Here is a 140,022-nt window from a genome sequence, read left to right on the forward strand (position 1 = left end):
CTCCACATCCAAAAGAAACCATAATGTTTTTACTCACTATGTTGTTCTATTACTGTCCCACATCTATGAAATCATGTGAAATGAAAATGACTGAGCCGCTAGGCCTTGACTTTGAGTAGTAATAAAGAGTTCAAAATATGAGCCTCCTTTAGGATCCTCTTCCACAAAATTGCTATTTTCTAAACGTTTGAAAGTGATTGAAAGTCAGTAACATACATACCTCAAACAAAAAAATTGGATTCTTGTGCCTTAAAGTCCAGCTTCCACGTACACACCGGACCACAGGGCCATACACAAAAGAGGGAAAGTAATTATATTCCTTACTTAGTTTCCGCCTCAGATAAAGTAAACAGTCCCTCGTTTGAGTTTCTCTAAAAGTCCTGGCACCAAAGAGAGGGGTTGAACTGGGCCCTCCAGGTGAAGTGGTGTTGTGGTGAGAGAAGCACCAACAGTGGAGGTTTCAGGTCCATACAGGAAGAGCTGGGCTCAGCTTTGCACCTCACAGTCCAGGGCCTGAACAAACAGAGAAGTGATCTTTGGACCTGGATGGTGAGGCAGGCAGGAGTGGAGGGGCAGTAAAACAACAGTACAGGTAAATGGCTCCAGCCAATCAGAGGCCACATAACACACCCTGTGATGGCTGGACAAGCTTCCACTAACAACGTCTTTCTCATATTTTCAATATCAGCTCCTTTAGTCCAATAATCATGAAGTGTAAGAAAAGCAACACATTTGTTTTAATCCTCAAGGACAAATCTAAATTAATGACTCACTCAGAGCGAGTCTTATCTCTGAATGGTTGACTTCTGAAATGAAACTAAATACCTGCACTTCTACACAAAGGAACACTGTTGTCCAGGGGACCTCAACATGAACCGCTTGTTAAATTATTTATTGCGTGTATGAAAACACAGCAGTGTGTGGGCTGGGTTTGTGTTGAGTTGACGCCATACAAATAAAAATTGATTGATTGATTGATTGATTGTATCCACAGAGACATTAATGCATGTATGAACTCATATTCATGCACAGAGACAGAATGTAAAAGAAAAAAGGTTACAGAGACCCAGGATTGTTTAGTGGAAGGTAAAACTGAATTCAAGATCGTTATGTACATCCATTCCGCCTACAACTACTGACTCTCATCCTCTTCCCTCGACACTACTTCTATGTTGTATTGTTCTCAGTTTTTGCTTTGTTTTTTGTTGTTTCCTGTCAAAGCATCTTTGAGTATTTAGAAAAGCGCTATATAAATCTAATTTATTATTATTATTCCTAGACCGGTAAAGGGAATTAAAAAGCATCCTTAAAATGTTACCATGAAGAAATACAGAGATTCAGGACATAGCTGCAGTGATATTTCATCTGCTTATTAAACTATAGAGACATTTTCTGACTAAGTTAAGCGAGTCACTTCTTCAAGTTTTGGTTAGATTTGTTCTAACAGTGGTGGAAGAAGATTTTGGATCCTTTAGCGGTGTAGGCCTACATATACAAAACGGTAGATGCCTTAAGACCTATGCCATGATGAAAACTGGACTATAATGGTTTTTAGCAAAATATACTTAACACGCTAAATATTGTTTTGATCAATATGCAGATGAAGGATAATAGTGTCAACAATTGGCATGTTTCCCATCTTTACTGCATTACTTTAAATGTAGTTTTTATTACATAAAAACAAGGTCTTGATTCTGCCTTGAGTCATTGTTCATGCTAATAGAGCATATCTGGTCAAATGACTAAGCTTTTTTTTTCAACACATAAAACAATACCTTATGAGAAACAGTTTAATGCCTTATATTTACATTCTATGTTTAATACATTTATTTCACTGCACATGAATTGGAGGACAAATAGAAATGTGTAACTTGTCTTAAGACAAATTGAGTTAAGGGCTTTTTAAAGGAAACATTTTGCTTTACAATAGGTTATCTCCAGGATTGAATAGCATTGGTGTTACTCCGCTGTATAGTGCAGGGTATCCACTTGTTTTATTTTTTATAAGAAAAAATTGAGAACGTACCCAACATTTCAGAATGAAGGAGATAGGTTGAGGGTAAAACTTGAAATAAAATGTCATAAATACAGTAAAGAAAGAATCCTCCTCTTTTTCAAATACCTGCACTTAAACCGAAAGTTTAATGCAATTCTACACGGTTCAACCTTTGAATAGGAATGCATGAAAGATTCGCCCCTAATTTCCTTTCTTTCACATGCCTGGCCCTCACGTTCTCTGTTTAATGTGGATTCAATACATCCTGCAATAAGTTGATTCATAAGGTGACGTGAATGAATGATGTTTTATGGTACCAAACTTATACTCACTTCAAATCTTTGATGAATATCACATTGTTCTGTAAAAAAATAAATAAAGAAGAAAGACATAGGCATGGATACTTCTCAAATACTTTATACAAAAATGATCGACTGGAATGTTTACATGTTGACAAAAACATTTAAAAGCAGTGACAAAAAGAAAACAGCACAGAATAGAAGTTTGTATAACTGGTTAACAGTGGTGATGACTTCATGATAGTGCAAGGGTTAGAAAATGTAGAAGTAAAAAAAAAAAACAATTTAAATGAACATAAATACAACTTGGCACAAGGAATGTTAATATTACATATTGGCTATGTAACATTTCCCCTTTGAAAAAAACAAAAACAAACTTGATTAATTAATAAGGGTTAATTAACACTAACAAAGAGGAATGTGAATATCTCATTTCTTCAAGACAGTGATTGGTTTAAAAATGTGCGCACGCTGAGGTTCTCTCTGTCATATTCATCATCTCATCTCAGTGTAAAAGACTCAAAACTGAAACATATCTTATGTAACAATCATCAACATTATTTAAAGTGATTGAATCAGATTAAGGGAAACAATCATAAAACACACAACACAAATAGAACAGATGGCAAAGAAAAAACCTTCTACATAAAAAGTGTTCAACATCATCAAAAGGTAAAAAGTACAAAATATAAGGAGCATCACTTGGAAACATTATTTGACATCATGGTACAGTAGTGGCTAAAATCCTCAGCTAAAAACAAACGGAAATACAAGAATTTAAAGAACGTTTCACATTCTAAAATAAGGCCACTCATAGAAGAGCAGAAGAAAATGAAGCAGGGAGATCTATGAAAACCATGAGGTACTCTACACTCTAAGAAGTCCATATTCAAATGTTCAAAAATTATTTTAGGAAAGATTATTGTCACCTGTGATCAAGGACGAGAGTTGTCAACTTTGTTAGAATTTAAATAACATAAGCCGGGTTGTTTCCTTATTCTGATGCATGTTTCATCTAGTAAAGAAACTCTTCAACAGAAACACATTGCCTGCTACCAGCGGTAAACAACTGAAATCAGCACAGGCAAATAATAAATATGTATAAAACAATAAATAAAACGGTTGCAACATCCTGGTTACAGTAGGCCACATTAGCCAAGAGTTGGTGATGGAGCTAATAAGTAAACATGGCCTAAATGGAGTTCCCCCTTTAACATACAGGGTGAATAGGAAACATGATGATGTAACAAGGCACACATTTAACTGAAATGAAAGGGGTCAAATGAAGGGTTTAAGTACCTTTCATTAAATCATGTGCAAGATCAACTTGTGAAACCAGCAACAATATTTTAATACTAATCATACAAGCGTGAAGTAGGACTGTTTCCAAGCTGTTGTCTTTTCAAAAGGATTTTCACATTGACTCAAACCATCATAGACGGATTTCACTCATTCACAGTTTGCTGAGTTTAAGGCATTCAAAACAGGGCCTGTGGTGTGAAGGGGTCCAGGTGGGTGGGTGGGGGGGGGGGTATAGCACTAACACACTGGGGAGGTGTGGGAACTCTTTTGGCAGTCCAGCGCGGCCTGGCATCCTCTGTTCTGTTGAGGCTTCTGCGCCAGACTGATGAGGAGACGGGGTTTGAATAAGAAGTGACTGCCTGGTGAAACAGCTGGTGAGTGGGAAGGTTGAGTGAGCTTGTGGAGAAGTGGTCTAAGTGGTCTATGTGGTCTATGTGGTTGTTTGCTGTACAGTAGCTCTGTTAAGTAATGTGACATTAAAAGTGAGAGTTGGTCCAAAACACCCTGAGGGTGAGGATGACAGCGAGCCAAACAATCAACAGCAAGTAAGACACTTTAAATATCTAATAAAAAACATTAACATTGCTTTTATGGAAAATAATTCCCTGCCTTTTTATCAGGACTGTCACATGAGATCCTTCCTCTAATCCTGAAACTCAAAGGCCATCTTTTCTGTCTCCTCCTCCTCATCTGCCCTCCTCAGCCGAGCGGGTCTCTGATTTTAGTCTCACAAACTCCTTGGCCACGTCATCGTTGGAGCGCTGGGAGAGGATTCGCATGGCGGTGAGACCGGTGTCATCCATATGGATGCGTTGGCCCAGTGGGCACCAGCATGCACAGTTGCCCTTGACATCTTTTAATTTGATCACGGTCAGGCCAACGACTCTGTCGGCTCGGCCAAAGCAGTAATCTTTGACGCAGACTTGCAGCTCGTAGCACTCTAAGCCGTCCTGGTTACCCAGAACACTGTGGAGACAGAACACAGGGGAACATGCAGGGATTTAAATAATATATCAAATAAATACAATGCTAAACATTTTGATCTGTTTTATCTTTTGGTCCTATAGAATGTTAAATAAAGAAAGATAAGCGACATTTGCAATAAAAAAAGCTATTTAGTTTTGACTGATGGTCCTAAACATTAATATCATTACTGTCATATTAAAAAAACACATTTAGAATGAATCAAGATAATGTCTGATATTTTGCTGTTAATATAGATTGTAGCAAAAAGCAAATCGTTTTTTTTTTGTCTTAATGTGTGATTAACTGACTAATAGCTTTTGAATAAAGTTGGTAAATTGAATGGTTAACATATACACAGATAATCTTCTTCAGATAACTGTCTCTAATGGCCAGCTGTAGTGAGCACGTTTCATCATGGAGCTGTAAATAGCTCTTTTCAGACTGCCATCACGTCTTTGTACATTCATATTGATTACGCAACAGCATAATATTGTAGTCCCTGACTGTGAATTCACATTGTGTTTGGATGTTACAAAGAGCATGGCACAGTGGGAGCGCCACATACACACAGTCGGGGGGCGGGGGGGTCTGAATAGGGTGAATGTCAAATGCAAACTGCACTTGTGATACTGTGAATGGATATGATGTGAAAACACAAACTATGTTGTCTTACAGTGACATGACAACTTGTTCTTTAAGACAGGATCAAAGAATAAAATAGAATAAAAACATGTTTTTGTTCCTTCTATATTCATGATCAATCACAAGCAGGCGTTGGGAGTACGTACAAATGGAACGTCTCGCTGAACTTTGGAGACCAGCTGTTGTTCTTGGATTTGGTCTGAAATTTGCGCTTCTTGTCGCTGAGGTTTGGCCCGATCATGGAGATCTCCACGAAGGGTCGAAACATGCCGGATGTCTGCCACTTTAAGTCATTAGCTCCAATGACTAAATATACAAAACCACAACAACATAAGAGAAAGACAGAAGCAGAGGGTGACACAAGTAGATTAGAGCATTTAATACCAATGAAACACATCTAGCACCATGTTATAAAAGCTAATACAAACCTTTGGCAGTGACTTTTCGATCCCCCTTGGCAGGATTGTGCAAATCAATCTGGATAGAAACTTCACCTATTGGCTTGTCTAAGCCGGAACCTTGTTAAAAAAAACACGTTCAATGAGCTTACATTTGGCCAGGAAATAAAGATTCAACTTTAGAAGACGATATAGAAGAAAAGATAAGCTCAAGGGTTGACCTTCCCATCCTAAGTGGGTATGCTTTAGAGGTAAATGTAGAACGGTTGAGAAAAAAAGAGGAGGGCTAGAAAATGATTTCAATGAAACCTACCCCTGCTGGGCTGTATTTTCTCATTAGGAGTAAACCTAATACCCTTTCCATTGTGCACTGGCACACAGGCAGCACAGGAGATAAAGTGAAGAAAGCAATAACATGTCACAAAATTCCAGCTTCAAAAAACACATTGTAATACACAGGGTGCAGGTGGAAAATGAAAGAGGTCATATACTCTATGCAGAGCCTCGTGCACATAGTGCCCTCTGCTGGTGAAACATAGGAAATGCTTTCTTACTAAGTCCTCTTAGATGTGTCATGATGAGACAGTGATCTGGACTACCTTGTGCATGCTGGGTGGTCACAAAGGTCTTGATGAGGGTGTCTGTTGTTTGAGTGTAGAGGGACAGAGCGTGCCGTAGTGAGGATAACTCGGGACTCTTCTCCAGGTAAGCCTTCTTCAGTCCGCTGCCTCCTGCATGGAAATATTGCTGCGAGGAAAAAAACAATGTGAAGAAGCATTATGGCAAAGTGGGAGTAGTGTTCAAGTAACATTAAAGGCACCAACAGCTACTTGAGTTAACATGTTGGACGAATTCATCTTGTGAATAAAAGAGTAGTGTTTTACCTTTTGATCATAAAAGAAAAACTAACAAACACAAGCAACAGCAGCAATGCAGATCTGACATTTTTCCAGAATTATTTGGTTGGCTAATATATTCTGATTTATAAAATTTCACCCACTTAATCCTTTACAAACATTTTTTTCTGGTAACCTAAGGTTACACACAAGCTGCTTACATGACCTTCTAGGGCACTTGTTTATTGGATTGAAGATGATGAGGCAAATGGTAAATGGACTTGAGCTTGTATAGTGCTTTTCTAGTCTTCTGACTACTAGTTGTAAAGCGCTTCTACACCGCATGTCACACCTACCCATTCACACTCTGATGGCAGAGGTTGCGTGTTGTGTTGAGACCATCAGAAGTAACTAATCACATTCATACGCTGCTGATGAAGCAGTGGGAGTAATTCAGGGTTAAGTGTCTTGCCCAAGGACTCAGTGAACATGTTGCTGCAGGAGCTGGGGATCAAAACCAAATGAGCCACAGCCGCCCTGCAGCCTAATGAAACCAAAACCTGCAGAATAAACTGACCTTGATCGTGTCCAGTGCCACGTCCATGACAGCACACTGCCTGGGAGACAAGCTTTTAGCCTCCCCTGCCATGTGATCCTGCACATTGAAATGGAGAAGACATGAGTTAAAGCCTTAAAAATACTCCACATCTTTCTCAGCTATGAGCTATTTTGAGCCACAGTAGAGAACTTCTCATAGTGTTAAACACATGAAAGGGTTAAAATACCTTGAGTTTTGAAAGCTGACCCAGTTCTTTTGCTGCTGAGAGAATCTGTGCACCCTGAAAAAAAAGAGTGGGGAATGATTTGCTGGCCTGTTAGCATCTTAAAGAGAAACACTTTTTTAAGTATCAATAGAAGCTGATACAAGCACACACACAAACAAACAGAGTGTTTTAATCTTACAAAGGTATCGTTGCCCTGTGGTAGGACAATAGTCTTCTCCAGGCTGGTCATCACAATCCTCCAAAGCTCCTTTAACACACGCTTTAGCACAGTCTTCTCACATACAGTGGCAAACAGTGTCAGCCTGTAAATATGTACAAGCATACAAAAACAGATGAACTCAAGGTGATGAGACATAATGCAACAAACGGTGCTAACTTAGTCAGAGCTAGATATGAAATCTGACATCTAACTTATGTAACTTTATGTAACAAATTTCTACAAGATCATATGCAGGACAGAAATTTATAACCCAGAAGAAATGGCTGGTGAAAATAAATCAACATACAGAGTGCAGTTTGGCATTTGGGAGAGGATTGGCCCAGCAGCAGCTGCTGAAATCATTAGGCTATCCTCACACAAGTCACATTGTTGGTATGGTAAGAGCTGTCCCAGATGTAAATGAATCCTCTCACCTTCCATCCAGAAAGTCCATGAGTGGACGTAGCATGTTGTCAGAGTCAGCGTCCACCTGGTTTTTGTTGTTGGCGTTGAGAGGTCCCTTGATTTGGCTGAGCAGAGACGACATCTGACGCATACACTCATTAATCCGGATCTGAAAACTGAAAAGAAAGCAGAGTATTAATCAGCAAAAATGCATGTGTGGGCTATGATCTTATAGTAAATGTGTGTGCGTACATGTGTGTGTGGGGTTTTGTATTTGTTTAAGGCTCCTGGATTACTCTACCTGTTCCCAAATGTCCTGCTGAGCTCGTCCAGCACATTGTTCAGTTTCACTTGAAGGTCGTTCAGTATGTCACCGGCCTCGGTGTCCATCTGTAGAAAGGCAGGCAGAAAGAATACAAGCACAGCTTTTAAATGTTTATCTTAAACAGGTCAAAATAGATACACCCCAAAAAACATCCAAAGCTTTTTGAAAAACGTTTCAGTTGAGAATAATTCAACTGGGGAGAGTGGAGAAATCAATGTGTAATGACACCCCTCTCCACTGGAGGCACTGTGGGTTCAGTGAATTTTCAACAGTTTATACAAGACTTAAAAATGTTCAGCTTTTGTTCAGCAGTTTGTGGAGCACCATGTCAACCTGAATAAGTAGATTATTAATTAGCAGATTATTGTGTTCTTTGGTACTGTTGCAGATCATTTTCAGCTGAATCACCATGATTGTAGTTCATAAAATTAAAATGGCAAAAGGAAATAAATTACAGAATGAATAGACAGATTAAAATTCAGCACATACAGCTGAGGAAACCCACCTTTTTACCAGCCGTCTCCAACTTTCATAGAGAGCACATTGAAAAAGAAAAGTTTAATACTGCCAAAGACTTGTCTTACATATTCATATGTCGAACAAGCACAGGGTGAGGGAACAAGTAGGAGTGACAGAGCCATGAAATACCTCCAGCATACCTAACACAGGTACACTGTGGCATCATCTAAATAAACACTGCCTGAAGGGAAGCCAGGTCATATGGATGGAGCCATGGCGTTGGCTCATTAAGTCAATGAGCTCAATGGTCATTTGATTCATGGCCTGTCAGGCTGGAATAGCACTATTAGTGAGGAGAGACTGAGACAAGAGGGAAGGCTTCAGGGTGGAGAGTCAGCTGGGGATGAATTGTTTTCTGTTTGGAATGTGCAGAATGTGTTGCCCGAGACTCTGTTATCCTGTGTGCATGATAACAACTAAACTCACCTTCTTGTCTTCCAATGTGTTTTCAGTCTACAACAGCACAGACAGGTGGAGGTAAACACGGGACAACCTTCACTGATCAAGTCATTCCCATGTGGAATTTGATTGCATTTATGATATGAGGGAAACTACAGATGACCAATAGCCATTACTGTACACAAGGCCCTTTTGAACCTCGGTATACATGTGACATACCTTTTCTACTGGGGAATCCATCTTTGTGTGGGGGGAATGTTTCATTTTTTAAAAAGAAAAATCAAAATTAAAAGCCGTCAAACAAAAAGAAAAGCTCTGCTGTAGCATAACTAGGGGTGTGTGTGTGTGTGTGGGGGGGTCTTCATTTACAAACAGGCTCAATAATAAAGTTTAGAAGATTTCTAATTGCATGTTTTTTGAGGAGTTAGAAAATGTATAGATCATGACAAATATGGGAAGATATTGAGATTGGAGAGTAATATCTTATTAATAATATTTGCACCCACCTTTTCCTGATCAGTCTATAGCAAAAGAAAAAAACAAATTAAAAGAAGGGTACAACAAGTTCATGAAGAAGCTTTTATGTAAAAGGAAATGAGTGACCATTTGAAGAAAGGCCGAGGAAATGCCACTGAAAGAATTTAGAAATCAACACGGATGATGAGACAAAAGGAGCACGAAAACTCCACACTGACAACAAAAGGGATGGTGAATTGTTTCAGTCAAATCACCGGTGACAGTGGGAGTATGAAGACGGAGGACAAGAATGAATTGGACTGATGAGTAAAAAAAAAAACAACAACATTCGACTGCAACAAACCTTAACCTCAATTTTCACCCCTTCCTCCCCTACTTCCTCCTCCTCTTCCTCACTCTCCTCAAACTAGGAGGTGCAGTGAAAAGACAAACATTAAATGAAGCTTTAAAGCTAAAGTCAGAAACTCTTTTCATAAAATTATAAAAAGAGATGCACAATTTCATTTGCAGAGTATATGCAAGCATGCATCATGAAAACATGCTCACATATACATTGAACTTGCCTGCCATGCTAGCAATCTATTGTTGCGCTAGAAAAGAGAGGAGAAACACCAGAGTGACTTCACTATCCCTCAAAAAGAAAAACGTCTCAGTAAATGTTGTGACTAAGTGTGTAAAAATGTAGTTAAGTTGCACACTGTCATACTTGTTTTGCAATATGTATCTATTTCTGTTCTCTGCCAAACACATGATTAGACAACTGAACTAAAGAGCAACAAGTGAGAGCAATCGTGAGCTTGTCAGGCCTAGCCTAAGCTTAAGTGTTTATAGAAAAACATAAATGAAGAGGAACTACTGACATTGTGCCAGGTTAGTTTTTTACACATTAACAACAATGGCACAGCTAATTTAAAAGACAGGGGGGGAGCTATGCTTTCTTAGCTTAAATAACTAGGTTGATTGTGTTTTGGTGATGGTATACTCCAATTTAAAATGTATTCAACATGGTTTCAGTTTTTAGTGAAATATGATTAGGTAGATATTTATCTTTAAAGCATTATAGCAGATCATTAAAACTGTTTTTTTTTTTTTTTAAATTAAAGAACACAATCATGTCAATAGTTCAAACACACTTAAACAGCATTCAGTTAGAGGACTCAACTTGTTGGACCAATGAACCACAGACAGAGAACGCTGCAAACCTGTTCGGGCTGCTGGATTACAGCAACATTCATAATCAGGATTATTTGGATTGATATTGACATCACTATTATTAAACACCATTACTCGTTGATTTTACATCTGCATCACATGCATGTATCGCACTCCAACACTCCCAAAAACAAGTAAAAATCAAACCGTAAAAAAATATGGATATATATAAAAAATATACATAAACTATTTTTTAAGGTAGAGTTGATGTACTTTTGTTGCCCAAATATAACAAGAACTTTTACCACACGACAAAACCTGTGGACAAAACAAACGCAACATTTCTGCACAGTAATCGTTTAATCTCGATGATGCTGTTTTCGTGATCTTGGGAAGCCAAAATTGTCATTGATTGCCCAACCATAAAAGCGGTCTTTGATCCATACTGTTAATAGTGATAGTAAACAAAAAAGTTTTTCCATGTAAGATAGAAATGTCCAGCATATTTTCTTTGTATTGTTTAAGTATTTTTTTTTTTTAATTTAAACCATGCAAGCAGATATGCAACACATCCAGTGAAATACCTCAACATCTTCTGGATAATTTAGAGCAACATTTTTACCTCTCAAACACAAAATCCCAATTACACTCCCACAATAACTGGGCGGGTTGCCTTGAAATGTGGGTCAGCACTTAGTTTAAAACTTAACACATGAACTACTGAAGACTTTCTGATCAACATTAGCTGGAGCTGATAGTTTAAACTCTAAAAGAAAAGACACACCTGACCAAAGCAGTTAAGCTACTGTTCATTCATGCTAGAGAGGGGTTGTCTATGTAGGATTATGGATCTAGAAGTCTCTAAACATCACTCACTACTACAAAAGAAATCTACGCTGCCCACCAGAGTCTTAGCTTCCTCGTCCTCAGTTATGAGCTGCTGTGAGAACCAAAGGAAGACGAGTAAGAAGTGTAATACTCAATAAGTCAATTATAGACATGCTCACACCATTTTGGAAACCTACCTCTTCCTCTCCTGCCTCCTCCTCCTCCTCCTCCTCCACCACTTCATCTTGCTTTAGTTGCAAAGTGAACACACTGATTGGAAATTCTGCTACAAGTTCAAACTGCTACGAAATAGCAAGTCGACTACACAATGCTACAAATAATCTGCTATTCAAATTCAAAGCAGAGGGAGGCCACGAGTGACAGAGGAGCCAGTGATTGTCCTAAAGCAGCTACACTAGTGATACTATTACAGAGGACATGATTGAATTCAGTCTCTGCCTCAATATCCTCTAGCCCAGTGGTTCAACTGGTGGGTTGGGACCCAAAAGTGGGACTCGAACAGAAAAAAAAAGATGTGTAAAAAGTCTTAAAACAAGTCGGTTTTGTTCTTTCTCTTTGTTTCATCATATGTTTCGTACCATTTGAGGTCCAAATTGCACTATTCATTCAAATAATCTGATTGGTTGAAAAAATATCAGAAATTTGGGTTACACTTTTTATGAAGGAGTTGGTGTTGGGTCCTTAGACTAGACCAGTTGAGAACCACTGCTCTAGCCTATAAGACAGTACAGGGTCTAACTCCTCTGACCTTACTGATCTATGGTAATCCAGTTCTAACAGAAATCTACTTCATGGTTTAAACAACCACGACGGTACATACCCGCGCTTCTTCTGTTGCTGTCTGATTTATAGGAGACAAAAATATGCCTGTTGTACAATAAACCACCCCTAAACATCTACTGCTATCGATCCAGAGATAAACTTTAGTGAGGTTTAGTTGATTCAAAATTGCTGGCTCATAAATATGAAACCAGCAAAATCATACTAGACACTGACAATTAGTTTGATTTCAAAGAACATTACATGTGTCATCCACACCTCCATCTTTAAACATACCTGTTTGGCACCCATCGACTCAAACATCTTCTCCAGCTGAATTCTTAACTGCTGCACATTATTCAACAGGACACATGGCTGCAGAGGGACACAGGAAAAAAAGAGATGGTTAGAAGCTGGACCTATTCAGCATTTAAAAATGATGTTGAATCAAAATGTAAACCTTGAACACAGAATTTAAAAAAAAGAAGACAAAAGTCAAATTCAAACTTCGCTTGGATTTGTATTTTGTAAAAATAACACGAGGTAATGTCTGTGTAGGTCATGGTAAACCAAGCTTGATCCAAAGGCAACTCATCTGCTTGAAGAGCTTGAAGACATTTCTCCACAGAAAGGTTTCTTCAGTGCTAAACAAGCTGGTGGACGGAGCTAGAAATGTAAAGCCTCTGTGGATCATTAGCATGCTAATGATCAAAGATGGCACACATCAGATGATCCACAGAGATTTTACATTTCTAGCTCTAGCTTAGTTTAGAACTGAAGAAACGTCTTCAAGACATTCAACCAGTCCAGTTTCCTTTGGATCAAGTTTCAAATTGAACACAAGGTTAAGTGAATATCTAACTCAACTACTTAAGTGTCTTTAGAATACAATATTTTTTTATTATTATTAAGCTTTTTAATGGAGGCCTTTAATGTAGAGATAGGACAGTGGATAGAGTCGGGGAGAGAGAGAGTGGGGAATGACATGCAGGAAAAGAGCCACAGGTGGGATTTGATCGTGCCCACTTGGAGGACTATAGCCTCCATACATGGGGCGCACACTCTAACCACTGCACCACCAGAATACAACATTTTTGTCACACAGAATATATAACGGCTACAAAATGAGGAAATCTCTTTAAGGCGTTGAAAACTTACAATCTTCTCCTTGTCAATGTAAGAAGGGAAACTTTTGGTCAGAATGGCACTGTATTGAAGAAGAACTTTGGCAATAGTCTGTGAAGATGAAGAGAAATACATACGTTAACATTTTGTACAACATGACATTTCCATTTGAAACTATTTATAAAATGATTAAATTGATTGAAATATTTACATAAAAATGGATGTAATGCTAAAAGAGAAGATTACACAACACATCGACACGTTTTGGCAGTAGTTCTCAAAGACCACTTGTCCCAGATTCCATTATTTCTGACTGTCCTTTTGTGTATTTCCCCTCTTTCTTTAAATATCATACAATCCCTCTAGACAATGCTGCAGCAGAACATTTCTATCACATGTAGTACTCAGAAGCTGTTTCAGAATTTACAGTCCAAATAATCTGTGACAACCGATGATAGCATGTTAAGATCCAAATCCACATGGAGCTCCGGCCTTACCTTGGAGAAGCGGCGGCTGTACTGAGCCAACACATTGGGATCAGGACACTCCAGTTTCCTGATGATCTCGAAGCTCTGGTTGAGCTGGGTGAAGATGTCCACCACAGAGCAGGAGAACAGAGCATGCTCAGACGTTTGCTGGAACTAAGGCATTGTGGGGAGGGGTGGGAAAACACACACAAAAATAATAATTATTGTCTTTTATTCAATATTTTACATGGTTAAATATTCTCAACATGCTATAGATTCACTTTTTGAAGGGTCACATGCTGATACTGTGTCTCTAAATATGGACTCAGTAATTAGATTAGATACATTTTATCTCAATAAATAAAGAAAAAAAATTACAGAAACAAGATAAAATAGTAGAGGAAACAAAATGTCAAAAGTCCCTTAATAATTTCCTTACTCCATCTTTTTTGTCTCTCTCAAGTGCTCCATGCATAAACTCCATGGAGACGTCCTCATTTTCATCCAACCACTGCAGCACAAATTGTAGAAACCATCTACACGGGGAAGTAAAGACAACAACATAATTATTTTTAAAATTAGGCATAAACGTACCCAGTTATATCAAAGTTTGACTTTGTTATTCATTGTTCTTCTACCTGGGCTAGGGTTCATCAATTAAATAAACGATCAAAGGGAAGTTATTCTAATAGAATCATAATGCCCCCCCCTGCCCCCTTAGCTGTGAGTGAGTGAGTTTAAGACACTTACGATGGGTAGTCCGGGACGACCCCGTTAAAGTTGGGCAGCTCCTTGACATACTCGTTGTAGAGCCACTTGATCTTGAAGTGCATGTTCATGTAGTCGGTGCTCTTACACAGTCTGTGCTTCTCGTGCTCTGCAGACACAAACACATCAAAGAGCCTGTGAGCAGTGGGATGAGTTTGTGTGCCAGAGAAAGAAAAGAAAGAGTCTCAGGCCATACACAGACTTGGATTGTTAACAGGATGGTATCGAGGGAATCTGTGACTCATTATGTGAACTGTAAGTCAACGATCTGGCTCTCTGCTCTGTTTGTTTACACAACTCTTTTCAAAGTCCTCGATTAGAAGCTACACAAATAATGGATGAGCAAAACGTCATTGGTGAAGAGTAGGACTGGGCAATATATAGTCTTTAAGATATATAAATTTTCAAGTGAGATATAGGGTAAGACAATATTGTTATATAAATATAATTTATGTTACATTAAAATGATATAAGTTTCTTCTGTAGAGCTGCCCGTTCACCAATTTCTCCTCTCTCCTTCTCTGAGCAAACTTAAAAAAAATACTTACCGCTAAATGTTTTGTGTTGTGTGTATTACACACGAAATACAAAATTCTGCTGAAGCCTTGTTTTTTCTTCTGCTGAAATGAAGGGGTTATTTATTTATTTAGTTATTTTCACAAAGAGTGTAGACTATTGTCCCCCATGAGTAGCCCAATGTGTGGGTACCATTATGAAGCAAGTTTGTTTAGGTTATAGATCAAAAATTAAGTCCTTGACAGAATTTATTATATTTAAATGTGTAAACTGTTTTTACTTATATTTTAAAATCCAGACTACCTATAAGAATAAAATATAATAATAAAAGATCTGAGACCTTCATTATTCAGAAAACTTATCAGAATGTCCCTTTAACACATCTTAATTAGGTTTGTATGATTGTTTATTTATGGTTTCATATGATTGTACATTGAAAGCACACACAGTGCTTTTCATGTACAATCATATTGGGCATGTAAGAGTTGTATCAAGACAGAATCTATCCTAACTACAAAAGCTAACTCACCCCTTATCCTCCAAAAGGTAATTCCCAATTCACATACTTCATTTAAAATCAAAGTACAACTCAGCCTGTATGGACTTGAATTGGGAACAGGAGGACTGCAGGTTCAAGTCCCAGTGCAGACCATGTCTGGAAATTGGTCTGGTAGCCTGAAAGGTGCCAATTCACTTCCTGAGCAATTCACTACTGGAGCTGCTCTACTGTACAGCACACTACAGCAGTGAGAGTCCGCTGGGAGACATAAGCAGCTTTGAAACTCTGCACACTTATTATGTCACTCTTTCACACTTCCATGCCATTCAATCAATTGTACCCTAGAATTTTCCTTCTTCTTGTGCCATTTCAAGTTCAGAATAATGCTGCTGTGATTATATGGTGGGGCCTGACAGGATGTTGAAGAACAAATGTATGTAAGGACTATCATATATTACTACAGCTGGTAATTAACATGGACTTCCTGATACTATACGATACAATACCTATTGTGATATTTTGAAATACTCCACTTAGAAAACAGATTTCTGTGTTGTGAGTCAAAACTATCTTGTTCAGAATTCCCAGTCCATTCAATTAATATATAGGGTCTTCAAAATACTAACATTTTAAACTTCTGTATGAAATACAAAAACAATTAAACATTCTCAACACCCGTTTTGATACCATGGCAAAATAAATATAATCACTTGGAAACCAACATTGTGAACTTCCTTGTTTTTAAATACAAACCTAAACACAATGCTGGTTCAGAAAAAGTAACTGAGCACATTTTAACTCGTTTGAAATATGCCCATTGTTGACAGTAATAAAAAGCGGAATCAAGAGGACTTTTCAAAAAACTCTTGAAAAAAAATGATCACTGATAATCCAGTTGAAGTGTACAGTTTGTATCTTAACCCACCCTGCCCTATGTCTGTTTTTTTCATGTTGTCTCACCATGATGCTGTGATTGTTTGGGACATTTCTGTGCATCAGTCATTGTGCAGTACTGTAGAGCAAACAACACACTGCAGGTCGGGACTGAATCAAAATGTAGCCATATTGGATAGATCCCTATCTCTCCGGTCTATAACAGACACTAACGTAACTTGTGCATCTTAATGAGACACCCAAAGGACTTAGTAGACACCTGTATTTACCGACCTGTGAATTAGAATCTGTCTGTGTTGTAGCTGTTTAGAGTGTAACTGAAGTGTTTCTTTCTTTTACCGCGTTATTTACACCACTGCTGCTCTTTCTCTTGGGGGGGGGGGTTAGCACAGAGAACTCCCATGATACCCCGCTAGCCCCGACGTTATCTTTTGTTATTTTTTTGATTGAGAACCCCCTCTGGCTGAATTTACATACTGTGCGTTTAAGGGGGTCATGGTGATATCAAGAATTTAAGGGAAATAAAGGGACATTTATAATTCATTTAATGCATTGATGTGCTTGTGTGTGTGTGGGGGGATCAATATAGCATTGAAAACAAATATTGCAATACTTCGCTGTATCTTTTTTTTTGGCACAGCCATATGTTTTACATTGCAAGACACTAGTGGAAGTCATATATAGAAAACATTTCTTCTGACATTATTGACAGTGAAAAACACAACAATTAATTATTCAGTAAAAAATGAAAACTAACTATGGTAATGACCTTTAGTTGTACAGTGCACACTGACCATGAATGTGACTTACCTTCCATGGCGTACTTCATGTCTTGAGCATACAACGTCCACATGACCTCTGCCGACACCTTCCCTACGTTCAGCTCTTGAGGGAATCTAAAAGGAGAGGTCAAGTTTTGACAAATGTGACATGAATCCTACCAAAACACAAAACCAAACACAATATCGCTGAGTGACTGAAGCAGCCATATTACATGTTATGACCATTCTTACTACGTAGCAAACTGCCACTACAGATTTAACCAAAGTTCTGCATATGATCTGCTATCTTAAACGAGTAAAGATGAATGAGTTATATGTAGTTCACTTACTGGTTGAGCACAGGTGTATAAGAGTTCCTGTCCTCTTCGATGATGGAGACAATGAGCATGATGAGTTTGGGCCAGAAGTCCAGGTTCTTTACACTTGGACCCTGCTCCTCCAATGGGAGCTCCTCCTTGCTCTAGATAAAACACAACAGTCAGGCCCTTAAAATAGATTTCATAGGGTTAAACAATCAAAAAAATGAACTCTAAAACTAGTTCAGTAGACATGTACTTTACTACGTATTATGTTCCCCAACATACAGTTGGTCTGAGTGTAAAAAAAAAGGAGAAATGTCAGTTCTGATAAAGTATCAATGCTGCACTTTTTCACTAGCACAGTTGGATAATGAGCGTGACTCACAGTGTCGATAGGTTGGTACTGTCTGCTGTACAGCTCATGGCAGTTATTGAAGATATAGTCATATGTAGAGTTGAGGCAGGCCTTGACACAGTCCCTCACCACCTGGCTGGCTCTTGGTGGAGATTGTAGCTCCTGAACCTAAACACCAGATTGGGAACATTAGGAGTGAATGACTGCTAAACCCAGATTCCATTTAAACATGGTTATGAGCAAAGTTATTCATCAAGTACAGTGTGTTTTCAAGTGGCAACTTTCTGGCAAGCTATGGAAACATGTCCAATAAATAAACTATCATTTAACTCACTTCTGAGAACGTTTCGAAAGCAACAACAGTACAGATGCAAAACCTGAAACACAGTAAACTACCTTCATCCTGAAGAAGGTGATGCTTGTTAGAAGGTCCACTGTGGATTTTAAATCCTGCAGGCGATCCTTGCTGCTGGCAGGGAAATGATTCTGCAGAGGGAAAAAAAAGGTTTAATTGCAAAATAGAATAAATGACCCTTACAGGCATAAAGCACATTTCAATGTCTTTGCTGGTAATTCCTGTTAAAGAATTAAAATTAGGGACCGATCAAATCTTATATTGGCATTGGGTCCAATATTGACAAAATTTATGGATTGGATATCGGACTGACGGCGCTGATCCACGTAACTGATTGAGAAAGATTGTTGGACACTTAAAGCTATCTCGCCCTTTGAAAACATTCAGAATGAACTGCAAGAAATGTCAACAAATCATCAACATCGAAACATTCAGACGAGATGGAACAGCTCCTTCTATATGATCTAAAGTACAACTCTTACATTTCAGTTTAAAATATTTAACTTGAAACCAGACAGTTGTTGCTGCTTCTTGTTTGTATGTGAAGCCAGCATGATGCAATGCCAGGTGTAATAGAGCTTTGTGCAGCCTTACACATACTAACAACAACAGAAATACATTATTAGTTATGATAATAAAAATATCGAAATCAGTATTGGCATCTGTACATATGTATCGGAATCGCATCGGAACTGGAAGAAAGTGGATCGGTGCATCTCTAATGAAAATGGGATTGCCTTCACAGTATATATGTGTAGACAGACATTAAATTATTAAAATATATTCCTTTGTGTCATGTCACCAAATGTAAATCAAATGTAAGGTGACATGCTTTTCTAGCACTTCAGTACTTGGTGTCATTGCTTATGATTGTGTTAGCAAACACCATCAACAGCAGCAGTAGTAAAATATTTTTTTGACTAGAGGTTTATGGATCCCTTAAACTCAAGAAATTATCACAGAGAACTACAACGACTAATTATTAAGAGCTACTAAATAAAACATAAATACTGAACTTTCACTTTTCATTTATACCATCAGTCACACGTGGAGGTTGTAGTTATTTTGAACTGTAAAAATCTTACCCTGTAGGTGGAGAGGTCAATGCGCAAGGAGTTGTGTAGCTGATCTAAAAGCTTAACGAAGCGTTCTTTCTGCATGGGGGATAAAAAAAAATAAAAAAAATTTATGAGATCATGTGAATGGAAATACAAAGACAAATATGTACAACATAGAGGAGACAGAATGTGATTATATATAACCTTTAGAAAAGAAAGAAAGGGCCAGAAATACTTATGTGTGTGTGTGTGAGTGTGTGTATGCATACAAATACAAACCCCAAAATTGGTGGCAGCAAAGCGGTCTGAGGCGGACACATTGGTAGAGGCGGTTGTGTGGGCGTAGAAGGCATTGATATTGGCCAGCAGGGTGCTCATCACTGCAGGGACACCGGGACACATGTACTTGGATGAAAGACAGGCAAAGTGCCTAAAAGAAAAAAGCAGTGACAAAGCTTAAGAAAGACACAGGCAGCATGTCTACTACTACTCCTATTTGTAAGCATAATAAGACCGTCTATTGCCACAGAGAAGAGGATCACAACATTGTTCCACTAGACTGAATAGCCGGGCCCTTATTTGTTCTGCATGTATTCTCTTAAGGGGCTGGTTTTCACCTAATGATCCCTATCAGGAACAGTCATTCCATCTGCCCATCACCTAGCAGCTATGTACTGTATAAGCTAATGGATGGACCATTGAAGTGTGCTTCTGTGAAATATGGGTTCAGCTGTAAGGCATCTGGATGGAGCATGACCCCATCTCAGCCCAATCATAATTGATTTAGCTCCATTTGGAGGACAACATGCGAAGGCAACAGCACTGAGAGGCACTTTGTCAAGGGAGCAAAAAGAAGAGCTAGGAAGAAGAAGAAGAAGAAGAAGGGGGGGAAGGGGTACAAAGAGGGTACAAACACATGGACATGAGCCATGGATGTGGATCCTTTTTTTTCTGTGACTCACGTCATTGCTTGGTAGATTGATTCAATGCCGTAGCGCATGCCAAACTCGTCCACTATCTCCTGAGCGACATCATCAAAGTAAACCTTCCATGCGTCATCCCCACGAGCTTCGGGGATTTTCACCCCACCTTGGCCAAGCACATCAGTCCAGTGATGGAACAGGTTCTGCAGGGAACATACCAAACGTGTGAATTCCATTTAAATAACCTTTTAGAGGTGGACTTAATATGATACGCCTGTAGTGTATGCCCAACGGTTCCTTACACTCTGTTTGTGAGCCACAGAATATTCCTTAAACAGTGAAGAAGGGGGATAGCGTAAATGTTACAAGAGTATTCTTTTCTATTTTAATCTTAACAAAGATCATTCATATCATTTGTCAATGAGGCCCAAGTGCTTGCTATTTTCTGACTAGATTCCAAATAAAAAGTGTAGTAACAACATTTCAGATTATCAAATGAGTCAAAAGTAAACACCAATAGAACGTACAAGAGTTAGACCTTTGGTGATATAGTATTGATAATCAGTCATAATCGTTTTTAAAACTAATTACACTTCTGATCCTGAAATAAAATAACATAATCCTGTATGGCTTCTGTGGGATCAAATACCTCATGCAAACAGGTGTACTGCACATGATATGGTGCCACTTTCTCCTCTCCTTTGATCTCTACGTTGATTTGGAGGCGAATGGCGCCTGACACGGCTGACTTGTCCGTCCTTTTCTCTGTAATCAAACACAAGCACACACACTCTTGAATCATAACTGGATTGGGATGCCAAAACCAAATGTGTGACACGGAGACACCTGTAACAAGGTCTGTTAACACAACAATAATTACAGGCTATTAGCATGGCAGTTCTATTGTAGGTGGTTCAGTTGCTACAGCTTGACAGCAGCTCAGAGCCGCCAATGCTAATAGAAATCCTCCAGCTGATAGTGAGGAAGACAATGGCAGGGGGTTGTATAGATCTGTGCCCTGATCACAGAAGACACTTGAGCTTCTCTGGGGGTGGAGTGCTTGGCCATGCGCCCCTGCTATTTTCCCTGACAGGCTCATCATTAGGGGTAATTTGTACATGTCGGAGGAGCGGTCGATTTCCGACTGGAGTGCTGCTACTTGATAATCACACATCAAGTGGAGAAAGGGGGAGAGAAAGGAGGGGAGGAGCACTACAGGATAGAGATAGAGAAGAAAAATAATGATCTAAGGTATGGAGCATATTACACTTGACTGATTATAAATCAGGTTCAAATTCTTGTGACACCTAATCAACGCAGATTTGCTGTATGGATTATTAAAATAGATATTTAATTGAGCTGCTCATGTCTTTAAAAAAACAACCGCAGATTTATATGCACATTTATACTAAGTATAAGTGTCTTACTGTTCAAGTTAAAGATTTATTATTGCCACTGTGATGTCAATTTGTGCACTTCAATCAAGTAGAAATGGACGTCATGCAATATGAGATGATGCCTTGGGTGAGTAAATCTATCAATTCACTTTTGATAAAAGCTCTTTCACAGCACCCTACTAACAGGAAGATAGTAATTCAGTTATGCAACACTGTTCATCTGCATGACAAAAATGTCAAAAAGAAGTATACTTTATCCTCCCAGCTACTTTTATCTACGCTCTACAACAAGTGCTTATAGAAAATAACAAAAAGCGGACAGATGAATCAGCTTATGTGTACTTGTAAGTGTCTCTATTCTGGCCTGCCCTGATTAAATATCTCCACACTCGGGGGGGGGGAATAGTACAGAGGATTACCATGAAAACAAGTTTTATTTCCAGGAAAAGAGAACAACTGCCAGCAACAACAAAGGGACTTCATAAACAAGCTTTTCAGGGTAAAGCCACTGTTCTCATGGTGGCTAATATGGATCCCAGGGCTAATCATCCCCAGTGTTAAAATGTAACAGTGCAAACAACACATGAGAAATGTAGGTCAAACAAACCACTGACTGGTCTCACTAAATACAGAACTCTTAAAAACAAAAAGAAACACATAATGCGGTAATTTAAATGGTTGGAGTTTATTCACTTACAGGCGGGGGAGGAAAATCTTAAAGGAGGAACTTATTTCCCCCCATGCCAAGAAAAAAACACCTTTTAAATTTTGGACTTTTCTTGATGATAAAATAGGTTGTGTTTCCCATCAATTAACCCAGACAGAGTTATACTGTATGCAGCAGTAAATATCATTGCCTTCAGAAAAAAAGCTGCAGAAGTTCTGCACATTCTGAGTTTGATTTAGTGACTGTAAGTTTATTACCAGTTGGGCTTTATTCATAAAAAGAAAAAAAAGTAGTACTAACCCAGGTTGTACCAGACGTCCATTTCTCCACTCAGTGTTCGGACTTCTATTATACTTTGGCCCAAGAAATCATCAGATTCCCTCTTCAGACGCTGTTTCACCCTTGACTTGATGTCATCATCCTCGTCCCACACACGCACCTTAATTCGGTCGGAGGAATTGTGGCACTCACTAGTACAGAACAAGAATGAAAAAAAAAGAAACATTAACACTACAGACTAATATATGAGAAATTTGTAAGAAGAAAGAGTTGGCAGATTTTTATGATTAACAAGACAAATGGCAAATAGTGAAACTTTTGTGAAAAGAGCTCAACGCCCACATTGACTTACTTAGCTCATTACAGGTAAAGAACTTTTAGTGAAGGTTAAACACACATTTTGGTAAAATATTTGCAAAACTTACAAATGGAACTTCTCCTCCCAGACAGGATTGAGGTTTCCATAAATGGTCTTGGTTCTCTTCTTGGTCTTGCCGACCTGAACAGTCACATAAGGATCACTAGAACCTGTCTTGTCCTTTGCCTGAAGTCCTTGTGCACAAACCACTATTGTAATGATGAAGACACAAAGACAAAAAGAAGAATCATATGTTACACTAATAAGACTGACAGGACAGAACTGTAAGGTTGTGCTTAGGTTAATCAGTTTTCCGTTGGTGGGATACCTGTGATGGTGATCTTGGCTGACCACTTTGAGGTGCCGTCCAGTACACTCTGCTTGATGGTCTTCATCTGCTGTGCATGGGTTGCTTTGCTGATGACGTACACTTCTCTAATAAGTTCAAAGATTTCTGGTTTGTTTCTTTCCCTGATCTTCATCCTGTCTTTCATTGCCATGATTATATTTTGAGTTCGGTCTTCAGCTCCATGCTTGGAGCTTTTCTCCGCAGCACCTAAACATTTGACAAAAAGGTATAAAACAGTATTTTCTCTTAGTTGGTAAGGCATTTGATGACATACTTAAGCTATTAACATTTTGTTAATTCAACTTTTTCAGTGTGAGGAAACATTTTACATAGGTTGCTTTGACTGTGCATGGATAGTAAATACAGTGAGAATGTTTTTATAGTATTAATAAGATTAGTACTCACGCTGTAGGCAGTCAGCATTCAGCAGCTCTTGGCACTTTTCATGGCACTTTACTCCACACTCAGAGCAACGCATGCCTTGGCGGGCTATACCCCACAGCAGCCCCTCACACTCATAGCAGTATGTGGGAGTGGTGGCAGTCCACACCTCAAAGTTATGGGGTGTAGTGCAGGATATAGGGTAGATAAGCGCCTGCAGGGTCTTCTTGTACACATGGTTTTTCTACAGAAGGGATAATATACTCAATTTAAAATAATAATATTTTTTTGTAAAACTGTAAATTTAATTTCACAATGTTATGCTCACCAGCTCCTCGTCTTTGAATGACGACCGTGCAGCCATGGCGGATGTGATTCCTGCCTTCCTGGCTTGGACAAGTGACTGAACAACAGGTGACAAAAGGAAAGTTAAAATTGTATAAATGGACATACAACCCACAACCAAGATCACCTCTAAGTTATTCTATTACATTAATGGTCAGTATTGTTAAAAGGTTGCCCAGAGGTTGTGAGGGTGGTGAGTAGGGTTATTGTAGCATTTTTCCCCATTGATGAAATCTAAACAAATTATCTGAAAACACATGAGGATGTTAACACTCAGGGAAGTAGTAGAGAGCATATTACTAAAAAGGAAAAAGCTGAACTAACATAAATCATATAAAACAAAAACCAAACTCTCAGCCACTAATTTTGTGGGATTGTTAGTAGGGCCCGACCGATATGAGATTTTTGGGTCTGATGCCGATATTAGGGAGAGAATATAAGAGATATCAATATATTGGCCGATATCTTTCCTAGATATATCTATGATCTTTACAGATAAATATAGGTACAGATATACTGATTATTGTGTTAAGCCCTGAATTGCAGTTATCAAACACTTGTGGAAAAGATATGTAATGAAGAACAGATGGTCATTCAACTGGAAAGTAACTGTACATGTACGCGCATCACCGCTTGACACTGGAGAGTGATGACGCTTGTTGTAATCCATATAGTGCCCTCTGCTGGTAAAAATGAACTGCTAGTGTTAAACAATGAAACTCAAATGAAAGGCTATTTGACTGGTAAATAAATCTAGTAATATTGGTACATATCTGCTAAAAGTAGCCGTTACCGATAGTTAGTGGATATGCTAATGTCGGCCGATATTATCGGGTTGGCAATTAATCGATCGGGCTCTAATTGTTAGCATTGCATCTTATCTTGTGATGGTCTTTATTATATACAGTATATGGCTGAGGAGATGGATAAAAATATAAACCAAAAGGTGTTTGAATAGATTAGTGATAACAAAGGTTATTTTAACGATAATATCAAGTAGGAAGAAAAGCTACCCAAGATCAAGATTGAGCATGCAAATATGTAAAGTTGGTGACCAATTCAATCCACATGCTTAAGACATATGTTTAAGGCACTGCTTTTTGAATTGTCCTACTTGATATTTTGAACTTTGGTAGGAAAGGGAGTGGCAACTGGGTTCTATAAACTTACCATAGCCTGACCAAGGAGAGTGAATGCATTCAAGAGAGTTGTGGGAAATAGTTTCAGGTTTAAGAGAGGAGGGAGAGAGATATTAGCAGTCTAATTTCATATTCGTCTCCATTTGTTGATAACAATCTCATCCCAACTTCAGCTCAATGGTTAAATAACTTTGACTCCTTTAAAGGTCTCACAAATAGAAAAAACACAAACATGTGCACACAAAACAAAGAACAAAACAAACAGGATGACATATTGCATAAAGTACACACAGCAAAGGAATGAAAGTTTAGTACTGACCACATCGCTGACCAAGGCGATAGGTTTCTTTTTACGCAGGTCTGGCATGCTGTCAATTCCATACAGACCAGATCCGCCACTAAGCAATGATAAAAATATAAATGAAGAAAAAGGTTCAATAACACAGCAGAGTAAAACAGGACATTATCTTTGTACTTAAAATACAATGACATGAGTACAGTTATAAAGTATCTTAGTATGTAAGATGTCAATTTTTGCTTCTTTCTCAAATTCATGCAAAACTACTACAGGTATAAACAATGGGCAGCTTACCCTGGTTTGACCCAGGCTTGTCTAGCATTGGGTTGGTCATCTCGAACCTACAAGATGGAAGTTGTTAGAAATTAAGCTGATGACCAACAAACAGACTGAGAACTAATTATGCAGATGTTTAAAAAGCTGAATGTATAATGAGAAAATAATGGAAAGTTACATATGGTTGAGTTTAACCCCTTTGATGTTACAGAACATGAAGAGTCAAATCAGAAAAACAGGCAATGATGCCGTTGATACATCGGATCAAATAAATGTTGCAGAAATCTTAATTTTTAGACATAAGGTGAAAGGCATGGTGGCAATGGAGGACCAACATTATACAGATACAAAACAAAAGAGTGAATTTTCTAACTTGCAATGCAAGTGAACTAGAAAAAGTGTTTTATAAATGAAACCTCATAATCTTCTCTTCCACAATCTGCAAAGAAAAATTAAACACAATTAAAAATTACATTTTACAGAAGCTGTAGTGAAGAAAACTACTTTAAGCATATTTTCATGACACTATTAAATAAAAAGACAAACAAACTGACTCAATCCTGTATACATTTAATTTCCATAATTATTACACATAGATTTGCTCAGTTCTATAAAACCTTTCATAAACTAAGTAGTAATTTAAGTCAAAGGAAATTTCCTCGACAATACCTGGAATAAACTCATCTTGAGATTGTGATCCCTGAGATCCTTGAGAGCCATGGGAACCCTGGGACTCCTGAGCAGATCTGGACAGTCTATGACGAGTTTGCTTCTTTTCCCTCAGAATGCGCTGGAAATTAGCTATACGCTCTTTGTGACTGGCATCAGTAGGCTTTCCTGGATTCACCTCATCAAGAACATGGTTTTCCCTTATTGGACTTAATGGCACATCGTCTGTACTGAGCACAGGAACCGGTGAACGAACACCCTCTTTTGCTGGACAATGGTCTGGTGTTGAGTCAAGCTGAGACAGCTTCCCATCTGTTAGGCTCTCTCCTTTACCCTGTGAAATCTCTACAGAGTGATACTCAGATAGTGTGCAAAGAGGGTGGCTTGCTTCATGAGGGGATGCTTGAAGGGAACATGGAAGATTATCCTGTGACCCAACGCAAACTGAAGTCTCATCCTCAAGAATGCAACAGGCAGTTTGGTTGTCTGTTCCACTAACCTCTCGATCTGTATACTCTGTACTGCTTGGCTCCAGTTCACTAGCTTGTCTGACAAAAGGTTGTGATGCATCAGAGCAACAATCATCTGTCACACCATCAGGATGAGATCCTTCCAATTTTTTCAGTGCCCCTTTCAAAGCTGACCTAAAAGTGACCACAACATTGTTAAAAGTAGCTACATCAAAAGCTACATTTGAGGTTTTCGATGTACTTAAATAATCCATTTCAGATGACTCCTGTGATAGAGAGTCTCCTGCTTCGTCCCTGGAAATGCTCTGGTCTGTCCACTCCCTGTCCAAACTGCCAGCAGACCCCAGATCAAGGGTGTCGCCAGATGATGGACAGTCATCGCACAGTGAATGTGGTTCCAAGTAACCATCATCACAGTCGGTCAATAGCAGAGTGGAGCAACTTATACTCCTGGAGGGCTCACTACCAAGTTCATTCATACAAGCATCCATGGTGTGGTAACCAGAACTACGTGAGTATGGACAGTTTGTGGAACAGTCACACTCTAAGTTTTCTACATCAGTTTGCGGTCTGGGGCGCCTCCAGTCCACCATGTTGGAAGAACTTGAAGGATAGCTGAAATGGTGTCCAAACAGCAAAGAGAGATGCTCAGAGCTGTTGTGTGAAGAATGACCAGGTGTGCTGCTTTGCGTCTCCTCAGTAGTGCACCTGTCCCAAACACCGGGACAATTTTCCAACTCATCTTGACTGTTTGCACAAGAGCAGATGTCCTCCTCACTCCACACCCCTTCTCCACTTCTACTCTGGTGCATATGAATAGAAGGCCACGTTGCATATTCTGTGTCACTAGACATAATACCTGCTTCAGGATAGTTGGAACTGAGACATGATGACAAAGAGCTTGTGCTCTGGTAGTCATGGCCATGATGAAGTTCTAGGCAACAGAAATCAGGCTTGGAAGGGACAAAAAGAAGCATATTTGAATTCTTCTCTGAGTTCTGTCTTAGATCCATTTGCTGTTGCTGTTCACTATTTAAATGCCATGGTTTGGTTGTTTTGTGAGATGGTATACATGTTGAATCTTTTCCACTATCAGTGTAATTCAACACTGGACTGGTGCCTCTCCCTTGAGATGTGATGGCATTCAGCCTACCCAGGCTTCCATCCCTGATGCAGGGTGTTTCAGGAACAGGACTAGAATGAGATGCAGTTGAAGCCCCAGCGTACAAATCACCTATCTCACTGAGTACTGCATCTACACAACATGATACTTCATCCACTGAGCCTTTCACAGTTGTTAGATACTGCCTTAGGTCAGAAATTTCCTCCTGGATCTTGTTGATGCCTTTCAGCTCTTTTACGATATGTTCCACTAAGTTACTTGAGCATTGCTCTGCCTCTTCATCCCCCATCTTCTCCTTCCTGTCCTCATTTCTGATCCTTTCAATGAGCCTGGGAATAGTATCCTCCACGACCCTAATACCATTCTGGCAATCAGAACTGGGAGTTAGGTCAGCATTGGAGGCAGAATTCACTGCTGGAAATTTATGAAGGGAGTTATCTTCTGTCCTCTGCAGGGGCTTCTGCATCTTCCTGTGCAGGTGTTTCCCAGGGTTGGGGCTCTGTGATCTTTTCTTCTGCAGGTCTCCTCTCCTCGATGGTGGAAGAAGCTCTGATTTGTAGGGCTCATCCTGTCCGCTGAGGTGTCCTCTTGGGAACATCCTTGAGAAGAAACACTATTTATCAGCATTTCCTACACTTAGCCAAGCCACAGCAACTGCAACTCCCTTTAGCCAATATTTAAAACTTAAAATCACTGAGTGTCTTCATATTGACTGTCAGGATAAAACTGGACAATGAGATATTTTGTTTATGAAGCAGTTAAATATCCAAACATTGATTTAAATATCTATCTATCTATCTATCTATCTATCTATCTATCTATCTGTCTGTCTATCCTTTCAGTAAGAGTCAGAACTTGCAAAGTGAACATTATGCAGCTGCTTAGATCCTGAATTAGGATGTCTTGGAAAAGCAACTCTGTAATTAGATGACATGTCATTTGTCTCCTCTGAGGCTATGCCATTCTTTCACAACCATGCCAGCTGCACTGCTTGATAGATCTGACCCATTACCTACAGAATATACACTATAGGAATTAGGGGTGGGCCAAAATATTGTAGTCCTGACTTGTGTGATACAATTATCAAATTGCTGGTGGCCAAATATTGGTATTTAATAAATAAAACAAATACAACATGGCGCTACAAACAGATTTCCCAGCCAGTTTGACTTACTGCATAACTAGTTCATGGCTCCACTTGGTGGCGCTTATGATATGAATGAGGGTAACCTGAACTGAAGTTAATTGAGCTAAGTTGACAGCGTGATAAAAGAATAATTATAAGACAGTGTGGTAATTTCGTACAGCAGTAAAACTAAATTAACTGATGAAGCGTCTAAAGAGTTGAAACTGACACCATATTGCAGTCAATGAATACATGAATCCTCCACTTTACCATTTTTTTTTTAGGAATTTTGTGCACTGAGGTTAATCACATATTGTGACGTTGCATTATTATCGTCTCTTTTATCGCAGAATCCCTGTTCTTTGTTACCGTCGTGAGTGTGATTTATATAATGTTTATTATATATTTTCTTATCTTATCGTGAGTTATCCTGAGATTACCACCCCTAATATGGATTATTCAATACTCCAAAAATGTAACATAGCGTAATCATAGAGTGACGACAAAGGGAAGTTGACCTACTGGAAGTCAACCACTTTGCAAGATTTATTAAGTCTTATTTAAAATCCAATTACAAAAAAAACATTATTCCATTGCTCCCAAAAGCAAGTCCTGCTGAGATTCCCAAAGGTTTAGACATACACAGAAAATAACACTACTGTGTGGATACTTTAAATTCGACTCAACAGGATTTGTATAAAAGTAGAGCTCAATATAGAGCTGCGTTAGAACTACAGAATGAGTACAGTATTTATTGTCACTGTTCAAGACAAGAGAGTAATAGCTGCAAATACCACAGCCCTTCACTTGAGGTTAAGTCATTGTGCACTTAAGGTGCATGTAACCCTTTGGTAGGCAGAAAAGAACAATCCAGGCTATGTTCCCCATCACTAATGAACTGTTGAATCAATTCAACAAAATAAAAAACAGGGCATGCAGAATTTTACTTAGGAGGATAATTTCTCCCATTTAAATATAAAGTTAAAATGCTTTGTCAATTTCTCACTGCTTCAAAAATAAATATGGACTATGTAAGCTACAATGTACTACAAGCCATCATATAGTATAAAAAATGTATGCCATGCATAATTAAATCAAAGTCTACACGAACTCCAACTTACATGCAACAAAGCACAGAATGTTAATGTTAATGTTTATATTAAAAGGTGAGACTTACCGTGTAGAGAAATAATATAATCAAGAACAATCTGCATGTATCATCTGGAAAGATCCATAAAATCTGCATGGAGGTTTGAATAATAGTAAAAAAAAAATAAAAAAAATAAAAGTAATCTTTTTTCAAAATGTATACCTTGAAATGTTTATTTCTGCATATGTCATTCTTTCTTTAAATAACAAAAATGCAGAAGTGCTGAATCCCTCACCTCTACAACTGGAATGGTCAGTGCGAAAGGGTAGACCACGATTATACAGCAGTTCATCTTCGGTTAAGTAGCAATCCCTCTTTCCCTCCCACCCTCTTGCATGCTTTCTTCACTCTCTCTCTTTCTATCCTCAGCAATGCATTCAACAAGAGGCTAAGCTGACACTGTACCACTGCCAGCTCTCAGTTGTTTTCACTCCTTTCTGTGTAAACATCTGCCAGTTGTTGGTATTTGGCATTTTTCTCTTTCTATTCTTTAAAAAGTGAAAACATTTGTGATCAGAACCACAAGTTATCTTGTTACCATGCTCGGTGTAAAGAGTGAAGAGAGTGAAAGATTGCAGCTCTGTCATATCAAATATATTGAGGCTGATACTTTAAATGGGTCCTGTAGTCAGTCCCACTTTCTGTTCATCCAATATTTTTAGTTAGTAAGCAATGGAGATAGTTGTACAATGTCAGTTCTAGGTTACTTATTGTATCAGTCACTGTAACACTGCTAGACAGATTAACGGCCAATTCTTATTCATAACAGTCGTCTTATGATTAAGTCGTGTGTCCTAAGTGTTTCTCTTCATCCTGTAATAAATGACAGATTTCACCCTTACTTCAGTATATATACTGATACAATCATCAGCCATCACACCCGACCACTACATGCAAACCAATCATACTAATGTAGCTTATATACGAGCTACTCCATTACTGCCGTAAAAACCCTAATCAAGGGGATGAACACCAATGGGCTGAGAGATTCTGATGGTATCATTGTGACCGCCCTCTAAAGATTTGTGAGGGGACTTAGAAGTAGGATTACATTCAAAATCTGTTGACATGTCAAGGATACAAATTCTGGTACACAACACTGGTTTCATATCATGGTTTATCATTCATTTTGTGAAAGAACACTGTCTCCATAGATGATGTTGAAACAATAAAAATGATCCATCTCAGAAGAGGAGTGATTGAGTTATGAGAGAGTAAACAAGTCTCATAGCAGTGGCATGAAAAGAGATTAAAACAGCAATGAAGACTGATTCTGAGAAGCACTTAAAATCTAGCATTTGCTTGAGGCATAGCTGCGCATTTCACACCTTCAAGTCTGAATAACTACGAGAGATGGAGGTGCAAGCATTTTTGAAGGACAATAAAATGCAGTTGTATTTTTGTGTACAATTTTGGTGCATAATCTTAAACATGAAAGATGTTAAACTCAACCATTTTCAAAGAATTGCATGTGTCATTGCATTTCTGTTCATTCATGTGTAATATTTCATGTGTATGAAATAAGTTAGGACACAGGAAGAAGAAGGGTTGGACATGGGAGGTGATGAGAGAGCAGGATATTGGTGGAGGAACGAAAGCACAACAATTCTTACCTCCCTTAGTTGAACCCTGACTTTATTAATGGCCTTCAACCACTGCAGTCTGGAAGGGGAAAAGGGTAGTGGAGGGCCATCATCATGGAACCTAGGTTGCATGAATAAAAAAAAAAAACATGGCACAAATTGTTCAGTTTCCATGCATATAATACACATAAATATATATAAATATATTATTAAGAAAAAAACAAACCTTTTCATTTTAGAAGACCGTCTCTCTAGAGTTTCATTTTTCAGGCCCAGCCCTACTTCGGGGGACGGCCTCTGTATCCCTTTCTCACTAACAGAAGAGTGTCCATTTGTGGGAGGATGTCCATTGGTGCGTGGCTGCTCGTTGTTGGAGGGATGAATGCTACTACTGTGATAGGAGTGGAAGGACTCCTCCAGTTCTGAGCCTCCAGTGCTCTCCTGGCCAGTCTCACTAAGCTGGGAACTGGTCTGGCTCAGGTTTCCTGACGACCCAAACCGACTACTTTCCACAGGACTACAATGGTGTAAGAGGAATGAGGAAAATATTCAGTTGTTAGAATCAATTTCTTAGACAAGATCAGGTTCAAAAAGCACTTCTGAACATTTTCGTGGTTGGTTCTCTCAATAACTAGTTTTTGGGCTGTATAAAAAAAGTAAGAGATCTAAGAAAAATAAATATACTACACTAACTATTAAGGACATGACTACTTGTATTAAAAGCCTATTTGAATTATTAGTTGTTTTAGTATGAACACACCACATCATTCCCTAAAAAGACACCCAACCTTGCCGGGAGGCTGATGCATGTTGTAAAAACAATGAAAATGTAAAGATCACATAAGGGTCTGGTCTATCTTGTGGTGCGAGGTTTAAATCCATTGTAACTGCTACTGTAGTCATTATTATGCACACAATTACATCAGCATATTCTATTGTCAACCATTTAATTTAAGCATACAGGCTACAATGGTTAATATACTGAGTTGACTTGGGTGTTGGGAAATTTTACTTTTTATAAATGTAAAACAAATTAAATATTTAGAAAAAGCATTAAAAGGTTTACATTTTTTGGTTAAATAGTTAGGATATGTATATACAAAATTTAAGTAAATAGATAAAAAGTCATTAAAAAAAATCCATCATCTAAAATAAAATACAACACTCCTCAGAATTCCATGCTCAAACAACATTTACATAATTCATAACGCCCATATATCAAGTTTATATATCTGATCTTAAATAATGTGTTTTCACTCAAAAATAGCAAATATAGCTGAATAAATTATATCAATTCAATAATACTGTCTGGCTAGTTAAATTCACTTGAAAATTCTTATGGTATTAGAAATATGTAAACTTGTCTTGGAATTCTGTTATGAAATTGCAAACCCTATTTCTTAAAAGTTGGAATTTTGTGTAAAATGAAAATAAATACAGAATGTGATGAAATGTTGAAACTGAGAAATTTCACTATGATAGCAAAATGACATATATATATATATATATATATATATATATATATATAAAAAAAAAAAAAAATTTGCCAGCAACACCTTTCAGAAAAAGGCTTATTATCAGACCTGGGTAACTATCACATTTGTGAAGACTCCATTAATGTTTGGTTTGAAGCAAGATATGCTGCCAAATGAACGACTTCTTTTTCAGGGAAGATCCTTCCTATTCAAGCAAGACAATGCCAAACCACATTCTGCACCAATCACAGCAGTGTGGCTCTACAGTCGAATTGTTCAATTGATAAACTGGCCTCCTCCAGTTCCGACTTGTCCCCCCCATTGGAAATGTTTGAATCGTTTTAAAGCATAAAATACAGCAAAAGAAATCCTGAACTACTGAATAGCTGAAATCCTACATCAAGCATGAATGGTAAACAATTAATTTTCAAAATTTCGAGGAACTAATCTCCTTAGTTCCCAAACTCATAAAATCTTGTTAAAAGAAGAGGGAATGCAACAGGGTAGTAAGCAAGACCATGGGCCAACTTTGCTAAAAGGTGTTGATGGCAAAATTTTAAAAATAGTCATTTAATTTTTCTAAAATAGAAAAATTGCTAAGTTTAAACATTTGATATGTTGTCTTTGTGCTACTTCCAATTAAATATAGAGTTTCAATGTTTGGAACATCAAATGTTTGAATTCTGTGATTATTTTAGTTTTAAACAACATCCTAACTTTTTAAGAATTTGGGTTCATGGACAATTTTACAGAGACTACACACAAAAACTCCTCCAAGAATACACACTTCCACAGACATACAAATGTTCAACTAAATACGAAATAAAACTAGTGAGGATGAATCGCGGAGCTGGACAGGGAAAACATGTTTTGTCATGTCAATGCATCATAAATGGTATGGGGGAATGCCATTTATTATGGTTCTACTAGCCTTTTGGCATTCAATAGATCCTTCTTGGCCTGGTTGTCCAGCTGCACTCCAGAGGTAGGACCTGCAGAAGGGTATGTTTCTACAAGCCTTTCCTCCTCCTTTGGGACCAAGGATGCTGAAGGATCTACTTCAGGAGTGGAAATGCAAATCTGGGGGTTTGTTTTACCATCAGTAGAACCTACCGATTCATTTATTGGGGGATCAGGTGTTGCACTCTTTTTTACAGTATGTGTTTCAACACTTGTAGGCTTGCTCGTTTTTGGTTGAGATGTTATCACTTGGACACCTAGAGGCTTGGGTGGCTCTGCCTGCCAAGGAAAACTTATTTTAGTCCCAAATAATGAAGTTGTGGGCTGCTCTTGTTTCCCTGCAACAGGCTTTTCCTCTTGAAACAGGCTCCCAGAAAGGGTTTTTAATCCCAAAAACAAACCACTGCCTCCTTCTGCTTGAGCACCTGATGGTATTGTTGGTGAAAACAGTGATCCAAGAGATTTTCCTGCATCACTCTGTGTCGATATAAAACCAAACAGAGACTTGACTTGAGTTTGATCTTCATTGTTTGGCAACTGATTAACTGGAGGAGATGTATTCATATTTTCAGCACCAGTATCAGGTGGGACTGATTTGTCTTTACTCTGAGGCTCTCCTTCAATGACTAGGGGCTTTTCATGTATCTGATGTATCATCTCTAAATCAACAGCAGACTTGTCTTTTTCAGTATTATCCACTTGATTTGTTATTTCAAATGCAGGACTTATTGAAGTCTTTGTTACAGCAGACATTTGTGTACAAGCTGCCTCTGATTCCAGAGCACTACTGCAAGTTTGGATTTCAGATATGACTTTATTATTATCTGCTAGGGTGTCCACAATTGTATTTGGACTACTCTCTATGCTAGGTGGAGGTCTTTTTGGTGGCACACTTTCATTCTTAACCCTTGACTGCTGAGCAGTGCATGTTGTTGGTCTGGGCTCAGGTGGCACTGGTTCAAATGACTTGGGTGGTTGTCCCATACTCCCAAATAAAGATCCTCCTATGCCCCCAAGTATTGATGCTCCAGTCTGTGTTCCTGCAGTCTGAGCAGGGACCCCTCCAAACATTCCTCCAAGCAAAGAACCACCAGGCTGTGCTGTTGCTGCAGATCCCCCAAACATACCACCTAGTAAAGATCCACCAGTTTGGGGACCTGGTTTGGCGGTAGGCCCTCCTCCAAACATCCCGCCTAATATTGACCCTCCACTTGTGGGTGGAGTTGTTTGAGAAACAGACTGAGGAGCAGACCCCTTGAATAAACCTCCCAGTAACGACACCCCTGTCTGGGGAGCTGCTGTCTCTGTATTTGATCCTCCAAAAATACCTCCTAATAATGATGCTGCAGCCTGCGCAGTAGAAGCTTGGGATGCTGGTGAGTTCTGCTGCTGCGAAACCTCAATTGGTGCAACTGTCGGTTTAAAAAGAGAGGACATAAAGCCTGTAACTGTTTCTGCTGATGATTCACTGAAAGATTTATCTGACTGTGGAGGCTTTTCCTGCTCCTGGTCCACAGCTGTTGTTGACAGTGTGATCCGTATTTGATCTTCAACTTTAGGCAGTATGGTATCTTGATTCAACTGACTACTCAGAATTTCTGGTGTTGCAGGTTGTTGTGCTTCCTCCGATATTTCAGAGTCTTTAGACATAATATTATTAGCTAACAAAACTGGCTTTTCTGCATCTTGGCAACAAACTTCTTCAATGATGTTGTCACTTCTGGGTAGAATTTCCCCAAGACCCTGAACTGCACCATCAGGTCTCTGCAGTGTTTCTGCCAGCTCCTTGATTTTAGTAGTAGTATCAATTTCAGATGTCCCAGCTACCACTGTATCAGTTTTACTGTCATCACACTGTTTTGTTTGATCAGTTTCAACTAATGAAGTGTTGGTAATAGCTGCTGTTTTCCTTTCATCATTACACTTTGGCACAGTTGCATTGGTTGTTGTGGGTGGATTTGGAGGAACAATATCTCCCGGAAGAGGTGAACCAGCAGTAGTTGTTTGAGACAATGTTTCCCCCAAAATACCTCCCAATATAGAGTTACTGTTTGGGGATGAAGAAGTCTGGTTGGCAGACCCACCAAACATTCCACCAAAGGATCCACTTGACTTAGGTCCTGAAATTGAATTAGCTGATCCTCCAAATATCCCACCTAAAATAGACCCACCACTTTGAGATCCAGCAGCCTGGGGAGCAGATCCCCCAAATAAGCCTCCAAGTAGGGATGTTCCTGTCTGAGGTCCTGCTGTCTGGGGAGAAGGGCTTCCAATCTTTGTGGGGCAAACCTGAGGAGATTGAGGAGCAGCCTGAGGAGTAGACCCTCCAAATAAACCACCTAGTACTGATCCTCCTGTTTGAGAAGCTGTTTGAGGTGATGGACCACCAAACATTGTCCCCAAAAGAGAACCTCCAGGCTGTGAAGAGGGCTGAGGGGAAGAACCTCCAAACACAGAAAATAAACCTTTTGCTGGTTGGTCCTTGGGACTTGATGATACAGTTGTAGACCCTGTAGGTGAAGGACCTACAGTGCTGGGCCCAGAAAATAATGAAAGTAAACTTTTTCCTGGACTATCTGAAGTAAATACAGATTGCGTGGATGAATTCTGTGAGCTTGATCCACTGATCATAGACAAAATTGCTGAAGCTGTTGATTCTTTAGAGTGAGCAGGGTCCTGAGATGTGCCTTCTGTGCTTGTTTCCTTTAGTACAGTGACACATTCTGTATTTGGTTTCATAGATGCAATATCAGTGCCTTTAATTGTGGTACTTTCTTTAGTATCTATAGTAGTATCAGTCAATTTTATATCTTGAACGTCACTTGATATTTCACTGGTTGCTGCAGCTGTGGGGACATTACTATCAGAATCAGATGGCATTTGGGAAGGACTTTTTTGTGCATCAGTAATAGTCAGGTCTATGGTAGTAGTAGCAGATGATGCATTTGGAGTTTGTGGTTGTGGAGGGGACACAACATCATTAAAAACAGAAAGTATACCCTTTGCAGGTTCATTGGGTGCTGTAGCTCCTGCAGACGAGGGCACATTTTTACATTCACTAGCTCCTGGTGTTTCAGGAGTACTGGGCCCACTAAACATTGAGAACAAAGCTTTTCCTGGACTTTCACTAGTGGTAGACAAGCCACCAAATATTCCCCCAAGAACAGAGGGGGCTTGCTGCCCTGGTGGTTGAGGCTGTACTTGTGGTTTAGATTGTGTCTGAGGGTACTTTTGCTGTTGATTTTGTGATTGTGCTACACGTTGGTTAGATGATGATATTGGTGGCTGAGGTTGTGAAGTACTGGAGTCACTAAACATGGACAAAAGCCCCTTCATTGGGCTCTCTGTTGAACTTGATGACCCAGGCAAAATACCCCCTAAGAATGACCCTGCTTGAGACTGTTGGGGGCTAGGACCACCAAACATCGAAAGGAATCCTGTATTTGGGGGATCTTTAGGAGGAACAGGTTTCTGTTGTGGTACCTCAGCAGAAGGCTTGGTCTGAGGAGGAGGCTGCTGAGGACTTGATCCTCCAAACATGGATAATAAACTTTTACCAAGTGATTCCTGTTGAGGAGGTTGGGGAGCACTTGTTGGATATGTTTGAGGCAAGGGCCCAGTTTTAGGGGAAGCTTGCTGGGGATTTGGCCCACTAAATATTGATAATATACTCTTTCCAAGTGATTCTTCTTGAGGAGCTGGGGTTGATTCGGGTGTTTGAAATGTAGGTACAGAATGGGCAGCTGCTGTTGATCCTGTCAGCATCTCACCAATAGAAAATCCAAACAGTCCACCAGATGGTTTAGTTCCAGATTCTTGTTTTGACTGTCCTGTAAGTGTCACAGTTTCTGATTGGCTTGTAGCTGGGCCTTTGGAAGAGTTTTGAGACAATGGTTGAGATATACTTTTTCCAGGGGGTAGGCCCTGTGCGGGCCTAGAGTTACCACTTTGATCCATTGTTTGTTGTCTTTGTATACCCTTGGGTTTAGGTGCTGATGACAGTGAACCATCTGTAACACTAGGTTTTATTTGCTGTTTTTGAGATGGAGAGGGGTCAGTGTTAAATAGGCTGCTAATTGATCCAAAGAGATTTGAGACTCCGACAGGCTCTTTATCCGTAGGAGCACTGTCTTGTAAGGAAGCTGTGCTCCCAGTTTTGCTGGGCTGATTAGTGGATGTCTGGAAACATTTCTGTAGATCTGATTTTGGTTCTTCTATTCTAACTGCAGATTTGAGAAAGTTCATAAAGCCTGCCTGTGGTTGTTCAGATGATTTCTCCACTGGTGTTTCCAGTGGCTTATCAGATTTAATATGTCCTGAAGATTCTGGTTTAACAAGACATTCTTTTGATCCTAGAGGTGCTGTAACATCTGGCTGCGGTGGTGGAGTTGCTTGTTGTACCATGGTAGCTTGACGTGAAAGTCTTGGTTTCGGTGAAGTTGTATGTGATTGTATTGGGGGATGAGTCACTTGAGCAGTTGTTGGTACTGTGGGCAAGATTCTCCCTTGTGTCGTAATGGGCCTTTGAATTGTGTTTTTAGCAATTTCTGGTTCTGGAGTCACAACAGCAATAGGATCTTCTTTAATGATCTTTGACTTTAGACTTTGGAAACCTGATGAAAGAATGTTTTTTGAATTTTTGTCTGGAGCTTGGTCATTGGAGGATATGCCAGTTTTGTTTGTTTCCACCTGTGGTACTTTACCAACAAAAGAGGATATGAGAGAAGAAATCTTTTTGACTTTAATATTGGGTTTTTCTTCTCCCGGAGACACTCTCTTCCTCCATTCTTCCTCTAATACATCGTCTACATGCTTTACTGTAACCCCAGAGGATGAGCGACGCCGTTGGCATGGTTGGTAACAGTTGTAAAGTAACTGCTGATTTGAAGTTGCAGTAGGAGTAGTGTTCAGAGAAACAGCAACCTTTTGAGCAAGAAATGCCTTCATTTCCCGGTTATTCCAGAAGGGACCAATGTGGTCTCTATTGTGACAAGAAAGATCAATAACATCTTCATATTGGTCTTCGTAGACATAACTCTGCTGTCTTGGATCCATCCTAACTTTGTTTAACCTATAAGACGCAAAATCAAGACCCTGTTGCCCTTGTGACAGAAATGAATTTTCAAACATTTCAGAGAACTGCTCCAGATTTAAATTCATGATCTGATTTCCTTTCCTATAGGCAGCAGACAGATCTAGGGGGGCATTTAAAAGTTGACAATCATTATGCTCCTGTCCAGGTAACCAAAGAAGCTCATCCTCATTATATAGGGGTATTTTAAAACCACAGACACAAACCATTTCATTTTGCAGCCAAGCACTGGGAAAACTATCTAATTTTGGGGCATTTTCCCAGGACTCCCCCTCAGGGGTACATGCATACACGTATTCCCCTGCAGCATCTGTAAGCAAGGCATAAATATACTCATGATCTGTGTAAACAAAATAGCCACAGTCACCGTCTTCTGCTGGCCACCACATTCCTTGCTCCAAAAGTGAAAGCCATTGCTGATACCATTCTGTGTCTTCGAGGTACTGGGAGTCTTCCATCTCCACCTTGGCACCTGGAGGACAGTTTGAATCTATTGGTCTATTCAAATTTAACCGACTCTGATGAATCATGCCATCAGTATGAAAACTTTGTCGGGCTGCATTATCCACGTCATATTGCCAGTTAGCTGAATATGATAAGCTTGGCGCAGTCTCCTCGTAATAGCCTTCATGATATGAAACTCCATTCAAGCTGTAAGTACTACCATCACTAAATGAGTGGCATTTCCCAAACTTTGCATTAGTCTGTTTGGTAGTTAGGTTCAACACACCCTCTACAGTGGGGAAATATTCCATGTTTCCCAAGTCTTCATAGCTGTTCCATAATTTTCTCCTGGGATAAGAATTCTCATTCCTTGAGCCATCTAACTGGTAATGTCCAATTTGCTCTTGGGGACAAACAACATTTTGCCATGGCATAGAGGACTCAAATGGCTGATATATATCTGCGGACCTGTACTGAAGACCAGAAGCCTGTATTAATCCACTTTCACTTCTCTTCCTATACATTTGATCATCTCCCTGGAATTGATAATTCAGGAACTCATTCTGAAAATGCTGCCATAGAGTACTTTCACGGATCCACTGATTTTCATCGTAAGTAGGACTTATTCTATTAGGAGAAAACTGACCTTCGTGTAGACTTTGCCTGGTAGCACCATAAATAGAGGAATTGCTTCTGTCAAAACATGGCGGAGTGTTCATTGTATTGTTTTGTAAAAGTGAATGAATGTTTCCTGTACTATAAGCCATTGGGCGAACTGGCTGAAGTGAGCCTGTATAATATAACTGTGATAAATTGCCAGTGCTTATTGATGAGTTTGATGCCTGAGTCTGAAGTGATCTTGCAAAAGTAGCTGATGTTCTTAGGTCTAAACTCTCAGCATCAATTGAAGCAGGTGCACTGATTAAAGCATGTCTGCTCTGTCCTGAATTGAGAGAAATAGGTGGATGTCTTTGACAGCTGCCACCCTGAAGGTCAGTGGAAACACTCACTGTGCCTTTTGTCAACCTAGTTGAGGGCAACTCTTGTTCTGCATTCTGACCTGACAACCGGCCCTGTTTATGATTAGAAGGATTCTCTGTAACATTTTTACTGAACAGTTCAGATAAAAATCCTTGCTTGGCAGTTTGTGGAAGAATTTTCTCTTTCACTGCATGTTCTTGTGGCTGTTGGGTTACACTAGTGTGCAACTTTGTTTGAAGTGGGGTCTTTGTTGTGACTGTATTTTTGGCATTTTGATGCAGTAATTGTCCTGTCAATGGCTGGCTACTTGTATCAATGTTTTCAGACGATCTTGTTAACTTGTTAAATAATCCTGAGAGAACTCCAGCACTTGCGGTTTCTGACTGTGTTGCATTATTGTGGCCACTTTGCACTTTGTCTTGTTGTGTCTCATGGATGATTATGGGCATTTGTTGTTGGGCCACATTTTCTGAGGAGGATTTGAATAGTCCAGAGAGAAGGCCATGACTTGTTCTTTGTCCTGAGCTATTTTGTGGTTGATTTTGGAAGGATGATGGGTTGTTTCTTGCTTGCTCATAACTTGATTTGCTTGGAGTAACTGCATGCAACTGAGCCGTTGGCTGTTTTTGTGTGTTTATGTTGTCTGCTGAAGCAAATTTAAAAAGGCCAGATAAAAGAGTACCTTGCTGGGCTGGTGGTTGCTGGAGTGGAACCGTTTGTTGACGGGTAAAGCCTGGTTTACTCGTCTCCTGCTGGACAACTTGCTGACTCAATGCTGTGTTCCTAAGATGAGGCCCTTGGTTTGGAGTATTCTGTTGGTTGAAATCTTTTAAGTTACTTTGAAGACTGCTTTGTTGGTGATCACCTGTTTGTGCGCTTGATATATTCTCAGATGATGTAAACTTTAGCAAGCCTGACAACAGCCCCTTTTTCTGAGGTTGTTTTTGAGTTTCATCAGAGGCCTGCTGATGATCAGAGTAATTGTCAGCAATGTTCCTTTGCTTTTCAGCTTCAGAAAGCTGTGTGTTACATGGTATATCTTCTGTTGATGAATACTTCATTAGCCCCCCAGCCTGTGAAGCTGATGAACGTTGTTGTGGGGAAGGTTGATGATGAAACTGTGAGGGGCTGCTCCTCTGTGATTGATTGTTATTGAATACCTGCTGTGGCGAACTCCCTTTTAGGTCACTGGTGGAGCCTAAATTAAACAGTCCAGATAGCAGTCCTCCTTGCTTGGGCTGATTTGAGCCTGAATGTGAGATATCCTCAGCAGAGCCTCTTTTAAAAATACCTGTCAAAAAACTTTGTGATTCAGTCTGATTAGGAGCTTGATGCTGCATCCCATGAAGGGCTGCTGGTGGTTTCTGATTTGTTGCATGTTGTGAAAGTGAGCAAGATGGCACTGTGCTGTTCTGAGATTGCTGAATATTGGTTAAAATTGGATTTGAACCAGAGGGAACAGAGGTAGGGTTAAATATGCTTGACAACCATCCTTTCTCTGAGTTTTCTTGTGTTAAGCTGGCAGAGGCTGTCAAAGTTGAACCATGATATGATTGCCCAACATTTTGTGTGTTCATTGTGGCACTAACATCTTCACTGGATGCAAACTTTAAAAAGCCAGACAGCATTCCTCCTTCTGCTTTGGGATGTTGTTGTGTGGAGACATTTTCAGAAGATAGGAAAGGCAGTTTAAACTTACTACTCAATGATGGGTCCTCAACTGGTTTCTCCAGTCGAGGTTCACCAGTTGATCTGAACACTGGATAAACTGCCATAGGTGGAGCTCTGTGAGGTAGCACAGGAACAGCAGGAGTGATTAATGAATTTAATGAACTGATGAATCCAGGATTGGTTGACTGTGTTAGGCCTGGTGTCCTTGCTGGTCCCTGAACAGGTCCAGTTCCCTGTTTGTAATTTTGATGTTTTTGTCGTTCATATGTGTTTTCATCTTGTTTTTGTCCAAAATGTTTCTCTTGTGATGAAAATCTTAGCTTTTCTGATTTTCTATTGTCAACTGCTGCTACAAACTGTTTACCTTGATTTGTACATTTGTCGTCCCAGTGTGTTAGGCTTTGAGTATTTGCAGACTCTGTTTCCTGTTTGTACTCTGCCGAGTTTCCATTATCACCTGCAGAAAATAGCTTTAAAGGATTAAATTTCCCCAAGACTGCATTTCCTGGAGTACTTTGAGATTTTGAAGCAAATTCAGGTACATAGTCATTTTTACTTGTTTGAGTCTGACTCCCCATGGGAGCTTTTGTTCCTTGATAATGACCTTGTGTCTTGGCATCATTTGATGGCTGACGTGGCACAGAACTGAATGACTTTTCAGGAGAAGGTTCTACTGGAGATACAACAGCTACAGGAGCTGTGCTATTTGATTTAGGAATAAAGGAAAATATTTTTGTAAGTCCAGTTTGTGGAGGTTGGGCAGATGGTGCTTGCGGACTCTGGACAGGCTGTTTCAGGCCTCCTCCAACTTTGTTAGTGAAAGAAGAAAATAGTGAGCTCATGGCATTCTTCACTGGATTAGTCTGGTCAGATGGAGTGTGTGATTGGGTATCTCGTCTTGGATCTTTTAAACTATTATGGTCCTCTCCAAAAGAATCAGTTCTAATGCTACCTTGAGAAGATAGCCTAGATTTGCTTGATTTAGGAAGGGAGCCATACTTGCTTATCTCCTCTTCTTTTTCAGCAAGGTATTCAGAGACTGTTTCAACAAGACACTGAAGCTCATCCATAGGGTCTACGTATTCATCACTGGGTTCTTCTACAGGAGACAGCATTGCCTCTGAAGCCCAACCACCAATCTTAGCTTTACCACACTTCTTCTCTCTGAGACCTTGAGAATTTTCCATGTGACCCTCGTATGAATATAAGTACTTATCTTTGTAATGTCTTGCATTCTCTGGTTGGAAATCAATCGGTTTAAAGGCAAAATCATCAATATCCTCCTCTGCTCCTATAGGGAAGTGCATATCATCAGAATTCTCTAAATCAAAATCAAACCTGTCCCTCATTCTAGCATCTTGCTCTTTCTTGTATGCCACATAATTTTCCAAAGTGCTGTTCAGCTCATTCTTAGCCCACATCCTTGTCTTGTAGAGGAGCCCATTCTTGTATGGCCTGAGGCATGAACTCAGACGCTCCTCCTCTTCCTGCATCTCTGCAACCTGTCGCATGAACAGCTCCCCTCTCTTCTCACGGGGCAGTGCAACGTTAGAAGGTAAAGCCTCTTCTCTCATTTTGTTTGGACCGAGCAACCCTCCCGGGTCCCTTATCTTTTTCTTTCTCCGCCGATCAATAGTGTCATAACCTTCAGGGTATGTGGCAGGCAGAAAACCACTACGTTGAGTATTTTGATTGATGTGTGATGGCTCAGGGTAAGGTCTTCCCATTCGAAGGATAACATTGTCTTCTTCTTCATCTAAGAAGTCACTCAGCTGCGGCTTGCACTGCCCTTTGTATTTGTTTTCCCAATCTTCAACCCCCATGCCAGAATCTACAGGTATAATTCTGACCCTTCCTTTATGGTTTAATGATCTAATTTAGGTTAAGATAAACAGGAGTAAAAATAGGATGGGAAAGGAAACAGAGACAGAAAAAAAGAAGCAAACAAACAAGAAAAAATGAAGAAAAGTATTATGACAAATGATACATGTGCAAGGTTAACAAATGTATGTGTATGCAACTGCTAAACTACATTTGCTCCTATATGTGCCTCTGTGAATTTATATTTCTGTAAATCCCAACAACTGTCATTCCTATCTTCACTTCAAGTCTCTCTCAACCAGCAATATTCATTAGAAGTGCAAGCAACATTGCCACCATATGGTGTATAGAGAAACATATCATAATCACCAAAGAACTACATGTCAGACCGTCAACAACTCACTCCCATGATGTGTGACGGAGGGAATTTCTCTGGGATGAAGCTAAACCAAGAAAATAGCCTTGTCTATCAGGAATTTAACCAGCACAGCAATCCCTCAAGACAAACAGAAGTATGTACAAAGATCTTCCCAGAGCTGTAAACCCTTTTTTTTTTTTATGTGCTGCAAAATTACTAGGACCAACTCTTCAACAGCCCTTACAGGCACATTTCAAGCAGTCTTACCAGTAAACAGTATTCTTTAACAGTCCACTGGCAATTAAAAAAAGAAAGCTGACAAGAGCTGAATATACTTCAGTGCTTTGGCTGAGAGTAAAGGGTGTGGGATAGTAAACAGTATTTAAACAGCAGAAGACCTTTCCACCACGGCAGAAATTAAAGCTTGCTCAAGAAGTTGACCTTCTTGGTTATTGAAACTATTGGAACACAAAAAGGAAGCACGAAAATTGAGACTGCTTCTGCCAGTCTAAATCTCAAATGGATGTCACTGACAACACATTTCAGAGGGAGAGAGAAATTGAAAAACACAGAAAAAAGAGAGAAAAACACAAGTGACTTTTGAGTAAGCAAGTAAAACCCAAACTGGTGAGATATGGAAATAACATTGAAGGCTTTTTCCTTTGTTATTTACCTTCATTGAGCTTGTTAAGTTCAGTTTTTGCTGACTTTTGTTGAGGCATTGATTCAACTCTGGTCATTTTTGAGACTACAGTTATGTGCTATGTTTTATAAATTACACAATGCTGGGAAACAAACCCTTTTTTATGCATACATTCTGAAACTTTTGGTTAACGTTTTGTCAATGATCAGTCCACTGCTTTCAGAGTACACTTCTTGCGTTTGAGACAAAGTGAGTGTTCCATCTAGAGTTATTGGGTAGTGGGACTGAGCGAGTGAATAAGTGTATGGGTGACTGTGGATATGTTGTGTACCTGTTTCCTCTCTGGTCCCTGAAGTCCAGGTCTAAACTGTGGACAGAGTCTGTGCAGGAGTCTGGGTGGTGCTGCTGCCTAGGCCCCATGGGATACTGGTGCATGGACGAGTTGGGCTGAGCAGTTGTGTGGTAACGTGGGGGCAGACTGTTACTCGTCTCACTACGATAGTCGCTATCCCGGTCATCCACAGCACTGTCCTGGTCATCCAGAGCTGCAACAGGCAAATCGCTGAGTTAAATATATTCACCTCTCATGCTTTATGTAAGACAGCAAGCTTTACATATTTTTGCTCACTATTAACCCAAAGTGGAGGATGCAGCCTTGTTAGAGTTTTAAGTATATGGACCAAATTGCTAAGAGATGCCAGGGGATTCTCGCTTGAGTGGAGAAGAAGGCAGAAGGAAAACATTTACAATAATAAACTGAGCCTAATACATGCAATGTCTTCTAAATGACAGACATCATTGCACTTATACTTAGCCTATAAATACTTTAGCAGTGTCATTATTGCATTAATAGACAGCATACACAGATATGACTGCAATTTTTACCAAACCGAAAATAGTAGTATATAGTATAGTATAGTAGTATAGTATACATTTTTTAAGTACAGTTGTGGCCAGAATTAAATGCATGAGAGGAAATTAGAGAAGTTAATGTGAATAGAACTTTTATTTAACACTCTTTTGAAATTGAACCTACCAACCCCAGTTAATATATCTAGAAAATGTATCTCAAACAGTAACCATGACTTGGAGGGAACGGTTTGAGTCAGAAGGAGAAAGATAAATCTCAGTTGATGAATCTCAGAGGTTAGGTTAGTGCGATGCACACACATAAATATAGTTTGTCAAAACAGATACCTATCAGTTTATGGAGGCATATGCCATTTACAAACTTTAAGATCATATGGCAAACAATAGTTTAGCAAGCCTTTAACATTCAAATATGAATAAAATAAATGAAATGACGTAAAGGATGTCGATAACTCATCCAGAATACTGCACTTAGATTTGTACAAAACATTTTTTGTATTAACTATACATGGGTTATGAAAATATTGCCATCAGCACAGAGCAACGCAAATAGGGAAACATCAAGAGCAGGAAGAAGGTAGAAATATCAAATGGGCTTAAGGAAAACACCAAGGGAAATCAAGTGTTAGAGTGACATAATGATGCATGGTAACCTTGAAGGTTAAATGTTATCTGAGAATATGGGGCATAAGTACATGCAAGGGGAGCAGAGGATTGGTCAGAGGGAGAATTTGATCAAAGTGGGTTTTACATACTCAGTGGGTCAGCCCATCCGAAATAGTTGCCTGGTAAAAGTGCAGATGTTACAAGTGAGAGGTAGAGTCAGAGGATGTAGGGGTTGTGAAAACAAAAAAAAAGTGCCTCTATGTTAATATAGTAGGTGGATGTGTGGTGATTGATGTTTTTAGAGTGGAAAAAGAAACTTACAAACTGTCACAACAGTAAGGAGAATTAAATTGAGCTCATACTGTCAATATATGAACCGTCTGGGTTTAAAATGTATAATCTTCATTTTCAACTCTGATAAAGAGGATTAGACTGTTACTACAGTAGGCAATACAAACGGGTGAAGGAAGTGAGAGGAAAAAATAATAATAGTAAAGCTTTAAAGCTACAATGGTGGAGAATTGCCTCCATCTAGAGGAAGAGAGATATATGGGCAAGCACAACTCACAGCACTGGGAGGTTGCAAACGGTAGTGGGCGACTCTGAACTTCATCCTGCAGAGGGTACTACAATGAAAAGAGGGAGAGAATAAAAATCAGGCATCAAGAATGATTTACATGTTATCACAATACTATTGGTCCAACAGGAATTTACTTGTACCAAAATTAATACAAATAAATACATGCATCTGTAATTTAAACAGGAAGCAGAAAACAGACATGTTTTTTTGAAACAAAGACAGTAAAAATCATCGCCTATATAAGCTTTCTAAACCGTTAAACGAGACAGAAACCAGCATGGCATGCAGTATGTTTATTATGACATCATGCAGTACAAGCTGTAAAATCTCACTACTTTACCTGATCGTGGATGTCCATGGTATTGATGCGATCCAGCTTGCCAGTCCAGTACTGCGCCTCATCATCTGGGATGTCTGTTACCCACAAACATACATGTGAACCTGTGTTAGAAGTAGGGCTGAATCCTAACAATGATTATTTTGATCCATATTAAGATCACAATTCTGAAACCAAGATTACTCATTGATTTTACAACATCTGCATCAAATGCACTTATTGAACTTAACAACTTAATATTCTGAACACTTTGAAGATCAGAGTAATCAATATACAAGTATATCATCTTGATAAATAAATCAAAACAAAATAACTGTGTTTTTTTTGTGATATTGGTGATGTACTCTTGTGGCCAAAAATATAACAACAAACATTTTGAAACATTTACCACACATGACAAAACCTGTGATCAAAACAAGCGCAATATTGCATCACAATAATTGTTTCATCTCGTTAATCTTGTTTTCTTGATTGTGGGAAGCCAGAATTGTGACTGAAATTGAAACTCGATGAATTTCCCAGCCCTAGTTAGCCCTTCATCCTCTGTATTCAAACATCTCGTATCAAAATGGCATCATTACACTTTAATGCCTGTGTCACTTCTCATGAGCCTCTTAGGAAAATAAAAAGTTAGCAAAGGCCACAAACTTGTTTAGTGACCAGACATATCCTTATTTTCTTTTTTTTTATTACAGAGTCAAGGATATAAAGACAAAAGATGCTATGGTTGTGACTTAAAATAAACAATCCCAACAATCCCTGGTGGCGCAGTGGTTAGCACGCGAGCCCCATGTATGGAGGCTGTAGTCCTCCAAGCGGGAAGCCCAGGTTCAAATCTGACCTGTGGCTCTTTTACTGCATGTCATTCCCCTCTCTCTCTCTAATTTCTGACTCTAGCCACTGTCCTATCTCTCCAAAAGAAGCCCAAAAATAAATCTTATAAAAAATAAACGAGTTTCCTGTGCAAACAGCCAGATAATGTGGAGACTTGTACAACATACAGCGTTCTCAAAACAAAACCTAAAAAAGCTGTTATGAGGTATTCTCACCCATGCCCACTGCTATGATTTTTACCGCTCTGTCGACAGATGCACATTAAAGGCCACACACACAAAGGCCAGGGCTTCAAAGACAAACCGACTGAGCTGTAATGAATGGCTCTGGTGGCACAGATAGTCCTGATGGCCTCCTGCAATCTTGAAAGGTTTCCTCTTTAAACAGGAAAAGAGGATCTCTCCCACTCACTGGACAGACAGCCTACTTCAACTCTGATTGCCTTTAACCACAAGGCGTGAGCCCTGTAAGCAGTGCTGGAGAAAGAAACACTGATTACAGTGTACTTGAGAGGAAGAGGGGACATTTCCACCTAGAATGGATCACCTGGAATCATGAAATCTGGAACCATTGATATGGTCTCTTATTCAATAGAATTGACGTAACAGTTAATAAAGACAATACTGTAAAGCTCTTTTTTTTATCCACACAGTAATGATATATCAGCAATAAACCGGATCAATACATCTATTGTGATGCTCTTTGCTTTCATCAAAGACTTGTCTAAATGCAGGCAGCTGTTTTCAGTCAAATACCTCTGATAAATCCACTGTACACTGTCCACCCAGGCAGCAGAGATACAAAGTAAGCAAATGCTGGTAAATAAAGTTGTTGCAAAGGGGGAAAAAAAGGAGAAGGATGGACAGAAACATAACACCATGTATGCATGTACTGTATGTAATGTGTCTAAGGATGCTTCTATTCAAGTCATAAAGTAGTGAGCAGCTGATGAACCTTAACATATCACATTCATACTATGGTTCTTTAATTCTGTTATTATCAGTGTCCTGTTATATTCCATGTTGACTCAGCATTTTATTTTGTATTAAATGGAGGCTGCGAAGAGCATCAGTCAGGGATCACTATTGTTTCTCCAAGGCTGCTATATTCAGTACATCTTACCTTACCGTTTAGCAATATTAGCAAAACCAATCGCCCTTCGGGGACAAATAAACTTGAAGGTGAAGTGGGGCAACATTGTGGCATGGACAAAATTATATTTACTGAGCCTAAAAAAAAGGATCTGCCAGTGATGACTCCATGCCAATGAAAGGCTTTATATGTGATTTTTTGATCCAGCAGATGTCGCCCTTGAGCACCAGCATAAAACAACTCGCGGTGCATTGTTGTGTTAGCATGCTAATGCTAGCGATCTTTATTATACTCGTATCTTCACACTGCATGTAAATTTACCTGAAATGAGCGTGATCTAGAAACACAGTTAAGCAGTGAGTACAGTATGTTATTCTTCTTTTCTCTAGTCCCTCAATTAAACGTCCCAGCGATGTAAACAAAGTGAAGATAGGACTCTGAAAACTCTGAAAACATCACAGACAGTGGGACTCGGGTGTTACACCCATTGTCGACAGTCATGACTCACAGAGTTATTTTCAGAGGATATACTTGATTTATATTACATTTAAGTGTAAAAAAATCACATATAAAGCCTTTAAGCAGGACAGAAACTCTTCCTCCCCACTGGAATGAGATACAGACTGGACAGCAAGACATGAATCTTCTATTCCCTTTTTTGTAGCTATAAACTGTTGAATATAGGTTTTCTTCTTCACATGATGCAGGTTGATGAGTTATATCAGGTATGATTAAATCCCATACAAAGGAAATAAAAGTGAGCCCATTCTCTTCTCATGTAAAATACTCTTATTTTCTATTTGAGTGGAGTTGTCAGATCAATGCATAAGACTAAGTGCTGCAGGGTAAATAGTTTGTCAGAAAGTGCCTGGTGACATTTCAGCTGAATCCATTGGTGGCCTTTGTGTGAGTCAGTAGATCAAGGTTTGCCCTGAGGTAACCAGAATTATTAATGTGGTCTGTGTGTTGCTAATGCACCCAGTGTAGCCCGAGCAGGTACATGATGTGACAGCATTGAGAGAGATCTTACATAAGCATGTGAACTTTTAGAAAAGGCAGATTACTCATTGGTATACTGAAGGTTAAGCATGTAAAAAACAGAGTGATTGACAGCTCTGATATCTCACCAAAAGGTAGCTCAAAGCGAGTATCCAGCAGGACCCGATGAGGTGTTGGGTTTTTTGTGCCATATATCTCATCGGCCTTCATCAGGACCTCTGAATCCAGGAAGATCCAGTCTCCTGATCCCTCCTGCAATGACATACATTTATTGATATTAACCTTTCTTTATGTGATCTTCTTGTGTCTATACTTAACACTTTGTGCCATTATTATAATTTCCTGAGGCAGGTTCACTTGTTTTTTTTTTTAATTAATGTACCAGTAAACCTTGTTGTTTTGATCAGTATTATTTCGAGCAATCAACACTAAAGGACCGCTGTATCTAAATATCTCTTATTAAGAAAGATGTTGCTGAATAAATAAATAAAATTACAAAATGTATTTGTGTAAGTAAGCAAATGCTGGTAAATAAGTATAATACATAAAAAATGAAGAGCTGAATTTTTTATCCGCAAATGAAAAATCTATATTCATGTCAGCATGCAAACGCCATAAAAGGACCCCGTTTCCAAATTATTTTTATTTCAAAGTATTTCTTTAAATGACATCTACATGTTTCCAGACTATATAAATGTATGTATCTGTGCATATTCCAACCTCCTCTGATTGCTGGACACTCTTAAGAGGGATCCATGCTGTCCCCACCATGGTGTCCCAGATGAGGCCTTTGTTCCACACCTCCACAATGAGCCCGAGGTCAAGCCGGTTGATCTCACTGAGAAGAAAAAAGGTGGTATTAACATGTTAACGTGTCACGTTTTGGTGGTGGGGGGGATCATAAAAGTGTGGGAAATGTCAGTTGGATTCAAAGAGACATAAACTATCTGTGTGGTGCCCGACTGAAACACGCCCAATGCCATTTAATTCAACCTCAATGAACCAGAAAGTGTCTACACAATTACTGCCAGGCTCTACCACTCGCTGATAACAAAGGCCACTGCCTCTTTCTGTTGTGTGTTAGGGTGTTATAGGCCTTGTTTTGTCATTCAGCATGCGATTCAAAGAGCTCAAAAACAGCTTGCTGACAGCAACAAAATGGCATATAAAATTTGAAAGGGGCCCCGTGACAAGGGCTGGGGGGATTTGCATATTGTCCTCTGCAGCAAGTTATAACTATGGACAGGCTAAACAAAAGGAGGATGAGAGAAAAGATAATCAAAGAGAACAGCTAATTGAGAGAGGGTTGAGTATCCACAGTGTCCAGGTGCCGAGATGTAAGCTCTCTGAATTATTCACTCATTCAAAATGGCACTGAATACATGAATCAAGGCAAGGCATTGAAATCTAACTGGTGCTCATTTTTTTCTCAGACATCTGTTGTTTGAAATGATATTTAAATTATGTTTTCCAATCGTGTCTATTTTCATGTAACCATTCTGGACCATAATGTGCTTTTTTGGATCAAAACACAGAAAGAGTGAATATAAATCCATCTACGTTCTTCATCTGTTACTTACAGATGCTCACCTGTTAGTTATTCCAACATGATGTGCCAAACTCATGAAGCACTTGAAATGGCTAGCAGAGTGCTATTTCAGTCACAAGGATGTTTTATTCAAAAAAGCAAGCTTGGGAGGGATTCATCATGGATATGAACTGGCTTTTACAACAGCAGATAGCACTGAATATAAGAACACTCACACACATGACAGTGATGACCAACAGCTGGGGAGGGGCTTACAAAGTCTAGAAAGCCTCTCATTGGACGCAATCTATATATAATATAACAAAAAGCAGTTGGCTCAAATATTTGGGCTGTCATAAATATACCCACTTTCATGGATCATCAAATCCTTATGGGTATACTTTTAAAGTCGTGAAAGCTGGAATCCCACACAAATAGAGAAAAATCCCATCCCTGCTCTAGACTTTACATCACTTGTCTCTGTTTTTAGTCACAATCATGCATATCTTATTAGAAACATTCAGCATGCTTTCTGACCTGCGATTGCATGAAATCATGTCTGATAAGTTTAAATTAAGGTAGATTTGTTTAATATAATATACAGTATTAACAGAGAATGGAAAAAGAAGAAACATTGTATGTCCTGATAAATCAAAAAACACTCGAGCTCAACTTTCAACTGACAATATCTTGCTTTCTTAATTTTCTAAATGGTAAATGGATTTGGACTTGTATATGTTCTAGTCTTCTCTGCTTCTTCACTATCAACCTTAATGATATTAGAGTGGTTTTGATCTTCTTGGCAAGAAAGCGGATACATGTACAACTTTTTAAAGTATTTTAAAATAACAAGCAGATTAATCTACAAGCAACCTGCTAAGGTTCACCATTTGGACATTCTCTTTTGAGACCAACTCATCCTCTTCTAATGTATTTTGTAGTAACAGGTGGTATTGGCAACACAGATGAATAACTATGTCGAATTTGACCGGGTCAACGCATCATTAACGGACAGAAAGAGAATGAAGGTCTGGAAAAACAAACAGTGTTGCAATGAGGGAGTTCACAAAAGACAAACAATGACACACATGAAACAACACAATCACTCAGCCGTCACCATAGATACCTGTCCAGGGAAAGTAAAATGAGCGATTAAACCAATGAATTAAAAGGAGGAAATGAACAGCAGCTACTTATTACTGTAAGGTAGTTTAACCTGGAAAAGGTTGCTCAGCGTGTTTTGAAAATTAGAACAGATCTAGGTAGAGGGTTTTAAAAACACATTAAATGATGCCTAAATTATTAAAATGAGTTACAAACTAAATGTGAAATGTAGCATTAAATATCTTATTAAGGTGTGTGGCCTTCATGTGCAGCATGGCAACACTTCTAGAACCCTCTGAACTCTATTGGAGGGTTGGTGGTGGTGGAGAGGACTGTGTAACACATTAAATGTAAGTATCCCATAGGTGTTGAGATTGAGATGTGGTGTTTGTGTAGGCCAGAGAAGTTGATATCATTTTTAAACTAATTTACCATCATCTCACCATTCAGTGATGTGTCACTGTGCTTTACACAAGGACAACAAACTACAAAACTAAAGCCTGGCCTACACCAAAACATTTGAAAATGAGAGACCCCACAAATAACCCATAATAATCATAGATCGCTTCCTAATAGGCTACCGTTCTGTTCAAGTGAAAGTCCAAGTCCAAAGAGTGCATGCTTCACTGTTCTCAGAGTTCACCCCACACAACAGGAGATTGGTGATATTCATCATAGTAAATCGGGGGGCGGCCCTGATGTCCTTCAGAGGACACACCTCGCACTACAGGATGTTCTGGCAGGATAATCTTTATAACCATCAAAAAACTCATGACTTTGCTTAAGATTGTCCCACGCTTAGCTGACAGTAACAAGGAACTTTGAATTAAATGGAACGCAACATGACTGCATGACTGTCAGTGAAGTCAGATAAACAACTTTAGAACCAGCGATATGAACAGCCTGCTACTGCTGCCATCATCTGTGACTGACACTTCAGCTAACATCTCTGTCAACAGCCAGCAGAGACATTCTGAATATGAGCTTACATTCTGTGTGCATTAACATTTTTATGACTCAAGACTACCCTGGACACATCTCATAAAGTTACCCTGATGAACACAAGTTATTGTCATTATTACTGTTGGGTTTACAGTTTGCATGTTGGGCTAAAATGTGAATCATAATGTATGGTGTACCCTGCCTGACGGTGCTTTATCTAATGCAAACTTTACATTTATTGTGATTGGTGGTAACATAATTAGGTCCATAAAAGTTGAAGCATGATACATCAATGTTTGTGTTTAATAACTTACAACATAAAATCCTGCTCCCAGCATGGCTGGTCCCCCCGCACAGTGATCGTGGTGCTTTTGACATTTTGCACCTTCAGCGTCACATAGCTGTTGAACTTGTCTGAAACAAAGGAATAGGAAGAAATAGTGTTCATTAAAGTGAGTAAGTAACATAAGGAGGATAAAAAGTACAGTATCTCTACATAAACATTAGATATTTGCACTACTGGGTAAAAGACACAGGTTTGAGCTTGTTTGAGTAGTTTTTCAATGGAATACAATTCTTAAAACAAACACATCACTAATTCTTGTTCAACTTTGTGAGAATGAAAAGGACATGAGAAGCTGAGAGACTGAAAGCAGATAATTCTCCTCCCCCAACTATGCCAAGCCAAGCCAGGACAGGCCATCAAACTGACCCTGATAATCTCCACAGAGAGGAGGCAGAAACAACTACAGCACTACAGGATCCAACTGACTGTTTGCCTGGTCTGCACTGTGAATTACAGATTCTCCTGAAATGATTCATAGTAAATACTCTCTATACTTAAAGTATGTAACAGAAAAGCAGGTTTGTTGATGATGTTATGAACTGGAAGTCACTTGTGACCTGCTTCTTTTTTTTTTTACACAAAGGTCTGCATCAGACCTGATACCATCAAGGCTGAAAAGGCAAATCAGTGAGGTCACACAGGTGAAGGCAACCTTTGAAAAGAGTATTCTACAAGCAAAGTCTTAATATAACAGAACATAATTTGTAGTCAATGATCTTTCTGAACTCCGTTTGTTAAAACTGGCAGTTGAGACTTGATTTCAAGTGAATATCTGTTAGTCTGTCAGTCTGTCGGTGTGTGTAGACAACTTTCACACCCAGTGATCCCCGTCAGCCGTCTCTCAGCCGGTAATGTCGGACATTGAAGCCACAACAACCGTCTGCACCAGCTGTCAGTGCTGGGTGGGGCAAGGGGTGAGTGGGGTTGCAGGGGATTAGACAGCCCGTGACACAACCACCACTTTTCATTTCCAGCAGTAGGTTGAGGGAGTGTTGACACGTGCTGGCTGATGTGCTCAGATTCGCTCTGGTAGTTACTAGAACTGCGTCACTGGTGGTCCTTCCTGCAGGTCCCATTTGTCTAGCAGCTAGATCTGATCACCCGCATGGAAACACGAGTAGCTTGAAGAGCTGGAGGAACATCTTCTGCTGGTTGGCAATGTGATTTTTTTATTGATTTAGTGAATGGGCAATAAGGAACCACATTAAATGTAACTTCTGCACCCTTGGTATTATATAGGCATCATTTTAAAAATGGTGATATCTTAACAGAAAACCCTCACATTAAAATGTGATACATTTAGCATGCACTACCACACTCAATATTGTCCTAAAACATGTCAACCAATATGTCACCCTCAATGAAACTAGGCTGTATTATTAGATATATCTTATAACCAGGAGTAGAGCGGAATAAATACCAGCCTTACAAAATACAAAATGATTTCAGTTTCTGAAAGATCTTCACTTGTCACCTACAGCATGTGTGACCTGCACAGCATACCAACCCATGAGCTTCCAAAAGAAATCATTAAATAAAATCACAAGTCCTCAAACTTCTGTTTTGGCCTTAAAATAATGAGCCGATTAGCAAAGGAGTGTAGTACTTATCGTTTTGGTTTGAAACATTTCAAACAACCATCATTAAGAGCTTTTTATCCAACAGGTATAGTCAAATATAGAGCCCGACCAATAGGGGATTTTGGGGGCCGATACGGATATCGATATTAGGAAGAGAAAAAAATCTGATACTGCTAACATCCCCCCCCCACCACACATTCACACAGTACAGTCTAAACACAGTTGTTCACACACAGTGACACACAGTGCAGTGGAACACACACACACAAACACAGAATCCCCCTTTTGCTCTTTGGGAAATAAAAGCAAGGCATCAGCTGCTCGTTTATGGACCAATCACCTGACCACCCTAAACAAAGATTTTCCTGGTTACCCCAGCAACATATTAAAACATTTACTCTGCCAGAGGCTTTGACACAGCAGCCAGATAAGTAAATGTAACTCTAGACACAATGGGACAATAAACCATTTACACAGGTGGATTCTTAAAACATTTCACTGACACACTGCCTACATAGATTCAATTAGGTCTTAACGCAAAGAGGTGTATTGAAAGCACCAGAGGACATCCTAATGAGACAAAGACTAAATGCATTGTCTATCCTGCAAGGAGCACGAGTGACAGGACACAGAGCTAATTAGTGAAACGAGGGGACAGTAGCAACAAAACACAGGCATTACTAGAAAGGGGCCTGGGGGATACTCAAGCCTTTCCCTAATTAGATAGCCCATGACTTGTACCACATTTGGGCCTACTCCCATGAATAGAAGAGCTGAGATAAGGGAAGAGGATGTATGGATTAGATAAGAGCCACTTAGTGGCTATGGGCCCTTTACAGCAGGTGCCATCCACTGATACAATCTGCACTGTTGAGAAGGAAGCAGCAGTCACAGCTAGGAAAAACAGAAATATAAAATTAACACAAACAAAGAAACACAAGATTTGGAAAGTAATCCAGTTCAATTTAAAGGGATTTAGGATGTAGGTTTGGTAGTAGATTTTTAAACACAAAAGTTCACAGGTGGAGAATCAACCAGAACAAAATCTCTGTTGTTAGAGATGAGCTTGGCAAATGAATATCAGGGTCAATATAAAAGAGATATCACAAAGCGGTGAGAAGTCTTTTTTGTAGTAGTAACTAGGGCTGTCACTCTTGATTATAAATTGGGACAATCGATGAAACTTTGGGGGAAATATTCACATATACACCCTTTCATATTGTCAGCAGGCTTTAGACGCATAAACATTTTGGAATTTTTTCCAACCATGAAAACAGGAAACTCTAAAATGACATTATTATTATTATTATTATTATTATTATTATTATTATTAATAATATGAAAACTCCAGGTTTGCAGAGTTGTGGTGTCATCCTCTTCTTTTGTATTTTATTTGCATTGATATTATGACAATGAAATGGATGTATGAATTACTACCAAATGAATTTATTGGATGATATACACCTGTAAAGGCTGTCAAAATAAATAAAAAGCTGCTAAAAAAAGTGATTTCATATGTAGTACTGTAGTTATGGCATTATTTTTCAGAGTAATTGCATAATTATGCAATAAAAACAGAAAAAGGTAGCTCTGCTAATATCCTTGTTGGCTAATGCACACGCATGAGATAAAATCACATACCAACCTTTACCTGGACCTTCCTCTATCTTAGGAAAACTGTCCCACACAACTTAAAATCCATCAAAACACGCATGTCTTTGTGGATGCCTCTTTTTAGCTCTCTTCATTACGCACACACACACACTGTGCAAACACACACAGTGACATAAAGCAAACACAAAAGGTGACATAGTGAAAGCACAACAGTCTGCTGGTGGTTGTAAAGAGAATGGATCAGTTGAGGTGAACTGTGAGAGAGCGCAGGCTTCTTGTCCTGTCAATGTTTTCTGACAGGACTTGCCACCCACTCACCCCTGAGCCCTCAAGTCAAGTGTCTTCATCCATTATTGATTGATGATGAGTTTTTCAATAAATTAGTCAGGAAATGCACACAGTTGGGAGGCTGACATTTCAAATTCAGACCATGCATCAATATTGCATGCAACAGAAGACAGAAGTATTTGAGGGCTTTTCTGCCATTTCTGGGAGAGTACAGAACACTCTGCCATGAACATAAAGGGATTTCATGAAGCCTGTTTTCTTCTTGCAATCAGTGAAAAGTAAAACAGCTAGCCAGGGTCTGATCCAGAATGACCTGCAGTTACACAAGAAATGTTAGCCAAAAACAACTTAACACCAAGATAGGTGGTTTCTATGCAGGACGTAAAAGTGTCAATCTAAAGGTGTGGTGACAGCACAGTGCAAACACACATCCCAGACCAGCCTTATGTCAACTCTGAGGGCTCTTCTAATAAATCACACACCCCTATGACGAGAGCTTATCATTACATTAACACACTTATTTCCTTATACCTGAATCAACAACTGTTTCTTTCAAAAATCCCCACAAGAAGAGCAAGAAGGGTGAGGAAATGGCCAAACAAATACGCAAATCCAGCAATCTGATCTTGACAATCATTACCTTTGACTTTATCAGGTTGAGAAAATACTTTTTAGAGTGCAAATGTTAAGATTCTGTCAGACATTCCTTTCCATTTGTTCTGCACAGAGGAATTGTATCTATAGTTTAAGTTTCCTCTGGTGTGTTGCAATTGGTTTGTCTTTGAAAGAGGGGATTTTCTTTCTTTGCTGACATTTCCTTTAAGGATTCAAATTAGCAAGTAGCTACTTTAAGGACTGAAATGCTAGTCGTAAAGCATAAGCATAGTCAGAATTAGGGATAAATACTGTATAGTTTAATTTAAAATGAACACAAGAAACTTGTCCCCATAGAAAACACATGAAATTATCATATTGATGCAATGTATTTGTTTCTGTATACATTATCAGAGGTCTGTAAGGAAGCATAGGTTGACAAAATCAATACAATAATAACCAAAGCTTAAGTCAATAAAAATGTCTTTAAAAAAATAGTTTAAGCATGTTGATATGAGAAAACTTTATGTCAACTCTAACCTAGCTTTTTCCCCTAAACACCTCCCTCTCATGACCACCTTATGCATAAATGTACGCACATTTCAATAACAACAATCAACAACTTAACATTTGATTTTCTAAATCTCATTCAGTGCATAACAATTCCTTCCCTACCCCTGTAGTGTATGTTTACATTTTGCCTGAGGGAGACGACAAGCTTAACTGAATTATCCTTGGTGTTTGCTCTGGGGCAGGTGTCACATGTGCTGTGGCCTGGGAGAAGGGAGGGGGGCACATACAGACACAGATGACCAGCATCTAAAAAAAAACAATCTAAAACCAATATCTCAGCAAAACAGACTCCTTGTGACACAATGCAGACACATTGAAAAAATAGTGGATAACAGCTAAATAAATGTAAAGACTTAAGCAGTTATCTTCAGTGTACACAGTGTCATTCAGGGACCGACAGAGTAAAAGTCCAAAGCCGTGCTAACTTTCTCTCCATGCTGCCTGCTCCTGTTAGAAATGTCACATGGCTTAAAAAAAAGGCGTGAGGCTAAACACGAGAGGGATTTGCATAGGTGGAGAGCGAGGGGATTTGGACTAAGCAGCCAATGATCTAAGCTCACCTGTGTAGGGCCTGGGGTAGAAGGACACAGGATTACATAATGCAAAGTCAACCCACATTTTCAGTGACTTGCCAAAATTCCACTGATTAACCTACATTAGAAGATGAGTGCATGTTGAATATTTCCAAACAAACGACTCCATTAACTATTCTGCTTATCCTAGAGGGCTGTTGGGGACTGGGACCAATACCAGCTGGCACTGAACAAGATGTGAGGTGTGCCCAGGACAGGTCGTCAACATTTGAGATTTGCCAATTGACGTAAACCTGCTTGGACAACGAGAGGAGTTGGAGAGCATGCAAACAGGAAGGCTCAAGTCAGACAACTGGTAACAGTCTGCACTAGTTAGAGTGCAGGCCTGTGAAGAGGTCTAGCTCTATACTTGGCAATGTCATGCATATATCTGTAGATCACTGAGTGAGAGTTGTAGACAATATTACTGACCTTATAACATTAACGATACAGGGCACATAGGATAAACTCTGAACTACTATTCAAATGTGTGATTCACATCTTTCTGTTCTCCAGATCCAGGAGTGTGACAGTATTAGTGTTAAAGATGTGAAACATTCGATGATGAGACAGTGTGTGAACCAAATTTAAAAAAGAAAAACTGTGAAATAAAAAGCAAAAGTGGTACTCACCTGGAGGTCCTTGGAGCTTGGCTTTTTTCACTGCAAAGCAAAGTGGAAAATAATAATTAGAATCATTGAATTTGAGTTAGCTCATTTGGAATCAGCTGAAAATGAATGAAATGTCAGAGTTCAGCAGGACTATAAAAGTGGATGCACAACTGAAATGTTGAGTGCAAAAAGCATAAGTACAAACATATTAGGGCATGAGAATGAAAAGGAAAGGTAATGTTATTGAAGCTTAAATAATTCATTTGTATGCAGACAAAAGAGCCACGAGTTGGGGACTCGTGACAGCTGAATCACACAAACACACATCCACAGGCTCACAATGCTGTCGTCTACAAGAGCAGCAACACGTCATGTGAGGCTTGATTGAAAAAGATGAGCTCTTTTGTTTTTGCCGGGCAGCTCTTGCACAAAATGTTATTGCACACAAAAAAAAAAACCTGAATGTTTTTGTTGAATATGTCAGAGTGCATGTTTGGTGGTGTTATCATGAAAAAAAAAAAGTCATTTTGTGTCACAAGGTGCCTCATTTCTAAATCCTCCATTACTCATTCTTACCTATTCACTCATATTAATCATGACTGAAGACCTGATCGTTATCTAATCTCTTCATACTCAATCTGTTCTTATATAAAACCAATGGAGAAAAAAAAAGACCTCTGGAGCAATAATCCTTCCCTCTGCTTGAGCTTAGAAGGAATATATATGTATATAGTTTTTTGACAATTTGTTTTCTGACATCATTATATTTGTCAGGTTTCTTTATTTGTTGATGTATTTCAATATTACATCATCGTCAAAATGGCTTTGAGAAGATCATATTCTCATAAAGTCACATACACATCAGCTATGTGGACAGCTTGGAATGTTTGAAATGTCGCTGTAAGGAAATTGAAGAAGCTTTGCACAGACTAAAAGCTTTTAAAATATGCAGATGAAAAATGAAGTGCTCAAGGCTGACCTCCAAATTTGATCAGTTAATAAAATACCTATTCTTCTATTGCAAAACATCTACTGTGTATAAATACAATTATTAGAATAGGAGTGGACAACTGTATTATAAATCACAACATTCCCTCCCAACCCTCCCCAAAAAAGAAGGTTGACAAGTGTAGATCATCGTTAAGGATAAAAAGAAAAAAAAATAGCACGCAGTTCCTAAACCAAAAAAAAAAAATTCCTGGGAGAAAAATGCTTGCTAATGCATTTCAGTGTATATTTAGACCCACCATCTTTAGCCCCGTGATGCATATATACAATAACCTTTATGGGATTGTGAGGCGCTTTGGAGGGGATTAATTGTGATTGCTGTGGCAGGGTTATGTGTTCAAGCATGTAACCTACTAAACCTCTGGAGCTAAAGCTGGCAGATGGGCAGGACGGGATGATAGAGGCACAGACCATGCTTCCATATTTTTCATGCAAAATCCTGTTTTCTCTGTGCACATTGATCGTGAAAGAACAACGTATTTACTTGTTTCCCTTTTGGTCAGAAACATCACACCTGTTTCTGTAACTCAACCACAATACACAACAGTGATTCCTCCACACCACAAGCTGAGCCATAAAGAGTCACTAACATTTGGGAATGAGACTAAGAAAGTTGTTTTTCAGAGTTTAAAAAATTAAGATAACAATAGGAAAAGGGAACTTTGTTATCACAAAGGCTGAAAAAAAAAAAAGTCTTCCTGAGTATTTCCTGTCTTGCACATACCTCGCTTTCAAACGGAAAGGGAGCAGTGGAAATGTGGAGAAAAACATTTTCTGGCTTTCCACTATTACTTTGCAACAGTTTGTCACTGGAGCAAATGAGCTGGCACAGAAGCCTTCTGTGCTCATTTGCATGATGTTATTTAGGGCTGTAGCACACAGAGCAGAGGGCAATAAACCTGGGGGGGGGGGGGGGGCATAATGAAGGAAACTGATGCTTATCATTTTCTGTCCTGGATCCTTTAGATGCCATTTAGCTCCCTATTTGGGTGGGTGCTGTATAATTACACCATCAAACTGTTTTGTCATCATTTCTTTCTTTCTCCTTCTTCCTTGCTTCGAGACTTCCTTGCATGCATGCTTTCATCTAAAATTATTCTAGGACACATTGATTTTTATATATTTAAAAAAATGTTGGCAAAGAAAGGAAACATGAATAACAAAAACAAATTGTAATTAAAAGTAACAAATAATTCTAAAAAGTACAGACGTTAAGGTAAAAAAAAGTATCAAACAACATAAGATTTGATGTTTGACGTAGTGATACATAAAATCCTGAATGGTGGAAGACATTATATTATACAACCTATGTCTTACTCTGCATTCAAGCAGGAAAGAACAGAAAATTAAATACATATCCTAGCTTATGAAAAAAAAGAGTCATAACTCTTTTTATTTTATCAGAAATCAGAGGGTTTCTTTTCTCAACTAAATTGGTTTTCAGGGCCTTAGAAAAAGCAAACATAAAGAGTGGATGTGCTTAAGTAGAGTGACGTCATCACTAGAAGGTCCATGGAAAAGGGGAACAGGAAGTGACATCAGAATCTGCTGCCGGTGCAGTTAGTGGTGCACCACCTCTTTGTGCTTGCATGGCTGTTGAATCTGATGAAGAGGGGCCAGTGGAAGAGAGAGAGAGAGAGAGAGAGAGAGAGAGAGAGCAACAGATGGCCGGGGGATTACTCCCACAATCTCTAAGCGCTCTCTCTTCCTCTCTCCCTCATAATTCCACTACTCACGACACACAACCACTCTGCCTGCACTTCTATCATTTTAGTCCTGCAGGGCCTCAGTTTGTCATCCCTTGTGAAGATCTAGAAAAATCTCCTCACCTGCTCAGTTTGACAAAACAGAGTAAAAAAAAACAGGCTCTAAGTTACCTGGGTTGCTGTGATATATAGTTGTGTGGATTTTGAATGGTGCTTTATTCTAGGTAGTTCACACACTTAATGCTAAATAAATGCATCATCACTGGAGAAACAGGCATTCAGATGGCATGATGTTGCACGAAACAACGTCAAAATCCTGGGTTAATACTATTCAGCTGGCAAGAAAACCATGGATTTAGGAAGCACTGAGCCAATTCTCCAAACAGATAAATCTCATACAACTGTGTAGCGTCTCACTTTGAATCACTGCTACAGTAAGTAAGAGATGATTTATTAGATCAATAAGAGTTTAATATAGGTGAGAGAAAATGAGTATTCCCTGCGCTTTGAATAATTGGCATTGTTGCTTTTGTCTGATTTTATTCAGATATCAAGTATATCAGTCAAATGTATAACATACAAACTACACTCTGATGAACTCTGAGTCACCTTAAAGGCTTTCTATGTGATTTTTCACACTTAAATATAACAGAAATCAAGTATATCCTCTGAAAGAGTCATGACTGTCTACAATGGGTGTAACACCCGAGTCCCACTGTCTGTGATGCTTTCAGAGTCCTATCTTCATTTTGTTTACATCGGCGGGACGGCCGGCTGACTCCTCCCCTCGTGTATAAAAGTTGTTTAATTGAGGGACTAGAGAAAAGAAGAATAACATACTGAACTCACTGCTTAACTGTGTTTCTAGATCACGCTCATTTCAGGTAAATTTACATGCAGTGTGAAGATACGAGTATAATAAAGATCACTAGCATTAGCATGCTAACACAACAATGCAGCGCAAGTTGTTTTGTTTTGTCGCCCTTGAGCACCAGCATGAAAATGCTGATGCTCAAGGGCGACATCTGCTGGATCAAAAAATCACATATAAAGCCTTTAAGCCTGGGTGATAAAACCATTATGATAATTATCCTGATATAATTTTTCCCATTAAAAATATAACAAATGTTCAATAAAGGTTTGACAGATATAAACCTTTAATTACACCAGTGACATAATGGTACCCATGCACACTTTATCTACTTTTCTAAAGATTGTCTTGTGGGATTTTTTTTTGTTATTGGACAGGACATCTAAAGAGTGACAGGAAATGTGTGGAGGAGAGAGTGGAGGAGAGAGTGGGGGGGTAGACATGCATCATATGGTCATGGCAGAGAGTCCAACCAAATGTGTTGAGAACTATAGCATCTGCACATGGAGGGCCCGCCCCACCAAATGAGCCAAACCCACGACCCCAGGATTTACTTTTGGAGAAATCTGAAATCTTGTTGTTTTCAGTGTCCCTAATGCAACAACCGTTTTGTACCATATCCACGGTTTAATTTGTGCTTGTGAATTGTGATTTTTTTAATGTTTCACATACAACAAGCAAACCCATAAGTTGTATTCCTCTGTGAAATAGTCCACACACTGGAAAGAGGAAACCTCTGCCTGCGAATTAATATCCAATCACGGTGTGCATGATTTGGGAGAAGCTGACAACACTGGTGTCAGATAACACACATTGTTTTCACATGGCGTGCAGTGAGGAGAGGCTGCAATCCAATATTTAAATATTCTTGCAGGGGGAGAAAATATCTTCTTCCCCATTCCAAATAATATCCTACCCACAAAGTTGCACTTATCCTGCAACTAGAGACCCCATGGCTTCACTTTAGATGTATGAAGACTGACAAGAGCGACGGGTTTTGACTGGAGAAGAACATTTAAAGTAATGTATAATGTGACCATAACAAACAACAACAGCACAGTGGCACAGTGTGTCTGGGTAATGCAAGCTGAGCTGGAGTTACATTAGCTCTGCTTCTATTTGAATGCTCCACTTCTAAGGTCGGGAATGTTAAGTTCCTAAGAGGAGCCAAGTTGTCCAAAAACACTATCAAAAAAATGGCTTTTACTTAATTAGCATAAAAACACTGATCAAGCTGTTTCATGTTAAAAATCTGCGTAGAACACCTGCTCCACATGGAATTGTTATTTATTTTGAGAAACACTTATTCATGTTTGCAGTCAGTTACGTATTCTCCTTTGTTAAAGGAAGAATATGTGACTTTTTGATCCAGCAGATGTCACCCTTGAGCACCAGCATGAAACCAAAACAACTTGCGCTGCATTGTTGTGTTAGCATGCTAATGCTAGCACTCTTTAGTTTGCTGGTATCTTCACACTGCATGCAAATTTAAACGAAATGATGGTGATCTAAAAACGCTTACGTGGCATTCAAATAAGCAGTGAGTACAGTATGTTGTTCTTACTCTCTCAAGTCCCTCAATTAAACAACTTTTATACGCTAGGTGACGAGTGTAAACACTGTGTAGATACGGCTCTGAAAACATCACAGACAGTGGGACTCAGGTGTCACTCTCATTGTAGACAGTCATGACTCACAGAGTTATTTTCAGAGGATAAACTTGATTTCTGACATTTAAGAGTGAAAAATCACATATTCTTCCTTTAACGCATTTTTTAGATTTACATAAAGTGTAACCTGAACAATATTATAAAATGATCACATCACAAATCATGTGATGTAAATTGTAAACTTACAGGGTCAATACAGCAGCAGTAGTTGTTATTTATTTTATAAATGCACAGATAGAAAAGTGGACAATCTGAAAATGCAGGTTTCCTAATCAATATCAGGAAGGGAAAATGGTATCAGAGCATCTCTATGGCTAACGGCAATAACATCATCATCATCTCTGTTGACCCCTGTCAGGTCACATCATCGTCTTTCAGCTGCCCTCAATCAAAGTACTGTGGGACACACTGAGTGATGGACAACACACTACAACCACTCAAGTCTTTTTAGACCAAGATCAACTTTTACCACAAAAGCCTCCTTCTTCCTGAGCTCTTACTAAATCTGAAACATCCAGAGTTCTGTCACCTATGTAACCACGTGACTTAAACAGCATCTTTACACCTCATTTATTGCAGCATGTTGGGGTCCATGTGATCCATGAGTCCACTCAGCCCTGCCGTTATCCACAGCAGGAGTCTCCCCACATGTCCGCCTGTAAGGGCAACCACTTATCTGTTGTGTAAAGACATCACCATGGAGATGAAGCATCTCGGCTAGCAATAAATAAGCAACATTGTCAAGTTGAGCTATCAGCGAGATGAGTCACAACAACAACTAATCAAACTGCCCCCTGCCCAAGCACCTTTTTTTCTTTTTTTTTTTTTACAGTTATCTGCGGGCTGGATTACTCACTATGGAAAAAAGGGACCGTGCAGAAACTGGATAGCAAAAGGTCCCATTTAGTCCAATAACTCTTTCTAGAACCTTGAGGCTGAACTTTCAGAAGTAAGTGGGACTGCTACTGATTTGACTCTTCATGACATTTTCCCTATTTAGCTATTTTCAAAGATTAGTGTATTGGTCATTGGCTAACTTTCTGGGTTCATTGCTTTCAGGTGCACTCTTTTAAAGGTACTAACTGCTTTTCTACAAACATCCAAAAACATTTCAAGTAGATGATGTGCAGTAAGTATCTATATTTTTAGTAAAGATCCAGCAGAGTTTCATAGAGGCACCACACACTTGTCCCCCGTACAGTGTTTGCCCGTGAGGACAATAACCAATATCATTTTGTGTACCAGGATGTACTCATGTTGATTTATTCTGTAAAAACAGGTATTTTTGAATGTAGTGTGTTCGTGACTTCCGGTGCTCCTTGATCCAGCCTCAAGCGGACCCTCGATGATCTGCAAGATTTTGCACTTCCCAGTGGATTCATTTTTTAACCCCGGAGGTTACAGCTTGGTTGTGGCGCAACATCAAACATCAATAAATGTCTACTTGATTAAAAGGGTGAATTTAAAAACATACATTTGTAACTTATCCCAGTATGTGTCTAATTGATGGAGAACATGATGTGTTAGCTTGCACAGTATTAGTCAAAGCGGCTTGTGGCAATGTTCCAAAATAAGAAACCTCTTCTTGGTTCAAATAGAAAACAAGAGACAAATAGCTGCATTGCAAATTAGACGACATGTTCACCATCTTTACATTTCCTCATGCCATGGATTTTTTATCTGAAATGTTGGGTCATACTTTAGAACCATTTCATTGCATCTGTAGCGTACACTGGCTCTCTCCAGCTCAATTAGCAGAAGGCATGCTCAGACCTAGACTTCAAATGTTCTCATTTTTAGATTGGTTAATGACTTCAATAGGGAGGAGGGTTCCTGCCATTAGTATTCCTGAGACGCTGGCTGTGACGAGCATTAATCAACATTGGCTTGGATAACATTTGCAAAGGCATTACAGCAACCTGAGATCATGACAGAAGGTGTGAGCTTGATTGTGCAGACTCATATGAATGAAGGTATTAGAAGGGTATTTGCACAGAATCAGCTGCGTCTGTGTCAGGATATGAAGCCTTCAATCAAAGAATTATATTTAAAATGAGGGGAATAGAATTTTTCACTCTAAATCATACAAAATGCTGCCTAAAAGTTCTCTTCTTATTGCCTTTTGTTTCTTTTTTAAAACTGTCTTTATTATTTTAATGGGCAAAACAAATTAAAGGGGTTACAAGATTTGGTCTTGTTTTTAAATCAGACACAACAATGATAAAAGGGATATGGTAATACAAAAAAGATCATTTTCTTGAACTTCATATATCGGTGTGTTTGACTGAAATGAAGGAAGTAGCTGTCGTATTAATTTCTTACAGTATGATTTTCAAGTTTTTTATTTCCTCCTGGCATCACTGGACCATATTTATGGGCAGCATCCTTATTGTCACAGAAAAAGATATTACATAATGTGCTTTGCAGCTGTTAAAAAAATGCTGCAGCAGTCAAGAATTGTCCTCACTTAATTCTCATGGAACCCAACCCAGCCTGATTTGATGAAGACATGTTGCCTTTAATTGGGTCTATAAGAGACATTTGACATGCACATAAAGTCAGTGGTTAAATTGTAGGCTACTTATTATTTGGAACCCATTTTAAAAGGTAATTTTGTTGGTATTAGGAATAGCATAAGGGAAATGCATTGGAGAGAAATGCTAAAAGATTCATTTAGTCACATATACTGCATCCTGAAGAAGGTATCTTGCACCAGGTTACGGTTTGTTGAATTTATATACCTTTATGATTTTTAGTAGCATAGTTTGGGGTTACGACATGAAATATACAGATAAAAATGTGTTCACATGCATTTGTCTTCCCTCTCTATTCTCACAGAGGACAGCCTGAGCAAACAGTTAGTGATACATCAAAGTGAATGTAGCTTCATCAGATCAGTTCTGTAAGCCCTGAACAGCTGGTGTGGAATCTAATGGAAACCTTCAATTCATCAGAAATATAAAAAAACATTTTAAACAAGCTCAAGTATGTTAATTGTTTTTTTAAATAAACATATGTAATGCCTGGATTTTTTAAAAAGGTCAAATCACGACAGGACAAATTGCAACTAGCCTCTGTTCAAGCAGGCTCATCGTTCCTCCTTGATTCGGGACAAACAAAAACCTGTCCTGGGAAGTTTAACCTGAGGCTACATCGCATTGAACTGAATAAACTCATCATGAAAAACTAAAAGTTGATATCAATGTTGACGACAGAAACATGAAAAAGAAGAGTAACTCTTACCTCTGACGCACAGCAGCGACATGGCAAAGCGCTCCTGTACTTTCAAACAGTTTGTAGAGCAGGCGTTCAGAGAAGATTTACTCCGTCCGGTAACGTTTTCATTGTTATATCACCTCTTCATTTCGCGGTTAACCTCCACACTGATATTTACAGGTGGTTTACTGATGCTGGACCCGGGCAGAGAGCTGCAGCCCCCCGCCACTGCCACGCCATTGTAAAAACTATCATCTCACAGGTTTACAGACTATCGAACAACCTGAGGGAGCAGAGAGTGAGGGGGGGAAGGCGGGGCCGAAGCACCTGTTACTGATGTCTGGTTTGTTCAATGAGAATACAGAACCGCGCTGGGGGGCGGGGGCGTTTACAACTAGAGGGGCCAATCGCTGAGAGGGACAGGTCTGGGTGACGCACACAAATCCCTGATGTATTTTTTTTTTAAACAGGTTTCCTGACTTTATTAGAAAGCATTTTTCTGCTTTTTTTCAAAAACTTAACTTGAGCATTCAACCTACTCTAACCACGCTACTTAAATGCTTTTAGACTAAATATATTTGTTAATGAGAAGAATTACAAAGCAAAGCATTTGACCTTTCAAGTTGTATTTTACTTATTAAACAGAACGCAAATTTGCAGTATCTCAGTTATTTTTTATATGAAAGTGTATGCCCCCTCATGCAATCTTTCAGGTTATAGTTATTTGATTCTTACTCTTTCAAGCTTCAGTTGCTACAAACAATTTATTTAAGACAGGTCGGGTCTATGCATTTAGCAGCCCTACCCACTTACCTGAAAATTAACAATTCATCAATTAAAATACATATTGCAATTTTAAAACATGTATCTACATGTCTCACCACATCACTTGATGACTGTTTCACTTTTTTGCAATTAAAAAATATTCAAATAAATTCTGAAACTGATCCATGCCTTCTTTGAATTCTTTATTAAGCCTGATGCAAAAGTGTTTTGCCATGTCATCAATTTACCAAGAGAACTCCAACAACAATACATTAGATTTTATTAAATCTCTGTTATAGTCCATGTTTTCCCCTCAGGGAGCTACACTGTTAGGCTGCATTAGCGACCGACCAAAAACAACAGCACCACCTTGCGTATTTAGTGAGTCATTACATAAGAGTCAAAGCATTTTTGGTTGTACAGGTTTTGATGTTAATTAAAGTGATAATTTGGCACTTTGGCAAATTGCTTTACCAATACATTACTGGGGTTATTTATTGTGTTTTCCTTTTGATTAAATATTGGGCTTCGGATTTGAGCGATCAAAGGTGCTGTGCATTTACAATAGTCAGGCTTCCAGTAGGCCGACTATGGCTTGCAGTATCTTGGCAACAAGACATCTTAACCCTGGGTCAATTTGACCCGTTTTCAAAAGTGAATATGTAATGTAAGGAAATTCTTCCATAATTCCATTCGCTCTTTGCAAGTAAAATTAATTGTGACTATTTTTGTTGAATTATGTGTGTTTTATTAAAATTTATAGCATCTGTGGTCTTTCCAGGTCAATTTGACCCGGCCACATTTAGTGGAGCAATGCGTCACATTATTGCGCTTTCCAGCACAATGAACACACACACGCACACGCACACGCACACGCACACACACACACACACACACACACACACGCACACACACACACACACACACACACACACACAGGACACGTCTGATGCTGTGTCCCTGCTATGTCAATTCTGTCAAACTCTCCATATAAGGCTCTGCATATAAAGAAAATGTAGCCTAATTGTAATGGGCACTGTAGAAGAGAAGAATAACGTTGTGGGAAAGACAAAAAGTGATTAAAAAACATACTAAAACTGTTTGGAATTACAAATTAACTTTCTTCTGTTGATTCTTGTTTTCTTTTCTTTATTTTGCCATTGAAATAGATCATCACTTCTCAACATAACTTCATGACTTTAATGCTTTAAACCCACATTACATAATCAATTTTGTACTGTACTGTTAAATGTTAGAATATCACATTGAATCAAAAGACCGTGTGAGTCAAATGCACTGTTTTATTTTATTTAGGATCTTGCTCTTAGGATAAGCCGCTGCTTCGTGCAAGCGCAATTCATTTGCAGTCTGGACGCGGAGTGGTGTGGGTCCAAAACACCAGAAAAGTCTTCAATAACACCAGAAAAAGTCGCTGGATTTGTCGCTAGTATAGCTTTTGACAAAAAAAAGTCGGCAAGAAGATTTGGAAAGTCGCCAGATTTAGCGAGAAAGTCGCCAGATTTTGCAATGCTGGCATTTCAAATTTCACTCTGAGACAGCATGATGAAGAGGACTGCATCACAGGCTCTTGATCTAATTGTTAGCCCTGTTGAAGAGGAGAGAGCTGAGGAAAAACCTGCAGAAGAAGAGGAGGTAGTGTCAGAGGAAGAGAACATCACTGAAAATGATGAAGATTATGCTCCAGCTGACGAGGAGGAGTGAAGTGATGAAGAGGAGCCTGCTGAAATTGAAGATATTTTCCAATCCAACGATGGAAATGTTCTCTGGTCCTCGGTTCCTCCAAGTGACCGAAGGCGCATGTTGGATGCGAAGAGGGAGAGGGGCCCCCGAGGACCAACAAGTTATGCCATTTCTCGTGCTGATAGCATAAAGTCTACATTTGAGTTGTTCATGCCAGAGGAAATCGAAAAGATAGTGCTGGAAATGACCAACAGGAGGGGACGTTGTGTGTGTGGTGATGATTGGAAGATGGATAAAACAGATCTACAGGGATACCTGGGTCTTTTGATCCTTGCTGGTGTCTACCGGTCCAGTAAAGAGGCTACGTCCAGACTATGGCAGGCTGAGTCTGGGAGGGCAATGTTTCGTGCCACCATGTCATTGAAGACTTTCCAGTGAATCTGGGTAGCCTGCGACGCACAGACCAGCTACGCCTGGAACATGCAAATGTACACAGGCAAACCTGTGGAGGGCCAGCCAGAGACAAACCAGGGCCAGCATGTGGTTCTCGAGGTGACAGAGGGGCTCCGGGGACACACCATCACATGCCACAACTTCTTCACCTCCTATGCCCTTGGCCAGGAGCTGCTGAGGAGGAAGCTGGCCATGGTGGGAGCCGTGAGGAAGAACAAACCAGAGCTTCCCCCTGCACTGCTGGTGACAAGAGGGAGGGCCAAATTCTCTTCCCAGTTTGTGTTCACGGACACGCATGCTCTTGTCTCCTACTGCCCCAAAAAGAGAAAGAATGTGCTTCTCATGAGCACTCTGCATCGGGACACTGCAGTCAGCGGCACGGAGGACAAAAAGCCCCGGATCATCCTGGATTATAACAAGAACAAGGGGGGAGTCAACAACCTCGACAAGATAAAGATAAATAAAGTTTATCTTTATCTTTATCTTTAAGGTAGTGCACCTTTTTTCATGCAATATTTATTCACACAGGTCAATGCATTCTTGTGTAAGAAAATAAGAATGAATTTTTGACTGATTTGTTGTTTGTTACTTTTGCTGCAGGTCACCAGTGTATATAGCTGTAAACGAATGACAGCCCGTTGGCCCCTGACGGTATTCTACAACATGCTCGATGTGTCTGCATACAACTCCTTCGTGCTGTGGAGAGAGATGGACCCGAGCTGGAATCAGGGGACGTGCCACAGGCTGTTCCTTGAGGAACTTGGAAGAGAACTTGTGACACCTCTGATGAGATGACGGCAGACACTTCCCCGCACGCCAGCCTCTGCCAGCTTGATCATGGAAGTCCAGCAGGATGCATCGACCTCTGCAGCTGCTCCCCCTCCCCCAGCTGCTCCTCCTGCCTAATCACCCAAAAGGACGAGTGACAACAAAACTAGCACCAGGTGCCAAAAATGCAATGCACATATTTGCAAAACCCATAGCATCGTTACCTGTCACTCATGCAAATGAAGACAAATACACACACACACACACACACACACACACACACACACACATACACACCTTGTTTTTCTGTTTTTCATTTTATGATGAAGCTCCACACACACACACACACGCACACACGCACACACACACACACAGTTTTTCTTTTATTCATTTTATGATGAAGCTCCACACACGCGCGCGCCAAATTTGGCTTGGGGGATATCCTGGCTAATGTTTGACATATACGAGTCAGTGGTTATCCAATATAACTAATCATTTCTGCTTATTTTATTCAAAAACATTGTACAATTTCATGTAAATTAAATGTCAATTCTTACAGTTTTTTCCAATTGCTAACACACTAAAATGACATGCATAGCACAATTATTTAAACTGACACACAGAGAGCAAAACCTCTTCTGAAGTCTCCAAAAGTCTAAACACATTTTCTGCTTTACACACATTTTGCAATTCAAAATGGCACTTTTTAAATGCACTGAACACGGTTCTCTGCATAAGACACAACAATCTGACATAAAGTCACATGTTTGCCATTTCAAAACACTGCCATTCAAAATGACACTACATGAGCTAATCGGCCAATGTATGTGCCACCTGGCCAAACACCTCAATGGTTAATTGTTATCACTTCAATCAGGAAGTAAGCACTCTGAAAAGACCACAAGTGAGCACCTTTTTTTTTACAACTTTCAAATGAAATCAGAGCAACCTTAGTTGATCATGTCATCAACCACGGGCTGACAATGTGAGAGGCTGGACAGAGAGTGCAGTCCAACTGTTGCACTGACTTGTTTGGTGAAAAATAAAAATATAGATGTTTCAACAGCATGAGTGTGTATCTGCAAATATTTCTGTGCATGTGAACAATCTGAAGAATTGTCTACAATTCAAACTATTTTAGTATTATGACAAAGCATACTAAAGGTGAGAGTGCTTTTCATTATGACCAACAGTGTGTAGTTGGTCAGACAAAAATCTGGTAATATGAATGAAGTGTGTGCCATTTGGTGCAAAAGTTAGATTTTGATAATGCTATATGTAGTTTTGGTTGCAGTACTTCAATTTGCAGGATATATGAGGTATTTTGCAGTTTGGGTGTGTGGTTTTGTGAATTGTGTTAAGTATTTTAATAAAACCAGCCTAGTTTTCAAAATTGTGTTTTAGCAATTGGAAAAAACTGTAATAAAAAGAATAAGAGGTGTAAAAGAAGTTTAAAATATGTGCTAATGAGTTTGAATGAAGTTGTCTAAAAGTATGTCACACAGAATGGTGTGATCATTTTGCACTTTATGCTTTATAAAGAGTCAAACTAGACGCTGGGAGGACAAAAGGTGTGACTGTATTTACTGCCATCAAAAACATTGAAATTGTTTCAAAACAATATCCTGACTAAACGTTGACATAGACCAGTCTGTGATATATTCCATCTACTTGTGTGTCTCTGATCATAACCACAGTGAAAATAATTCAGAATTTCTGCTTTTTTTAACCTGAAAAATTAGGTATAATTTTATGTAAATGAGGTCTATCATTAACATATCTTTGACACTTTTTATGATACCATATCATACCATACATTACAAAAAAAAGGGTAAAACATATGTTAATGTGTTTGAAACAAGTCATAACAGACCGGGTCAATTTGACCCAAGAGGACAAAGTAAACTAGAAGTAAATACAAGAGTGCTTGACCATACAGGGCTCTATACACAATTGCACACATTTTAAACTGGATTCGGAAATGAATGGGAAGCCCCCTAAGGAGCCCTGGAGGTGACATGGACGTTTTTGTTTTTTTATCTCGCTCACGCGACTTAGTATCTTGCGCGTGCGACTTATAGTAAGTGAGGAATTTTAAGGAGTAAAGAGGAATTTTCCATCCTTTACTATCTTGCAGATAGTACAGAAAAGCAGTAGCAGTGAATGCAGGCCTATTGTAATGGGTCGAGACAGTCTCATCATTTTCTTCTTCAATTTATGTATGCATCATAAAGAAATACGAAGAAGCATAGCCTTATATGGTTTCATTTTAAGCCAGAGGCATCTTATCAGAATCCTTGGAGAATACAGACTTTGTCGTCGACAATTTTCGGACTTGCAGGAAGTAAGTATTGATTGATTGATTGATTTAGCCTACTGTATTAATCCTAGCCTGTCTTTTATCGTTTGTTTGTTTTGTTTAGTTGGAATCCCATTAGTTAATATACAGTATCATTTACAGGAAGAAGAACTTTACATTAGGATATGTAAAGTAGATCTACCTATCTATCTGATTGTAAGAGAACTGGGTCCTTACACGTGTATATCTGTATGTATCCTTGTCTTTAGCATTACGTTAAATTCATTAATTAATTCCAATATTTGTTAACCAAATGTATATGTGGGACAGTGGCATAAAAGGACCCCCCCCCTCCTCCCCCCTATATATTTGTTTATTTATTATTTACAACTAATTATTGTGGCTTAAAGGAAAAGATTTAGGCATTGTAATTCCAGAGTTTCACCACAAGAGGGAGTTTGTGGTTATGGGTCGCTCTTGGTCAGCGCAGGTCAATCATTGTGTTGTTCTGATGAAGCTCAGAGAGAAGCGTATTATTTACGATGCTGCTATATGTTTATGTTTGCAGAAAAAAGTAAAACAACATACAACTCCAAGCGCACTGTGGTTCATTCAAGTGTGCTACATATACCCTTATATACCCTTATACCTTGAAATACTCACGCGCGAGATAGTAACTCGCGCGTGCGAGATAAAACAAAAAAACATCCATGTCACCTCCCGGGCTCCGTACATGTCACCTCCAGGGCTCCGTAGTATTCAGAGCTGAGCTACAGATGATTAATTATACCTTTGTTTCATTCAGACTTGATTAGTCTACTGTAATTCAATACCTGTCTTAGCATCACATCGTTGAGCCGCCTACACATGGTCCACACTGCTGCTGCTAAGCTGTTAACAAAATCTATTTAAAATATCTCATGTCACCGCCAGGGCTCCTTAGAAAACAACAGGTCTGAGTTTCTTTATGTTCTCAGACTGTTAGGCTCCTAAGTGTTCAGAATAATCGTGGTAATAGTCGCTGTAGATCTTCAGATGTAGATGCTGCTTTTATATTGCAAGCGGAACCATATCCGTTCAGCTCTAGTATCCAGCACGGCATTTTTCACCGCTGCACCACTGATGTAACTTTCATTTCCTGAACCAGCAGCAAGGGTCACACTACACATGAGTAGAGTTTGAGAAGTGTCCAGTGAACGAGTCTGAACCGTCTTCAATCATTTCTCTACATTTAAAGGATGTTACGGACGCTGTGTCGGGCCGGCGGAGCTCTTCTGAAGGTAACTCTAAAATAATGAAACAATATCCGGACTGTGTGCTCCTTCAACCTGCAGACACCTCTCTCCTTTTGAAGAGAGGAGTTTTAACATTCATTTAACTGACACTTCAAAATAATCACCGAGCGGTTCTAGGTAGAAATATATGAATGACTTTTAGCTGATCAGTGACATGTTAATGTATGTAGCTAGGCCTTTAGTTATATATATTTATATAGTTTCACTTTTATACAATACAACGTGTCTATGCATACATTTACATGGCATAGAGAATTTCAGCTGAACAGTCAATTAGAAAGAGTTCAACAAACAAGATGAGCACAAGCTAAACATGTTAGAAAACAACTTAAACTATAAACTTTATTATTGTTTTATATATCTTTTAGTAAAACATTGGTAAGGTTAAAGTCCTTAAAGAGGTACATACTTCTAACATTTGAGCATACAAAGCATTCATTAAGATGAATCTCTGTAACTCTGATGTCATTTTGTTGTGTCTGTTTGTAGCAAAGCCAGCGCTCAGCACCGAGGTTGTGGATCACACCAGCCCAGCAGCGATGGGCGTCCAGCCTCCCCATGAACACCGTGGTCCTGTTTGTGCCCCAACAGGAAGCCTGGGTGGTTGAGAGAATGGGTCGCTTCCATCGGATCTTGGAGCCGGTACGACGACTGCACTGTTTTGACACATTTCAGTTCAAAGAGGTCGAGCATTAGTAGTATCTCACAACTGAACCCTATGGTCCAATAACCCTTCTCTTTTATTTGTAGGGTTTAAACTTCCTCATACCTTTACTTGACCGAGTTCGCTATGTGCAAAGTCTCAAAGAGATCGTTATTGATGTCCCAGAGCAGTCTGCAGTATCTCTAGGTAAAGGATCATTAAAATACCAAGTTCTCCATCAGTAACATACATCTTAGCTTGTGTAATATATATAATCTGATGCCTTATTTTTCAGATAATGTAACACTACAGATTGATGGAGTGCTCTACTTAAGGATCCTGGACCCCTTTAAGGTACGCAGTTTGGTTCTCTTTTACATGCATGAATGATCGTCAGCTCCACTGTGTTGTTTTACTCTCATCACAGTGTTGTCATTTGAATCTTTTATTCTGTTTGTTACCAGGCCAGCTACGGTGTGGAGGATCCAGAGTATGCAGTCACACAGTTGGCACAGACCACCATGAGGTCAGAACTGGGCAAACTCACGCTGGACAAAGTGTTCAGGGTAACGATGAGCTGGATCTCACTTTTTTCTTTTCTGCAGACTCATAAGGGAAGATATCGTTTGCACTTCTAGTGATTAAATGTACGTTTATCTTTCAGGAAAGGGAGTGCCTGAACTCCAACATCGTTCATTCCATCAACCAGGCTTCAGACGATTGGGGAATCCGGTGTCTTCGTTATGAAATCAAAGATATACACGTTCCGCCTCGTGTCAAGGAATCCATGCAGATGCAGGTGAGGGGATAGTTACTATGGTAACAAGTCGCAAGCCACTTTGAAATCAAGCACGGTACTGATTAGACTCTAGACGGAGAGAAGAAAATGTTTTGATGCACATTTAAAACATCTGTACAGGTGGAGGCGGAACGGAAGAAGAGAGCCACAGTGCTGGAGTCTGAAGGGACGAGGGAAGCAGCCATTAACGTGGCAGAGGGTCAAAAACAAGCTCAGATTCTGGCATCAGAGGGTGAAAAGGCTGAAAACATCAATAAAGCAGCTGGTGGGTGCACTAAGGAACCTAGTTTAGTCGTTTTACAACAGCAGTTACATCAAAGCATTATGTTCTTGTTTTTTCTAAAGTATCTGTTGCTCTGTTGTGTGACTAAATATTTAATGCAGAGGCTATTGGGATAAAAGTACTTGAATAACTTGTATGTATTAAATGATTATGCAAGTTGTCTGTCACTGATTGTATCACTGTATTTTCTCCAGGTGAGGCCCAAGCCATCATGGCAAAAGCAGAGGCGAAGGCAAAGGCTATTTGTGTGCTGTCAGAGGCTCTGACTGAACATGTGAGGCCCTTTTCTTGTTTTTCAGTTTTTAAATAAGAGTCTTATTAATATAAGTGAAAGATTTGGTTCATTCTAATGTTGTTTTTGTTGTTTATTGTACAGAATGGAAATGCAGCCGCTTCTCTGAGTGTGGCCGAGCAGTACGTGTCTGCTTTCTCCAACCTCGCCAAAGAGTCCAACACCATCCTTCTGCCCTCCAATTCCGGCGACATTACCGGAATGGTCACACAGGTATTTTCTATCTGGAATTCATAAATTGTTTATTACTTTGATTTGAGCCAGGGCAGTAATGGCTTATATTGTGTTTTTCCCCTGAATGCAGGCTATGAGCATTTACGGCACATTGGCAAAGACGAACCACAAAGCAGCGGTGGAGAAGAAGAGCGAAGAGCATGTGAAGCAGTCTGCATCAACCCAATAACAGCAACTCAGTGAATGAACTCGGAGCAGTAACAAAAGACACAGAAGCAGAAGAAGCAGATTATGTTTAACAGTCTCTCAGCTCATACCTTCTGACGGCAGGCAAACAGAGACACTTCATCAAACTGCCTTAGTGTCCTTTTGAAAGCAGGATATTCAATGTTAACTGACCTTTGTTTATGTTCATAATTGTACAATTGGAGTTTGACAGCAGCCTTTAGTCAAATAAAGTCTTACCCAAGATTTTGGCAGGCTAACAAAATGAAGAGTTTGAAGGGGTTTATCTTTCACTGATGCCAGTAGATGAACATGTAAGACATGGATATTATGCAGGACATGGTTTCTTTGCATAAAGTTATTTTTGCGCAATTTAAAACCTTGGGTATATGTATTTCTTCACAGACCCATGGGGGGTTACAGTGTTTTATCCTTTTGCATTTTTTCCAAGGGCTGGTCCAAATAACTGTGTTCTGGTTCTTAAGGCTCATTAGTGTTAATGTGGTAATAAAACAGCCCTCTGCTGTGAAACAGATAGTTTGCAGGCATCAGTGACAAGTTTTCAACTGTCTTCAGCTTTATTGGGACCAGCGACTACATAAGACGTCCGGCAGGATGCATCAGAATTGTAAAAAAATTCCCAGAGTGTAGTTTTTTAAAACTTGGCACATGTTAGATTACTATATATTGTTTCCCTGAAAGAACTAATCCAGTACCTGTCCCAGGACATTCATGAGAAGTTGATGGCTTTGAAATCATTCAGAAATAACTCCCATCCACAAGCAAGTATACAAAGTCAGCCTTTGGAGCAAATGTTTTTGTGTTTTTTGTTTTCACCTCGTATGTCTTATGGGTATGTATTTATTAAGTTTCATGCTTCTCTGTAAAGAGTTTGTCATTTTCAATTATGCTTAAAGGTTTATGAAAAATAACTAATGCAAAAGTGAAACTGGCACTCTGACACTTGCAGAGTTCAGTATAGGTTTACAGTTATGCTGTTATGAAGCACTTGTGTTGAAAAAAAAACTAAGACAATTTGTATAGAAAAATGAATGAAAAACAGCTGGAGTTTGGAAATCATTTCACTTACAGTATGATTTGAAGTATGTTAAAGTTGCCCAGTATGATCTAGTTCACTGTTTAAGTTTAGCAATGTTAAATTACTATGAAAATAAAACAATAAAGTTTGTAAAGTCAGTCTGTTTGCCCAGAAATAAATAAATAAATATATATATAGAAATATATAAAGAATGTGTCGCTCAAGTAATAAAATTGGCAGTTTTTTTACACGAGGGAGTTTAAGCCCTCAGCTTTGCCTTGAAGACGATGTGGACCTAGAATATGTACTGTCAGCAAGTAAAAATACTATTCCTTTATTAATTTTATTTAAGATACATTCAATCAGTTGATATTTTTTTCAACAGTTCGAACAGTCAAAGAGAATTGAATTGATTGTAGTTCGCAACTTATAACGTACCCCTACTCTTGCTCGTCTCTCCTGAATCATTTTTTTATTTCAATTATTATTTTGGGGTTGTCGTACCCAGTTTGGATTGGAAAAGAGCAATTTTTCGACAAAGACTTTATTTTGCAATATTGAGCCTTTGTTTTCCTTTACCACATCCATAGACTGCACACAGCTGAGCGCAACGTTTTGCCTGTAAGATCAAACGAGGGCAAAAACGCTCTGTAAAAATGTGTTACATTCAAAACGTCCGCCACGTATATCCGCCGGGTTGCATGCACGCTTAAGTTCCTATCTGTCACCAGTTTTCTAATCTCATTGTAATGGAGTACCAATGAAGGTGAGCGCTGTGTACCCTTGTTCTCTGTTTACCTGATGCACCCGTACCGGTGTTGTTAACACACACATTCACACACCTGCCCTCCGGCCGGGAGAGGACGAAAAGCCCACAGCTGCAAGGTCAGTGACAAGAGCTATGCAAGCTAGCTGTGGCTAACAGCATTAACTTATTAACCCGTCTCCTGTGTTAGCTAGTGAGTTAATTAATAACACCTGGCACGTCAGCTCAACGTCGGACAGGTTTTAAGGTTTCTCTGGAAGTTGAGGTTTGTGTCAAGGTATCCGTAGATACCATTAGCATCTTGTGTTGCAGGTGTTTTCCATGTCTTCTCTTGACTTTGTTATATTGGTGAGAAAGACTTGTGTTGTGTGTGTGAAAGATGAAGAGGCTCCCGGTGCTGTCTCTGCTCCTGTGGCTGTGTGCGGTGTACTTTGTGGGCCTCTACCTGTTCGTGGGAGGGTTTCTTCTTGTTCGGCTGGAGGTGAACAGGACCAGTACCTGCGGAGACGTGCTGCAGCCCGGAGACGAGCCGGCGGACTTCTGCCGCGCCGAGCCGCGTTTCCGTAAGGTCGTGCTCCTCATTATCGACGCCCTCAAGATTGACTTTGCCCGTTTCGACCCGAACAACACGGAGCCCCGTCCGTACGAGAACAAGCTGCCTGTGCTGGAGGAGACGGTGTCATCCAGGCCTCTCCACAGCCGCCTGTACCCCTTTCGTGCCGACCCTCCTACGACCACCATGCAGAGGATCAAGGGCTTCACTACAGGTTCTCTGCCTACTTTCGTCGATGTGGGCAATAACTTTGCATCCAGTGCCATACTGGAGGACAATCTCATCCACCAGTTTGGTCAAGTGGGTGAGTAGTTACACAGCAATACTTCCTGCAAGACATGTGAACATGACAAATCTGCAACAGTGTCAGGGTAAATATGTATTCCTCCAGGCTGAGTGTGCAAAGAGCAACTAAAGGGCTATTAAGGTTAAGGAAGCTGAAATGAGGTTTAGAGCTGGCTCTACATGGGATTGCTGAGGCTGATAATAATCTATGAAGTAAAAATGTAAAGTTTACTGACATGGTTGCTATGGTGAATTTTAGAACTTGGAGTTGAAAGGGAAAAAACACACCTTTGTTGTTTGATTTTGAACTTGTGTTCGACTATTCGAAGTTAACCAGAAGGCTGCTTTAAAACTAACTTTATTAAAGCTAAGTGCTGCGGCCGTGCCAAGTATAACAATCAGTTTAACAAACTATATGATAACGCCTTAAGCTTTGTTTTTACATAACTATATAATAACAGTGCTTTTAAAAAAACTTAAACACCAGTACTGGTATATTTATGACAGTAGCCCATTAGACAGAATGTATAGACGCATTGATATATCAGCAGGGCTCTCAAAGCTTTTTACTTTGTATTATAAAATGATGGGATGGAAAACTGCTTCCTCACTGCACTCCATATATCACAAACTTTCAACCAGGGGGGTTATTGTCTTAAGGCACCACAATGAAGGACATCAGGAGGACAGGTGTTTCAAGCAGCTATCAAAGGCAAAACTAGAGGTGTCACAAAACTGATGTATGCTGCTGTATTGACTTGTTTTAGATTTTAAACCTATCTGCAACATCAACAAAAACAGTCCCACTGAAATACAGTGATGTCTATTTTCTTGACTAAATGATTCTTTACCACATCCCGAAAGCGTTCAAGTTAACTATCAAAACCGTTTGTAAAAATGAGTGAGCATTTAATTTTGTTCTCTTTCAATGTCTTCTCTCTCACAGGCAGAAGAGTTGTGTTCATGGGCGACGACACCTGGGAGAATCTTTTTCCTAAGAAGTTCCACCGCTCTCTGCCATTCCCTTCTTTCAATGTGAAGGATTTACATACGGTGGACAACGGGATCCTCCAGCACCTCTACACAACTAGTATGTCTCTACTCAATATGATTTTTATAACTCCATGATCATGATGAACACATTGTGTATTTTTGGATTTCGTTCTTGCAATTTAATTGTGCTTCACATCTCTCCGTCACTTGCTGTTGGTTTTGACAGTGGTGGGGGATGATTGGGATGTCCTGGTTGCCCATTTCCTTGGAGTGGACCACTGTGGTCACAGGTTTGGTCCCGACCACCCGGCCATGGCAGACAAGCTGGCCCAGATGGATGAAGTCATCAGGTCAGACAACAGTGCAGCTGCTATGAGCATGTTTCACATCATCCCCCAGCCTGGGGCTCCCAGGATCACCATCTTTTGCTGTCATAGTGCACCTGTAGTACTGTAGACATCACCTGCCACTGTTGTTTTTTAAGATACTTATCTAAACGATACAAAACATTACATCATCAGAGAGGAATTTTGAATAATAATTGAAAGAGTAAAGCTAAATCTCCCTATCAAATAAATCATGAATTGTGATATTAGGAACCCTAAATAATCTCTTTTTAGACCCTTAAGACCATATGTTATATATATTCTTACTTCTCTTCCAGATCTGTGATTGACCGTCTACAAAACGACACCCTGCTGGTGGTGATGGGAGATCATGGGATGACAGACACTGGGGACCATGGAGGAGAAAGTCAGAAGGAGACTGATGCTGCTATTTTCCTCTACAGTCCTTCCCCTCTATTTCCTGGACCGCCCTCCCAGGTCAGTACAGCAGACCCTGTGTTAACAGTTAGATGTGCAAAAAAGCATTTTTTGGGCCTGTTGGATTGGCTCAAGTGGCTAAAGGGACTGTATGTGGCAAATGACTGAAGGAATCATTTCTTAATTAAGACATCAAATTCTCATTCTCAAGCATATGATCTTAGAAAGTGATGAAGTTCTATTTTTAAGTAGTAATTATCAGCAGTGCTAAAACATTGTATAATAAATGGTAATAGAAGTTTAGCAAATAAAAAGCCCATTCTAGGCTCCTAACACAGGATTTCCTTTGAAGGGAACTCTTAATAATAATAATAATAATACATTTAATTTGTAACGCACTTACATTTTTGCATTCTCAAGATGAGTCAGCAAAGGGTTTGCTAGGGGATCGCCTCACCTCGATCAGGGCGTCAGTGAGCTCCTGGACAGTCTCTGTAACCTCCCATCAGTGCTCAGTTGGATTTAGATCAGGGGAACAAGAGGGCCAGTCAATGGCACCAATCCCTTTGTCATCCAGGAACTGCCCACATACTCTGCATACCTGCTCCTCCAACAGCAGACCTGCCAGTTCTGGTGTTCTGGCATACTCAAAGGCAATTCTCTGAGGGCACCACATGAGAAAACCGTTCCTTTTTTTAGGATTGTCTTGCTTTTGCCTCTCTATTGCACCTGTTGTCACTTTAATTTGCACCAAAGCTGATGAAATTGTTCACAATCCCTTCTGCTTCCTAAATGGACAGATCTAATCCCTGAAATCCAACTGATTTGGTGTTATACTGTTTAGATAAAGATCTCCTTTATTTTTTTTAGAGCAGCGTAGTATCAGTCGAAGTGTACATAAATAAAATGTTCACAGACACAAATCATTAACTTTAATTTAGAGCTGCAGTGTTTCCCCGAGGTTGGAGTTGTGGCAGCGGAGGTGAAGTGGAACAATGTTTTAGTTGGGTGCAATTTAAAAAAGATATATGTTCTTTAAAATAATTATTAACATTTATTGGACAAAATAATCAACCAACAACCACCCTATTGTCATAAGTAGGCTCCTGGGTAATGGCAAAAGACGAGAGGAGTCCGAAATTTACCAAAGAAAATGAATAATTTATTTCAAAACGATGCTCACATTTGATTCTGTAGTTCAAATTAATATAATGGAGATAAGCTGGAGCCCAGCAGTGGAGGTCATATTTCATCAGCGGTGCATCTCTGCTGCTAGATGCATATAGGGGAAACACTGAACTGTATTAAGAGACTTTTAAACTCTTCTAAAGTAACGTTCAATATGTTCAAATTGCTCCTAGTGTTTAAAAATGAGCTTCAAAAGAACCATTGTAAATGAAGATACTGAAACTTATGGCTTGTTATCTATTTTATGACTTTTAACCTTGTTGTTGTATGTAACATTTCTGTTTACATCATATATATCTTGCCAAATCAGATGAGTTTTTGTCATTTCAAAAATGAACCATCAATCCTTTCCATGCATGAGGATTTCTCTCCATGCTGTGCAGCTCCCTGAATCTTCTAAATGGATGCTGGCAGGAGGTCTCAGCCGTTTTCAGGGATGAAAGTCGATCTCACAGCAGTAAAATGAACTTCAGTGCACATTTTCATAATTGCAGTGTAATTGGGGAATTACATAAAAGACTGTGAAAGCCATGGGTTAGATTAAGTATGCAGAATGTACCACAATTACAAGGAGAGAGAGATTATTATTTTCTAAAACAGGAATAAACACTTCCACCAGTTGTATAAATAAATGTTGATGCTGAACAGGCTGGCTGCTTTAGTTTACCGAGTTATTTATTTATTATATATAAGGCTTGGTTACAACACGCAGCTAAACCAGAGCTTTACCTAAAAAAGGAAAGGGCTCAATAAATGCATTAGCAAATAACTCTTACTGAAGAGTAGCCTAGTTTGCACTGGATTCAAAGATAAATGCAGTGGTTTCTTGTGTCAAGCGGGAGGTGTTAGACATCTTTTAATCCAGGCGTCACCACTACACTACCCTGCTTTTAAAGCAATAGCAGAGAACGCCTCCCCAAGACAGCACTTTTTATTTTTAAGGGTTTTTTTAGTTGTTTCATCTTTCAAATAATTTTATATTTTCACTTGTATTATTTTGCTCTATGTCGATATTACACTGTTCTAAAATGCCAGAGAAGCCCTTTAAATCTCAGAAAAACTGAGTAGTAATCTAACCACCAGTTATTTTCTTCTGTTTATAGAGTGAACCAGATGTGGTCCCTCAAACAGACCTGGTGCCCACCCTGGCTCTCCTGCTGGGAGTTCCCATCCCTTACAGCAGCGTGGGCCAGGTTCTCCTGCCTGTGTTCCCTCCTCATGAGCAGACACAAGGTGCAGTTGGAGGTTTCAGCCAGCTGGAGGCACTGTGGATCAATGCTAAACAGGTACTCTGCTCAGTTGGTGCTGTGTGTTGTTTAATGTCTCCACACAGAAAAAGCTTCAGACCTCACGTTTCCCTGAGCAAATCACCTCATGTGACCATTCTGTTTCTGCAGGTCAACCGTTTCCTGGAGACTTACTCAAGCATGGCCAAAGACATATCACCTGAGAGCCTCTCTAAGCTGAAGGAAGAATTCTCCCACCTCTCCTCTGAGTACCTGACCATGGTCAGGGAGGGCCGCTCATCCTCCCCGCAGCTGGCTGCCTCCCTGCAGGCTTACCTCACCTCTGTCAGAGACACCTGCAGAACTACCTGGGCTCAATTCAACCCAACCAAGATGGCAGCAGGTTTAGCTGTCCTGGCATTAGCTTGCTTGACTTGTTTCATCCTGTCTGAGCTGTCCCTCGTGTTAATCAGTGAGACTGGTCCGGGACTTAAGGCCCCGGCCATGGTGGCTCTCACAGCAGGAGTTTGTGTGGCTGCTGGTCAGCTGCTCACACAGGGTTACATTGATGTTGTGTGGTGCCTGGCAGCTGCTGCCCTCTGCTCTGAGCTGCTCTTTCTCCGCTGGGCACGTCAATCCAGGACTATAACTGTCGCAAAGAACGGATCTAAAAAGTTTGCTAGCTGGCTGTCCCTGCGCCACCTTCTCGTCCCGCCTCTCCTGGTGCCACTCCTGCGCTGTGCCTCCCTGCTCTCGGATAGCTATGTGATTGCTGAAGGCCGTGTTGTGACCTTTCTGGTGTTCTCTCTCGCTCTCTATATTCCCATCCATCTCAACTGGGATGGCCTGCTTCTGCCCCCCAGCCACGACCCTCTGAAACCTGCAGGACTCCTTCCTGCTGCAGCCTTGCCCCCGTCTACTGTGAGGAAAGAGAGCAGCACCCTCCTAGCCTGCTTAGGACTTCTTGTCGGCAGCCTCTACCTTTCCCTCTCCTTCCATGGCTGTCGAGAAGAACAGGGCTACTGCCGCCCATCCCCCTTCCTGTCCCCTCTTTCCCGGTTGCAGGATGCCCAGCTGAAGAACCTCCACTACATCCTCTCTGTCTTTTCCCTTGGCTTGTGGACTTATCTGCTGAGACGCTGCCTCCGTCACTATGGTAATCTCAACTCCTCAGGGGGGACTGTGTTCACTGCCCGCTGGATCCTACCACTGCTGTCTGTGTGCCTGGGGCTCCACTGGGCTGTTAGTGCCACTCCAGAGGACAGCTTCAGGAATCTTGCAGAGCTGATCAGCGTGGGCCAGCTGGCCCTCCCAAGAACCGCCTTCCTTCTCCTAGGACTGGGGCTGTTCCTAATCTGGCTCGATCCTCTCACTGTGTTTGTTAAGACAAGGACTGCAACTACAGCCAGAAATTCATCTCTACCCCCGCCCAGCTATCGGGCCAGTACTGGAATTAGCCCCCAAGCTGAGTTGCACCACCTCATCCCTCAAATCTACCAGCGCATGCGTCGTTCCCTGGATGATGGAGAGCTGAGTGGGGGCAATGAAGTGGACAGCAGGCCTGCTGTGGAAGCCTATGGCCTGGGAACTGTTTACTCTGCCCCTTTGCTTCTGTTTTGTGGCCTGCTGGGAATCGGTCTTCTGCTGCTGCACCCAGAGGGCATGGCTGTGTCCTTCCTACTGCTGCTGCTTGAAATGGGAGCTCTGCTGCACATCCACGCCTCCTCCACTACCCTCAGCGGCCTGCATGGAACACATTCTAGTGAGATTTTCTTTTCTGTTTTTTTAATCCCTTTGATGCAGTCAGTGTCATCTTTACCCTTCTCACATTCCTCTTACTATTTCCCTTAGGTGGCTTTATTGTGCCCTGGACTCCTGTCATGTTGTGGTCCTTGGCTGCCACCCAGTTTTTCCATGCAACAGGTCACCTTCCCACCTTCCCCTCCATCCAGTGGAGTGCTGCCTTTGTTGGATTCCCTGATGGACACACTGGCACCGTGTTGCCTGCCTCACTGGTTACCCTCAACACGTTTGCCTCACACATCTTGTTTGCAGGTACTGTAGTGGTTATCAACAAAGCAGCTTGAGATAAATGGAGAAATTATAGGCTTTTACAACTGGAAACACAATAGTTATCTAGAACAAAATATAAAGCACATTTTATAATCTAAAACAATAAAATAAAGATGTCATCCAGATTAAGTGATTTTAATGAAATGGCTGGTGTATATATACCTTCCCATCAAAATCTGTTACATTGAAAATGAAACATGGAATGTGTAGGCAGAGATGTGTTATCCCAGAGATTTCTATAGCGTTTTATATCTTTTGATTTGTGGTTGTGTCCATGTTGTCTTCAGTGAGCTGCCCGCTGCTGTTGTTCTGGCCTCTGGTGTGTGAGGTACGGGGCAGCAGGGGAAGCAGAGCGTGTGGGGAAGAAGGAGAAGACGCTGTGATGGAGATGAGACTGAGAGAAAACCCCCAACAGTTCAGCTCTGCACTTTTACAACTCTCAACACGCTACCTCTTTATACTCGGGGCCCAGGTACGTTCAAAAAACACCCAAGGCTTTTGTGTTTTCTACATCTATATACACCCTGTTACTATCCATTACTGATTTGATATTTATTTCTAAAAAAACAACAACCAAAAAGCTAAATTCAGATATCACCAGCTTGTTTTATTCTTTTAGTGTGATTATGTTTTCTTTTGTTCAGTCTCACCTTCATGTGTAAATAATATCACATCCCTCCAGTCACTATCTGTGCACCGCTTCCTTCCTAGGTCTTTGCCTCAGTGTGTGCAGCTGCTATCCTCAGGAGACACCTAATGGTGTGGAAGGTTTTTGCACCCAAGTAAGTGTCTGAATGGATTTTCCAGCTCACATAAACTCACTAACGGTAAATGCTTTTGAGGGTATGGCCCAATAGTTACTGCCAACCACGTACTGGATGTAGGCTTTTTAGTTAATGCACATATTAGTAATAGTCTGCTTCTCTGTAAGTCCACTGTCAGATTTACAGATTTACATATCTGCTTCTAGAGAGAATTTCAAATATTTAGTCTTTTCAAAATTGTAACAAATGTCTCGTCTTGAAATGATTGTAATTCTATGCTAGTATGATTTCTTTTTATTGTTGCCTGCACAAAAACAATGAGTTATAACACAGACTAAAGAGTATTTTGAATTATTATGTACATGTAGGAAACTTCTAATACTCTCCTGCCCTTAATATTGTAAGAGTTTGGTAAAGTTCTGTATTACTTTTCAAATGTGTATGTGTCACTCTCCATGTTTTCTCATTCCAGGTTAATGTTTGAGGCCTCAGGGTTCCTGGTGAGCAGCGTGTCTCTGCTGATCGGGGTCACGTTGGTGATGAGAGTAGATGTGGCTGTGGGCCGATGGTTTAAGAAACTCATTCCTGATGCATCTAGGTAGCGACAGCACTCCCCCTGCTGCTGCTGCTGCTTTACCAATGAAGCCCACCAGAGCTCACTGTGCCACAGAGGAAATGCACATAAAGGTCACTGTAAACAAAAAAAAAAAGAACATTTTCCATCTTTGTCAAGCTCATGGACCCTGACAGAAATGTCGTGTGAACCTGCCTCTGACTTAAACTCTTTTAAGTGGTGAAGCTGACATTGACTGAGGCCCACCTCATTTTCCATCGACGGACTGAAAGACGAGCCTCAGCCTGAACAAGCTCTGCATTTTGTACAGTGTTACAAAATTAAGCACCTCACTCTCCTGATGAGGTCGAAGGCTTTTGAAATCTCCTAATCAGTTGAATGTGCTTTTTTCCTGTCTCTGAATGTCCCTTCTTAACACCTGTTCTCTAACTTTAAGTTTATATGAAACCTTCCAACCCCCCCCCCCCCCCAAAACAGTTTGGAGGTGATGAATTGTCCAGCAGTTAAATTGCTCCCCTAAAAACATCACCCAGTTTACACCGACTGCATGTCTGTCATAGATGGCCAGAAATTCAAAGAAATATTTACTTTGAAGGAATTCTTTTTTACTCTATAACTACCTGATTCAGCTTTTATTGGTATAAAAAAAACAACCTAAATGACTGTATGAACTCATCAACCAGCTGGCTGATCCTTTCACACAGCTGTACCATTATCGTTGTCAATTCAACCTGTCTTCAGCTCCAGGTTGACCACTGAAGAGGCGATCCGTCACACCATGTCTAAAGCTGTACTCTTTCATTTCAGCATGTCTGTCATCTGAGTGTTTGCTGGAGGAGCTTTTACAATTTTTGTTTTTTTTGTGTGTTTTGTATTTTTAAGATGTTGAAATAGCCAGTGTGTCTGGTTACTGCCAATTCATAAAGTAGATATTTTTCTTTTTTACACAGTTTTGGGTTCTTAATCTTTCATGTTCTCCTATCTTTTGTGGATACTGATTTCCTAAATATAGATTTCTTTTAATCACTGATATGTTTTTTATCTCAAATGAAGCATTTGTCTTATCAGGCCCTCTACGACTATTTTCCTGGAATAGGTGCCTAGCTTTAAGTAATGCCTTTTTTTTCATGTATGATGTCATCCTGTTGAGGGGGGTCATTAAATCCAGGACCTCCGCAAACACTATTAATTTATTTCTGCAGGACGTCTGAGTCAGTGTCCAGTGTAAGATCTGTTACTGTTTGCCAGCTGCAGTCAGCAGCTGATGCTCATTAGCTAATGCTTGATATTGAAGGGAAGTTTGAGCTCAGGTTGAATTAGCTACAATGCAATAGTACTGCATTTCTCAGGCTGTTGTTTGGGAGTGACTGGTCATTTATAGCAGCTGCTGTATTGACCACAGCCATAGTGATTGTTTGGCTGGGTTATATGATTACAGGACACATTTGTTTTCTGTTCTAAAATGTTTAATATATAAATAACTGAGCATTTAATATGATTTTACATTATGTGTAAAGTGTAATTAAACTTTTTTACTTGACATTTTTGGCCTCACAATAATTAAAAGTTTGAGAAATACCCGGATTCGTTTCAGTGATTCATGTTTCAACTTTAACATTATTTATTGTTAAAGCGCAAAATATTAATACAGAGCGTAAAAGTAGGATTTAATGTTGTTTATTGATCCGAGGATAAGAAGGAGGAGATCGGTGCTGCCATAAGTTTTTACTGCCCATCAGTCAAGAAGCCTCATTCATTATTCACCTGGCCTCTCCACATTTCCACTTCCCATCACTCTGTAAGTCGTCAAATATCTCACTTGTACAAACACAGAACTAAACAAGGTTCAACTCACAACATTTCCACAAGAAGAAAGTCATACTAGTGTGTTTTTGCTGGGTAGAAACTTCAATAAAAAAACTAAACTTGAAGTCTGACCAGAGGTTGACATACCTCTGGATGATGTGTGAACAGTGGTTTAGTATTGCAGCTGCTCATTTCTATTCCACCACTTTTAATTGAATTAAAAATTAAAGTAAGTAAACCTTACTTTAATGAGTAAACCTAAAAGATGACACCTTTGGATCACACAAAAAAATGTGCCACAACAGTGAGAGTGAACTGCAAATTAAAAACCTGTTTCCCCCCTGTATTAATTTACACCATCAGACAGATCTCTGCTGCAGCCCGTCTAAGAGTGTGATCAAAAGCAACAAATGTGTATCAACAGAATGTGGAAAATCTTGAATCATATTCTCAGAGACAGAAGTAACACCCAAGTCATTGGTATTGATCAAGAAGTTTTTAATGTAATGTCAATATATCATGGTTATTTTGTAAGATAAAGGTTGGAGAATTTCACTGAACAAAAACCATCCATCCATCCATCCATCCATCCATCCATCCATCCAACCATCCATCCACCCATCCATCCATCCAACCATCCATCCATCCATCCGCGGCGTCATTGGGGGAAGGGTTGGGGGTTGGAGTCGAACCCAGCAGAGAGGCAGGGTACACCCTGAACTAACTAGATTTATACTTTTGTCTCTTGCCAACTGGAGACAACGCTACTGAAGTAAAATGTTCTTTTGGTGGGCAGGTTAAGAATACATTATTCTAATAAGTTACCTGTTACCTGCATGTTTTCTTCCCTCTTCTTTATTAACAAGTATATTTAAAGGAGCAGTACCTGTTAAAAAACGGTAAACAATTGGCAGTAGGGTTGCCAGGAAGTTACTGTAAAATTAACGGTATATTGCTGTTGCTGAACTTTACAGTTTTCTACCGTTTTTGTAAATACAGCAAAAAGCTGTGATTTTACACCTTAACAGGAAAATACTGTTGAAAGAATTGACTGTTTAACCCTCATGCTTTGTTCCTTTTTACTACCCTTTTAGCTTGTCCGTGGCCAAAAATGGCCACTAACAGGCTGATTCAGTCATTTTTTTAGATTTTGTATGTTTTTTGCTACTTTTACTGCATAATGTTTGCTTGTCATAAAGTATAAAATATTCTCATATTTTCATTTTTAACCCTTCAAATGCCAGTTTGTTTGCACAATGCACCTGTTGGAAAACAACCTCAACGTTGACAATTTTAAATATTCTCAATGCTACTGGTATTTATTACATATATAGTAGCACAGTCTGAGATATGTAACTTATTAACAGCAACAGTGATTTCAATGCATTTTTATTTTTTGTGCAGTGACAGAAAAACAGAAAAACTCCCTCTCAGCTTATTCGTGGCCAAACTGGCCACCTCTTGTTTACATTCTGAAAATGCTATAAAATGTATATATATTAAAGGATTTGTCCACTTTCACCACTTGATTTTTTAAATTTGCTTCATTCCTTGTCATGAAAACCAAAATTTCATTCAAATTCAGAATTTTAACCCTTTAAATGCCTGTCAGATCACAATATGCTAATGATGTAAAAAGGGAGAAAAGCGTAAAATCACAATTTTTTACCAAATAATACATGCTACCTGATAATTTTTTTAACCATCATTGCAACTAAATGTATGTCAATAATAAGCAGTACCAATGATTTTTATGCATCACTCATTTTTTGTGCAGTGACAGAAAAACAGAAAAAAACCCCTCTCAGCTTGTTCGTGCCCAAACTGGCCACCTCTTGTTTATATTCTGAAAATGCTATAAAATTTATATATATTATAGGATTTGTCCACTTTCACCACTTGATTTTTTTAATTTGCTTTGCTTTGCTGAACATGAAAGTCAAAAATGTAATAAATACCAGAGTTTTAACCCTTTAAATACCAGTTAGATTACATATTACCACTAACTTTCCAGGGAAAAAGAAGAGAAAGTTGTAATTTTTTCACATAACATTGATGCAACCAAATTTGTTTTAATGATCATTGCAGGTCAATACCAGTAACAGTGACAAAGATTATATATATATATATATATATATATATATATATATATATATATATATATATATATATATATATATATATATATATTGCATTATTACTTCTTTTGAGCAGTGACTAAAAAGACAAAAACTCCCACTTGTCGTGTTAGAGGTGAAAAACATTTTCTTTGTTATTACAAAATGCTATAAAAATACCACATAAGATTATTTTCTACTATCAACAGTTGATTTTTTTAAAAGCGTGTTTCAATGAGTGTGTGTACATGCATGCGTGTGCATTCTCAAGAGCAGCAGGATGTGCAAACTGGAGCTAGTGGTTGCCGTTCAACAGAGGTAAACATGACTCTGTCCAAACCTTTTGAAATAAGTCGCTGGCATCAAATTCAAAATGGGCATGAAATATTCAAAAAAACAATAATTGTTGTCAGTTTCAAGATTTGAGTTGTTTTCATTGGGCTATTTTTTCAATCAAATAGTGTTAGCCTACATTTTCAAAATCATTCTATTCACATTTTCCTCAATGTCCCAACTTTTATGGATTGTATCTGTGGCTGTCACAGTAAGTCTAATTATTGAGGGATTTGTTTGCTTGCCTATTTATGGCTTCAGTTGTGGACTCTGTCTATGCACGTATTTCCCATGAGTGGAATCTTCCAAAAGATAAAGCTAATGAGCTAGTTGCAGAAAACTGTGGTTAACAACGCTGAAAATACTACACTGTGCTCCTTTCCCAAGCACTCTATCTGTAAGGTGTCCTAAACCAATAGTTTCCAATCTGTGTGTGTGTGTGTGTGTGTGTGTGTGTATATGTGTGTGTGTGTGTGTGTGTGTGTGTGTGTGTGTGTGTGTGTGTGTGTGTGTGTGTGTGTGTGTGTGTGTGTGTGTGTGTGTGTGTGTGTGTGTGTGTGTGTGTGTGGTGGTGGGGGGGGGCGTTCATGATAATACATTTTATTATTGATCATTGACTGGACTTAAGCTACATCAGTTATTTGTGCGACAACAATGATGTCACAGTTAACGGCTGGTAAGTGAGTGACTAGTGTCCGAAATGCTTTGAATGTTTGCTAAATAAGTGCATTATATATTATATATAGGCCAAGAGGTAGTATTTGATGTATACAGTATATTTTTGATATATTTAAAGTGCTGAAGTTGAAAATTTAAATATCAGGCAAAAGTCCACACCCTTGAGAAATTTCAGCCCTAATGCATTAACACAGCTAAAATGGTTGAAAAAAAAAAAGTGAAGTGGCCACAAATGGCCAGGATAGAGTCCAGAGGGTTAATACTGTTTATTTACACTTCTTCACAAGAGGTATATTTGCAGATTTTTACTGTGAATTGTAAATACTACACCTAGTGATTTGATAAATGATTCCTTGCATGTCAGGTTATGTTTTAAAATAATAAATAAACATTGCCTTTAAAATTGCAACTTAAATGTTAAGACAAATAATAAAACTTCAAAGTGTCTTCTCAAACCACATCTGTCTTTATTGAAACTGTGACAAAAACAAAGAAAATACACTTTAAGAACATGAAGGTTAAATAGGCAAAAAATCTAACACAAATACTTACATGAAGACATTTACAAAGGCCATTTCCAATGTAAAAAAAAGTGCATAAAAGAGTTTTGGTAGATACATTTTAAACAGAGAAGTGAAAAGAAATCTGTTATAGTTTCATAACTGAATAAACAACCTGTCCTCTGAGGGAAATTGGGTCCCTGGACCTGCACCTCCCTCTGATTTTTCCTTCCAGACTGAAACTGCCACAAGGATTCTGTAAAGGGAAAAAAACAACATTAGAACAAAAGCAGCTCCAGCTGAACAGTGAACTTTATCATATGGACAATCCTTTCTGAATATTCTCCATATACAAAGAAGTAAAGTAAAAGTATGAAGTAGAATTAGTATGAAAGTCCTGGAATTACTTTAAGTACATGAATTCAGGATGTATGGCAGCAGCTTTATGTGTTAAAACATTAAAAAACAAAAAACATGCTCCAGGTCAATTCTGACAGTCTCACTAAAGTTTCCTTTTATACATTTTCAAATGCTGTATATTATTCTATTTATACTATGGCCATATTGCCTAGTAGGCCCAGCTAATCATAATTTCTAATTCGCTCACTGCGTTTGTGTCTGCCTGCAGTGTTTCTGTGTAATTTCCAAATCTAGTTAACATCAATCTTACAAATGACTTCAAACTTAGTAAGTGATGGTTTTTGCCTATTCTAATTACCAAAGCAGTAAGGCACTCACCTCTTAATTGTCAGGATGGAGATGGATGACAATCTGGCAAAGCCAACTCCACTGTCCTTTCAACCATGTGGTCTCAACTTCTTTTTCCCAAAATGCATTGCAAAAACTACGGTAAATTACTGTTTTGTTTCCTTCAAGCAATAATACAGTGAAATATTGTTATAAACCGTTATAATACAGTAATGTCCTGTATTTAAACACAACAGGATCATACTGTTGAAATTTCCTTGTAAATTTACAGCAATTTCTTAGACTGTATGTAATTCTGACATGTAGCATTTAAATGGGTACCGCAGTCCAAATTCAAAACATTGGAGAGAGCTGTCTCCGCCCCCTCTTCCCTAAAGTCGTTGTTCACACAGGTCGCCATGTCGCATACAATGAAGCTTCAGTGTTTAGCCAGCTCTTGAAACCTTTTTGCATTCTGACCTCTCTCTGTTTTGTTTTTTTTCAAAAGCATCGCCAATATTTATCCTACTTTTACCACGTGTCTGGTCGTGGAGCTTATTAGAAATATGGCAAGGCTTTTTAGGTCGGGTAGATCAGTTATATCCAAACCAGTTCGCTTGCCTGCTTTCATCGCTGCATCACCTGTTGGTTTGTCATTTGCCTGGCAAACGAGGGGCGTCCAAAACGGCTTTGTCAGGGTGCCATAAAACTGCCTCCTTTCTCTGGTCAAAACAGATACAGACCGTTCAGGAACAGAATCTAAAGTTAGAAGGAGGACATACTGGCTGCTGCATTGTTGTCAGAGAAGCCAGCACTTCAACATAGCATGTTTCCTTACTGTCTGATCATATAGTAAGATACCTTTATCATTTAATTTAGTAAATATCTTACATATTGGTCCTTTAATGTATATTTTATACATGAAATGAAGATGTATTTCTTTAGTACTGTACAAAAAGATTACAGTCTTAATAACAATAATAATGACATCATATTTTATTTTGGCCTTGATCTTGACCTATAACTTCCTGTGGATTATTATTATAGAGAAGACCTAGGCCAATTACTGATTAGAATCTGTTAGATCTCTTACTTGTAGGCAAAACTAGGTGAATAAAAAATGGTCAATAAGAGATTAATTTTGTTTACCATCATCATATATAAAGTTGTGTGGCAATACAACATGTTATTACTGATTATATTACCGAAATGTAATTCTAAAAAAAATCCCTAAGATTACATGAAAGCACATTTGATCAAACTGAGTGTTGTAGTATAACCAAGGGGAGTCGAATGATGTGTCCTGTGAGTTTGGTGGCACTACAACGCGTTACAGTACAGTTCTTACTTACAGTATTTTATCACCAATTGTAATTATAAATAATCCCTTAAATTACATGAAAGTACATTTTATTCAATTAAGTGTATCCAAGATGAGTTGATTCATGTGTGATATTAGTTGTTTGGCACTATAACATGTTATAGTACAGTACCTCAGTGGTAATCATTCTGAAAATAGCTGTGATTACAAAAAGATAGATTTAAAAAAAGTTAGATATCTATTTTGCCCCTGCTTCGAAAAAACCCCCCAAAAAACCAAATATACACACAAGCCAGATCAAGAGCTACATGCCAAAATCAACAGAAATGAAAGTTCCTCCATGCTGCTGCGCTTGTGACTAAGCAACAAAAAAAAGGCAGTTCAAAGGGCTCCTTTGTTCCTTTTGGTCTCACTTACCTGGAACATCATGCTCCAGACAAACACAGTTGAAGGCACTGGTTGTATTCATTTAGAATGCCATAAGGCCATGTTACCATCACATCAACATTTCTAGAATCAGAGTCTGCTTCTTAAAAGTTTCTTAGCACAGTTTCTCACATGATGACACATTGTTGAATGTCTATGAAGATAATATGATAAAGGGGGCATACAGCTACACCAACAAGTAACCTGTTCTGACTGACTTCATCAACTTAGTCAGCTTCGTGTTTAAAGACAGAAGGAAATGTGTCAAGAATTCTTTCAAAAGAATCTTAAGACAAAACTTAAAACCGCAGCAGTATCTCAAAATGTGACAAATTTTGCAAAGACAGTAGGAAACCTCCTTAATAGGGCCCCATTTGACAGCACTCACTCTTGTTGCCCTGCTTAGAATCTCATGTATTATTCCTTCTTTACAATACAACACTAAAGGACAATGAAAAGAGGCATTATCTGTCTGGGAGTGAAAAAAGAAAGAGCGTCAGAACACTAGCAGATATTGGTTGGAGGGGCCCCCAATGCATTTTTGCCTAGGGCCCCAAAAGGCTGTAGAATCACCACTGAAGATGGGAACCAAAGGTATTACTGTTGGGACTGGGATAGACTTCCAGATAATTTGAATGGGACCTTTCATTGCAGCAGTGGCACTTTATTGAAAGGTTGAAAAGGCTACATTTTTGTATAAAAACCAATCATGCTGTTTTTTAATGCCTGAAGCAACAGAGGCACAGAGCTGATTACCACTCTGCCCCAAACGTGGACCAGATATCTTGTCCAGCACAGATACAGGACTGCAAAGCCAATTAGTCCCCCTCCGCCCCAGCCTGGGCACTGTATTAAAACAGTTTTAACATTGCAAACCTTGTTGAAATTGGACAGAGAAAAAGTATTTTATGTGTAGAAATGAACCGTGCATTAAGATATGCTTATAACCTGGGGTACTGTCAGAAAACTTTTCAGCTAATTTAGACTATGTAAATCACATGCTCATCACAATTTTTGCACACGGCTTCTGATTCCTAAGGGATTAAAAGCTGCATGGCAATTTCTGCATGTCACATTGTAAGCTTTACAAAGCCAACGTTCAGAGCTTTACAACTCCATCAGCATTTTTTTTCACAGGAAGAGAAATATGTGACGGCAAACTATTTTTGGTTTGGTATTGTTAAATGGAAAAAGAACTAAGCACTTACTCTATACTGATCCAATTTTAGAAACCTTTCCTAAACTGCACAAACCTGTATGGATTGCATGGTGACTTTCAATGCATGGATCTGATTTCAAATTTTGTTTGAGTCTGATTTAAATGAACTGATGGTTAATCAGAACTAAAGTGAAGTACTGCTACCTACAAGAGGTTTTATTATTTACAAAGGAATTCCAGACCAGATCAGTTATGTCAGACACAATTTGGTTAAGGTTAGGGATAGTGCATGAAAATGGAGGAGGATTACTTCTTCATAAAAACAAAAACAATCATTTTTGCATTAATAGCAACACAACGTGTTTTTGGATTGTAGCCACAATACCATCGAAAGAGTGAAAAGAAAAAAAAAACAGGGTAGTTGTTCAATGCCCGGCTAAACAGCTTCAAACATTTGGGTTCTCAGGGTATGTCCGGTTACTTCCAGCTTTTGAGTACATGTGTGAATGGTGATATTGAGGTGTTTATTTGAACATTATCATTGTCTGCAATCTGAACATGGCATAAATCACAGGTAAATGCTGTTAAAACTGACCTTCACAAGATATGCTGTGTTTTCTTTTACTGCCTGACTTTGACATTTGGTGGTTCTAGAGAACACGGTAACATCTCCAGCTGTTGATGTGTGAAGCCTTGAATTTCTTATTATTGTATACGTAATGACTGTGAAGTTGTGGAGCCGATCACAGAGCTTTCATTAAGGCATCGGTTATTCTCTAATTGCTCATCATTATCAGTTGAAAGGCCCTTTGGACAACAATCTCCACACTCAGCCTGCATCAACTATTAAAGGCCGACCAATTTTCATCATAGGGATGGAAAAATCGTCTGGCTGCCCCTCTGATGTTTATACTGTGAGCTCAGAGAGAAGGGCTTGAACTTTCCACATAAAAGCTGACATAAAAGTGTTTTGATGATATCCATCATCCCAGGCTCTGCAAATGAATGAAAGGGATGCCGAGTTTCTGGACTCTTAGAAAATATATGGGCAGAAAATGCTCATTTGTTAGACTATAGAGTTCAGTTAATGGATTTGTAAGGGGCCCACAAAAGGCCTCTGAAAAAATGCCATGTAAGCTTGGTATAGTGAAGGGTAGGTCTATATGCTCAGTGTGGAAGTAGCATGTTGCCTTGGAAACCACTATCCCACATGGAACCATTCCTCCTGGTATGAAAGCGAGTGAACCGGGCTGATGAGAAGTTTTGAAAAAGTATCACCATACTTTTTCAAAACTACTCATCATTTTTTTCAACACGATCTTTGCAATAGTGCTGACAAACTGCAGCTCGTGGTACTGGTCCAGACCAGATATTGTCATGATGTCAATAATGATATAGTCTGCCTTGGCAGGTTTACTTCTGATCTTTAACTTTGCTTCAAAAAAAAACCTCACTAACAAGTCTGCTTTTCTGGAAAGAGAAACATTTGTGATTGACAAAAATGTTTTTTTTTTCTCTAATAATTTCTATGATGGAGATTATGTTGAGTTATCTTCATATTATATTTTAATTAGGTCTGCCAGCATTAACACGATGATCAGTATTCATTAAGACCTCCAATTTAATGTATTAATTCTTGCATTCCAGTGGCTCCCAATTTTTTTTCTTCAGGGCCCCCATTGGCAAAAAATATATATTTCTAACTGGAGAAGAGCCAGTTCACTGCCTGAGCACTGCTGAGTTGCCCTTGGACAAGGCAGCAACCCCCCTCCCCATCCCACCAGCTCAGGAGCGCTCGCTGTTGGCAACCTCCTTACTCTGACATTTCTCCATAAGTGCCAAAGGATCCTGTTTTTGCATTTGTGTGTATTCAACAACAGAGTGTAAAATTTCAATTCCCCTGCAGGATTAATAAATTTTATTTTCTATCTTCTTCTTTTGAAATAATAGAATTTCATATATACAAATGGGATATATTACAAATGGGATTCATCTCAATTAACTATTGAAATTGAAAGTATTGGTGATTAAAAAATGTAATCGTTCATTCTTAAGCACATTTTTCTCCACAAGTGCAGTCATGAGTCATGAACCGGAGGTTGATGGTATTTACAACTTAAAACTTGCTGTTATTATATTTCATGGAGAAAAGGCTTCAGTCATTGTTTGCATGATACAGTCTGATTCGTGAACATCTTGATTGAAGTAGTTTCCAAAGCACTTTCTTTATACTTCATCTGTACAACTACTTGTCCACCAACTGTTCATATCCAGTTCCTAACAAATGAATGTTACCTACCTACAGTGATAATAGGCTATTTAAATATTACAGTTATCTACATCTGACACAGCAGACTCTTCCCTTACACAGAAAACTCCCATACAGATACATCAACACACAATAACTGAAAAAGTAAAGACCTTATGGTATAAAAAACATGATTTGATTTCAATTAAAATTTAATGAGTTTCTGAGAAGTTGCATATATATGATTTGATAGGTTGATGACTTATCAAAACCATCTTGATCTTGTTTTAATGAAAGGATTTAATGCTGTACAATCAGGTAATGCTTATCTCTAAAATAGACCATGAAACATTGGATTATTAATAAACATCTGCAGTGAGAAGGATCATTTTCTAGTGGATAGGTGCTTCAAAGAAGAAAAAGAAGATTTCCTTTATCAATCCCTCGTTAGGGATATTAAATTTTATACTCTGTTGTTGAGACATGTTACACAAACGGAGGCAGAATTACACACACATGCACTAATGGAAAGATGTCGGATAGAGGACTTGAATCAGCGACCCTCCGGTTTCCAACCCAAGCCCCAACAGACTGAGCTACTGCCACACCAATAGAATTATCGGATGAGACTGATGAAAATAAAATGTGTTAATTTGCATGAAATGCCAAACTATAAATATTTCTTGATTTATGCCATCTTAAAAAAGACTAATCCGTTCATTAATCTGCAGGATTTAAATGGCAGAACATTATTGCCACATATGTATAATTGAATATGAATCTGCGATTTTATTGCTTTTACAGCAAGCCCTGTGTTCAATGTCCCTGTGTGACTCTGTTTCTGCAGCACATAATCAGAAATCTGTAACTACATTTGTCTTCCAATCTTTGTTTACCTGCATGAATTTGACCTCTTTTGTGTCTCATATTGCTTTGAACTAACACAGGTCATAACAATCACTGAAATGATATCTGCAAGTGAGTCCAGGGAGAAAATGAATCTCCATGTTGAATTAACTCTATCAGTTTTAAACTGATGAGGTTTGCAGCCTCAGTCCGAGTGTCGCATGGTCTGAACTCATCTTTGAATGAAGCTGGATTTTAGATTAAAGGAAATTAAAAGAAAATACTTATTTCAATGTTGTTTGGACTTCACTGACTCATCTGATTCCAGAGAGCATTTCCAAATCAGTTTGTATTTTGCTTAAATAAAAGATGAAACACTGCTTTGGTAAAACACTTGAAAGAGGAATCTTCACTTAACAAAATCTGTGAATCTGTTTGTAGCTCTAATTCTTTCTTCCAATCAATACCAGTCTCAAGTCACAAGGAAGCTTGAGCTTTTGAATAGATTTTCATGCACTTTAGGATTACCTCTCTGTTAGTCTCTTTTTCAGAGTATAGGGAATGACAGTTATAACTGGTTTGTGCTATATATTGTACGTCTGTAAATGCAAAATTATATCCTCTGCTTTGAAGAAGGTTGTGATTTGTTTTTTGTGCATCTGCAGGATTAAATTGATAACACTGGCTAAATTTAATTGAAATGGGTGGAGTAATGGGACAAGGGAGTACTCATAAATTAACAATTGGAATTGGATCCACTCTACAAACAATCAACATTGCTTGAATCCAACCCTTGAAGAAAAAAAAAGAAAGAAAATAATTGGATTTGATTTATGAGTAATGTAGTAATAGTGGGTCTGACTTTTAAACAGACACAACTTAAAGTGTTTTCCCTGTCCGGTCAGTGGCTGTAAATGCAGATTTTAATATTATACAATGCCACAATTCATTATGTAAACGCTTTTATCCAAAGCGATTTTCATCAGAGAATAAGGACAACACAAGCAAGGAACTAGAAAGGAGGAAACAGCGTCAGTAAGAGCAAACGATCAGCTTCGAGTCTGATCTGTCACACAGGAGCTGACAGGCAGTGCAGGCAAAGCATGACATTGACAGCTGTTCATGAGAGTTCTAATCAGCATCAAAACCATCCTTAAAGGGTCATTATTAAACAAAACCATCATCATCATCTTCAATAATTTAATTAAATGTGTAGGTATTCATTAAGGAGCTTGGTCTTTAGCTTTTTCTTAAAGGTGCATAGGGACTCTTCAGGTTGAATAGAGTTTGGAAGTTTGTTCCACCACCAGGGGGCGACAGAGGAGATGAGTCTAGTTGGAGACTTAGGACACTGTTGTGATATCATGTAAGACTTTGAATATCAGTCTTTGTGGAGATCTCCAGTTGTCCCTCTACTTGTATGCACTTTTATGTAGCAGTCTTTTATGGCCATGAAATATTCCCCTTGGGACAAATTGAGTCATCTTGATGTTGTATATGGTGCCATTTAAGTTAACCATGTCAGCAGACCTGCCAGAGGGCTTAACATGCTAAGAAAAAGAACATTTTCAAAGGGAACATGTTAAGAATAGATGGCTGATTGCCTCTGAAAGGGTCAGTGACAATATGGATTGAAATGCACAGTGAGGGCAGCAGGTAGCAACACATATATGATACATGATATACACTTGAACTGCTTTTTGGCCTGTTATGATTGTGTGACATAATGGCTACATTCTTAGCTTTACTCAAACTATGTGCTATATGCTTTACCCCAGCTCTAACCCTTACTCAAGCCTGAATTCTAAAATGAACTGTTATCAGTGTATGTAACATTTCTGTTCCCTGATCCCTGAACCAGGGATATGACTATATAAACTAATAATGCGCTGTCCCTACAACAGGACAAACATATAAAGGCCTTTGCACACTGAACCTCAGTTGTGTAAAAATGCTCCATGGCCCTTTACCAATATATATAAAAACAGTATCAGGATTCAGAAGCATGCAAAGAGGAGCAACAAAACAAGTTAACACCAAGCTGCAAAATGCAAAGAGCAACCCACCGGAACCATATTTCTCCATGTCAAAGAGTGCTCTGGCAGGATACCCAAACCTAAATTGTTCCCAGAAGCATAGCCATCAGTGTGTAAAAGAGCATTTAAATCATTAGTTCTGTCACGAGTGTGTTAATGCATGTTTTGATGGGTGAATGTGGCGATGTAGTAAAAGCTGCTTTGAGTGGTGGGAAGACAAGAAAAGCGCTATATAAGCTCAAGTCCATTTACCATCTATTTACCATTTTCTAGAAGCACAATAAAACAGAAAAACAGTCCATGTAAACACAAAATGAAATGTAACATTTTATGATAAACTGCGGTGTGAACAAAAAAAAAAGATTATGCCGCCATTGTTGAAGGGAATTGTATTCATATCATTTGTACAAATACAGCCCTGTACTGATTAAGAAGCTATGTGAGTTAAATCTGGAGACAGACATAGCATGATATATTATACATACTCCAGTTAAAGTGATGATGTTCCCCAATATTAGCACCTGATGTCCCCAAAGGGGAACGTTTTAAGCCTGAAAGGATTTATCACAGAAGGTGGAGACCTACAAGCTGTAAGACCTCATGAACATGCACACATCAAAACTTCTGTAGGCTTTAGAGCTGTCAAACTGTTCTGCCTCAGCAAGCTGTGTCAAAGCCAAGGTGAGATTTCTTTTCCAAAATGCTCCATGCTTGGATACACTGAAGGACACAATTTGTTGCTTGAATGCTTCAAGTAAGCGGGGATACTTTTTTTTTTTTCTGTGACAGCAAAATATTACTGTAAAATGTGACAACTCTGCCATTAAAGTTCCAAGGGCAGTTTATGAACCTTCTTGTGAATATTTCATAGGATACCAGACATCATCCAAAGTCATGTTCAGTCATGTTTATTGTTTAAAGCCATAATTTCACACATTTCGCAATGGCTCAGAGGTTTTCAGATGCCAGACAACATTATACATCCCTCTCCAAGTCTTGGGAAAATAGCATTCAAGGCAATCAATATTTTCTACATTAACAATGGATCAAATCACAATGTGTTTTGGAGCATGGTAATGCAGTGTGAATTCAATGTCACAGATGGCAAACACAGATGGGCAGGAGTATAATACCCATGCTTGTTTGCCCAGTTGGCACCAAACAGAGACAAGGCCACAGTCTGCTGCTTAGAAGTGGAAAATAAGAGGTTTTCTTTTTCAGTCTCAGGGTGAAAACCTTTGATATCTAGGCACTTAAGACACTGCAGGATAGCTCCTACTGTGAAAACTAAAGTCAGCTTGATGTCTGTGTCCTACTCACCTTTCTGGTCAGTGAGTGTGCATTCTTTTCTTCCTCTAAAAGTTTTTCTTTAGGATTAACTTCATAGTGGTAATGCATTTCACTGCAGAGTATTCTTTGTTTTCTAAAAATGGATTTTCCCAGGAGGGTGATATCATCGAATAATGAAAGAACACAGAAATAGACATACAACAGACAAAAGGTTTCAGATCGGGTGAGCGTTTGTTTCAGTCCTTGGAGCAGATATTGCCTGTAGGCGTTTGAGGTGTGGAAGAGGAGTATTGGCTGTGATCAGATAAAAAGAATCGTATCCAATGTTTTTGAGTAAATATGAAAGAATATTATGCTGCTTTTGAAAGCTGGAGAAGGTTTCTGTGCCTGTGGGAAACCTCAGCTTGTGTTATGTCTGAGGCCTACTTTTGAAAGGTCACGCAGCCGAGAAGGTACGAAGAAGAACTGGAACAGCTGCTCAATGAGCTGCTGATGCAATATTATTCTCCATGAATGCTCTGAGATGGAAGAAAGAGCAGAAAGATTAGACTCTGGCATCACAATGACTTTGTGATTTGCTATTGATCCTATGGAACAAAAGATCAAAGGTCAGCTTCATGAGGCTTGAGCTCAGCTCTTACATGGTCGCCCTTCAATGGTTTCTATTACACCAGTATGCTTTACAGACTGGATTTACTGAATCATGTCAAACAGAATCAGGTTTTAATAACTAAAGTTCACTTCAAGTAAGAACTTAATATATGCACATAAATGACTTAAGACTGTTATCTTGCGTAAGTTGAAAACATTTTTTAAGGAAAGAAAAGAATAGCACAATTTTGGTTTAAACTTAATATAACTGGACAAATGATCCACTTGTTCTGAATACATCACCCCAAAAAATATGTATTCAACATCCTTTTCAGCGATTCTAACAAACCTACATGGTGGTCACACTGCTCCTTGGGTGATATCAAAACACTTCCACCTCAAAATAGAACCTAGTATTTAACTGTGATGATTCAGAATGCTCTAAGGAGATCCTGACTCCTCATACTTTAGATAGAAATATTGAACTCTGTTTGTGTCTCCCTTAGGCCTTACAGAAATGTCTAAATGTGGAAAAGTGTTGAGCTATGTCTAAGGTTACATAAAATAAGAACGCTTGCTATGGTTGATGGAAAAACAGTATCAGAAGTTCTCTGAATTTAGTCAACTAGTGCTGGTATCTATAAGTTCTTCAATACTCAGTCAATATAAGTATATCTATGAAAATGAGTGATTTTAAAAATATATGTAAATAGATTAAAGAAAATGTATATTTAGCATCTGCATTTACTGAAGTGAGTAGTGGGGCGGCTGTGGCTTAGTGGTAGAGTTGGTCGTCTATCAGCTGCAGCAACATGTCCAATGTTTCCTTGGGCAAGAAACTTTAATTCCAAGTTTCTCCTGCTGCTTCGTCGGTGGTGTATGAATGTGTGTGAGTGGATGAGTCAATACTGATGGACACTTTGCATAGCAGCCTATACATCAGTGTGTGAATGCGCTTTGAGTAGTCAGAAGACTACTATACAAGCTCAAGTCCATTTACCATTTACCAGGCACTGTTAAGATTTCACGGTTTCAGTTCACAGATCAACAAATCCAACCCAGTTTCATGTCAAAATGTGTAATACCTACGTTGGTCCATAGGGCAAAACGTAGTAGTTTCACAATGAGGGCTCTAAAATTGTGACATGCCTACGTTTCCTTTTGCCTATTCTTTTGTATAGGCATACCTCAGGTCACGTGACTGCCCAGTTTTCCCCTGGTGAAAAAAAAAACATGGCGGACATCCCTTCTATTTTCGGTGGAAAATGCAATATTTTAAGATAGTTTGAGGCTTAAGTATCGTTTTGATAATCTTTCTGGCGACAAATGTACATTGTATCTTCATAATCTTCGTTCGGTTTATATTTATGATCTTTAGTTTGTTCGTTTCTACGAAGATTCTTTCAGGTCTTGCGAGAAAAACGTTGGACTGTTACGTTTTCCCCTGTTGCTATGGTGATAGCTATGGACGCTATCAACAATGAACCTGAAGGAAGTGGACGTTCGGTTCGCGGCTCTTAAAGCGGGTTACATCAGACCCTAGATATCAAACTAAGCTCCTATGCAATAAATAATGATTTCTGTTACATTTTTATGGATGTCTTTCATTACAACCAAATTTAATAAAACGATTGGAGTCCTCTTTATTAGATCTTTCAGGGGGTATTTACTGATGCTTTTTAAGGTTGGTTGCAAAAACACATTTTAAATCTGTGTTAACCAAAGATCCCATTCCAGGAATCTAAGCAAAAACCCATTCAAAAAGGCCATTATGCTATGGTCTGCCAGTGTGCTGCTGACATGCGCAATCGTGCAGTCACGCCCACTGTCGGTTTAAAGGCAGAGGGCGTGTTCACTATCGATTCAACACCTCTCTCCCTCTCTCCGTACACTCAAATTTTAAATCCCTTTTTCATACACTTATGTTTGACCTAGAACCCCAAAATTTTCACCAGTTGTTTGTGAGATTGGGAACTGTCACCAAAACATAACTTCCTAGGTCTCTTCTAAGAGATTTTGTGAGCCCATAAGTCACTTAAGGCCCAACTCTCAATTTGCCAAACCTTTCACAATTGAAACACTTTTATCGAAACGTCAAAAAAGTGTGTTAAAAAGTGTGAAAATGTTCCAAAAGACAGAGGGTCATTCTCCATTATATGCTGTATGCTTTGTGAACAAGACTGATGTTAAAAACTCCTTTTAAAGGTGCTTAAAAAAGCTAATTTGACCATTTGAGGCCTGGCAGAGACATGAAGCCTTTTGACCTGTTCAACCCTGTTGTTCTATGAAAGACATTAAACTGAATATTAAAAAATGAATGATGACAAACTAGATTAACTCTTCTATAAGGAAAAAAGTACTAGGATTAATTAATATGGACAAGAGCAGTAAAGAGATCTTTACTTTTAGCCATAATTCTAAACCAAGCACTTAAGGCTGTCCTCCAAGCATATAATTCCCCAGATTTTATGATATACTTACACCAAAACAAACAAACAAACAAACAAAATATATATATATATATATATATATATATATATATATATATATATAGATATATATATATATTTTATGTACTCGGCTTTGAAAGAGCTCTATGAAAGAATGACTGCAAGACCACTTGCCTATGAAATGAGAATATTTAAGTTTTTGGCTTAGAGCTGAACGACATACATCATTGGAAAGGTCTCATCCTGGAAAGTAACATATGTGAAGATGAGGTTTCAACACGACCCCTGTTTTGAAATAATGCCTTTGAACCTTGACCCAAGGGCATGTTTGAAGGCTTATACCTCAGCAACAAAAGGGGCTACAGACATGGGAATAACTGTTTTAGAGAGGTCTTGGAACAAAGTACCATGTGAGGGTAGTCAGCTCACCAAAACAACAGGGGGAGCTGCTATATATGGTTAAAATACATTTTAACAAATGTATCAATTATTTAAAAAAAATCTGATAACATAAATGTGTTAACCATCCAATTAAACTCCCCTGTGTACCCTCAATTAAATATATATTACTTCTTAGATAAGGGAAACACTGAGATTTGTCTAAAAGACTACAATTCCTCAGAGTCAAGTCATACAGCTTGATACTGAATGGCGCCATAATTGTAGTCTTCTCCGTTTCCAAAAAAAGGTTGTAACTAGGATTATAAAAGGCTTACAAAAGATATATTCACTGAATATGTCAAGGATCTCGTGTGACCGAAGTATTTATTGCATAGTACATATATGATCTATGTTAAAATAAAGTACATATATCAGTTAATTTCAGATATTTGACTGTTATTCTAGAAACGGGAATTTTGGTAGTTATGTCTGGCGTTATGCACAGAGGGAACATAATTAGGGTTGTAAAAAATGTATATCTACCCACTATATCAAATATTTACTAAAGCCGAATGGGTTTTGTAAAATAATCTAGACTATATATATTGTAAAAAAGTGGTCAAATCAAACCTGTTTTAAAAGATAGTATTAATCTGTCAGGGTTATTTAGTTAAATAAAATCATATAAATCACACAAACTGTACAGTATTGTCTTTATGTATTGTTACATTTTATAGTTTATAATGTTGCTAATATGCATCGATCTGTTCCAGTCGTTTTATTAAATTTGGTTGTGATGTAAGACATCCATAAAAATGTAACAGAAATCATTATTTATTGCATCAGAGATTAGTTTGATGTCTAGGGTCTGATGTAACCCGTTTTAAGAGCCACAAACCGAACGTCCACTTCCTTCCGGTTCGTTGTTAATAGCGTCCATAGCTATCACCATAGCAACAGTAGAAAACGTAACATTCCAACGTTTTTTCTATGGGCGAGACCTGAAAGACTGAATAAACTATATCATTCGCAATGGATTGTGGGATGGGTAGTTCCTTGACTCCGAACGAAAATGATGTACACAGTCTTGAACCGATACCTTTGTTTCCGTTTGTAACGCCGTTTTGGTGCCGAATTGAATGTACTATAGTCACGAGTGTTGGGGTAACTTGTTGTCTTGGTCCCAGGTGCCAATGTCTTGATATAAGGATTTTGTGAAAAATCAATGGAGGATTTGAATGGGAAAATTTAATTCCGGAACCAGAGCAGCTGAAAAAAGAGCCGCGAACCGAACGTCCACTTCCTTCCGGTTTGTTGTTGATAGCGTCCATAGCGATCACCATAGCAACAGTAGAAAACGTAACATCCCAACGTTTTTCTAGCGAGACCTGAAAGAATCTTCGTAGAAACGAACAAACTAAAGATCATAAATATAAACCGAACGAAGATTATGAAGATACAATGTACATTTGTCACCAGAAAGGTTATCAAAACGACACTTAAGCCTCAAACTATCTTAAAATATTGCATTTTCCGCCGAAAATAGAAGGGATGTCCGCCATGTTTTTTTTTTCACCAGGGGAAAACTGTGCAGTCACGTGACCTGAGGTATGCCTATACAAAAGAATAGGCAAAAGGAAACGTAGGCATGTCACAATTTTAGAGCCCTCATTGTGAAACTACTACGTTTTGCCCTATGGACCAATGTAGGTATTACACATTTTGACATGAAACTGGGTTGACACATCATACAGTCCCTCTACTAGTGTTTGTACCACAGATTGACCAACAGGCAGGTTAAGTAACGACAAAGCAACGTAACAGCAGGTCACACAGTCAATACATTAACATGGACATTTAAATTGAACTATGGTTGTAGCTTAATTTGGCCATTTAATTAGACTACGAACACCCGGGGGGAGAATCGATTTCTTGACATTAATATGCCCGACTTGGCTACAGTAGGTGGCCTATAATATCACATACCAAACAGATTTTAAAGAATAGCAAGCAGCAAACTGGTTGTATGTCTAACGGTGAATACATGGGCAACTTTACATTTTAGGCATTCTCACGTTGCCATGTTGATAACTTTTTCTTGTTTTTTTCCTGGCTTTCTTCTACTCATTTAAGCTGTTTCTAATTCTGGGTCGATTGAGGGGTGAAATACAAGAGTAGATTGACCCTAAAACTACCTGATATAGGTGTGTTAGTCCGTCTCCAAGAAATTCTCTATGTTCTCTATGTATTTTAAAAGTCCAGTTTTAGCCTGACTCACACCATCAATCTACTTATTCTTAACGTCATGTCAATGTAATGAGTCAGTTTAAATGTGACCTGACTGTGTCCCCCAAAAGGCAACCAATTTAAAAAGGTGTCAAAAGAGCAGAGAAACCCCAACGGGACAGGCAAAGATCCAAAACCACAAAGGAGGCAGAAGAATAACAGCCTGAGCAGAGTGAAATACAGCTTGGCTGACACAATGGACAATATGACAAAGAATAATATCTACAGGGCAAATATACTGAGGAGTGTCATTTTTTTGAAAACCAAATGGTGGAAGACAATAAGTACACTGATGCTTAGTGCAGAACAATTTGATGTTTCAATTTGACAAGAATTCAAAATGTTTGTAAAGAACATCTTATGTGCCTCTGAAACAGCAGATACATTTTCTGCCTTTCTATGGGACCTGTTCACTTAAGCCTATAGTTAGGGCTGGCACAGGTATGGACCAGCTCCTAGTTATGGTGCTGACCTCACAGACTTAATGGGAACACGCATCAAAGTCAGAGAGTGTGTCAGGGTTCACATCTAGAATGGGCCTACGTCTTTATTTCAAGCACAAATAACCTACAGCTATACCCTAGTGGTTCATCAATGCTATTCATTCTTTTGCGATGCTTTGAACAAAATGCTGACATAAACAAAATGCTGACCTCAACACAGGTCAAGACAAAAGCTGTTGGAGCTTTCTGGTATTGATTTCTGCACATCATAAGTGTTCATGTATGGTTGCAGAATCACATTTTATCTGTTTATCTTTATATATTTTTTTCCTTACAGACGTTGATGTGCATATGTCCAGTTTTACTTGTTCAAATCACAGTAAATGCCTCTTTAACATGTGGAGAAAGATGCAAATGGTTAAGACAGTTGTATCTTTGACATGGCTTGGGTTACATTTTTAATGACAATATACTATGTTTGCATTGGATGGTTACATGTGAGCTTGAAATTGGACAGATATTGTTTAGTTTTGATTCCTCAAAAAAAAAAAAAAAAAATGGTGACACCTTAGTGTCCATTACTTGGCTTTAACAATTATGTTTGAACAATGTCCAAGGATATACCGGGTCTGCTTACTATAATTTATGCATCAATTCTCACAAATCCTTATGGCTTGGTCAATACAAAACAAGCAGCAACAACAGGGTTAAGAATGTCACAATTGTATGGAACAGAGCTTTGGGACTTTGGGATTTCCTATTGTTATTACTCAGTATATCAGCAAACAGCAATGATAGTCATTTGATCATAAAAATAAATTAGATGACCTGGGAGACATTGGTTATTTTAATAACATTAGAGCCAGTGTTCAGCATGTGTATCACCAGAGATTGTTTTTCATGTGCATCGAGAGACCTAATGTAATATATGAGGGACTGCAAAGTTTAGCATACATGACATGGTCCCTACTGTCTTCCTATTGGCCTATCATTTTCAAAATATCTCAAAATAACTTAAAGAGCCCATATTCTGCCCTTTTTGGGGTTCGTATATTTAATCTATGTACCTACTTTTGTACGTTCACAATAGCTAAAGTTCGAAAAAAGTGTCTGTTTTCATGTACTGCTCCTCCTTGCTCCCTCTACGCTCTGAGTCCGTCAGCTACGCTCTGTTGAGCCCACACTGTTAGACCCCACGTGGGCCAAGTCTGCTCTGATTGGTCTGCCGAGCCGCTCTGTTGTTATTGGTCAGTTGCTCAGCACGGTACTCGGAAATTTCAACATGAGCTGCTGGGCTTGCCACAACGAGCCAATGGGCTTAGATCAGTGATCTCACACTGACAAATTTTTATCGAGGGGGGCTAGAACCGAGCGTTACATGCAGCTAATGCTACAGCTAACAGGAGGACGTAGGAGAAGCGTTTCCGCAGACTTTGAATTTTTGCACATAGATGTGCCTAAATATGCACAGGACACTTGGAAAACACACTAAAGAGCATATAAAAACAGAAAAAGCATAATATGGGACCTTTAAGCTCTTTACATAAGGTTATTGTATGTTGAAAGTGACAATCAAAATGAGATCAGATGAGGTTGTAAACTGCTTTACATATATCTGGGTTTGATACTGTTGTTGTTGTTTCAGAAGACTGTGTTATAACCACAAGACCAAATCCAGCAATGAAACAAATCCCCAAGTATATATCAGCTGGGAAAAACTGCTCTGACCTAACAATGGGGGAGTCATCTGGTTGCTTTATTGGACCAGCCCAAGATGTTTGAGCCACCAAAGGCAGAATCAGATTCTGAACCTGAGGACACAGACCTCCCCATCCTTTGAATTAACAGACTGAGAATCCAAGTGAAGATGCACATGCATAATGAAGGCGTAAGTAGCTGTAAAAACTGAAGACTGAAATGCTGAAATTTGTGGGACTGAAGATGATCAAGTGCTCCATGCACACCATTACACACCATTACACACCATTATGCATATTGGTAGTTTATCCAGAATTGCTCTTTTGATAAGAATGCTCTGCTATAGGCAAAGGTTTGAAACACAATTCTAAAGAGCTCAGTGGTGCTTTTTTACTACCAATCTGTAAGTCATAAAATCATATTGTTTTTATTTGTTGATTTGAATGGAAGCAGCTGAATGTTTGGTAGTACTTTGAGTCAAATTTATCTTTTATCTATCTTTTGAAAATGTTGGTTCTTATTTGCACAAGATAGATACAAAGACTTTATTTTTGAAAAGGTTTCCTCTGATGTTAGGTGCCAGTGCAGAATTGGGATACATAATTAGTTTGTGTAACTCTGTGAAGTCACCTGACAGTGAGAATCGAGTGTGCTCTTTATATCTTCAACATGAGCAGGTCTCAGTTCTGAGTCCACCATTGCATGTCACTGTCATGTTGCCACAGTAACCAAAAATATTCACTGGCTTTGAAGCAGAACTGTTGCCATTTCCATCTGTATCCATTTTTTAATGGATTACCTTTTAAACCCAAATGTCCCAAAACATCATGTTTTAAAGAGTTTACTAAGTCCTTGGAAGATTATGAAAGGAGTCTCAAATGGCGGGTACAAACAAACCTGCTGATGCTTTTCTACAGCCTTTTGCCTAATTCGGGGGATGCTGTGAATTTGCTTGCCTCGACTTTCTGTCTATCAAGCTGGCGAGCAGAAAACTCCTGCTTGACAAAGTGAAGAGACGTGCCCCCACACAAAAATATAAATTGCAAATGAAAGCTATATTACACAGCAAAAGCTCTTGGGTTCTGTGGTGTATTTCTTTTCCCCCAGCTGCCTTGTAATCTGATGAATTAGTCTCAGCTGTCCCTTCTGCGTCCCTGAGGAAATATTTTTCTTCTCTGTTGCTCCTGAGACCCCAGACTTCCTTCAGCACAAACAAATACACTTCTGATGCCTGGGGCATACAATGCAGGGAAATCTCATCCAAACCAGTTTAAGAGACCAAATAACAATAAGGATGAATAAATAAGATACAGAAAGCTAATGGGAGATGAAAACTAGCTCAGTGACTGGTTGAAGACAAAAAGTAAAGACAATCTCAAAAAGACTAAGCAGAGGACATGATATGTTCCAGTTTAAAGTAACAGGAGGGTTGTCCTGATTTCACTATGTCTGCTTAGAGATGCAGAACAATCTTTGATGCTCAGCCAAGACAAATCTTCCTCACCTCAATGCTTTCAGAGGAAGTTTGCTGGAACCAACAGAAAAATAATTGATAATGACATCCCTGAAGAGATTTTCACATTTTTGGAACTCATTTCTTGCCAACCTGGACAACTGGGTTGTAATGAGAGGCTGTTCCTAGCTAATGGAATTCATTATCTTCAGACTTTGTTTGTTGGAGATTGCTGCAATGTTTCCATGGGCTTGGCTGCAGATGGGTGTCTTCTGTTGTACCCTTTTTTGATTTATTTTTTAAATCTCAGTAAATGTATAATCACTAAAGATCTACAGGTTTACGTACCCGAAGGTCCTTTTAGCTTGTCTTGTTCGTAATGATAGTTTAAATAGCAGTCATGTTTACTCCCTTAGTTGAGCATGTTATAATGATAACATTTGCCTTTTAGCCTGACATACCAAATAAATCTGAGGCTCATGGTAATACAGTTTTGGAAGTATTAAGTCTTCAATCAAAATATTGGATATGATAGTTCATAATGAAAGCATTGGCTAGTCAAAGGCTGACCATGCTTATAATATTACTCTCAGAGAAACATAAAGGACTACTTTATTTAATAGCAATCAAGCAAATCGTTTTTTCCAATTTTTTAGTGGCAAGAGAGAAGTCATAAACTAATCAAAGTCATTTGGATTTATAATCTGTACCCATCAGTGCCTGGACTGAGAATGAGAAACACTACTGGAATAGTTTAAACCTTAAAATCAGTCTCTCATCATCACTGTCATAGCTCCAGGCTAGTGCTGGGTATTTTATGTTCTTATCCTTATTTTTTATGTCTTGTGTTTCCTGTTTTATTATGGATACTTACTCTGTGTCTCAGGTCTGATCCTTTCTGTCCTTGCCCCCAGTGTCTCTGTGATTACCTGATGTGTCTCACCTGTGTCTAGTTGTCTTCACCTCCAGTATTGTCTCTGTGTTCCCCTCCTGCTGTGCCAGTTTTTTTCTTGTAACTTCAGCTTCCTGAAAGTTTATTTCTCGTGTTTCTGAGACATAGCTCTGACCTGTTTCTCGTTCTTTATGAATTAGCCCTCAGCCTTTCAATCCAGACACTTTTGCCTTTGGTCTCTGAGTTGTGCATTTGGGTTCAGTGTGACAACCTCACCAAGTGAGATATTCCAAAAGTTGTATTTAATAATCCCAACAATTACACCAAAGTTTACAAGAAGGTTTGCATATTTACATGCATGATGTTTTCCACTTTAATTACACATTTGCTGGATATTATCACTTATTAAATAACATTTCTGAAGTCTTTCTCTTCAATCATGCCATGTTTGCATATAGTTAAAATCTGGAGAAGTGAGCCTAGAACCTTGGCTGCATTGACAGCTGTGAGACATATGTTGTTGTGAATGGTGCAGATGCCAGCAGACTCAGGGACACATCTGCTGGATAGCTGACACAGGGTAAAGATATTTCCACTAGCATATGAGCAAATGCACAATCTGAATCTAGGTCAATGTTCCAGTAGATTAAGGAAAACAGATTTATCAGAACTGAAAAACTATTCCTACAAGAAATCTAATTACTGGTCCAAGTCTCGATGCGGAAGTTGTTCTGGTAGCTGGAGAGGTGCCAGGTCACTTCTTGAGTACTGCGGAGGTGCCCTTGAGCAAGGTAACAAACCCCCAACAGCTGTTTTGCACTCCCCATGAATGCATGTCCACAGGTCCACAGGTCCTGTTTGAGTATGTGAGTATTTCCAGCCAATGTGTGAGAGAAGCCTATCTGTCAGTAACAGAGTGTAAAACTAGAATTCCCCCTAGGTGATTAAATGTATTTATCAATGTGTTGGAAAACACTAAAATAACACAAAATAAATCAAATAATTAAGATAAGAAATGTGACGTCCCCTCTGCATTGACTCGTTTACTGGTACTTGCTTTTTGTCTCCAGGGCCGTATCCGAATTGTCAAGTACCTACTCAATCTGTCAGTAGGCAGTTGACAGTACGTACTATCCGTGCTGTATACTGTTAGTACCTACTATTCAGTATGCACACACAGTAGGCAGATATTTGTGCCTACTTTGTCTGATTCATTCAGTAAGGAACCGGCGTCATTTACGTTTTCCGAACCGGCCACATTCACCCGTTTTCTTTTTGTTTTTTTTGTTTAGCTTTATTCAAGAAGAGTAATGCTCATATACAGTCAGGTAAACAAAAAACAATTTTACAATGTAAATCAAGTAAAAGGCAGATTAAATAACTAAATAACATCCAGTAGCCTTCATAAAGAAAAGTACAAATGAAAGACAGTAATATACAGAATACAAAATAAACCAATAAAGACACATTTAAATAGTGAAATCATTATTTAAATAGAGGGAGAAAGGTTTTATAATAATGCAGATATTTGTTATATTGTCTGTTGTTAATTTAAAGTAGTGATTTCAGTCGGGACTTTAACTCTCGATTAAAAATTGATTAAATTAATCCACGCTCGTTTGTTTTGATTTGGAGGCGGACGTGAAGTGGCGATTTACGTTTAATTTCGAACTGCATTGTGGGTGGTAAAACACAATTCATTTCCTGAAAGCACGCATCCGATCCATACTGCATAAAACCCGGAAGTTAGTATCCATACTGAAATGTTCAGTATACTGCACAGACCCAAAAAATGCTTTTTTGATTTTCCTTATTGCTTTATTAATAAGTATACCCATGTCTCCAATCTTTGTCACAGTCTAAGAGCCGAGCTGTGACAAAAATGACTCGGCCTGTATTCACAAACATCCTAAGAATCCTCTCAGAGAGCTCCTAACTTAGCTTAAAAATTCCTAGCAAGGACTTTTAGCCTAGAAGTGATTTAGGAACATTCTCAGAGAAACTCTGAGCGAGAAAGGGACAGAAAATCTTAGTGAGAAGGCGGGGTCGGCCCTGGTGCTAGGAATGACACATTTTTTCAGAGGCTGTGATTGGTTGATCCAAAACAATTGAGAAATAAAGTCAATTTGTAAGACGTACTTTACAAGTATAACCTCTACAAGATGTTTAAAATCACATGCTCACTTGTGCAGCAGCTTCTTGAAGTTGAAGTTACATCAAACAAACTCAAACTCAACCTGCATGTCTCACTTTGTACTAAAAAAAAGTCATAGACAGATTGAAATGTCTGTACAAATAATTTTTGTCTCCTCTGCCCGACTATGAGTCAAAAATTTTCTTCATGTTGTTTTTGGAGAACATTTACATTTTCTCCTCAGCTTGAGAAACTCTTAAGCCTGTTAAAAGTCCTCCTCACTACTTCTACCAGTTTTACACCTTATGAGCTCTCTTAAGGGCTAAGAAGCTTTGTGAATAACTTTCATCTTGACAAGGATCTTGTCCCAACTTTTAGGGGAAATTCTCAGAAAATGTCTTGATTCTTAGAATTTTCTCAGAATTTTGTCACTAGGAGCAACTCTTAGTACTTAGGAGGCTTTGTGGATACGGCCCCATGGTGTTTTCGGAATGAAGTTTAAATCCTAGCAAGACATAAACTGGTATTATATTGGCCTATATAATTACTAATGTGTGAGCACAAATAAGAGAGAGTGAAAGAATACTGTGTTTGTTTTTTTTACTTTCTTCTGATTTTGGACTAATATTTCATCACTTCTTGCTGTCAGTAAAACTGAATCGTTGATTACCCTCTCACCAACCTACAATAACAGCCGAAACACATCTCCTTATATGATCATTTATTTTGTGTGTGTTAGATAATTAATGTTCTATGGTAATCCTGACTGTAAGTGGATGAACTATTGCCTTTAAATATGATGTGACCACTTTTTATCCCTAGAAAGTGGTTGTACAGTGTTTTTAAAAATATAAATATGTATTAGTATGAAATACTTCCTGCAAAGTGATTCATCTCACAGGTTGCAGGTCAATGCTTTTCCATGACGTTAAAACGCTGAGGTGTTTAAGTGTCACTTCAAGGGTCTCACTGTAAGCAGATATGTCGGGTCAATGAATATTATTTTAATAATTTAAACATATTACACTCTCATGGCCCCTTGAAGAAAGAGAGAGACAGAGGAAGACACACACACACACACACACACACACACACACACACACACACACACACACACACACACACACACACACACACACACACACACACACACACACACACACACACACACACTGTTTAAACTAAGCTGAAGCCTGGAGCCTCTGTTGGCAGTAACAGACCTTGTGAGAGCTTGCTAAAATCTACAAGTCAACGAGAGGTTGAAAGGAAGATAGATTAGAATATTTTTTGAAAAAGTAATTGCCAGAGGAGCAGGGAGCTGGATGGCCTTGCGGTTATGTCACATGCTCCATGTACAGAGACTATAGACCTATCCACAGTGGTCGTGTGTCCAAATCTGAATTGGTCCTTTGCAGCATGTTATCCCTCACTCTCTCCTCCCAACATTTCCTGTCTCTCTTCACCTTGTAAGGCCAAAAATGATGCAAAAATATATTTAAAAAAGAAAATTGCCAGAGATACTTCAGTAGTAGCTCAGTACTGTGTCACTACTCGTCACTTCTTTGCCCTTATTTGGTACATCAGAACAAGACTTAGTATAGTGTGAATAACATTTGTAAGAACATATGAGTAAGTTAAACTAATAAAGGGTATGTGTATTTTCACTTTGCAGATGAAATGAGTCATCTTCAGCATTCCGTCTGCTTAACAATCTTTAATTTTCTCATTCTGACTATCTTAAAGGCATTGAGAAAGGCTACCCTGATACAAGAGGTTATGACCCATGGCCTTCTGAGCAGTCATAACTCCATAACACAGTGAATATTTTCAGTCTCAAACACAACACAGAGGTGAATGGAGAGGAGCACATGACAAAGTGGTCATCGGGGCATTAATGGGATTGGCTATTGAGAGGAGAAGAGAACACATTAGGCTAATGGATGAAGCCAGTGGACTTGCTCTTCCATCCCCACAAGCGTCCGAACACTATCTACAACATCAGGGCACTAATGTATAATCCTGTTAAGGACTACTGGACAATTGCATACTTCCTTAAGAGACTATGTGAGAGGCTTTTTATTGGTTTATTTGGGAAGAGAATACTTACATGGTGGAGCTTGAGTCTGAGGTCTGAGAAAAGCTCATATTGACTAAGGTTTTTTTGTGGGGGGGAAAACACATCACATTCTCTAATGTCAGTATAACCCAACACAATATTGTAATGAAACACAATGTAATGTACCTGAGAAAATGAAGGCATTGTGACGAGTCTTTTCTTTCTCATTCTTGTTGTTTCACACTCCTCTTGGTTGAGATTTTAAAGGAATAATACAACAAAAAAACGCTCATCAAATGGAGGCTTTTGGGTTCTGAAAAGTTCATTGCATGCTCCTTCATTGACACCGATTAGTCAGATACAAAGAGGCAGGACTTTCAATTTAGCCCTCTTCCTCTTGTTAGTACTTCCTTCTTATTATCTAAGCCTATTTCCTAAGTCCAAGGGAATCCTAAAGTGTATCATATTAATATTTTAAACATTTAATTTGAAAATCAATATTTTGGCAATGTGCTTTATTACTTGTCAAATTCCATACAATTGTATTTAGTTATGTATCATACAGTAGTTTTGATACTTAAATGTGAAGCGTTAACATTGATATGGTTAGTGTAGAAAGAAAGCGTAAATAATTGCTCTTAATACAATTATATAATTGCGCAGTTGAATAGCTGCTGATGCTCAGCCCAGTTTGGCCATCCTGGTCAAGAAAGTCTAGTTCAGCGACTGTTCAGAAAAAAAAAAAGCATCAGTACACCTATTGTTTAAAAGGAAGCTTCTCAGAGCTACTTTACTTGCCTTTTGGTGTTGATTTAATGTTGAAAATAAAGAGTTTTCTATGAACCCTTTATTGGTTTCTGTATCCTTGGGGATACAGAGATTTCACAGGCGGTGGGCTGAAAGAGGCAAAAACTTAACAGACCTAATTTCAGGTAATGTGACTTCAGGCCAACATTCAAATAGATACAGGGCGGCAGTAGCTCAGTCTGTTGGGACTTAGGTTGGCAATCGGAGGGTCGCTGCTTCAAGTCCTGGCACGGACTAAGTCCAGAAGTTGGACTGGTAGCTGGAGAGGTGCCAGTCCACTTCCTGAGCACTGCCGAGGTGCCCTTGAGCAACACACCAAACTACAAAAATGCTCTGAAGCAATCACTGTGGGCAGCCCCCTCACTCTGAGACCTCTCCATTAAGGCATGTCTAAAGGATCCTGTTTGTGCATAGAGTGTAAAACCGAATTTCCCCTCGCGGGATTAATAAAGTATAAATTATTGTTATTAAAGCATTTCTATCAAAATCCAAAATGGCGTGTTGCGGTGACAAATACACTGACCACGATCTAATTGTTGTTATTTTTTCATGGTGATTAAAGTTTTTGTTTTTGAAAATAGTATTTTGCTTAGAAACAAAGAATTTGATTTTTACAACTTTGATAATCAGGCGATGTATGTTCGTATCCTTGAAGGAACATCGACCAGATAGGGATTTAAAGAACAAAGACAACAAAGACAGCTTCATTAGTCATCACGTTATTTTAGATCTGAAATGTGACAGCAGTGGCCTGATGGGATTCTGTAAGCTGAGCAGAATTATTGATCTGTGGTTAGGTTTTTTTATACATAGTCAGAGGGGAAGACATGTATTCACCTTGATTACAGAAGGCTCAACAGCAGGTTTCACAACAGATACTCTACTGAGACAGTTTCTCTAAAAGCTGCTGATTTAGTCATGAAGGTGAACAATATTTGAAGCAAGACTTCAATTTGAGTTTTGCATTGGGTCCATTCTATGAAGACTTCTCAATTACTCCTGATTTTGTCATTGGTGGATAACCCAGTTGGGCAGCAGATGCATAGAGGAAAACATCCACCCTGGCATACTGAAACAGGATTCTTAATTGATTTTCTGATGGTGGCGAGGGTGACTACGTGTGCCATGGTTTGATGTGAATAATTAGCAAAGTCACAATTAGACAGAATTCACAAATAGACTGCTTCCATTGCCCAGCGTCATTAAGGACTGGCATTTCTTAAGTCAACCTTCAGAGTGCACTTTTCTCATCCAGCTGGCACTCTGTTAGCAGTCAGGCTTGTTAGCTTTTAGATTAATGCTGGACTTTTACAACTATTGACTGCCTTACACTTAAGAGTCAAAGGTTAGCGGGGTTAATGATCCGCAGGATATTCTTCACCTAAATGCCAACTGGTGAATTACAAGGCAAGTTTAAGAAGAGAACCACTTAGTTACTCGTACCTTCATTAGGCTGCAACATGGGTAACAGCATGTGGAAGAACACTGATGAAAAATGAACAAGAACAGAGAACAGAATGAACCTTTTGGGGGGCATGCACTGATTTGGAAATACATCTTGAGCCAGCAAAAATGAACTTCTCATGCCCTGTGATGATCAAAGCATCAAGTAATCATGTAGTCTGAATTCCATCTGCAAAACCACTCTAAGAGCAGGACCTTGCATGTTATTCCTCTTTCCTGTTTTGCTTATTTATGCTGTGTGCTAGACTTATCCACATCAAAGAGAGCACATTTAAAGATGGTCAAATTTTGATTTTAGGAGAGCTGCCAAAAACACATTGCATAACCTGATGGATTGATGTTGGTATTCTGTTCACAAAACCTAAAACAAAGAACCGTTCTGACAGCAATACTGCTAAGTGGATGCCTGTTTTGGATTCTGGGTATGAGTAAGTATAGTTTTGGGAAGTTGACGGCAATGTTTACAATCCCAGTAGGTCAAAAAGGGATACATATAGGAGACATCTTTAAAATAGTTTTTTTTTGCCTCTGTCTGTTTACAAAGAATGTGCAACTCTTCTGGATGATTTGTCAGCCTTGGTAGTTTCTTGTCTCTTTTGAATAACAGTATTTACCACTAGACAATTTATGGAGCACATTCTGGAAAACACATTTTGATCACTATGTGCTCTCACTATTTGGTAAAATGTAAATGCAAAAATAAAAACAGCATTCAGTTTGTTGACAAAAATCTCTGACTGATGTAATTTTATTTTCATGGTGCCAATTTGCCAAATGTCATCCCAAGTCACTATTCTAGACTGTACTCTTGGTTATATTATTTGCAGAGACCCAATATTAATCCATCATGAGCAAAGCACTTTGCAATACTGCAAGAAACAGCAACAAGGAAAAACTTCCAAATGACCGGCAGAAACAGTGACTCATGTTGAACAGCCACCTACTGCGATTGTGTCGGAGTCAGGAGACAACATAATGTGTTTACTTCTATTTAAATCAAAGTTGACCTATGTGTTTATATGTGTCGTGACACTTATTTCTATTCTTATTTCAATGATTTTAAATTTAAATTTGGGGCTTTTCTGCCTTTATTGGAGGGACAGGTCAGTTGATAGAGTCAGAAATTGGGGAGAGAGAGAGTGTGGGGAATGACATGAGGGAAAGGAGCCACAGGTTGGATTCCAACAGGACCTGCCCAATTTTGAGGGCTTAAACCTCTGTAGCCTACATTACTACAGGCGCCCCCTTACTTCCCCTTTTTTATTTGTGTACATTTTTAACAAAGAAACAGATTTAGAAATGAGTTTGTGCATTAGTGGGATTGCATATCACAAAACTGATTCCAACCTAACAAAACTGAGAGCCCTTTGTGCTATCAGAACTCAACTTTGAGACTGAGTGTGTTGGTGTGGTTGTTTCTTAAATCTTATTTTGACAACATATTTCCATATTGGCAGAGCTGATCTCAGTTTCACATGCCCCACGGGTACTATAATCATAATAAAGTCCACACAATGGGGAACAAGGCCAACATGGCCATTCATATTATTACTGCGGCTGCAGGCAGCAAATAGACAACAAAGACAGATGTGAAAGCAAAACAACATCTTGGAGGCTCTCTCACTTCAGCCACTTATTTCCAGATGAAGGGGAGATCAATACAGTTGGTGAGATTTACTACAGCGAAGAGAAGAGATATAATTTATTATGAGGGCAGGGCCGTTATTCTCTGTTTCTCTTTCAGTCAGTGTTGTCTGACTCTAGACTCTAGTTATATGGAAAACTACTGCTTCTACATTGTTTTTGTTATTGATATTTTAGAAGGAACTAGGAACTATTAGCCAACAAAACAAATTAGCTTGAGAACATCATTAAATTTAAATTACAGTTAATAAACAAGGCCATGTCTTCTGCTACAGACCAGAGAAGCAGTGCTTTTAGACTTTTTTGTTTAAATGGTCAGGATGTTTATGACATTGAAAGCTGACCGGAGGTGGTTAGGGCAGTCAGTTTGGGTGGTCAGATTCTCTCATTGTGGCTTGACTGCATTTACACCTCTTGGTAAAGTGCTCTCTGTATATAATCCAGTCAACCAGATGCATGTTACAATAACATTTTGGTGCATTCAGGCTGCTTCTTCTTCTGCTGTTATAAGTGTGCTACACTTAGAAAAGCTTTCGTTTTAAACTTCTTTCTGTGGACTGGAAGCATTAAATTATTTGAACTTTGATATGGCTTCAGGTCTTTTAACTACAGTACTTGTAATTAGGGACTCAAAATACCTCACTCTTTTGCATTTTTTAACCCCATGTATGACAGGTAGGGTGGGTCTTTATGGCTCTTATGAATTCCTGACTGACATTCACAGCAAATGTTTTTCTACTGCTGCACTAACAGAATATGATTTGATCAAGTAACATACCTTTAAACTGTTCGATCATGTACCACTAATATTCACTATGTCATCTTTATCAAGTAATGAATACTTGAATACACAGTTGTGAGTGATACTGGATTCATAGCTTTCAGTCACATGACCGGCACAGAAGCCTTAAAGGCAAAAAAAGCTCAGGAACATTTAGTGGGCACCATTGCACACATAGTGGGGCTGCCGCACTGGCTTGGTCATTTTCCATTTTTTTTTTAAATACAGAAGACACATGTTTACATCACTTGACAAACACAGAAAAACTGATATTTAAGATAAGATGGAAGTTTTTGGGACTATGCGACCCGTAAACAGCACACCGGACACTATTTCTATCACTAAAAAATGGAATGTCCTCAGCAGATATTCACTTCAGTGATGTTTAAATGTATCTAGAGGAGAATCCTTCCCTTTACAGCAGGATGAAATCTTACAAACGTTTGGACAGCTTAAATGTATTTTCAATGTGGATGGGTCAATAACGCTTGCCGTTTGGGAAATGAAGAGCAAGAAATTCATCAAGAAAGCATTAGTGAGTGCTAATTAGCAAACACCAGCTAGTTCACATTATTAATAAAAGTATCGGGATCACTGTCAGCTGGTCTTTAAAGGGCAGGAATATTTTGATCAAGTTAACACAATATTTTATGGCAGGATGAGAAGTCCGTTCTGTTGTTCCCACACAGGGACAGAGGAGAGTCTAACAGCATTAATCCACAATCTCCTCCTCTCTGGGTTTTCTTTCTCTGTAGAAATGTGTGTGATGTCACATGAAACGCATGACTCGACAGAGAGTTGTTTTGCAATTCCAATTTACATATGTGCTTGTTTTGTTTGTGGCTCCCAATCTGGGTTCATTTGCCTTGCTGCTTAGTTGGATGCACTCTGGTGAAAGCTCCCACTTGAAAAAGTGTAATCATCCACTGAGGACTTCTATTCACTTGAGAGCCAGTCAGAGAGCTACAGAGCTCAGTATATGATAATTGTGATGCTCTATTGATTTCCAATAAAGCCGCCCTCCTGGAGCAGTAAGACCTTTGTCCCCACTGAACAAGGAAACTCACTCATCATCATTAATCAAATGTATATGACCCTGGTGGTGGAGAGTAGTAAAATGCTTGAACACCTTTTTTTTCTTTGCTAAATGCAATACTACTTTTGTTTGTTTTAGTAAAAAGCATAAATGAGTAAAAGATAATTTCTTTGTAAACAAAGCTTTTATTTACCAAAACACAACAGTAAGCCATTGTACATTAGGGATACTACATCAGTCTGTAGCGACTTGGGCTGGGAACTGGAAAGTCTCTGGTTCATGTCCTGTTATTGACCAAGTTTGGAAATTGGGCTGGGGGCTAATAGTCCTGCTAGTTGACTCCCTGAGCACTGCTGAAACATACATGAGAAAGACACCTAACCCCCAACTGTTGGGGTGCTCATTTGTGTGCATCCCCCTCTATCATCTCTACATTAGTGCATGTCAGTAAGAACCCTCATATGTAGCATGTCTAAACAATAGAGTGAAACATTATTTTTTTCCTCATTGATTAATAAAGTATATCTGCCTCATAGAGAATATAAAAGTGGCAGCAGGTCAATAATCTTTTATAGAAAAAACCCAACTGAGTATGATCAAACACGCATATAATGAAAGCAATGAAGGCATTGTGCACAATATGTCTGTAGCTGCCTTGAAGTTTGATGCTATTGAGAGTGTTTTTCAAGTAGCTGTCTGTCTAACGTGCCTCTACCATCAGTTCTTCAGCATTAGAGAGACAGTTTGTGAAGAGCTGGTGGGCACAAAAGATGACAGATTACACAGAGAAGCAATAAAGCAGCATCAATAAAATATTAAAAGAAACTTTGAGAAGAAAGCAAGATGAACAGTTCTGTACTGCTGTGTGAGCTCTTATCTCAAAAAGAGGTCTCTAAGTTAAACAAGATTTCACAAAATCAAAATACAGCTGGTTGTTTTAAAATCTGTTAGCAGTATGAATATAATTGTCCATACAAAACATAAACCAATATTATGGAAGATATCCTGAGTCATTTAGTAAACAGAACTATCTGAATTTATAGATGTGAATGGCAGAAAAGTTCCTGGAAAGATGAAGGACAACCACTCTTTCAGATGTTGTCACATTCTTATGTCAGCTTGTGAAAGTCCAAAATAGATTGCCCAATATTTATTGAAATGGTAAATGGACTTGAGCTTGTAAAGCACTTTTCTAGTCTAGTCTATAAACATGAACACGCCTCCGACAAAGCAACTTGGTGGTTAAGTGTCTGGCCCAAGGACACAGTAGACATGTTACTGTAGGAGCTGGGGATCAAACCCCTAACATTACAGTTGAGAGATAACCGACTACCAACTGGGTTAGGGTTAGGGTTAAGATCATAAGAGAGAAAAGAACAGTTGGCTTTCCTTGGTTGCCTTTATCTGGAGCAGAAAAAAAGGAATGAAATGCAACTACATTCAAATTCAAGGCCAACATGCTGTTTGCGTCACCAAGTGAGCACTCATGTAGATCAAACAAGGCCTTGAATCTTCTGAATATGACCTGATATGAAGTCCTATTTATAAATTCTCTCCTTAACCTTTTGACCATCGTGTATCCAATTTGGCAACAGCAGGAGCGGCTTCACACAACAAACAAACATCCATAACAGTGCATCTGTTATAAGTGGCAGTCCATTTCCTTTCACATTAGTGCCCGGCCAAAGGGAAACTTCTTTTTTTTCCGCCTCTCATCGTGCTGAATGGTGTATCCGTCTTTCATCTAACCTGATGACTTGATCAATTATGCATGCAAGCTAAGCACGCCTTTCTTCTTCAAGTACATGAGAGCATCACGACTGCTAAAGCAAGGCGCAAAGGTTTTGCGTATAATAGCAGGGTGTCCTCATTGTGCTTTTTTTCTCCCCTGCTTTATTGTCAGTTGTTTTATTCTCACCTTACATGTGTCAAGAGGAACATTTGGAGTGTCTTATATTTTGAATTTGAACTGATTCTGAGCTCTAAACTGTACCTTGGAAATATCTCCAAAATAGATAGTGATCAGGATCCTTTAAGGTTGTTTGTTTGTTATGGAAAAAAAATGGATAAAAAAATGATTTGCAATCCAAAGCAAATCTGTGCACTTCTGAAAATGTAAAATGGACTGTAAATGGCTGTGGCTCAGTTGGTAGAGTCGATCGCCTCTCAACCAGAAGATTGGGGGATTCGATCCCCAGCTCCTGCAGCAACATGTCCGATGAGGCCTTGGGCAAAACACTTAACCCCCAATTGCTCCTGCTGCTTCGGTGGCAGAAGCAAGCTCAAGTCCATTTACCATTTACTTATAAAGAGCTTGTCCTCTTCAGACAGCTCAAATCACTTTTACACTACATGCCACATTCACCCAATCACAACACATTTATATATTTAAAGAAGAGGAGGATATGTAATTTGGCCAACTGTATTAACTAGTCCCACATGCTGCTGGCTGTTGCCATCAGGAGCAATATGGGGTTCAGTGTCTAGCCCAAAGTCACTTCAACTGCAGGAGCTGGGATCAAACCGCCAACCTTCCAGCTGAAACACGACCCACTCTGAGTCCTTGAAACCAACTCTCCTTATCAGCTTTATACATGACTATGCTACAGGACCATAATAGAGCTAAACAGTGTATGTAGAAAGACATTTCAGGTCATTCATTTTCCAGAGGTGTAAACATTGAACAGAATTTGTGGCTGAAATGTATCTCTGGAACACAACCAAAAAAAGTATGGAGGACACTGTGGTGGGAGCTGTGTGTTTGTTGAGTGGGATTGGGTTCATCAATATAACTGATTTTGGAAGTGTTGTTGGTTCATTTATCTGTGTCTAATTAATTTTTTTTATGATTTTAAGATCTTATCCGACCGTTATTTATTGTTATAGTGGTGGCGGGTTGTATTGGACTGGCTCTTGGGTTCCACCAATTAACGTAGACTGACACATGGTACAATCACTACTGCAATCATTGCAGTAATGTTACACACACATTCCCTCTTGTGCTTGGAGATAGCCTATTCTGAAGCAGGAGCTAAACATGTAAAAATGTTCTTCTAAATGGGCTTCTAAGAACTAAAAAAGTTCATAGTTCCTGCTGTGAAGAAGGGGGAGGGTTCAAACAATTCCTCAAAATATGAAAAAGTTCCTTCAGTCAGAAAACAACTAGTTAAAATCCATACATTGTGCCTAAAAAGCCAATTTAAAATAAAAAACCAATTAAGACAGTGTATAAAGTAGTTAAAGATGTGGTTTTGACATTTGTGACGATGCTGATTCACATCACCAACTTGAATGCTCCTTAAAAGTAGCTTGTAGCTGCTGGTAGCCTTTGAGTGGATGTGAAATTAAGTAATTAAGTAAGCACAAGTAATAAATGTAATCATTTAAAGAAAGTACTCTTACACTCATATTATCCTATTAGCTCAATGTTTGGCTAAATCCTGCATAATATGCTCAAAATGATGACTCTAATAATGAAGTCAGTTTAAAATGTGATTGTGTTGTCCTTTTATACTTTACATTAACAGCTGTGCTTACGCATCCACTTTACTTCATGGGTGTACCCTGGTAAAATAACATATAGTATCTACACCTCTGTTTTTAATATCAGTGACTGGGTTCTCTATAAATACACAATATTTACTGGTAATGTTACACTCATTGGTTTGAAGTGGTAAGAGCTCGGATGGAAGAAGGTGTAAACATCCAAGAACAAATGGAGACAGCAAAATGTGATTCAGAATCTGTGGGTAATTTGTTGAAGAAAGTATTTATAGGCCACTATCAATGACATCTGATCATACCACTTACAAGCATCCAGTTTTTGAATGTTACACTTTAACAAGGCATAAGGATTTTTAATTTCTCACTTCTACTGCCTATTTGTTGTGCAAATTACATATTAAAGTGGGTCAATTGTTACCAAGTTTTCAGGTGCCTTAGGCTCCTCTGTTTAAATGTTTTTATATGAAGCGACTGAAACTAAAACCAATCCCTATATACAACCTCCCAAAGCAAAACCACCCTTAGAGAAAAGTTTGAGTATTTCTACAGATACGTTTAATTCCTATTAACAGTCTCACACACAAGTGAGTTAAAGAGCTTTGGTGTTGTGTGCAGTCAACCCTCTCTGGCAGACAAACAGCAATTGTATTAATGTAAATAAAAGAGCAAATGTGAGCCTCCTACCATGCTAAACCAAGATGGGGAACATGGAAAATATTTCATATTCTTGCCATCATCATGTTGTAACTGTCATTTTTAGCAGGTTAGCTTTTAGCTCAAAGCACTCCTGTGCAAAAGTACATCATCAGAGGGCCTGCATGCTACCTCATTTGTAACTATACATCTATAATAATTTAGCATCTATTTTTTTATTTGAGCATTAAACACACCAGTAACACAACTAAAAACCAATTTGTCATATACACCTGATGACTTCTTAAAGTGGTTTTACCAGCCAGCCTGCTCAGTCAGTGATTACTGTGTTTCCATGTAATAGAATTGTAGCATGAGATATTTTACTTATTAACAAACCCAGTGATTTGGGTTGGCAGCTGTACTGTAATTGTGGAGGATGTGCTGAAGAAAGTAATTAGATTATTGTGATGCTGTGTTTTGCCTCCAGCTGTCTGTTTTTCATCAGTTTTTTTTCTTCCTCTAAATGGGTTTGGCATATCCCTCCCTTTCTGCCCAAACAGAAGCCAAATTACATTTTTATTTGCATATGATAATTCACTGAGCATTGAACGATTGCTGTTTATTATGTATGTGGAAATGGATTTTGATCAATGCCCAAAGGTTACATTTCACTACAGTAGAGTAAATAAAGTGGTGTGCAAATCTTTGAAAATTTCAAGCTGGTGGAGTTTCTGACTTTGCCTTTTGTGCTTTTCAAACAGCGAACCACAACAAGTTGCATATTTGACCTTAAATCCACCCACCAGCACTCTCCTCAAATGTGTCTTGTCTCCAGTATGACTTTTGGTTCATTTGTATGTTTCTCTGTTTTTGTAGCTGCCATCCAAACTGCTGACCACATCCTGTCTGTTGTGTTTCCCCCCACTAGGAACATCTGAAACACAAGATTTCCATTACAGGACAGAGTCCTATCAAATATTAAATCATGCTAGAATGCTCTATTGGGCTGCTGCCATTTGTACTCTAACATTAGCTTCTTCTGATTTCTGGGATCTGGATCACAAAAGAGGCAGGGGGGTGGTTCTTGTTTGCACAGCTAATGGCTTTTCCTTTCATTACTTCCTCGCTTAGAGTGCACGGAAATGAACGTCCTCATATTAAAAGATGGAGATGCCAAGTGTGGAAATTATCCTGGAAGTTTCTCTTAATAAAACAAGTGAAAGACATCTCTTAGGAAAGTTCCAGACGCTCTATTCTTTGTGGAAATATGGACATTTTAAACTGACTCTTCCCGAGGTTGTTTCTGTTCCTTCATGTCTAATTAATTAACCCCAGCCACTTCCTGTCAGAGTTCTCAGCAGCAGAAGCGGGTTACCTTGGTAGCCAAAGATCATGCTAAATCTCTCTCTGTGTGCCGGCGCAAGCAATACATTCTGCACAGTGATTGTTGAGTACATACAAATGTTTCTTTTACTGAGGTTATTATCATCATTCCGACATTTCTGCTTTCAGCAACAAACAGGAAGAAGTCACACTTGATCTTCATGCATACAAAGGACAGAGCGTCTCCATTTAAAGATTATGCTTTTATGAATTCACAATGGTTTTCAGTTGAAATGTAAATATCCTTTTTGATCCATTGATTTAGTTTACATAATGAGCATATCCTTTTCACATACATGAACATTCTACAAATATGAAATTGGTCCTTCAATGCCTTGTGTTTGCTTACAGCTGCCGGCTCTGTTTGACAGCGCAAAAATCAACAATCTTTGGATTTTGTGCATATTGAAAAGTATGTGGCCTCCTAACTAAATCCAACAAAGTGCAAAGTACAACATTGTTCCTTATCAAATTACACCACTGAGAGCACTGCACAGTATAAAACAAGACATGAATAATTTGAGTCCTCAAATACATTACTAAGCCAGTGTACCTGACTGATTGATCAATTTCTTATCAGAGACAAAAGCTTGTACTTTCCCAGATGGGATTAGGTGTACTCTTTCTGCATAGATTATTGCTGCATGAAAGTAAATTAAATTTCATTGCAAATGCTGAGACAAATCTACTATTGATCAATTCATTTGCCCTCCACTATTCAGGATTGTCTCAGCAGCTTCCATGCACAATATGAAAACAGTGCAAATGTGGGACATGGCTCTGTGGATGTGAATGATGTTTTATTTTCACAAAAAATTGCTTTGGAGTCTTAGTTTAAAGGAATTTAAATCCCCTAAATAAGTTACACTTCTTCATAGTGTATTAATATTGTCATCATGACAAAGCAAGCAATATTCATCCTCCAAAATGTGTTTTACATCACCCTTATCTTCTCTATAAAAATGTGTTTTACTGTCTGCTTTCTTGGCGAAGCTGCAGTTCCAAGTAACCACATTTTGAAAATATGTACTTATCTGTTCGCAGAGGCAGATAAATGAGGTAACTTTTCTTGCTGTGCTCGCAGGACTTACAGCCTGTCCCTATCACTCTATCCAGACCATAAATAGGCAGAAACCTGTGACACATTTAATTAAATTCAAAAGCTAAAGCTGTCAGATGTTGTGTTATGCCCTACCCTCTTTGGATCCTAATGGATGCTTGTGGTCCATAATGCATCTGTGCTAGATCCCCTGTGTCAATTTGGGAGAGTGATGCTAAATAATGGGGTTCTCTGTCAGAGCTGGTCGTTATTCTATACGAAACATCTCCAAACCATTTATCAACCTCGAGGTTTGAGGGAATGATCATGTGGAATTCAATTTAGAAAATGATAAAATTGTGTAACACGTGACAGGCAATTTGCTAAAGGAAAACAATGCTTAGTCTGTCAGAGCAAATCCTCTGATCCAACTTGACGAAGGGGATAAAAGGACAGTGTTTGGATAAAGCCGTGATTTAATGGGAGCAGCTTCAGATGGCAGGTAGCATCTGGATGAAATCACACCAACTGTGCTCAGTCAGGAGGTAAGCCACATGTCAGCGAATCAGCCCCACAATGTGACAAAGAGCAGCTGTGCTCCAGATTAGTCTGTGTTCTTTAGCTCTGCTTTGCCAAACTGTTGTGCACTGATGGACAGGTAGATAAGAGATTAGCATTTGGCAGCAGTCTATCGGATTTCTGCACAAGAATGGAAATCCAATTACCACTTCAGTTATCATTTCATGCAGGGGTGTAGGAGTGTGAGGCGGGGTTCTCGAAAAAAAAGAGGCATTTAAATAGAATTAAAGGGAAGAAATACTATATTTAAAGCTCGATAATAAAGTTGTTTTTACATCTAAATAACAAAAGGCCATTATAGAAAATGTCCAGCTTTCATAATAGGATTTAACTGTGTAAAACAAATGAGTGATCAGTAAGACTTATGAAATTTGCAGTCTCTGGACAGCGACAGTTTGGCACCATTCATTTATTTGAGCAATCCTCTAAAGCCTTGCATGCACTGTACAATTGTATGAGAATCCTGGTGGAATATTGGCTCACACTATACGACTGAATAATTTACAATGCACAACAAAAGCTCACAATTAGTATATGCACGCACTGAACGACCCATGACCTGAGCTCACAGTGTTATCAGTCAAATCAGGACAAAGCATGAACAACTCAGTAGAAAGCTCCCAATGACAGAGGTTAAAGTCAGATCTATGTGTATTTTAGTTGTCTCAAATACATATCCTGGCAAAATAAAACCTGTCAACCTCTCTGACACACTCATCAACAAACAAACAAGTCTATAGCAGCTTCATCATAACTAATATGTCATATGTGTGTGTGTGTGTATATATATATATATATATATATATCTCTCTCTCTCTCTCTCTCTCTCTCTCTCTCTCTCTCTCTCTCTCTCTCTCTCTCTCTCTCTCTCTCTCTCTCATCATTTTTGTGCAGACACAATCAGGAAAAAAGTGCCAAAATTGGGGAATAAGCTGGTGGCTCTGCAGTCATACGAGCAAATTATGAACAACTCCAGAAAATCATCCGACTGGTAGGGAGCAGCTGATCAGGCTGAAATTTTGTTTTCAACTTAAAATGTTGTCGTATGACTCAAAGATAGGGTCTAAAACGAGCTGAAAGCAAGGCCTTAGCCAAACATACATTTTTCTATTGATAACAGAATTTATTGCATTACAATCTTTTTTTCAACACTAATACGTGTTGCTAATTAGGTTTTTTGGTCAGATGGAATATGTAACATACAGTCATTTAGAGAGAAAAGTCACTGCCAGAAGGTTTTAGTTTCATCCAATGAGAGGAAAACATGGAAGAAATGGATGTTTATACTGTCACACCCTTTTTATAACAGCTAATATTAATATCATCCATTTATGCTAATGCAATCATGCTTGTTCCCAGAAATCCCCAACTGCGTGTGCCACACCGCATTTAAGTCTAGTGTTCAAAAATTAGTATATATCAGGCTTTCAAAGACATGTTTTAATAATTAGAAATCAGTGGCAAAAATGGAAAAAAAAAAAAAAAAAAGAGACTGGCAGCCTGAAAGTTGCTTTAATAACCTGCGTCCGTGATGTGTAGTTTAAGGAATATGAGCTACAGATGCACATGGTTCAACAGTTTCAAAATGTTCAGGTGTATGATATTCACAACTTCCTCCCCCACAGATATTTGAGTACCTGCACCAACGCTTATTGCTCATGTTGATGAGCTGTGTACCCTGAAACTGCTTGTGAGGTGTTTATTCTTTCTTTCTTTCTTTCCTTGTTTTTTGCTCATACTGTCAAAATGTGTATTTTCTTATACTGTTAGCAGCCATTGGCTGGTAGTGGTAGAGGTAAATCATATAGATTTATGGTACAACAAAAACAAATTTAACTGGTGGCTTAGAGTCAGAATTAACAGCTAGTGATGTTTTTCTCTGATGTGTATCTTTCTATTTAGACATTTGGAATATAAACAATTTAAAAAAAAATAGATTCACATTTGAAGTTTGAATATCAAATCATTTTAGCTTGCAAATTACACAAAACAAAGTTGCTGATGTTTAGAAACAAACTACAATTTTTACAAAGAAAAAGTTTGAGGGCAGTCTCAGATGCAGTGATTCATTTCTCTTCTACACACAGTTGTGTAGGAGAACATAATGTCTGACAGAATGATCGTGCAGTTTCTCAAATTCTTAAAACCCACACTTTAAATATTTGAACAGAAAAGTGGATTATTAGTAATGAAGCTAAATCAGTTGCATGACTGATCAGTTGCCTGGCAACAGTGTTGGTATTGGCACCAACAGGTTGTTAAACCCTGAGGCCTTTAATGCCATGCTCCACTTGGCAATTAGGAGGATTTGCATGATGCAAAGCACTGATATTATGGATCCATATGTGTATATTTAAGACTTAGAACTTATGACTGGTGAAAAGTGCATACTTCCATTTTTTAAGTTTACAGCTAGCTGATTTAGTTACTTTGTAATAGGTATTTGTTTGTAAAATAAAAACAATGTTATGTCCTCTCACTACTTATTTGGATTGCTTTTATGTTTTATAGAAACAATATTATCAAATAGAGACTTTTTCAGAACCAGTCCTCCTTGTAGGTTACACATTTATAATAACTTATAATGAATGGACTTGGTAAATGGACTTCAGCTTTTACTGTATGGTGCTATTCTAGTCTCTTCTGACTACTCAAAGCACTTTTATACCGCAGGTCACACCTACCCATACACACCCATTCACACACTAATAACTGAGGTTACTATGTAAAGTGTCCATCAGAGTTAAACACTCTCACTCATACAAAAGCACACATCAAAGGGGTTAAGTGTCTTCACTAAGGACACATCGGACATGAGGCTACAGGAGCTGGGGATTGAACCCCTGACCTTCCTGTTGAGAGACGACCGACTCTACCAACTGAGACACAGCCGCCCCATGACTGCTGAAAGTTAAAATACATGAAATGAAACGTTGTTCCAACAAAGTGCAGATCAATAGAAATAAAGAGTTACACAAATTATCATTTCTGTTTTCCATCTATTGTGCAGTTTTGAAGCATCCCTCTCCCTCCATCTTTCTTTACAAAATCACATTTTGTTCAGATGCACGGATGAGTCATCTTCCTGTTAATCTGATGGTGCTGTAACATCAAACTAGGCTGAGTTTCATCCACGGCCTTTCTCTCTGGCTTATCTTAAACCCCTGCTGTTAAAGTCTTTGCATAAAGTTTTGCATTCAATGTTTTAATAAAGTGAATTAAAAGATTCATTATCATTCCCTACAGGAAAGCAATTTCAGAGACAGCTGTTTTTTTCCTCTGGGTGATGAGGATGTTTGACCTTTTTGTCTTTAACTCTGTTTGTTCAAGTTGTTTGTTGCAGTTTAAACAATAAACAGATTTAGAATTTAGTTCACCATAATTTTCAGAAACAATGAGTCTTTTAAATTGACACACAGGTACAGTCATTAGTGTTATCATTTCCCACATCCGTTTTCATGTAGTGATAAGATAGCTGTTGTAGGCAAGCTAATTAAGCTAAGCTAATGCTCTCGCCATGGTTGATGAATGCTTTAAAAAATGAAAAAAACTGTGAAGGGATAAAATAAGAACTGTAGCTTAACAATGTAATTATTCAGGGATTAGACAGTTATTACTGCCTTACATAAAACTGTTCGCTGCTTAGCTTCCATACTCAAGAAAGACAGTACCTTAGATTTTCTTGACTTTACAAGAGGCTTTTAGGGCCCAGACCTAAATATTTGTTGTTGTTGATTGAACACTATCTTGCTGGGGACTACACTTAACCTGAAACCAATAAAGAGCAGGTCAGAAGTGCGAACATAAGCCGATGTCTGGTTGCATTCTGGGACACATTTCTACAGAATTACACTAGTTGTAAACATTGCATGACTTGTAACCCCACATGTTAACAACTGAAATGTTCCTGTTAGGCGTTAGCTATTGAAATGCTCCTGTATAGGAGATAAATAATGCCATTTGATGTAACTGAGAAGGAACTATTTATCTGTTTGTGTACACATATCATATAGTATCGAAGTGGGATAGACAGATATAAAAAGAATGTACAGCAGTAGAGGAATCCATTTGCTCAGAAACATCCCTAATAAACAATATATACAAGGGAAAACACAGCAATTGCAGAGTGTCAGCTATAACCTACAAGATTGAAGTATTTGAAGAAGAAACTAAACCAGCATGGCCTGCATTACAATGATGGTCATGCTGGTTAAATTGATGACGTGAATCAAGGGTGGCTAGTGTAAGTAGCCATTATGTAAAGGCCAAAGTGTACCACCACACAAGTAAAAGCCTGTCCTCTTGAAGAAACGCGGGCTGTACGAGATCTTGCATTTTCCATCACAGCATGATACAGTATGTGCCATACTCCACAATTTGCATAATGGGCACCAGGGTACTGCCAAGTGTAACGAAAGGGAACACAGAGGAAGGAGCCTCTGATGACAACTCTACTAAAGCCCCACCAAATATAGAAGCAGACATATGTGAATTTGTAATGTAGAACAGATCAGTAAAGCGAGGTACACACTAAGATAATCACGTCGATTTCGGCCCAGATTCCCCCTGCTGACAGATGTAAGCGAAGGCCAGATGTTTTAACGCTTTAAAAGATCATGCGCAATGTCCTAAATAAATAAATAAAAAATCCGTCCCTAGCAGTAGTTCTTTGACTTTGTCACACTTTCAGCTTACCTATAGGGCCAGAATCTTTGATCAAAAACAAAGACCTCAACAAGTTAACCTTAAAGGAGCAAAATGTAAGATATCTATTGAGTCGGGAATGAGGAAAAATGTCAACAACATAGCAGCCAGTTTGTCCTGGTCTGGAATGGTTTGTATTTGTCTTGATCAGAGAAGGTAGGCGCTTTTAAAGCACCCCACACGGCTGTTTTGGACACCCCTTGGTTTCCCAGGCAAACGGCTAACCAACAAGTGCTGCAGCGATGTAAACGGAACTTGTTCAGATAGAACTGATTCTACCCAAACTAGTAAATCCTCTCCACGTGGTAAATCTACTGATAAATATTGCGTGAGCATCGACTCTCGGGACGAGACAGGTCAAGGTCTCTCTTCAGTGTTTTGAAATTGAACTACAGTACCCATTTTAAACACTAGGTGTCAGAGTGTAGCTCCTTCAAAGTGCCAGCATTGTGTTCTAGTACGTGAAGCTTGTTCATCAATTGTCCTAATAAAACAACTCAAGCATGTAATGAAACAGGTTGTATTAATGAACCCATCAAATGTTTCAACAGATACATGCTCTGTTCATTTCATTTGTTTCACATTTGCTTAAGTGTTTAATTTTATGACACCATTTTTGAAGCACCATGGCTATTGCTTTAGCTTGACAGGCCAGCTGTGTGTACTTATGGTCTAAAAAATTTGACACATTTTTATTGAAGTATTTAAGTTCCCTCGCAGTTCCCTCGCATTCAGCCTGATTTAGGTTATATCGAAAATCCAGGGCACCTAATCAGATCAATTATCTGCATTTAAAATGTGTCACAAATGATGCAACGGTTCTATAACTGCTTCAGCTACTGTTGTCCTGGTGATATGATTGCATTGTTAAAGGTTGATCTAAATCAGTGGTTTTCAACCTATTTGTTTTTTTCTAAAGCTAAGCCCCCCCAACCCAGAAAGAAACAAAACATTTTTTAACATCAATTCACCGCACACCCATGCTCTTACCAATAGAACTACTCTTAATGTTACTTCAAACCCCTAACCCTTACTCTGTTGCAACACATGGAAGTACTTCCATATTTGATTCTTCTAAAGTGTCAAAAGATAATACAATTGTTTGTCTTTCATGTGTTCAGTAACATACTGAGGACTGAGAAACCGATTGTGTTAAAAAGCAGATACAATGACCATGTTCATATAGGATTTAAGACAGGTGTCTTGCTGAAATGATTTTCCATTTGCCTAAAAGACAGGATAGCTTCATGATTACAGCAGGACATCAGAAAGGCTGTGAAGCACTACAGCCAAACAGGATGGATATAGTCTGTATGAACATAAAACCCATAGTAATGCATGAATAATTTACAAGAAACACAATGAAACAGGAGTGTTTGGAGTGAAATCTGAGCACTGTGTTGCTTATGTGAACTAGGGGGGATGTCTCACCACCAGGCCAGACATGACATAAAAAGGAAGATGTGGAGGTCACAGTGTGATGTTTACAAAACATATAGGCAAGAAAAGTATGAAGTAGCTTTTTTCAAATGAGCCTTAAACTGCTTGTTCAAAATGTCCTCAGAGTTCACAGCTCTACTCAGATCCAAAGTTTTGCAGCTACAACCTCAAAGGCACAGTGGCCTTAAAGTTTTATGACTGCTGCGAGGAACAACCAGACCCTGATCACAGGACCTCAGGGTCCTGCTGGTGTTGTACAGCTTCGGCAGCTCTTTAATATAAGCAGCTGCTTGATCGTGCAATACTCTACACAGAATCACAAGAATTTTAACCTGGGTTGTTAAATCGATGGGAAGCCAAAGCAAAGACACAAGGATAAAAGTGACAACATGTTGGACCATTTGTTGGTGGTTCAAGGATGTGATGATGAGACATGTGAAAAGAGAGTTACAGAATGAAACAAAACCATGGACAATTAACTCTTCAGCTCTGGACACAACAGGGCTGAGTTTAGCTATGTTTTTTATATAGTGAAACGTCAGCAGTGAATTTTCTTGACTATTACCCGATGTGTTCACACATTGAGTTGACCCAGCTTATTGTGCAAGTTTTTTAACAAGGGGGCTGGCAGGAAAAAGTCCAGATAAAAGGTGAAAAATATGGATGCTTCTGTTCACACATAGCTCATGAAGTAAGAATTTGGGGGAAATGTATAAGCTGAAAGATGTCTTTCTTTCAAACAGTTTCATTTTCTCAAACCAAATGATATTATCACTAATAAGAATAGTTTGACATTTAAAGACTAACTCCTTTTCTTGCTGACATAAAAATGACACAATGGGGGCGCGCTGGGGGCGCGCTAGTGGCACAGTGGTTAGGGCGCGCGCCCCATGCATTGAGGCTGTCGTCTTGAGCGGGAGGCCCGAGCTCGCCTCCACCCGTGGCCCCCCTCCGCATGTCATTCCCCACTCTCTCTCCCTGGTTTCCGACTCTATCCACTGTCCTATCTCTACATTAAAGGCACAAAAAGCCCATAAATAAATCTTTAAAAAAAACTCAACTCCCTTATCCTTCTGTTAACTACAGAGCAGCCAGTAGGAGGTTAGCTTAGCTTAGCATGAACAATGACAACAGAGGGAAACAACTAGCCTGTTCAGAGGTTGCAAATCCACCTAGCAGCCCCTCTAAAGCTTAACTATCCTTAACCTTAAAGTAAAAATAAATAGGTTAAACAGTTCCTACCATATTAGAGAGATTAGAGAGAAGATTAATAACATGACAGTTCTTGAACAAGTGACAGAGTACAAAGATAAGATATAATTACCACTCACTTGAAGGGACCAGTCAGGTGCCATCAGGACACTTGTTCTCATTCTATAGGGGAAGTTATTCAGTGCTGAAAAGGCACTGATTGCAGGGCTCCAAAATCCAACCCCAAATCCATGGGAATGCTATTTGCTGCAAGAATGCGACTGGACTGTGAATAGACTGTTAATGGTGACAGACTTCTCCACTGAGACCATTTCAACAATTCTGAAAGAGCCACTGTGGCCTTCTATTTACTTTCCCAGCCTTCTTCTTTTTTGAAAAGCTTGGCTTTGGATTCACTACTTGTCTTCATTTAGATCCAATTTCTGTAAGAAAAGTAAAATAAGAGTTTTAACCATGAGCCTTGATTTCTTTCATTTATTTATGTTTACCCCTGAGTTCACACTATTTAGTTCATGTATTAGAGGTCTGCAGTAGCCTAACACAACCAAGCGACATGGGAAAAACAAAAATCCATACTAGTGTTGTAAAGCGCACAGGGAAACAGTGTCACATGCAGACCTGTGAGGGGTCAGGTTTCGCCTGTGACATGCCATAGATGACCATTTCTTCCTCTCCCCTCCCGCTGAGAAAAGAGGGCAAGCACCTCAAGACCAGCGGGTCAGTGCGCACTCACGTCTTCATTAATAATGCATGGCCCTCCATTTGAGCAAGCAAGTTGGAGACCAGCACAGTGGGACACACACAGTTGTTCATACATTAACCACACAGTGTACCCCTCTGTGGACAGGGACTGGAGAACCTGCCTTTATGTTGCTGATGTGATACTGACTCAGCTTTTAGCTGTGTGAGCTGTCACACCACATAAACATGTAATTAATCTAATGTCTGAGCTCAGGGATCCATACATGTTTATGGATGGCATGCTTGAGGCATGATTTTATTGAACGATGCTGGCATATGAAGATGCATTTGGACATGATTGTATTTGATTTTCGGGCAGAAATCTCTAGAAATGTAGACAGTGGCTATAGAGTC

At 39.0% G+C, this 140,022-nt stretch overlaps 4 protein-coding genes and 1 pseudogene across 7 annotated transcripts in view; 3 read left to right on the forward strand and 2 right to left on the reverse strand.

Moving 5' to 3' along the window:
• atp8b5b (ATPase phospholipid transporting 8B5b) overlaps window positions 1-525 on the reverse strand; it is a 13,856-nt gene extending 13,331 nt beyond the window's left edge. Inside the window, exon 1 of one of the 2 annotated variants that reach the window (XM_020630576.3) lies at window positions 325-525. The gene's annotated coding sequence lies outside the window, so the exon portion shown is untranslated. Of the gene's footprint in view, window positions 1-220 lie in introns of both variants that reach the window. The other variant, XM_020630575.3, reaches the window with a different exon arrangement.
• Window positions 526-2,397: 1,872 nt separating this feature from the next.
• On the reverse strand, window positions 2,398-69,194 carry LOC109981673 (protein unc-13 homolog B). 2 transcript variants are annotated; one of them, XM_065965732.1, is made up of 40 exons: window positions 68,973-69,193; window positions 60,496-60,525; window positions 54,611-54,710; window positions 51,443-51,560; window positions 50,851-50,974; window positions 47,801-47,874; window positions 47,449-47,506; window positions 45,736-45,949; window positions 32,186-32,476; window positions 31,990-32,080; window positions 25,857-25,903; window positions 25,584-25,662; window positions 24,109-24,183; window positions 23,805-24,024; window positions 23,379-23,606; window positions 23,118-23,259; window positions 22,714-22,883; window positions 20,999-21,114; window positions 20,389-20,552; window positions 19,706-19,856; window positions 19,454-19,522; window positions 18,410-18,499; window positions 18,044-18,181; window positions 17,689-17,819; window positions 17,388-17,473; window positions 14,651-14,777; window positions 14,340-14,436; window positions 13,931-14,074; window positions 13,467-13,544; window positions 12,606-12,683; window positions 8,130-8,218; window positions 7,858-8,004; window positions 7,403-7,526; window positions 7,225-7,278; window positions 7,017-7,094; window positions 6,203-6,350; window positions 5,917-5,973; window positions 5,634-5,723; window positions 5,352-5,511; window positions 2,398-4,563 (listed from the first exon to the last, which is right to left on the reverse strand). In XM_065965732.1, exons 1-40 carry the CDS (start codon window positions 68,992-68,994, stop codon window positions 4,284-4,286), a joined length of 4,779 nt encoding a protein of 1,592 aa, XP_065821804.1. In that variant the 5' UTR covers window positions 68,995-69,193; the 3' UTR covers window positions 2,398-4,283. The 2 variants fall into 2 exon arrangements, with proteins under 2 accessions (XP_065821804.1, XP_065821805.1); XM_065965733.1 differs by lacking the exon at window positions 5,917-5,973 and having other exon boundaries at window positions 68,973-69,194.
• A 2,076-nt stretch (window positions 69,195-71,270) lies between these two features.
• Window positions 71,271-75,230, forward strand: LOC136183203 (uncharacterized; annotated as a pseudogene).
• Window positions 75,231-76,050: 820 nt separating this feature from the next.
• stoml2 (stomatin (EPB72)-like 2) lies at window positions 76,051-79,839 on the forward strand. The gene is made up of 10 exons (XM_020630565.3): window positions 76,051-76,211; window positions 76,716-76,868; window positions 76,977-77,076; window positions 77,165-77,223; window positions 77,334-77,435; window positions 77,534-77,668; window positions 77,789-77,933; window positions 78,146-78,225; window positions 78,328-78,456; window positions 78,548-79,839. Exons 1-10 carry the CDS (start codon window positions 76,170-76,172, stop codon window positions 78,644-78,646), a joined length of 1,044 nt encoding a protein of 347 aa, XP_020486221.1. The 5' UTR covers window positions 76,051-76,169; the 3' UTR covers window positions 78,647-79,839.
• Window positions 79,840-80,367: 528 nt separating this feature from the next.
• On the forward strand, window positions 80,368-90,451 carry pigo (phosphatidylinositol glycan anchor biosynthesis, class O). 2 transcript variants are annotated; one of them, XM_020630563.3, is made up of 11 exons: window positions 80,368-80,566; window positions 80,827-81,304; window positions 82,232-82,375; window positions 82,505-82,628; window positions 82,943-83,102; window positions 85,334-85,516; window positions 85,628-87,218; window positions 87,308-87,511; window positions 87,817-88,001; window positions 88,241-88,311; window positions 88,766-90,451. In XM_020630563.3, the coding sequence occupies exons 2-11, from the start codon at window positions 80,827-80,829 to the stop codon at window positions 88,893-88,895; spliced, it is 3,270 nt and encodes a 1,089-aa protein (XP_020486219.1). In that variant the 5' UTR covers window positions 80,368-80,566; the 3' UTR covers window positions 88,896-90,451. The 2 variants fall into 2 exon arrangements, with proteins under 2 accessions (XP_020486219.1, XP_020486218.1); XM_020630562.3 differs by having other exon boundaries at window positions 80,371-80,447.
• Window positions 90,452-140,022: the final 49,571 nt, after the last annotated feature.

Source organism: Labrus bergylta, chromosome 17 (assembly GCF_963930695.1).
Source record: "Labrus bergylta chromosome 17, fLabBer1.1, whole genome shotgun sequence".
Classification (NCBI taxonomy): Eukaryota; Metazoa; Chordata; class Actinopteri; order Labriformes; family Labridae; genus Labrus; species Labrus bergylta.

Excerpts from the sequence above, each read along its gene's own strand:
- LOC109981673 (XM_065965732.1), bottom strand. The coding sequence starts at position 68,994 with ATGTCGCTGCTGTGCGTCAGAG. Across the intron at positions 19,523-19,705 it reads TTGCTGCCACCAATTTTGGG|AAAGAACGCTTCGTTAAGCT; the intron begins GTTTGTATTTGT and ends TCCCCCATGCAG. Across the intron at positions 8,219-12,605 it reads AGTCGATGGGTGCCAAACAG|ATGGACACCGAGGCCGGTGA; the intron begins GTATGTTTAAAG and ends GCCTTTCTACAG.
- stoml2 (XM_020630565.3), top strand. The coding sequence starts at position 76,170 with ATGTTACGGACGCTGTGTCGGGCCGGCGGAGCTCTTCTGAAG. Across the intron at positions 77,224-77,333 it reads GGATCCTGGACCCCTTTAAG|GCCAGCTACGGTGTGGAGGA; the intron begins GTACGCAGTTTG and ends GTTTGTTACCAG. Across the intron at positions 77,934-78,145 it reads AAACATCAATAAAGCAGCTG|GTGAGGCCCAAGCCATCATG; the intron begins GTGGGTGCACTA and ends TATTTTCTCCAG.
- pigo (XM_020630562.3), top strand. Across the intron at positions 85,517-85,627 it reads TGTGGATCAATGCTAAACAG|GTCAACCGTTTCCTGGAGAC; the intron begins GTACTCTGCTCA and ends CTGTTTCTGCAG. Across the intron at positions 88,312-88,765 it reads TGGAAGGTTTTTGCACCCAA|GTTAATGTTTGAGGCCTCAG; the intron begins GTAAGTGTCTGA and ends TTCTCATTCCAG.